The sequence below is a fragment of the Theobroma cacao genome, chromosome 2 (assembly GCF_053813885.1).
Source record: "Theobroma cacao isolate CCN51 chromosome 2, ASM5381388v1, whole genome shotgun sequence".
Taxonomy (NCBI): domain Eukaryota; kingdom Viridiplantae; phylum Streptophyta; class Magnoliopsida; order Malvales; family Malvaceae; genus Theobroma; species Theobroma cacao.
The window spans coordinates 6,612,602-6,725,032 of NC_142640.1; the positions used below are offsets into that span (position 1 = coordinate 6,612,602).

General features: G+C 34.8%; 17 protein-coding genes, 1 non-coding gene and 2 pseudogenes across 29 annotated transcripts; 11 read left to right on the forward strand and 9 right to left on the reverse strand.

The window, feature by feature from the left end:
- The first annotated feature begins 765 nt into the window (after positions 1 to 765).
- Positions 766 to 3,106, forward strand: LOC18608180 (L-type lectin-domain containing receptor kinase IX.1 pseudogene; annotated as a pseudogene).
- Positions 3,107 to 9,353: 6,247 nt separating this feature from the next.
- On the forward strand, positions 9,354 to 10,600 carry LOC18608182 (protein FLOURY 1-like). The gene has a single exon (XM_007042737.3). The coding sequence runs from the start codon at positions 9,550 to 9,552 to the stop codon at positions 10,486 to 10,488; it is 939 nt and encodes a 312-aa protein (XP_007042799.1). The 5' UTR covers positions 9,354 to 9,549; the 3' UTR covers positions 10,489 to 10,600.
- A 4,725-nt stretch (positions 10,601 to 15,325) lies between these two features.
- On the forward strand, positions 15,326 to 24,635 carry LOC18608183 (methylmalonate-semialdehyde dehydrogenase [acylating], mitochondrial-like). Of its 4 annotated transcripts, XM_088804033.1 has the most exons (21): positions 15,326 to 15,528; positions 16,012 to 16,025; positions 16,149 to 16,718; positions 16,824 to 16,918; positions 17,112 to 17,183; positions 17,288 to 17,449; positions 17,532 to 17,610; positions 17,723 to 17,877; positions 18,221 to 18,284; positions 18,884 to 18,963; positions 19,258 to 19,323; positions 20,459 to 20,509; positions 20,657 to 20,808; positions 21,764 to 21,854; positions 22,078 to 22,158; positions 23,088 to 23,165; positions 23,288 to 23,323; positions 23,425 to 23,468; positions 23,556 to 23,634; positions 23,923 to 24,013; positions 24,146 to 24,635. In XM_088804033.1, exons 3-21 carry the CDS (start codon positions 16,169 to 16,171, stop codon positions 24,247 to 24,249), a joined length of 2,130 nt encoding a protein of 709 aa, XP_088660159.1. In that variant the 5' UTR covers positions 15,326 to 15,528; positions 16,012 to 16,025; positions 16,149 to 16,168; the 3' UTR covers positions 24,250 to 24,635. The 4 variants fall into 4 exon arrangements, with proteins under 4 accessions (XP_088660159.1, XP_088660160.1, XP_007042800.2 ...); XM_088804034.1 differs by lacking the exon at positions 16,012 to 16,025; XM_007042738.3 differs by having other exon boundaries at positions 15,327 to 15,528; positions 16,012 to 16,718.
- Positions 24,636 to 29,547: 4,912 nt separating this feature from the next.
- ALDH6B2 (aldehyde dehydrogenase 6B2) lies at positions 29,548 to 35,362 on the forward strand. Its single transcript, XM_018115573.2, has 19 exons — positions 29,548 to 29,908; positions 29,983 to 30,080; positions 30,263 to 30,334; positions 30,433 to 30,594; positions 30,690 to 30,768; positions 30,892 to 31,046; positions 31,428 to 31,491; positions 31,754 to 31,833; positions 31,962 to 32,027; positions 32,678 to 32,728; positions 32,964 to 33,115; positions 33,195 to 33,285; positions 33,695 to 33,775; positions 34,175 to 34,252; positions 34,386 to 34,421; positions 34,518 to 34,561; positions 34,653 to 34,731; positions 34,867 to 34,957; positions 35,062 to 35,362. The coding sequence occupies exons 1-19, from the start codon at positions 29,881 to 29,883 to the stop codon at positions 35,172 to 35,174; spliced, it is 1,620 nt and encodes a 539-aa protein (XP_017971062.1). The 5' UTR covers positions 29,548 to 29,880; the 3' UTR covers positions 35,175 to 35,362.
- A 662-nt stretch (positions 35,363 to 36,024) lies between these two features.
- On the reverse strand, positions 36,025 to 39,033 carry LOC18608185 (uncharacterized). Of its 3 annotated transcripts, none has more exons than XM_088804036.1 (7): positions 38,839 to 39,033; positions 38,598 to 38,624; positions 38,287 to 38,406; positions 37,876 to 38,119; positions 37,455 to 37,541; positions 37,189 to 37,275; positions 36,025 to 36,974 (listed from the first exon to the last, which is right to left on the reverse strand). In XM_088804036.1, exons 1-7 carry the CDS (start codon positions 38,892 to 38,894, stop codon positions 36,219 to 36,221), a joined length of 1,377 nt encoding a protein of 458 aa, XP_088660162.1. In that variant the 5' UTR covers positions 38,895 to 39,033; the 3' UTR covers positions 36,025 to 36,218. The 3 variants fall into 3 exon arrangements, with proteins under 3 accessions (XP_088660162.1, XP_017971064.1, XP_017971063.1); XM_018115575.2 differs by having other exon boundaries at positions 37,216 to 37,275; positions 38,287 to 38,409; XM_018115574.2 differs by having other exon boundaries at positions 38,287 to 38,409.
- Positions 39,034 to 40,603: 1,570 nt separating this feature from the next.
- On the reverse strand, positions 40,604 to 40,696 carry LOC148763965 (small nucleolar RNA snoR8a). The gene has a single exon (XR_016024974.1). It is a non-coding gene; the product is annotated as a small nucleolar RNA snoR8a (small nucleolar RNA).
- Positions 40,697 to 41,412: 716 nt separating this feature from the next.
- LOC18608186 (anthocyanidin 3-O-glucosyltransferase 7 pseudogene) lies at positions 41,413 to 42,810 on the reverse strand (annotated as a pseudogene).
- Positions 42,811 to 43,193: 383 nt separating this feature from the next.
- LOC18608187 (uncharacterized) lies at positions 43,194 to 49,154 on the forward strand. 2 transcript variants are annotated; one of them, XM_007042744.3, is made up of 14 exons: positions 43,194 to 43,491; positions 43,583 to 43,630; positions 43,744 to 43,804; positions 43,935 to 43,967; positions 44,165 to 44,301; positions 44,442 to 44,576; positions 45,548 to 45,624; positions 45,770 to 45,993; positions 46,441 to 46,497; positions 46,587 to 46,755; positions 47,598 to 47,655; positions 47,735 to 47,820; positions 47,903 to 47,959; positions 48,595 to 49,154. In XM_007042744.3, the coding sequence occupies exons 1-14, from the start codon at positions 43,329 to 43,331 to the stop codon at positions 48,688 to 48,690; spliced, it is 1,401 nt and encodes a 466-aa protein (XP_007042806.2). In that variant the 5' UTR covers positions 43,194 to 43,328; the 3' UTR covers positions 48,691 to 49,154. The 2 variants fall into 2 exon arrangements, with proteins under 2 accessions (XP_007042806.2, XP_007042808.2); XM_007042746.3 differs by having other exon boundaries at positions 44,165 to 44,289.
- A 201-nt stretch (positions 49,155 to 49,355) lies between these two features.
- On the forward strand, positions 49,356 to 51,655 carry LOC18608188 (putative glycosyltransferase At5g03795). Its single transcript, XM_007042748.3, has 6 exons — positions 49,356 to 49,671; positions 49,766 to 50,041; positions 50,148 to 50,434; positions 50,670 to 50,890; positions 51,031 to 51,188; positions 51,302 to 51,655. The coding sequence occupies exons 1-6, from the start codon at positions 49,516 to 49,518 to the stop codon at positions 51,398 to 51,400; spliced, it is 1,197 nt and encodes a 398-aa protein (XP_007042810.2). The 5' UTR covers positions 49,356 to 49,515; the 3' UTR covers positions 51,401 to 51,655.
- Positions 51,656 to 57,314: 5,659 nt separating this feature from the next.
- LOC18608189 (gamma-glutamyl peptidase 5-like) lies at positions 57,315 to 60,804 on the forward strand. The gene is made up of 4 exons (XM_018115426.2): positions 57,315 to 57,871; positions 59,933 to 60,088; positions 60,185 to 60,352; positions 60,459 to 60,804. Exons 1-4 carry the CDS (start codon positions 57,560 to 57,562, stop codon positions 60,558 to 60,560), a joined length of 738 nt encoding a protein of 245 aa, XP_017970915.1. The 5' UTR covers positions 57,315 to 57,559; the 3' UTR covers positions 60,561 to 60,804.
- A 1,035-nt stretch (positions 60,805 to 61,839) lies between these two features.
- Positions 61,840 to 63,860, reverse strand: LOC18608190 (CHCH domain protein). Its single transcript, XM_007042750.3, has 5 exons — positions 63,721 to 63,860; positions 63,209 to 63,271; positions 62,945 to 63,028; positions 62,644 to 62,825; positions 61,840 to 62,221 (listed from the first exon to the last, which is right to left on the reverse strand). The coding sequence occupies exons 1-5, from the start codon at positions 63,737 to 63,739 to the stop codon at positions 62,123 to 62,125; spliced, it is 447 nt and encodes a 148-aa protein (XP_007042812.1). The 5' UTR covers positions 63,740 to 63,860; the 3' UTR covers positions 61,840 to 62,122.
- Positions 63,861 to 65,166: 1,306 nt separating this feature from the next.
- Positions 65,167 to 73,244, forward strand: DRP3A (dynamin-related protein 3A). The gene is made up of 20 exons (XM_007042751.3): positions 65,167 to 65,773; positions 66,319 to 66,601; positions 66,693 to 66,721; positions 66,826 to 66,927; positions 67,773 to 67,841; positions 67,928 to 67,987; positions 68,452 to 68,565; positions 68,648 to 68,696; positions 68,822 to 68,931; positions 69,459 to 69,551; positions 69,705 to 69,797; positions 69,886 to 70,023; positions 70,185 to 70,298; positions 70,403 to 70,498; positions 70,650 to 70,692; positions 70,944 to 71,092; positions 71,200 to 71,346; positions 71,978 to 72,030; positions 72,142 to 72,241; positions 72,482 to 73,244. Exons 1-20 carry the CDS (start codon positions 65,411 to 65,413, stop codon positions 72,758 to 72,760), a joined length of 2,484 nt encoding a protein of 827 aa, XP_007042813.1. The 5' UTR covers positions 65,167 to 65,410; the 3' UTR covers positions 72,761 to 73,244.
- A 512-nt stretch (positions 73,245 to 73,756) lies between these two features.
- LOC18608192 (putative glycosyltransferase At5g20260) lies at positions 73,757 to 76,019 on the forward strand. Its single transcript, XM_007042753.3, has 6 exons — positions 73,757 to 74,020; positions 74,115 to 74,381; positions 74,488 to 74,774; positions 75,011 to 75,228; positions 75,392 to 75,549; positions 75,663 to 76,019. The coding sequence occupies exons 1-6, from the start codon at positions 73,865 to 73,867 to the stop codon at positions 75,771 to 75,773; spliced, it is 1,197 nt and encodes a 398-aa protein (XP_007042815.2). The 5' UTR covers positions 73,757 to 73,864; the 3' UTR covers positions 75,774 to 76,019.
- LOC18608193 (GATA transcription factor 24-like) lies at positions 75,638 to 81,827 on the reverse strand. Of its 4 annotated transcripts, none has more exons than XR_016024514.1 (12): positions 81,204 to 81,826; positions 80,035 to 80,121; positions 79,813 to 79,946; positions 78,881 to 78,976; positions 78,669 to 78,783; positions 77,894 to 77,953; positions 77,664 to 77,732; positions 77,363 to 77,431; positions 76,922 to 76,990; positions 76,611 to 76,688; positions 76,365 to 76,492; positions 75,638 to 76,141 (listed from the first exon to the last, which is right to left on the reverse strand). XR_016024514.1 is itself a non-coding variant. In XM_018115488.2 (12 exons), the coding sequence occupies exons 2-12, from the start codon at positions 80,545 to 80,547 to the stop codon at positions 76,445 to 76,447; spliced, it is 852 nt and encodes a 283-aa protein (XP_017970977.1). In that variant the 5' UTR covers positions 80,548 to 80,616; positions 81,204 to 81,346; the 3' UTR covers positions 76,233 to 76,444. The 4 variants fall into 4 exon arrangements, 3 of the variants coding, with proteins under 3 accessions (XP_017970977.1, XP_017970974.1, XP_007042819.1); XM_018115488.2 differs by lacking the exon at positions 75,638 to 76,141 and adding an exon at positions 80,521 to 80,616 and having other exon boundaries at positions 76,233 to 76,492; positions 81,204 to 81,346; XM_018115485.2 differs by lacking the exon at positions 75,638 to 76,141 and having other exon boundaries at positions 76,233 to 76,492.
- Positions 81,828 to 82,682: 855 nt separating this feature from the next.
- LOC18608194 (GATA transcription factor 28-like) lies at positions 82,683 to 86,526 on the reverse strand. Its single transcript, XM_007042758.3, has 7 exons — positions 86,203 to 86,526; positions 85,274 to 85,357; positions 85,045 to 85,178; positions 84,824 to 84,946; positions 84,537 to 84,642; positions 83,189 to 83,260; positions 82,683 to 83,065 (listed from the first exon to the last, which is right to left on the reverse strand). Exons 1-7 carry the CDS (start codon positions 86,524 to 86,526, stop codon positions 82,967 to 82,969), a joined length of 942 nt encoding a protein of 313 aa, XP_007042820.1. The 3' UTR covers positions 82,683 to 82,966.
- Positions 86,462 to 97,262, reverse strand: HEN4 (RNA-binding KH domain-containing protein). Of its 3 annotated transcripts, none has more exons than XM_088803292.1 (8): positions 96,405 to 97,257; positions 95,006 to 95,746; positions 94,644 to 94,919; positions 93,933 to 94,229; positions 93,711 to 93,793; positions 93,283 to 93,394; positions 88,132 to 92,485; positions 87,872 to 88,049 (listed from the first exon to the last, which is right to left on the reverse strand). In XM_088803292.1, exons 1-7 carry the CDS (start codon positions 97,008 to 97,010, stop codon positions 92,345 to 92,347), a joined length of 2,256 nt encoding a protein of 751 aa, XP_088659418.1. In that variant the 5' UTR covers positions 97,011 to 97,257; the 3' UTR covers positions 87,872 to 88,049; positions 88,132 to 92,344. The 3 variants fall into 3 exon arrangements, with proteins under 3 accessions (XP_017970904.1, XP_088659418.1, XP_007042822.1); XM_007042760.3 differs by having other exon boundaries at positions 95,015 to 95,746; positions 96,405 to 97,256; XM_018115415.2 differs by lacking the exon at positions 88,132 to 92,485 and having other exon boundaries at positions 86,462 to 88,049; positions 96,405 to 97,262.
- Positions 87,386 to 89,720, forward strand: LOC18608195 (costars family protein). The gene is made up of 2 exons (XM_007042759.3): positions 87,386 to 87,520; positions 89,302 to 89,720. The coding sequence occupies exons 1-2, from the start codon at positions 87,440 to 87,442 to the stop codon at positions 89,497 to 89,499; spliced, it is 279 nt and encodes a 92-aa protein (XP_007042821.1). The 5' UTR covers positions 87,386 to 87,439; the 3' UTR covers positions 89,500 to 89,720.
- A 548-nt stretch (positions 97,263 to 97,810) lies between the features above and the next one.
- Positions 97,811 to 100,297, reverse strand: LOC18608197 (Inositol monophosphatase family protein). Its single transcript, XM_007042762.3, has 3 exons — positions 99,609 to 100,297; positions 98,769 to 99,165; positions 97,811 to 98,517 (listed from the first exon to the last, which is right to left on the reverse strand). The coding sequence occupies exons 1-3, from the start codon at positions 100,023 to 100,025 to the stop codon at positions 98,117 to 98,119; spliced, it is 1,215 nt and encodes a 404-aa protein (XP_007042824.2). The 5' UTR covers positions 100,026 to 100,297; the 3' UTR covers positions 97,811 to 98,116.
- A 917-nt stretch (positions 100,298 to 101,214) lies between these two features.
- Positions 101,215 to 102,829, forward strand: LOC18608198 (nicotinamidase 1-like). The gene is made up of 5 exons (XM_007042763.3): positions 101,215 to 101,526; positions 101,599 to 101,782; positions 102,004 to 102,137; positions 102,277 to 102,462; positions 102,540 to 102,829. Exons 1-5 carry the CDS (start codon positions 101,386 to 101,388, stop codon positions 102,630 to 102,632), a joined length of 738 nt encoding a protein of 245 aa, XP_007042825.2. The 5' UTR covers positions 101,215 to 101,385; the 3' UTR covers positions 102,633 to 102,829.
- A 216-nt stretch (positions 102,830 to 103,045) lies between these two features.
- EX1 (UvrB/UvrC domain protein (DUF3506)) lies at positions 103,046 to 108,492 on the reverse strand. The gene is made up of 12 exons (XM_018115931.2): positions 107,828 to 108,492; positions 107,585 to 107,701; positions 107,427 to 107,492; positions 107,216 to 107,322; positions 106,864 to 106,945; positions 105,591 to 106,325; positions 105,365 to 105,488; positions 105,068 to 105,234; positions 104,741 to 104,815; positions 104,524 to 104,616; positions 104,283 to 104,427; positions 103,046 to 103,551 (listed from the first exon to the last, which is right to left on the reverse strand). Exons 1-11 carry the CDS (start codon positions 108,224 to 108,226, stop codon positions 104,335 to 104,337), a joined length of 2,058 nt encoding a protein of 685 aa, XP_017971420.1. The 5' UTR covers positions 108,227 to 108,492; the 3' UTR covers positions 103,046 to 103,551; positions 104,283 to 104,334.
- Between the last annotated feature and the right edge of the window lie 3,939 nt (positions 108,493 to 112,431).

Here is a 112,431-nt window from a genome sequence, read left to right on the forward strand (position 1 = left end):
CCATATTTAGTACTAATAAAGAAAGAAAAATAAACGAAATAAAACTACAAGTGAAGTAATATGAAACCAAATTGTATAGGAAAATTAAAATGGAATTAGTAATGTAGGTTTGATGAGATACTCAATGTTAGTCATAATTAATAAACATGGCTAGTTAAACAGGACTTAGGAATATACTTAGCCCTTGACTTGAATAAATTAATTAGTATAAATATTTATATGCTACAAGTTAATTTACTATTGAATTGTCAGAATTAGATGCCCAAAGTTATGATCCATTCCCTTATACGATCATATTTTTTTTATATAAATGTTACTTTTTCTATCTTATTTAATTATTTTTTCAAGTGTGCATCTGACAGAAACCAAGTGAAAAATTAATTGTAAAATCGGAAAGTTAAATGTTTATTTACTCTCATGAATTAGTTTGTGAATAAAAGTTGTTTTATTTGGCTAAAAAAAAAGAGAGAATAGCAAGAGATAAATTCCAAATTAAGGAAGTGATAATTAAAACTTTAAAAATCAAACGGAGAAGAAATTTTTGTATAAAAATTAATACAAATTCAACCTAGATTTTGATTTCTAAAGGAAAATAAAAAAGGCAAACCAAATTTATCAGTAATAAAAAAATAATACAAATTGCTGCATCATCTAATGCACTGCAGTAGAATGGTATCTGTTTTTCAACTGCACGTGAGGAGTCTTCCAACCCTATCTGTATGTCGTCTAGCCTTCTAGCCATTTTGGCACAGTCAATTATCTTTTACAAAGTCATAACACCACTACGGAGTGGGAAAGGTCTCACACGCACAGAAACCCCATCCACAAATCAAAGCAAAATCGCCTTGTTTTAAGCTCTTCTGGACCAGTTCCTTTATTCATTTTGGTTCCCACCATGCTATTACCTTTTCTTTGATCTCCTTCGCCGTAATGGGTTATCAATCTTCCTGCTGCTTCTTTCTCTTCGTTTCTTCCATCTTTCTTTCCTTCTCCTTCACCAGTTGCCTGGAATTCTCTTATCCTCCTAGCAGCTTCGACCCAAACGACGCAAGCATTATTGTTAATGATGCGACTAGAGGTGACTCAGAATTTGGGGGCCGGGTGATTCGACTCATTGATCCCGATCCTGTTAAAGGGACAGCCCAAAATTCTGTTGGCCGAGTTCACTATGCCAAACCTTTTCAACTGTGGGATCCCAGAACAAATTTTGTCACGGATTTCACCACTAGTTTTGACTTCGCAATCTCGCTTCCAAAACAGCAGTATAATTCAAGTATCGGTTCCGGTGGTCTGGCCTTCTTTATAACTTCAGAGAAGTCGCTGGTTGCTCCAATAAATTCTTCTGGAGGATGGTTGGGGCTATTCAATGAGACGATTAATGGAAGTTCATCGAACCAGATGGTTGCAGTTGAATTTGATACGTTCAAAAACGAATGGGATCCTAGTAGCATCCATATTGGTTTAGATGTCAATTCTATAGTTTCCGTGAATAGCACAATTTGGAATGAGGGTATTTTCAGTAACAGTACCTACCACCACCGTGCCACTCTCTCTTACAATGGAACATCTAAGGCTTTTAGGGTCGCTGTCAAACTCGCGGATATTGTTGGTGAATCGGAAACGTTGAGTCTCACCTACAATGTGGATTTAAGTAAAGTGTTGCCACCCAAGGTGTATGTTGGCTTCTCAGCATCAAGCGGACAGGCAGCGCCAACTCAATTGATTATAAGTTGGAATTTTACTTCACCCGTGATTCCAAATGATGAAGGTTTGGAGATGTGGAAGGTGGGGTTAATCATAGCAGTGGTGGTCTTTTTTGTAGGGTTGGGGCTAATAGTTGGTACTTTTTGGAGAAATTCAAGAAGGAAAAAACCTGAAGAAGTTGATGATGACAGCATGGACATGGACTTCGAAAAGGGAACTGGACCGAAGAGATTCACCTTTAAGGCATTAGTTACTGCAACGGGAAACTTCTCGGAAGAGGGAAAACTTGGGCAGGGAGGTTTCGGAGGTGTCTATAAGGGTTACTTGGCAGACCAAAACATTGAAATTGCAGTCAAGAAAGTAGCTAGCAACTCTAATCAAGGGAAAAAGGAGTATGTTTCTGAGGTGAAGACCATAAGTCATTTGAGACACAGGAATTTAGTTCAACTTATTGGTTGGAGCCATGAAAATGGTAATTTCCTTCTAGTTTATGAGTACATGCCTAACGGTAGCCTAGACTCTCACCTTTACGGCAAGAGTAATCGTCTCACATGGCCAATAAGGTATAATGTTGTTAAAGGATTAGCTTCTGCCTTGCTCTATCTCCATGAGGAATGGGAGCAATGTGTGATTCACAGAGATGTCAAGCCTAGCAACGTAATGCTGGATAAGAACTTCAATGCCAAACTAGGTGATTTTGGTCTTGCTAAGTTTCTTGAACATGGCCTTGGCTCACAAACAACAGTTTTAGCTGGGACTATGGGCTATCTGGCCCCTGAGTACGTGATCAGATGCAAAGCTAGCAAGGAATCTGATGTGTTTAGCTTTGGAGTCGTGGCACTGGAGGTGGCTTGTGGGCGCAGAGCAGTGGAACATAAGGAACAGGAGGCCAAAGTGGTGTTGTCCACGTGGATTTGGCAGCTACATGTGAATGGAAAGCTTCTTGAAGCAGTAGATGAAACACTGAATGGAGAATTTGATGAAGACGAGATGAGATGTTTGCTGTCTGTTGGATTATGGTGCACTCATCCAGATTACAAGCTAAGGCCTTCTATAAGGCAGGCAATCCAACTTCTTAATTTCGAAATTCCTTTGCCCACTCTTCCATCCCAGATGCCAGAGGTTTTGTGTTTTCCTCCGGTTCCTTCCTATCGATTCAATTATACAAGCTCGAGTGAGGGCACATGCCAAACCACCACATCTGCAACAACCACTTCCTCAAATCAAAGCACCTCATTTGAATGTTTTCATCCAACTTCCTCAGGTGACGAGGTTTCAGCTTTGATTCACAGTTGTTAACATGTCAACATTTTTCGTTTCTTTCAATTATTTCACCACTGACTTCTTGTTTGATACTTGTCTGTAACATGTTCATTTTTAAAATTTTGTTAGATTTCTTCAATTTTATCTGTGATTCAATCTGGTTAGTTTTGATCATGATGAAGAAGAATGAAACAAAGAAAAATTCAATTTCTGGGAAATTAAAAGAAAATCAAAATTTAATTTCCCATAGAAAGGTCGTAAAACGTGTTTGGATCTTTTCCCTCACCCGGTCTCAAGGCTTACAATTCATTATGCGTCCATTTCTGTTTCAAAGAAAAAAAATTTTCCAGTCCAAAAAATTACAGCGCCCGCCATGATGGAATTCTTTTCAATAGGCAAATGGTGATGTATACTGGAGAGACCCGAAGCAAGAAAAATTCCCTGCCTTTGCGAGTGAAATGTTAAGCCACTTTCTAGGGGTGAGGGGAAAAGTCAAGCCAAAGTACCTGGTCGATCAAAACCATTGTCCGAGCATAATTAAGTTGTTGTTGGACTCAGTCCTAGGTATGGATGATTGAATTTTCCTAGAAGCAATTAAGTTTGGAATATGAAAAAATAAACATGAAACTTCTTTAATTAAAAAGAAAAGTGTTACTCATCTGTCATTACCAATCAAAAAACATATTGATAACTAGTAATTGGATTTAGAATTAGAGGAATATTTTTTCACCAAAAAAAGCAATTAATGGCTGCTCACCGTGACATAAAATTTCTCATTAAAGAAATTACACAACTGACGTAGCGTGTTGTAAGAAACACTGTCAGCGCAGTCATTCTTGCCTCCCTCGCTGGACTTTAGTTGTTATTGGCTTATCCAGACGGCACTGAGAGAAATTATCTCCAGATGACTACGCCATGGAGATTCCTACGCAATTGGTCACTAGTAATTTTGTACGTTACCAAAAGACGAAAGTTGAACAAAATTTCCATTTGAAGGTGGATGACCCAATCATCTTGATTCTCAGTTACTTCAGTTGCCTCAAGAGCTGGATTGGTTCTTTAAAAATTTTCAATTAATTCCATTTTTATCATAACATACCGTAAAGACCTTCTACTTTAACTTTACGTCCATTACAAAAAAATTAAATTGAAAAAATTTTGATTGCATGATGTATGATGGAACTACCTTGATTTTCAATTAATTTAGTTATTTTCAAGAGTTTGATCAATTAAATCCATTTTTAAAAATTTCAATTAATTTGATTTTCTATCATAACATGCTTAAAATATTGAACACACCATTTACTTTGACTTAATGTACAGTAGAAAAAGATAAAATTAAAAAAATTTCAATATTATGATATATGATCTCCATCTTTTATAAAATTTAAATTAATTTAATTTTTAATCATGATATGTCGAAGGGGTTATTCGCTCCCCGTCCTAAGTTTTTTTTTTATTTGATAAAAAAAACATTCAAACTCTACTCTAAGTAAAGAAATTATATATTAATTAATGAATCAAATGATTAAATACTTGACTTAAACCTTTTGAAAGCGGATAAATGTTTTTTTTTTCTCTTCCATCAAATAAATAACATGTAAGACGCGGTCATAGGAAAAAGGTCAAAGTCAAATCACAGGATAAAACATCTGTAACATATACATTTTCCATCCAAAGGTCGACAGTTTAATATATTGTTGGTGAATAAAATCATTCTTCTTGTATTGGTGCAGTCCAAACAGGAGACGTCGTGGCAGCATCACTCCAGCCTGGTGAAATGCAGCTCTTTTCCATGTCAAATACCCACCAACCATCAGCTGTGTGATAGGTAAAATAGACACAGTTGCTTCTACATCCTACTCTGCTTGCGGAGACTGACATACAACAATTAGTTCCCAAGAACAAGGCTCTATCCCCAAGGCTTGCCATCCTAACCCATGAGAGGTTTGCTGTATTAAGCTGGAAAACTTCTACATCATCCACAACTTTGATTGATCTTCTAGAGATGAGGAAAACCAATAAGATATTCCCCTCAGATTCGAGCAAATATTCTCTGAAATGCTTTGGCAACACAGAAGGAACAGCCCTTTCCGAACTTATAGTGGTGATTCTAGGATAAGAATCAGTGGCATCTATCACTGCAAGGGTTCCCTGCAAGCTCAGAACATAGAACCTTCCATTAAACCCAATCGCATTAGTAAATGTCATAAAATGCTTCCCTTCTGATTTCATCGAACAATGTGGTTCAGTCAGGGTGCAATCTTGCTTCACCCATTCCCTTCTTCCTTCTCCTCTTAGTTGATAAAATACAAACGCTGGATGACTGGTTCCTGTCAAGACCATCACAGTAGTACGATTCTTATTAGATAAATATCTGGCTGATGAGGATACCACCACACGGGTAAATGGAATCCTTTCATCCCATTCTGGGAGTCTAGAAAAGGAGTATCCATCAACTGGATACCAAAGATAAACAAGTTCTGAAGATTTGGGGTCTGAAAATGTGTTTCCTTTAGCCACTATAGCCTCATTTGAGAAACCAACATAATGTTTCCAATAGCTTCGGACCGGCGGCCTTGCCCACCTTGAAAAATACCAATACCAGAACCACCTTCGGTGAAACGAAACATTTAGATTAGGCTCGACGTAATTTTCGTCACTGTTGACATTTATCTCATCAAAGAGTTGAAGACATGGTGGTGTAAAATTATTAGGATTGCATTTGCTTGGCGGTGATCTACATAACTTGGTCAGCCCTCCATAACTTATGTCTTGCATCAGTGCCGGCTGCTTTGCGATTATGTCGACCAGTATTTGTGGAAGATCTGGCCATGTGACTGCCCCGTTCTTGGCTTTCTTGGGAGGAACTTGCTTCTTGTTCTTCTTGTTCTTCACTTTTTGAGCCATGGGTGTAGATTTGTGCGCTAGAGGGGTTTGAAGTTCAAGCTCAGAGAAAGAGCGTAAAATATACATGGATTGCGTGGCATCCAAGTTTTGAAACCTGTAATCATTCAAAATAGACACAATGAAACCAGAGAAAAAATTACTACCTCGAAAGAAGAAGGAAGAATCTCAACATAGGAGTCGACGTTTAGGCCTTGGGCAGCACGCTTCTTATTATTATTCTTTCTACTTTTTATGTCACCCATGTAATTTGAAACGTTAACCATATTAATATACATAAAAAATTATTTAAAAAATAAAAAATTCATTATAAATAAAACTATTATTAAAACCTTACAAAATATATAAATATCAATTATTAAATAAATAAATAACAAAATACCCTAAAATAACCCTTAAACTATTAAAAAATATAAATAAATTCTTATTCTTTTATCACGTTTAATCAAGTTCATATATTTTTATTTTAAACTAAATAAGTCTTTATAATTATTGAATAACTAATTATTATTAATCAAAATATCACTTATCATTTTATATCACGTAATATGATGACATGATTGTGTAACATTTTCACATTCTATGTTAACATCAAGTTAACACTATATAAATATAAAATAATAAGTGATATTTTAATTAATAATATTTAGTTAAAAATTAGTTATCAAGATTTATTTGACTTAAAATAAAAATATAAAAATTTGATTAAACTTAATAAATAAATAAATAAGAGCTTATTTAATCTTTTTTTAATAGTTTAAGAGTTTTTTCAAATATTATACCTCAATAAATTTATAAACTTTTGAGGAGATAGACTCTCCACTACAAATCTGTAAAGTACAAAAAATAACAATTTTAGATTTGAAGTAATAATCCACTTGCATAAGAAATTATTTTTATACTAATTGTTATTTATAATAGCAAAGTCATAAAATACTTAATAAAAACCTTTTAAGATTTTAACTTCTTAAAAAGAGTAAAATATGTGACTTACTTAAATAATTTAATTTGGTTAGAACTTTACTAACATAAATAGTACTTAATTTAAAGTCAGAATAGAATTAGACTTCTTATTTATAAATGGAATAAATCTTGAACAAAAAGGTTCATTTAGTCAATTAAAAAAATTTTCAATATCCATACTTTTATACATTTTTTTATGTATATATATATGAAGTCTGGATATTTTTCAATATCCATACTTTTATGTATAGTACATAGATTATTACACTCTCTAAGATAATAATTTGATTACAGTAAAATTGACTATGTAAATTTTTATAAAGTAAATACTTTTACTCATACAATCTTCATACAAATCATATAAAAGATTTTAACGTCATGTTATTTTAGAAACTTAATAATAATATTTATGAAACAAAAAAGAATAGGTATAAAAAGATATTATTTGAATTGAAAGTAATAGGAATAGGATTGAAAATTTAAAATTGTAATAACGTAAAAATACCCATTAATAAATTCCATAAAAAAAGAGAAAAATAAAATAGAAAGCAAAATGAGATAGAAGGGAGGTGGGGTGGTGCTTTTGGAATTTCTACTGTTCCCAGAACAGTGCTTCCATGAGAGGGGGCACTGTGTAAGGGACAGTCTGAGGATTTGGTTTTAGATAAAGATTAAATAATATAATGATAGTCCATCCTTTCAAGTTTCAAGGGCACAAATGAATCAGGTGGGAAGCCAACAAAATGTTTCCAGGGAAACAAACAAGTCCAACTGCCTTTTTGACTTCCTTTCAGCTTGAGGACAGCGCAACTGTGTTCAGTCCAATAAATTTTGTGGATACTAAATTCCATGGAGGATTAGTATAGGTTGGGATCTAGCCTGAAAAGAATTCCATTCTACAGCATTTCCATGGCACTGAATTTCTTGCTCTTAGACCGATTGCCATTACCATTTGTAAACAAAAAATGGATAAAATAGAGCAAAAATCGAGGTCTGGCTCGATTGGCATGTAAATTATGCATTATCACACTGCTTATTGTTGTTGGTAGAATACAAAGGGTGGGTATTTGATCCAATTCTTTTTTCCGGTTTCAACCAAGCTCTATATAAGAAAAACCAACATTGGTAATTGAAGGGCAAGTTGTCCTCGTTAAGGGCTTTCAGTTCTGATTTTGATCAAGGAAATGAATAGTTTGAAACGTGTGACACCTGACCAATCCCGACGATTAATATCTTTCATGTCGCACTCTATAAAATGAATTAAACACTTAGAATCAAACAATGAATAACATTGCCTACACCACCATGCATGCATGTGACCTGAAACTTTTGAGGTATATAAATGCTAAATAAGTCATTCCACTTGCATGTCTGATAATTAGTTGCATTACCTAAACATAGATCATGCTTTCGGGATGTCTAAGACCTTGATTTGATGCGTTTAGTGTGCTCAGCCATTAAAAGGTAAGAGCGGCGAAAGCTAAGTAGTAATTTCATTTAATATATAGTTTCTTAATACCATAGCATCATAGAAGAAAAAAACACTTTCTAAATTATATATGGGTATGATGTTTGAAAAAATTCTTAAATTTATTTAATTCATTCCTTTATTATATTTTATATTTTTATTTTGGATCAAATAGATTTTTATAATTAATGGTTGATTAATTATTATTAATTAAAATATCGTTTGTTATTTTATTATCACGTAACATTGACATAAATGGTAAAATGTCACATAATCATATCATTATATCATATCAACATGTCGCATTATCATCTATTATAATATATTAACATGTCATGTTAGCATCAAGTGATATAAAATAACAAATAATATTTTAATTAATAATAATTAATTAATTATTAATTATAAGAACTTATTTATTTTAAACTAAAAATATAAAGACTTGATTGATCTTAATAAAAAAATAATATTTTATTTGAATTTTTTTAAATAATTTATAAATTTTTTAAGTATTATGCTTATAAATGTCATTATTTCAAATATATCTAGTAAAAATGTTATATTCATCTTATATTTTGTCCATTTTATTTTTTTTAATAGGACAAGTTTTTATTGAATAATTTAAAAGTAAATTTTATCAATTTATGACCAATACACTTATATATAAATATAATATTTAAAATTAAACCAATAATGTAGTTAAAACTTAAAACAATTCAACTAATGAGTTTGTATGACTGGAAAGAAAACAAATAATAATACAATGAAAAAGTATAGAGTCAAAAAAATAATAATAAAGAATAGTTAGTAACAGTAAGATACTTATCCACACCGGATTCTCATTAAACATCAAAATTTGGCCGACTCTTCTGAATATGTGAATATCCTACTCGAAGGCCCCTTGTTTTCTTCGCTTCTTTCTTCTCGTGTCCCAATAAAACCCACGCTGTCAGGATACTCTACAACTGCCACCACTCTCTCTCCATGAATAAATCCCCATCTGCTGTTTTCTCTAACAATTAACAATGCTCGCGGGGTCTTCTCTGTTGTAGAAGGTCAGTGGTGAACAAAATTTCAGCACTCTGTTTTTCACTTTTATGAGTTCTAATCGAAGGAAAGAAAAAGAATATGAAAACTCAATGAAATCTTAATGCCTGTTTCTTGCTTATGTTACAAGTTTTTGAGCCTTTCAAGATTTTGTTAAAAGGATATAGATAAGAGTGGCACGAAGTCATAGTACCCACATGCAGATTCTGGGTCAGTTTATTTTGTTGGTGATTGTGTGCTCAGTTCTTGAGTTGCACAGGATTTTACAGGTTTTCTTGGGGGCTTTCATGATGGACTGTGCTTCATGCTTGAAGTTTTTGACTCAAGGAAATGAATTTTTTGGATGTGGGTTTTTTGTGTTTGGTCGCTTCTCACATGTTTTCAATGTCTTGGGGCTGTTTTTGGTGTTTGGTTTGGGGTTAAAATTTTTGCAATTTGGTTTGACTAATATAGGTATAATGCAATTCTTATGTGATGTTAGAGAGAAATCAAATTATTTGAGAGGTAGGATTTGTTTAAAACACGACCTGGATGAAGTTTATGATCCAAAGATTAGGTCTTGTCTCTCTGGTTCATTAAAACCATTAGAAAATTGCAAAGATTTTGTCAAGGAAGATACTGATGGTAAAGCAAAATATGTTGTAGAAGAGGATAGTGATGATAAAGAGAAAGAATGTTGTCCTGAAGATGAAGAATTTGATGTAATGGCTTTGAGGAAATTGGTTAAACTTGAAAGGAGAAGAGCAAAGGCTGCTTGTCAAGAGCTTGAAAAGGAGAGAATAGCAGCTGCTTCAGCGGCTGATGAGGCAATGGCCATGATTTTGCGCCTTCAAAATGAGAAGAGTTCAATGGAAATCGATGCTAATCAGTACAAGCGAATGGCAGGGCAGAAGCAGGAATATGATCAACAAGTTATTGAATCATTGCAATGGATTGTAATGAAACATGAGTCAGAGAGGAGTTTACTGGAAAATCAATTGCAGTTGTGCAAGCAGCAGTTGAAGCATTATGTGAAAGATGATGAATTAGGTCAATTTGAAGTTGATGTAGGCTTCAGCTTTTTGCATGCTACCCAGGAAGATGGCATGGAGAATGAGTCAGTTAGCTCTCATGAAACTGAAACTTTGGTATTGTAAGATGTTGATTGTATTTTACTTTAGGTTGAGTTGACTGGAATTAGGTGCTCATCTTTTAAAGTTTGGAAATTGATTATTAAACAATACAGTGCAGCTAATATCTGCTCTTTCATTTCTTTCTTCTCCAAAATTTGATTTCCTTAGTTGATTTGTTCTCATAAAAAATGTAGCTTTATGTCCACTTATGTAGCTCTGTAAATGAATTTTATCTAGGGAGCATTTAACCAAAGGATTTATGAAGGAAGTTCGATATTGCATTTTTTTTTCTCTCCTCCATTATCACTCTCTTGAGCTTTATAAGTAGTTTAGTACAGACTACATTATTGATGGTTGAAGCCTTTTCACTCCCATCATTTTAACGGCGATGGAAAGTTTAGATGTTAGTGATGTATCTTTGTTGGCATTCCAGAAGATATTCGCTGCTATAGTTCCATTTCTGAGCAACGTAGAATGACTTATTCACCAAGAAAGACTTATATTCTGTTACAAACACGATATTATGAGCAAATTTTTCTGGATTCCTCTTCTGTACTTACTCATGTTTGTAATTAAATTCTGACAGTTTTTGATGAAACGACATATTTAAAAAAGATATAAATACAATTATTTCTGCCATCTTTAAAGTTTGATTTTCTCTATTTATAGGCAATCATAGATCATACAGTTATGCAGACTATAAATAGTCACCTAATATTCCAGTTAGAAGAAATGGAAACTAGAATCTATTGTTTCTAATGTTGTGATTTTGTTGTTATTTTAAATGAAAAGGGCACATCAGAGTAGAAGTCCTATGAGAGATTTTTTGTTGGACAGATGAGTTCCAGCCGTACATGGCAACTCGAACAATCTTTCCTTCAACCTCTCCCAGTGGAACCATAGAGGAAGTTGAACTTTTGGGTTCATCATAAAGCATAGCATTTATTAATGAATGCTTTATGTCACATTGTTTCTGCAGGTGAGTATTGGCAAATGAGGACAAATTTACTGGTTCCATTTATTTACAAGGTTACAGTGTCTCTCAACACTTATTTCAACCTTAGTTTATTATTAGATTTATCATCTCCGTTTTATTTTCAATTCATTAAGCTATCTGACTATTTAGTGATTACAACATTTTCTTCAATTTTAGGAAGATTTGTGCTTTCTATTTAGATTGTTTATCATTTCATACTTTGATATGTCTGGAAAAGTTTTCGTTTCTGCTCAGTTCTTGAACTATCATCCTCATCAAACTGTTGTTTGGGAGAATGGGAGTTATACACTGTGTTTGAGTGGGTGTTAGAACATGTTCTTATCCAGATTAATTTCATTGTAGAAAGCAATCTATCTGCAACTAGTTTTTTTCTCATTCTTTTCATCAAATTGACTAATCGAGTTATCCTAATGCCATTTACATCTACAGATAATACTAATGCAGTCAATATCATGTTGTTTATTTCCTATGGGGCTTCACTTGAGTCTTAATAATATTTAAAGGAGGGATGAGGAAAAACCGAAACACTGGAGATGTCCCGGTGAGTGAAAAATATTTAGGCAAAAGCTTTTAAAGGAAAAGAATTGAGGACATTGAATAGATTGCACTAAGCAGATACATGAACAGATTACTGGTTTCACAGGTTTCTGTACATATTGTCATCTACATTTCTTTAAATCAAATGCCAAGCCATGGATTATTCTCTTTACTTAGCAAACAAGCAGTTCTCTATTTACCTTCCAGAGCAAGATTGATGAAGTTAGGCCTAGCCTCATTACTAAATATGCTGGTTGGTATCATCGTATGTAACATATATATCTATGATTTGTTGTGGATTCAAGCAGATGTTGCAAATAAGGATATATTTCATGGGCAAGTGCTGGAATTATTAGCTGTATAACATGTAAGCCTAATAATGAGTTGATGACTGTCTTGTTTTAAGAGGTAATGAGAACAGACCTTAAGAGTTAATGGCTGAGTGGTTTTCCTGCTGGAACATTTAAACTGTTTCCAATGTTTACCAACTTGTCCAAGATGGAAGACTTTCTCTGTTGGGAAAACCAAGTAACAACCTCAGAGCCAGGTAGGGTATCTGTTCTTAGAATCAGCTGGCTAATTAATAGGTGTGCTGTTATATTCCACTCTCATTAGTATTAGTGTTTCCATTTCTTTCCTTTTCCTTCTTTAACCAGATTGGGTTCATCTGTTTTTGACTATTTTATTTATTGCAGAGCAAAAATGAGCAATATAAGTGGTATATACTATACATGAGTAAACAAATGAAAGAAAAAAAGAAAATTTCTTTAGCATCCCCAGAAAAAGTCCAAATATTATTTGATCATGCCAACTTTATTGGAGCTTGGAATTTGATCCTGTGAAGTTTCTAATTAAATATTCATCAACTATTCTATTTGTGTCATTTTCACGCTTATAGTGTAATTAATAATTTCCATCGAGGTATTAAAATATTTTTAAAAAAAGATAATTACCATGAAAATTTGCTGAAAATTAGTATTATTATTAGATTTATAATCACAATTTATCATCTCTGTTTCTCTGACTTGTTTTCCCAATTTCTTTATAATGAAATTTACATCCACAACTCCACATTGAGGAATAACAAGCTAATTTCTACACACTTTTCAGAAAAAAAAAAAAGTCAACTCAAAACATATAAAACTAAATTCTATCTTTTCTTTGATAAAATTTGATTAATTACTAGTATATTTTTTTTCACTTGTAAATTTAGGGATATCAATGGATAACTTATAATCAAATGTCTTGCATTGCTTGACCTGATTAGGTAAGGTTTTGTACTCCATAATCCAATTCCGTTAGTAAAATTTCTACCCGTCACAAGTTTGGGTAATGATTGTAGATACCCACTACCCAATCTAATTATAAATAATCATTTTTAATATTTAATTTTAATTTTTAATATTTTTTATTTATAAATTTTTTATAATTAATATAATATTTATTAAAATTCATTAATTGTTTTAAATATGATTTAAAATTTTAATTTATTTTTTTGAACTAACTTAAATTTATTAATTTAATTTTTATTAATAATATACATAAAAAATTAATTTTAATTTATTTTAATCAAGTTTTAACAAGTATAGATATATAACATGTAGTGTCTAAAATGTTAACAGAATGTTTGGTTGGGGAATGGCTTTATCCCAAAAATTTTCTCCTTTTGTTTGGTTTGTTTATAGAGGAAGGAATAGCCATTCCTCTTCAAAATCTTGCAAAACTTTGGAATAACTAATACTACCTCTCTCATGGTATTAGCTATTTCACACCCATGAGAATAGAATCTAAAATATTTTGGATTGAAATGTTCCTACATTCTTTCAAAAATAAAAAATCTAAATTTATAAAATTAATATTTTAAATTAAAAATATTAATATTGTAATATTTTAATTATAATAATATTTTAATTATAAAATAAAAATATTAATATTTTAAAAAATATTAATTTTTAAATCATTAAGTGCAAAGATAAATTAAAAAATAAAAAAAAGAGAAAAAATAAAAAAATTTATACTAATACTTAATAATAAATTATTAAATTATTAAAATTTTAAAGTTTTAATAAAAATAAAAATTAAATGATTAAAAAAATTTACTTAATTTTGTTTTTTGGTATAAAATTTACTAAATTATATAAAGAGTAATTTTGTTTTTGATGGAAATAAATCTTATTATAATAAAGAGTTTAAGTTTTCAATTATATATTAAAAAATATTTTGAATTTAAATATTAATTAAAAGTATTAATATTTTAATCATAATTATATTTAAATTGTAAATAAAAAATTAATAGTTTTAAAATTTCAATGATTAAATTATTAAGTAAAATTATAATATTTAAATTATCAAATATTAATATTTTAAATGAATTATAAACTATTAATATTTAAAAAATAAAAAATAAACATAATAACATTTAAATTATAAATAATATATTAATATTTTATAATGTTAATGATTAAATTATAAATAAAATATTAATGTTTAAAAAATAAAATAAAAATAAATTATATTTATAGTATAATATATTTTTATCTTCTATTCTTTTTTTTTTCTAAAATTATTTTTACCAACTAATAAGTAATAATACTATTTCTACTTTATTTCATTGTCATATCAAATTAAATAATAACTATCTTATTTTATTTTCACTATATTCTTTTTTCACAAAATTATTATTCTATTCCTTAAACCAAACGTGTAGTTAAAGTCTAAGATATAACTTGTTGACATCTTTAGTTGTAATAAAAAGGTATAATGCTCAAAAAAAGTCTCAAATTATTTAAAAAAATATAAATAAATTTCTATAATTAATAATTAATTAATTATCATTAATTGATTAATTATTTTTAATCAAAATATAATTTGTAATTTTATATGTAGACATTAACGTAGAAGGTGAAAAATGCTACAAAATTATATTATCATACTATATCAACATACCACATTATTATCCATTATGATATATTAACTTATTATTTTAACATCACATAATATAAAATGATAAATAATATTTTAATTAAATTAAATATTAATAATAAAAACTTATTTAGTTCAAAATAAAAATATAAAAATTTATTTAATTTAAAATAAAATATAAAAAATTAATTAAATAAAATAAAATAATAAAAATTTATTTATTTACTTTAATAATTTAAGATTTTTTTAGATGTTATATCTAATAAATTTTGCAGAATATAAAATCCGAATAAAAGGCCGAAAGAAAGAAATTACATTCACTTAGAGCCAAACATGCCGCAAAGTCGTGTTTGTTTGAAATGCATTATAACTGGTTTAAACAACGCGATCAACCCTCCGCCATTTTGGCTACGGCAAACACATACTACTTTTCTTGATTCGGACCCATCAAGAAACACCTTCGACTCTCCCTCAATTGAGCAAAATTCACCCAGCGAGAAAAAGCATATTAAAAAAAACCCCAAAAAAAAAGAAAAATAAAAAAGGAGAATTCCTTTTTTATCCTTTGGACGTCCGGCGCCGTCGATTCGCGTCCGATTCTCGTGATGGTAAGCCTCCGCAACTGCTCTCCCTCTTGGGCTCTTTTTGTCTATCTCTAACTGAAATTGTATTTTCCGTTTGGTTCCCGAGAGAATGAAAGAAAATTGAAGTGCCGAGTCTAATTTACTAGTAGAGAATTCGTTGCAATAGGGTAGCTAATCACTAGAATTTGGTTAGGGTCATTTCATCATTATCAACAGAGGCCATAAAAGATTCCGGTGCATTAATTGAAGTATATGGATATCTTGGCATTTTGATCGTGTGACATTCCAATTCAATATTCATTTGAATCATATACGAAGTTTAATTTCCGAAACAAGAAAAAGTGCTTTTGAGCTATTTATATATAAGGTTATGAACTAAAAACATTTCGGATGAGACATATAATTTCATAAATGTCCATGTCTATGTTTCATGCAGAGCACAAGTACATGTGTTTTTATATAATTATTATAAAGTTTTTTGCACTTAATTGAGTTTTGTTTTTACAGCTTGGAGAATGTAGGTATTGTAATCCACTTTGTCTCAATGGAGAGTGAAGTCCTAGAGGAGGATGATCAAATAAATAACTGCTGATTGGTTGTGTTGAGGATCTTCCAAGTCTGACACTTATTATGCTTTATTCTAGGTGATCTCTTTCATTTACTTATGATGGATATAGGTAGCACAGAGTCGAATGAACAGCCACAGATGCTTCCTCCTCCACCTGGAACCTTTGTAGATCGTGAAGAACTTATCCAGCATGTTGGTGAATTTTCTGTATCACAAGGGTACGTGGTAACTATTAAGCAATCAAAGAGAGAAAAAGTGGTAGTCCTTGGCTGTGACAGAGGAGGTGTCTATCGTAACAGGAGGAAAACTGTTGATGAGTCCTCTGTTGAATGTATTCGCCGAAGAAAGACTGGTTCTCGGCTTACAAATTGTCCCTTTGAAGTTGTGGGTAAAAAGGATGATGGTTTGTGGGTACTTACTGTTAAAAATGGAACCCACAACCATGAGCCCTTGAAGGACATTGCAGAACATCCTTCTGCTCGTCGATTTTCAGAGAAAGAAGTCTTGTTAATTAAAGAAATGACAGAGGCTGGATTAAAACCTCGGCAAATACTAAAGAGACTGAGGCAAAGCAATCCTGATCTTTTATCGACACCAAAGCATGTCTATAATGTCAAAGCCAAGCTCCGGCAAGGAAATATGTCAGGTAGTTTTTTTTTGCATCACTGTCAATCACTCTCTGATTTGTTTGCTTTTCCTAGTTTCTTTACAGTATTTTGTTATGCTGAGTGATTTCATGTTTGTGTTCTAGTGAGAAACTACAAGTCATTGAGACCTCAGAAATCTGCTGTAAGAAACAATTATTTGTCAGTTATGGAACCACCCTGGAGGCAACGGAACCCTCCGGTAAGCTTTAGATGTTATCCAACATGATCAGCTCACAAAGTTGTAGCCCAACTACTTGGGATGAGGGAGATTTTTAGTGCTTAAGTGAATTATTCTTTGCTGTCTCACTCTTTTCTCTTTATCTCCCTCCCTCCTTGTTGGGTTTTTCTCTGAAGTTACATTGGAATTAAATTCTCTTGGTGCTACATGTCAGAGGGTTCCCAATCTCATTGGGGGCAGATTTGTTGATTCACAGTCATTTGCATCTATTGATGTTATAAACCCTGTAAGTATCACCTTAAAAATTTCTGTTTTGGTTACTCTTGACTATCAAGTCAGCAATCGATGATTGAATTTTCCTTTTTATAATAAATTTACAATATTTGATAGGCAACACAGGAAGTGGTTTCTCAAGTTCCTATGACTACAAATGAGGAGTTCAGAGCTGCAGTATTTGCAGCTAAACGGGCTTTTCCGTCATGGCGTAACACTCCCATTACCACCCGACAGCGTATAATGTTCAAGTTTCAAGAGCTCATTCGGAGAGACATTGTAAATCTCTAGAATTCTATTGTTCTATTCTTGATTAATATCAATCTTTTATTGATGGGAATAATCACTACTGGCGCCCTAGGATAAGCTTGCTATGAACATTACCAATGAACATGGGAAGGCATTGAAGGATGCATATGATGATGTCTTGTGTGGATTAGGTCAGCATCTTTTTTTTTCCTTTTGAGTTATATTTTTCTTTCTCATTTAGTGTTTTCTGTGCATCTTTTTGGTAATGGTTTGCTCTATAAAGTCTTTCATTTTCCCTCGTAGAGGTGGTTGAACATGCTTGTGGATTGGCCACTTTGCAAACTGGGGAATTTGTTTCCAATGTACCAAATGGAGTCGATACTTATGCCATTAGAGAGCCACTTGGTGTTTGTGCTGGTATTTGTCCCTTCGACTTTCCAGCTATGATTCCCTTATTGGTAAGTTTAGTTTGCTAATAGCCCAAGTTCACAGTGTGGCTATCTAATATCACTTTCCTTACTTATTATGGTGCTTAGTAATAGGATTACATGTATTAGTTATGGTCTGATGTTGCTTATCAAAAAAAAAAGAAGTTATGATCTCGTGTTAAAAGAGTGAAACTGAGATCAGAATTGGATATACCTGGATGATTGAATTGGCTGTCTGCTTTGTTCTTTAGTTTTGTTAATCTGTTACAAGAACAGTAGGATACTGGCCTCCCTTGGTTTTACATGCAAAACATTTTAGTCTAGTTGTTTTGGTATGATCCTCTCATTTTTCCCTCAATTTTTCTACATGCAGATGTTATCTATTGCAGTTACTTGTGGCAATACTTTTATAGTGAAGCCATCAGAGAAGGATCCAGGTGATAGTTATTTCATACCATTTACCACCATGAAATTGTAGCAACTTTAACTTCTTCCTAATATTACGAAAATCATATCTCAGACATCTGAAACATGCTTGCCAAGTAAGGAATGCTGTTAAACATGTATTTTTATGGATATACATGTCACACACATAGCAGGAGTGATTTGTTTTAAGCATGGGTAAAAGTCTTGAGTCACACATGGTGGATTGTTTTGAGAAAACTTCTATGCATGTTTGAATGCATTAAATGGTGAGTTGACTCATTAACATATGGCCATATTAAAAAAAAAAAAAGAATTGACTTGTTGCTATGAACTTGGAAAAAGGTATTCCAGCCACCTCATATTTAGATGTTGAAAATGTTATGAGCTTTGAAATGCATTTGGAGTGTAGGAGTAAATTTGATGGAGCTTTAAATGAGCTATTCTTAATCTAAACTCAAGCAATTTGGACTATTCTACATCTTTTGTTAAAGGTTTATAAATGAGAATATAAAGCCTGTATATTAAGCAATTCTGACTTGATGGCTCTTGGTGCTTACATAAGGCAGTTATGCTCCGTGTATAACTGATATGTTATTTGGTGGTCTTTCAGGGGCTGCTGTGATGCTTGCTGAGCTAGCAGTGGAGGCTGGTTTGCCTAATGGTGTTTTGAATATTGTTCATGGCACCAATGTAAGTTTGGAGTTTGGACTTAACAGTTGTTCATTGGTTCTTGTCCATTCTCAGTATCCTTCCATTAAATGATTCAGAGGATAAACATGTGACCTTATTTTGTTACCTACAATTTTTTCGACTTAATATATTACAAAAGAAGCTGTTTTTCTGTTGGGTCTATGGAGTTAAATTTGCCATCATATTAATCACTGCCACAATCAAGTTTGTATTTTGATTATTACTATATGCAATATATCTGATTTCTGTTTCCTTTTTCCTGGTCGTGTTTTGTTTTTCTGTGGTTTTGGACAGGAAATCATTAATGATATGTGTGATGATGATGACATCAAAGCTATATCTTTTGTTGGCCCATATACAGTAAGTTATTTCTCAGTCCTGAGTTGCTTTTACAATCACTGTATGCTGGTCCACAACCTTTTTCTATTTACATTTATGATCATCGTTTCTTGACACTTCTGTACTTTTAAGACATTATTTTTACAGTGCATGGTAGGTTAAACATAATTGATTGAGGATTTACTTGTAAATTTGTGAAGCAGACAGAGCTCTGTATCATTTGTAGGTTGAAAGATTGTGTTAATTTGAAGAGGCAGCTTGCTGAGATTAGAGTTTTGCTTTTGGACAGTCTGAACAGTAGCAACATGAATTCTTTTGAATATGTTGGAATACCTAAGGATAAAAAAGGGTGTTAGATCATGAAAGAATGGTTTTAATGTTTAGAACAATGGAAAATTTCAGGTTTCATTTTATAGAGTTGGTGAACATGGCAAAAGTAATAGGCTCAATCCAGCCATATTTAATGTGGAAATCAAACTGCCAAGATATATTTGGAAATGATGCAATCAAAATTGGAACCAACCCTGGTTCATTGACTTTAAATTTGTTGGGAAGGAGATTGAAATGCTTCAGTTGTTGCAACTAATGTGAATGAGTTGCTTTGTCTAGGGAAGCTAACAGCTTTTCTCCACATTTACCCATGCGTAGCTTTTGTGAAATGATATTTAATTTTCCCAACAAGGTAGGGATCCTATCAAAGACCAGGCTAAGTACAGTAGTGCAAGCATAACTGAAATAGAAGGTAGAAAAACCATATTATCGGCTTGCCCTGCTCAGTTAAACACCTGAAAACAGTAAACAGCTGCAACTTTTATACCAATATAGAGTGGCCAAACAGTCATGCTTGAACTTGTGTTTAAAATCATGCAAGTATTTCTGCTGAAACATTGTTCTCTCACATCTCTCACATGAACGTGCTATTAAAATCTGTTCTGGTATTATGTTTGCTTTGTCATGCTTCAATTTTCATATTTTGAAAGGACGAGATGACTTTTAACTTGTAATGACAGGACCAAACATGGTTGTTTGTCTGTTGCTACCTTAGTTTCTGTTTACAATTATTGATCTCGAGCTTTTGGCTTTTTGTATTAGTGTGGGACTTCCTGGAGGATATTTTACTAATGTTACTTTTTTGCATGTTTTTAACTTTTACAAGGTGGGTGCTTATGTGTATTCTAGAGCTTCAGCCAAAGGAAAACGTGTTCAGGTATGTTTTGGAAACTTATCTGTTTTTTTTTTTTTTTTTTGGCTCAGTACAAATCTGCTGTTTGTACTATAAAAAATCTGGTTGCTGTCTTGTCCTAGCAATAATTTGAGTTCCATGTAAATTTTGCTGGTTGATTGTTGTCCTTAGTGCAACATTGGAGCCAAAAACCATGCAGTTGTAATGCCTGATGCAAGCATGGAGACTACGCTGAATGCTCTGGTTACAGCTGGCTTTGGTGGGGCAGGACAGAAGTGCATGGCACTCAGTACAGTTGTTTTTGTTGGAGGCATGACTCCATGGTAACACTGTTTCTCTTGCTTATATTTGTATCGTTTAGTCAGTTTTTGTTGAACTATTGTTGTTGATTTTAGTTTATGGGTCTTACACAGCATTTTCATACAGCTATTGATTTATGATCGAGTTAGTTCTTTCCCTGGAATGAGCCATATTGAGTTATATCTTGTAGTTGCTCTTAATATATGTCTCCCAATATGTTATCTGATTGTTATGGATTTGATTACTGCATCATCAGTGCCCTTATATTCTTTTACATTTGTAAGTTAACTCATATTCATAGCAAGTGGAGGTTTTCAATCTTTCATATTTCTGTTTATTTCATTTATTTGTCACATGGACCATTGCTCGTAAAACCAGTTTTTATTGATGAGTGAATAAATGGTCATGGATGTAAGGGTTTTTTCTTTTTCTTCCTATATAAATTAGTGCTTTTAATCTGAAAAGACCCAGTCCTTAACTCTGGTCTATACTGAGTATTAATGTGGACATGATCTTTTAATTTTTATAAGAGGCCTCATTCTAAAACTAATTTAGGCTGTTCTCTAAAAAAAAAAGGGAAAATAGCCTACACCATTCAGAGTTGTATTTTCTAGTATCCACAGCCAAGAATCCTACTTCTGACCGCCCTGAATAAAGTATGCTTGGAGTAAGCGATTCAAGTTCTGTAATTGGAAATGCTGAAATTACTTAATTGGCCCCTGTGTTTAAAGTTTAAATCTCATTCAGGCTAATGTGGTTTCATGGTTGGGTGAAAGCTATAGCAGGAGCTTTCCATTGGGCAAGACTTATGGATTTATCAAGAAAAGAAGCATCTAAACGTTCCTTTGACATGTCATTTTCATTTTTTTTAGAACTGTCAACCTATCTCCCTTCCCTTGTTGTTCTTTCTTCCTTGTTAAATTGATGTTACTTGGATTTGTGTGATTGACTTCAGATGTTTGCATGAACTTTTGCTAGGGAAGATAAACTGGTGGAGCGTTGCAAAGCACTTAAGGTACAACCTGGAACAAAACCTGATACAGACCTTGGTCCACTGATTAGCAAGCAGGTACAAGATGATTCAGAGTCTACTAAATTATTCATAATCTACATTAAATTGGGATGGTGAATTGGAAGTCAATTCCTTGGCATATTTTATGCTGTCTGAGGTGATACAATTTACAAATTTTTTGTTAGGATGCATGTAAGGCTTGCTTGTTAAACACCATGTTTTTTTGCCCATCCTTCTCAATTATGAAATCACATTCTTTAACAGTTGTTATGGTTGGCAGGCAAAGGAACTCCTATGTAGATTGATCCAATCAAGTGTTGAAAGTGGTGCGAAACTAGTAGTTGATGGGAGAAATATTGTGGTACTTTATTTGATTATGAGTTCTATCTATTAATTTATGATCTGCTTAAAGTAATTATTATTTATTTTTTTCTTGGCTCAGTAGCTTTCATTGAAAAAGGAAATATTCTGTCCTTGATATCAATGATCCTATTGGTTGAAGTTTTCTGGTGCTTTCTTGTATTTATAAGATGTTATTCATGACACAGAGTTCAAATACCTGAAGACAGATAGCCTGCTTGTTTTGGAGTTTGGACTATGGCTATTAGGGATATTATGAAAATGTCACTGGGATCATCAAGTTTTATTTTTTCTTTTTGGTAGGAGACCCATCAAGCCTTGGTACACAAGGGAAGGTAGCCTTCTTCTTTGCTACTGACCCCCCATCCGCTGCCCCTTTCCCCAAGTACTTAACGTAAGAAAGCGGCATTTAGTTACAGTTCAATGTAGTCACCCAGCTTAAGACCCTGGCCATGCCATTGGAAAAAATAAATTAGGGCATTCCTCCCTTCCATCTCATGTCTGCATGTGTGTCAAAATTAGTTCTGAATGATGGTTCTTGACATCACCATGGCTGAAGTTGGATGTCTTTGCACCTACAACCAGTCAAAGTTACAATCAAGTTGAAAAAACTGAACATCAGAGGATGAAGTGTTAACTCATTAAAATTGCCATCCTGGAGTCTCATATTTTTTCTTAGAATGTTTTACCTCTGAAGTGTGTGAAATTATGCTACAAAAGAATGGCCCCCGATACTGCCAATGTCAGTTGTCTCGGTAAATAACACACTGGAATCTGCTGAGAAACATGCCACATGGCACACCTTCAACGTAGTGTGTTTATGGTGATTTTGGTTTTGAGGAGCATATATTGAAATGCAGTTTTACTTTGAAGTTTGAGAAAGTGTTCAAACAACCCTCATTCATATGGTTACCTTTTGAGTGGCTGTAGGTTCCTGGGTATGAGCATGGGAACTTCATTGGCCCCACAATCTTATCTGATGTCAAGGCCAGCATGGAATGTTATAAGGTATATTGCATTCCTCACAAAAGATGGTCCTTTTGTAAGATATGGTTGCTCTCATGGAAGTAGGGCCTCGAACTCTAGAACCAATCAAAGTACTTAATGACACAATTTCTTGGTTTATACAGGATGAAATTTCTGGCCCAGTTCTCCTGTGTATGGAGGTTTGCTACTTTTTGGACTTTTTCTGTTTGTCTAATTCTCCAATTGGAAGTTTGTTGTGTACTTAAAAACATGCTAAAATGTGTGTTTTATTGTTTCTCAGGCTGATAGCATAGAAGAGGCTATAGATATTGTTAACAGGACTAAGTAATGCCAATTCCAACTTCCCTGGACTCCTTTGTCTTACTAACGTTTGCGGCTTAATATTTTGCCTTATACATGTTACTCTTGCAGGTATGGCAATGGAGCTTCTATATTCACTACATCAGGTATAGCAGCAAGGAAATTTCAAACAGAGGTTGATGTCGGGCAGGTAATGCAGCTCCTTGCAGTGTTTCCCTCTTATACATTTGACAGCACGAAGAAGGCCTAATTTATTTAATTGTGTTTGTTTATTATGTTGATCCTGTCAATTGTTCCCATTTGCCCATTGTTGAAACTGATATTCCTTTTTTTGCTTGAAAATTCTATTTCAGGTTAACATAATGTTTTATTCATTTCTGAAATTGCCTAGCCCTAGCCCCAGCCCCAGCCCCAGCCCCTATGATTTTGCTGCTTGATATGGAAATGTGTTGATTTTCTAATGGGTTTTTTGAATCAGGTTGGCATCAATGTTCCAATCTCAGTCCCACTGCCGTTTTCTTCATTTATCAGCTCCAAGCCGTACATTGCTGGTGATCTTAATTTTGATGGTATATATACGTAGATCCCTTTCAGAAGTTTATTACATTTCATTTGTCTTTCCCAACAAAAATAACTAGAATTGATCTGGTGATATAAATTATCGAAGTTTATAAACTAGTGCGTTATCATGTGAACTTCAGGCAAGGCAGGAATTCAGTTCTACACCCAGATTAAAACAGTTACTCAACAATGGAAGGATCTAGAAGGCAGTGATGTAGCAACTTTGCAAGTGCCAAGTTCGTAGAGTTGATAATAGACTAACACCATATTATTCTAACTTTTTCCCCTTATAATCCCTAGTTGTGTTAATAAAGAAATAAGATCGCAATTTGTATTTACTCCTAGTCCTGCCCCTTGGCTTAATTCCATTTTCTTTGTCATTAATTTTTTATTAATTTCTGCTGTCACGAAGATGATAAAATGGAAATTGAATTGCCCCATTTTGCTTTAATATTAATTATCATAATAGATAAGTGGCTGTGCAAACTGGAATTTGTCAAAAGGAAATAAGCATTGGGTAGATGAACCAAAAGCAATGTTTGGTTTAATTGAATTGTTTTGTTTCTACTAGTATTTGATTAGCTTGTATGTTCTTTGATCTATCTATAAACAATGAAACAGATAGTCTGATTAAGTTTGTGAAATAAAGATTAAGGAGAGACGTCTATTACTTAAAAAGTTGTTATGAATATGTGTGAATGTACATTATGTTACGATTGAATGGTTTAGATTAAATTAAGCAGTTGAGATAGTTCAAAAACTCTGCAGGTTTGACTCGTAAGTATAATTTGATGTGAATTTTTATATTTGATTATATATATAAATTTAAATGTAGATTAAATTGGATTAGATTAGGATTTACTCTATCCAAATTAAATCTCTTAAGTATTATTATCTTATAAATTTTATCTAAATAAGGAGTTATTAGTTTATAAATAGATCTCACATTTCATTTGTAAACACTCTCAAATAACATATTATTACTCCCTCTAAATACTCTTCATAGTTATTCTTTCGAATTATATTTCGTGATATGTTACTGGCACGATTTTTTAATTTTTGAAATTTTGATATTATTTAATTTTCATCATCTTTAGGTTTCAAAAAAAACTTTGTCCATTCATTAAAGTGAATGTGACATAATTTGATAATTATGGTCATGAACGTAAAAAAAATGGTCATGAAAATACGAATAATTTAATAATTATAGTCATGGATGTGGAAGAAGTCACAATCATGATTTCATAATTATACTAATTACGAAGTTGATGAATACTTTTATTGATCAAAAGTAGATTATCGAAAGATACTTTTAACCATTAGAAATTGATGGATACCTTTATTCATAAGAAGTAGATAGATACCTTTACTCACAAAAAGTGAATGGATATCTTTATTCACAAAAAGTGAATGGATATCTTTATTCACAAAAAGTGAATGGATACATTTACCCACTAGAAGTGGATAAGCATTAGAAGTAGATGAATAGTAAAAATATATAAGAAAAAGACATAAATGGATAAAATAAAAGGGATATAGAAAATATCTGTCATTGATATGGCATGAAAGATGTTGATTATACATTATTGAAAGCTTAAAAAAAAATATCGAAACAAATTTTGTTCAAAATGATTTTAACCATATAGTCAAGTGGATATAACACATTTAAATGTTGTTTTTCTTATGCAATGTGATTGGTGATTAAAATATATATGAATGAAATTTCTTAATAATTTATTAGTATATTTTAGTATAATTTTATCATGAATATATTTTTATATATTTTCATTATATTTAAATAATATGTTTTTATTATGTGTTTTAATAGTAAATTATATATCTAATGTTATCTTATATTAATTTGTAAGTTTCTTACTATATATGCATCTTATTTTATTAAAGAAAAAATATGAATATTCATTTAGATTGTACTACGCAAAGAATAGAATGATAGAAATTAATGCTACAATAAATCAGAAGCTTTTCTAATGATTTTAATGTTTGGCGTAATCACTTAGGTCATCCCGAATCAATAATGATAACAAAAATTATTAAAAATTCATGTGATCATCCATCGAAAACCTAAAAAAAATTTCAATCTAATGAATTCTCATGTGTTGCTTGCTCTCAAAGTAAATTATTATAAGACTATCATCAACTAAACTTGGGACTGATCTTTTACATTTTTTAAACGTATTCAGGGTGATATATGTGGACCCATACATCCACCATGTGGACTATCTAGATATTTTATGATTTTTATTGATACATCGACTAGATGTTTATATGTGTGCTTATTATTACCTTGCAATTTGTTATTTGCAAGATTACTCGTTTATATAATTTATTTGCGAGTGCATTTTCTTAGTTATACAATAAAGACTATTCGTTTGAACGATGTTGGTAAATTTGTATCTCAAGCCTTTAGTGAATATTGTATATCAGTTGAAATAACTATTGAATAACTTATTGCTCATGTTTATACACAACATGGTCCAGTAGAAACGTTTATTGAACATTTCCAACTAATTGCAAAGCCATTACTTATAAAAACTAAACTCCTCATTTTTGCTTAGAGGCATGCCATTTTACATGTAGCAGCAATTGTATGCGTCACGTCAATGAGTTATCATAAATTCTCTTTTATATAATTAGTTTATGGTTAAAAACCAAATATTTGCTATCTAAAAATTTTTAGATATGCAGTATATGTCCCAATTACTCCACCACAATATACAAAAATGGATCCTCAAAAGAGATTAGGAATATATGTTTGATACAAATATCCATCTATAATTAAACATCTAGAACCATTAAAAAAAGATTTATTCACGATATATTTGTCGATTATCATTTTGATGAAATAGATTTTTCAACATTAGAGGGAGAAAATAAGCAATTGGAAAAATAAATTTCTTTGAATGCATTATCATTATTTAGTTTTGATCCTCACACAAATTAATGTGAATTTAAAGTTCAAAAGATAATTCATTTGTAAAATATAGTTAATCAGTTGTCAGACGTATTTACTAACCTAAAAAGAATAACTAAATCTTATATACCAATTGCAAATACTCTTATTAGAATTGATGTTTCTGTAAGACAAGGTATGCCAAAAGCATGGAAAACCAATCAGTTCTAAAGATAAATCATTGAAAAAGAAAATGAACAAATATACAATATGGTTAAAAAGAGGAAACAAAAACTTTAAAAGAGACTTTTGACATAATTGATAAAATTTCAAAAGAAATTCAAGTATTTGAAATTATTGAAAATGAAGATATTTCAATAAATTAAGTCATGATGAGAAAAAATGAGACCAGAATAAAATAAACGTCAACAATATTTTACATATAATATAGCGCTCAATATTATGAAAAAAAATGAATGAAGATCTTAAATCTACATCTATTGAAAAATATAAACATAGAAATGATTAGTCAACGTGGAAAGATATAATCAAAGTGGAATTGACTTCACTTGCAAAATGTGAAATTTTTAGACCTGTAGTCCATACAACAAATGGTGTAATACCAATGAGATCTAAATGAGTATTTGTGTGCAAACGAAATAAAAAAATGAGATTGTGAAATATAAAGCATGGCTTGTCTCATAATATTTTACTTCAACACCCGATACTAATTATGAATAAACATATTCTCTTGTGATAGATGCTATTAAATTTCTATATTTAGTTAATCTAGGAATACATAAGAAGATTAAAATACGTTTAATGAATGTAATTGAGCTTATTTATATGGCTTATTTGATATCAATATCTATATGAAAATTGCTAAAGGATTTAAGTTGCCAGAAGTGCACAATTTGATCGAAAAATTTATTCAATCAAATTGAATAAATATGTATATAAATTAAAACAATTCGAACACATGTGGTATAATCGTTATAGTGAATATTTGTTAAAAAAAGGCTATAAAAATGATCTTATATGCCCAAGTGTTTTTATAAAAAATTTTAGATTTTAATTTGTGATAATTGCTATTTATATTAGTAACCTAAACATTATTAGAACTATTGAAGAATTCTAAAATAAAATTACTTAAAGAATAAAATTGTTGTTTATAAAAAGTCATAGATTATTTAAAGAAAGAATTTGAGATGAAAGACTTTAGAAAAATAAAGTTTTGTTTAGGTCTTCAAATTGAATACTTGATAAATAAAATTTTTATCTATCAATCAAATTATATAGTAAAAGTGTTAAAATGATTCTATATTGACAAACAAACCATTGAGTTTACTAATGATTGTAAGGTCAATAAATGCGAAAAATGACTTTTTTTGACATCATGAGGATAACAAAGAACTTCTTGATCCTGAAATATCATATCTTAGTGCAATCAGAACACTAGTGTATTTGGCTAGCAATACACGACTTAATGTATTATTTGTTGTAAATTTGTTAATAAGATATAGTTATTCTTCAACTCAATGACATTGGAATGGAAATAAACATTTACTTCAATATCTCCAAGGAACAATGGATATGGATGTATATTACTCAAATGTATCAAAATTAAATTTAATTAGTTATGCAGATGCAAGATATTTATATGATCTATACAAAGCTTGATCTACACAAAGCTCGATCTTAGACAAATTACTTATTCACATATAGGTACGACTATTTCATGACGTTTTGTAAAACAAATTATAGTTGCTATTTCTTTTAATCATGCAAAAATTTTAACAATTCATGAGGCTAGTCGTAAATGTATCTGATTAAGATCTATAACTCAATATATTTGAAAAACGTATGGGTTGTCAATCAAGAAAAAAATTTCAACGTTATATGAAGATAATACCGCTTGCATAGCATGTCTAAGAAAAATGTGATAATAATGTTTAGCAAATTCGTTTAAGTGATAATGTAACAGATTTATTCACCAAAGCTCTTTTTATTGCAACATTTGAAAAGTTGAAACAAAATATTAGAATGTGTTGTTTTAAAGATATTACATAATGCAGTCATAAGAAGAAGTAAAATACACACTATATTCTTTTCCTTCATCAAGATTTTTCTCATTAAATTTTTTTTTAGTGAGGTAGTATTTTAAAAATATATTTTTTAAAAAAATTATGTATTTTTTTCCTTCACTGAGTTTTTTTCTATGAGATTTTTTTCTAATAAAATTTTAACTAGACATATTCTTAATACAATGAACATTTAAAAGAAAGATTATTAGCCAATAAATAAGTCATTCACTTCAATTGTAAATACATTTTCTGAAATAAGATGTTGTTACTCTTTTTAAATATTTTCTTAATAATTATTTTTTTAATTTATATTTCAAAACAGCTGTTAGATAATTAATTTTTTAAAAAATTAAAAAAAAATCAGAAAAAGGATGAAAGGTAAGGTGAATGATGTGGTACCGCACATGATTTGATTATGGCAAGTAAGTGGAAGACGCGACATTCTGCGTTGGCAATTTCATTACTTTTACTTTATCATTTATCATAAACAATGAAACAAACAAGATTCCTTCTCATACGTTTCTTTCTAAAATATTAGTAAATAAATTTTATCGATTATTATCCTCTTACCAAAATATCACGTTTTGTTGTTTTTTTTTAATTAATTTTGTCAATATTTCCTTTAAATATTGAATGAGCTTTTCTTTTTTTAATTTTTTGGGCTGCCTTGAACTGATCTGATACTGAAGCAAGCAAGCAAACAAAGCAAGAAATTATTGCTTTCATATCGTGGCAATCGTTTCATATCATGGCAATCTTAACATACCCGACTACCGAAGGATGACATCAACTTTTGTCAGAGTGTATTGACTTTATATTATTACTTGCAGAAGAACGCCATCATCAAATTCAGTGAACTCATCTCACGAAGGAAAAGAAAATGTTGATGCGATTCTCCCTTCAAAGAGGTAAACAGAAAGTTAAAACAAAACCTATTTTTAAAAAATGGGTTTTCATTTCTTTCGCGGTTTCTTTGTTGCAGTGAAGAACTTAAGGGCTTTAAGGCCTCAGGTTTTGGCTTCTGCGACCTCTCGTTTCTCTACTGCGACTGAACCCACTTTCAATCACCGTAATCCTCCGGTAAGGTGTCGGTGCTTGTCGTTTTATGCAATTATATGCATATTCTCATGAACTTAAAAAAAAAAAAAACGAAATTAATCTTTTTGATGCAACTAAAAGAAGACTTTGGGATTGGTATTTATTGAATCTAAAAACTGACTTTTTATTCTTCTGATTTTTATTGATTGATTGTATTTGTACAGAGGGTTCCTAATCTTATTGGAGGTGCTTTTGTTGATTCAAAATCTACAGCAACTATTGATGTTTTAAACCCTGTGAGTGTCTCATCATCTTCATATGTGTGTGTGTGTGTGTATTCAAATCTGAATGTTTATGGGATTAATTGGAAATATTTGTTATTTTGAATAAAAAGGCAACACAACAAGTTGTTTCACAAGTTCCTTTAACTACAAATGAAGAGTTTAAAGCTGCACTGGCTGCAGCAAAGCAAGCTTTCCCGTCATGGCGCAATACCCCAGTTACAACTCGTCAGCGTATCATGTTCAAACTCCAAGAGCTTATTCGGAGGGACATGGTAAGCATGGGATTAATTCAGGTCTTTATGTGTATAGTAAATTTTTAAACTGAGGCTTGTAGCTAATGATTTTATTTAATCTTTGATTTCTAAAGGATAAACTTGCAAAGAATATTACAACTGAACAGGGCAAGACATTGAAGGATGCTCATGGAGATGTCTTCCGGGGCCTTGGTTGGTGTCTATATTCTTCAACATATTAAATTTGAGTTGATCGCAAAAATATCAGCCTTCTCAATTGCAACTATTAGTATATTTTTCCTTTTTCTTTTTTATTTTCTGGACTTTTTCATATAGAGGTGGTGGAACATTCTTGTGGAATGGCAACTCTGCAAATGGGAGAGTATGTCCCCAATGTATCTAGTGGAATTGATACGTACAGTGTTAGAGAGCCACTTGGCGTTTGTGCAGGGATTTGTGCCTTCAACTTTCCAGCAATGATTCCTTTATGGGTAAGTCCTCTTTTTAGCCCTTTCACAGTATACTAATTGTGTATTGGAATGCTTGCATATCACTAGCATCCTCTGCTAATTGTTGTAAGGGCTTGAGGGTTACGGTAAATTTGCTAGATTAACTTGTATCTATTTCTTAATGTTGTTTGTCCCCTTATCAAACTGCAGGCTAATGAACTTCAAATTGCTCATAATCAGCAGTGCAATCCAACTAAATTTCTAATTTCAGGAACTCATACAGTTTGGGTTTTAGATTTGTTAATATTGATTCTATAGTCAGTTAGCTATAGTTTTTGTTGTTACTACCGAGTTCTGGTAGTAAAACCCAATTTTTTTAAGCCCCCAAGAGCAAAAGTTACATATTTTTATGATTTACTGCAGATGTTCCCTATTGCAGTTACATGTGGTAATACCTTTATTTTAAAGCCATCGGAAAAGGATCCTGGTGAGTGCAACCTTCTAAATGTTATGATGTAGAATCTGGGAGCATTGTTTTCCTCATTGTGCCTTGATGTGTTAGTTTTTAGAGCATTGTTTTCCTTGTTGTAGGCTGAGTTTTCCTTGTAATTACTATTGTTTACTACCTTATTTTTTCAGTGAGCATGGAAGAGACAACTTGGTTTTCATTCCCTTGTTCTTACATGACGACTTCTTCTTTTCTCTATCTATCACTTATTTTTAAAAATTTTATTTTTATACTTTTCCAGGGGCATCCATAATACTGGCTGAATTAGCAATGGAAGCTGGTTTGCCTCATGGTGTCCTAAATATTGTTCATGGCACCAATGTATGTTCTTCAGCAACATGATTTTATGAATTCCACTGTCTTCTTTCACCTTTTTCTAATAAATACATCTATTTGCAGTGTCAGTGAATTAATACTATTAAATATATCCTGATATGTTGTTGTGGCAGGACATTGTTAATGCTATTTGCGATGATGATGATATCAAAGCTATATCATTTGTTGGTTCAAATACTGTAAGTATGCCTCTTGTATCCAAAGCACATAGATGGCTATTTATGTGTTCTCTCTTCTCGGCTTTCATAATCAATTGGGAATATAGTTTACCTGCTAATTATCTTGGTTTTTGCTGCTAATATCAGTGGTATTAACCTGATAATATAAATCTTTAAATTGGTAATCCACAATTTTGTCAAAGACCAAAGTTTCTTTGGCCAATGCAGCACATAATTTGAAAACCTTCTTCTTTTTTTTTCATTTTATCTGTTTACATTTCTTGGCTTCTCTCCTTTACCATTTTTGGATGTCTTCAATTAAGTTGTCTTGGGGTTCGGCCTCTCATCCTTTATTATTGTTTTCTTTTTTTCTAAGAAAGAACCTCAGAATATTGGGAGTTGCAGCCTGTCAATCTCTCTCTACTGATCTCCCTAGTTTTTGTTCCTTTAAGGTTTTTATTTTGTTCGGTACCATACATCTGCCCCTGCCTAATTTTTATGTTTGTGTTTTGTAGGAAAACTATTTCTGTTGTGATATGACTGTCTATGAAATATAGTTTCTGTCCTAAACTTCTTATTGTGATCCATTAAAGGTTCATCTATGTTTTGCAAAGAGGTCCAATATCTTTGGTTATATTCTAACTTGATGTTCTTATTTATATTTTTCAAAGGCTGGCACGCACATATATGGAAGAGCTTCTGCTAAAGGAAAACGTGTTCAGGTTAGTGCAGTTAATTTACATTTTTGGTAATCGATATGCAATTTATCTCTTAGTTATAAGGTCTCTTCTGTTAAGGGGTTCTATCTCACATCTTCAAGTTTAAAGTTTGCTATGTCCTTTTATTTTTGGTTGGTTCTCTCCAGCTTTTGCCAATTTCTTTTAAGTTGGATGCCTAACAACTCCTATGACTTCTGAAGTAGACTAAATTTTCTACCTGATTAACTATTCTGCTCAGTCCAACATGGGGGCCAAAAATCATGGCATTGTCATGCCTGATGCAAACAAGGATGCTACTTTAAATGCTCTAGTTGCTGCTGGTTTTGGTGCAGCTGGACAAAGGTGCATGGCACTTAGTACAATAGTGTTTGTTGGTGACTCAGAATCATGGTATTGTGTTTTTCCTCCTCTGTCTAATTGATATCTTGTGAACCTATGATTAAGAGGGATCAGTTTTGACCTTTTTCAGGGAGAATGAACTGATAGAACGTGCTAAAGCACTTAATGTGAATGCTGGAACAGAACCTGATGCAGACCTTGGTCCAGTAATTAGCAAACAGGTATACATACTTAAAATAATCTTCCACCTTTTCCATACTACTGCTAGCATGCTACCAATGCTCATGATAAAGATAGTAAAAACAATTCTGAGTTCCTTTTCTTGAATATTTGAAATGCCTGCCCATTGACCCATTCTCTGGTAGGACTGGGTAAAATCTATTATTTATCCTAGGCCTACCCTTATGAAGGTGTCAGGTCAATTGCAGGGCTGTGTAATGGGACTTGGAGCTAGGCCTCCAAGCAAAATGCTGGTAGCCTGAGCCAAATGGACCCATCCTGGGGGATGGAGGCTAACTACCTCATATTCTATAACTAATGATGCCCCTTTTAATGTTTCTGATTAATTCATCCCATCTGTTTGGATCCTCGATGTTTTTATTTTTAATTTGAATTCTTCTGAATTCACAGGCTAAGGAGCGAATATGCAGATTAATTCAATCTGGGGTTGAGAGTGGTGCCAAACTACTGCTTGATGGGCGAAATATAGTGGTATTTACTATATTTAAAGGTTCTACCATATTCATTTATTGGATTGTTTTATTGCATCATATAGTGAAGAGCATAAAATCATTGGAAATTTTGGAACCACTTAAAAATCTATTTTTCTTGGGCATATTGGCAGTTGAGATTGAAGTAAATTTTGCAGCATATAATATGATCTGGAAGGAATGAATTATTACTACAATCCAAATGATTTTGCTGGTCTACCTAAGCTCCCTCCTCCTCTGTAACCCCCCTTCTCCATCTTCTTTCCTGGTTGGTTTGATGATAGCCTTCTGAAGTGGATTAGTATGGTCCTTGATTGGGTCCTTGTTTCCCTGTTACCAACTAGATTTTCAAACTTTTCAACAGAAAACTGATATTAAATATTTATGCGTGACAAAATAGGTTCCAGGATATGAGCAAGGCAATTTTATTGGTCCTACAATTTTATCTGGTGTCACTGCTGACATGGAGTGCTATAAGGTATTAGTTTTTTGTTTATGACTCGTGATACATTATTTTAGACTGTAATCTGGAAAATACCAGGATCTAGTAGATGAAATGACTCTTGAACCTGGATAGAAAATACCTCACTACTCTATTTTGGCCTCTGCAGGAGGAAATCTTTGGCCCAGTTCTCATTTGCATGAAGGTGAGTTACTTGCCTTCATGTTTCTAAACTAATCAAATTTCTTATTGGTTGGAATTGCAAAGTTTTAACTGCTCTTCTTTCACACCAAACATTCAGGCTGACAGCTTGGAAGAGGCTATAAACATTGTTAATCGAAACAAGTACATCCTGAAATTCCAGCCTCCCTCTTTTTTGCTCCACCTAAGTTATATATTTATGTTTGTTTTACATGTGACTTGTGCGCTGTATCAGGTATGGCAATGGTGCTTCTGTATTCACTACATCTGGTGCGGCTGCGAGGAAATTCCAGACAGAGATTGAGGCTGGGCAGGTAAAACTGTGGATGATATATAGTAGGATATATTGAGAATTGCTCAGAGGTGCAATTGCAAAACCGTTATAAGTACCTTGGACATGATTAACTGCTAGGTAATTTTTTTATCAGTAACATGTTTTGCTTGTATAGGTTGGCATCAATGTTCCCATACCAGTTCCCTTGCCGTTTTTCTCATTTACTGGTTCTAAGGCATCTTTTGCAGGGGATCTCAATTTTAACGGTAATATGCATTATCACTTAACATGGTTCTTCATCTTGCCATCCACTAATATCCCCCATTTTCAAGTATGACTTTCTGAGTTGGAAGCTTTTCCTCAACTGCAGGCAAGGCTGGAGTAAATTTTTACACCCAGATCAAAACAGTGACACAACAATGGAAGGATTTACCAAGCGGCAGTGGAGTTTCCTTAGCAATGCCAACATCACAGAAGTTGTAATCCACTGTGACATTGTTGTTCATTCAGCAGTAGTATGTACTCTGCCATAAACTAATGTCAAGGCCTTTCCTACTTTGTATCTTTCAACTGGTTCCCTACCAATTGTCAAGTAAATAAGACGGGAAAAAGGCAGAAAAAACTAATAAAAATGTTTTTAATTTTAGGTGGAAAAAAAGATCATTTACATATGATTTTCTTCGTGTTGAAGTCAAAGAGTTTAGAACTTTCTACTGAGCAACAATAGTTTGCCGAGAAGTGAGGACTATTTTGGAAAACTCAACTGTGCTTGACACTCCCAAGCGGGGTTTAGTTGGTTCACCATGGATGTTCCACTGGAAGTCTCAGCGCTAGCTGGGCACCTAATCACTCCATAAGAAATGGCTTGCTTCATAGCATTGTAGCTGTGTGGCAAAACATGGTCCCACTGTATGTAACTGAAGCTTCAGATTCAAACCGCTCGTCCTTTATGCTTTACTTCCATTTCCAACTTCCCTGAAAGATGCATCTCTTTTCCGTAAGAGACATCATTTCGCAACTCTACATATTGTTGCAAACAGCAGCAGTCTTTCACATTGAACAATGGAGATTTATACCTCATGGTCTAACATCGTGGACGATTTAATGTCTTAAGACTAATTTGTTTATTATGTTATTAGCATGATTAATTAATTATTCGCAAAATGTGATGAAACAGATCAATTAGGTGGCAGAAGGATGATATGGGTGACAAGAAAACTTGAAACTATAGATTATCAAGCTAACCTTTAAACTTTCTTGACCCAGTAATTCTGGTCTTTCTCTGGCCTTTGCTCTTTGCTGCTTCAGTAAAATTTCTGAAGAACATCAAATCTTATGGAAATGTAAGAATATATATGGCAAGTGATCTTTTAGGTATGATAATTTTCCCCATTACATGCTGAAAAACTAAGAACCCCCTGGGATGAAGAAAAACTCTTTAGATAAAGAAATCATGTTCATTTTTCTTAGTTTTCTCAACCTATACATCTGCGAAGATTTCAGCATCAATTGCAGAAACTATCCAACTCAAGCAAGCTCGCTTTGTCCGAGTCTATTCAGTTCTTGAATCCGGGCCAAGTGCTTCCTTCCCCAGAGGTGACAGTTCAAGTCCTCTGAACGACCGCAGCTTATGTTACAGATGGTGCACCGAAATTGAGGATTATTAATCTTAGCATGTTTCTTCCCACTCTGTTGCTGTCCTTGTACCTTTTCTCTTGATTTTTGTTGATTTCCTGCCTTATTTTTTGGTAACGAGTTCTTTGGTTCCTCTTTGGGCAGATCAGGTTTGCTTCCATTGCTTATCCCTGTTTTAGGATTCACGGCTTTGCTGGATGTGGGTGTACCATTGCTGGTTGCACATTTCTCAGGTTCATTTTTGAGAAGATCAGAGTTCTTAGCCACTGAAGCAGCAGAGACTTGGCCGTTGGAAGGTTGCTGCATCTTTTGGCTGGCCTGAGTACTACTGCTGGAAGCACGTTTCTCAGGTTCCTTTTTGGAGTCCTTAACCGCTGAAGCAGGAGCAACTTTGCCTTTGGAAGGCTGGTTCTTTGCCTTCATTAGCCCCTCACAAGCAGCCCTGTGTCGTCTTCCTTGGAGATGCATATTCAAGTTTTTCTCACAGGAGGTTGTTACTTGACACATGGCACAGGTCCACTCCTTCTGAACTTGCTTATCTGAAGGTAACTCAGGAAGATCCCAACCTGTTGCTTCCTTTATCTCCGGACGGGCAACTGCCAACATCTTGACCTGTGTCTGAGCAGCACTGGGCTCTGTTTCAGGAATCTGAAAAACTGATGAATTAGCAATCAAAGATAACGACTATTCTTTTATCCTTTATGATCTATTAGGAGAGGCATAAAACTCAAACTCGAGTTTCCAAAAGGAAATGAGAAATCATACACATTCCTATTTTCATGTTATCAAAAATTTTGCTTTCCCTTCAGAAAAGTTGTACACCATGATTTAACTCAAACCGAAAATCAGTATAAAACTTTACCAGGTTCACTGCAGCAGTTTCCTTTACCTCTGCTACTCGTACAGGTTTTATTTCTTTCTGCAGCGTGCTAGGCTCTCTGTCCTTTGACTACATTGCGAAGCAGAAGGATTAGATCTTAGGAAGATTTATAAACTTGTAATTTTACACTATAACAACCTTTTCTTCATACGCATTCCTATTTTCATGTTATCAAAAATTTTGCTTTCCCTTCAGAAAAGTTGTACATCACGATTTAACTCAAACCGAAAATCAGTATAAAACTTTACCAGGTTCACTGCAGCAGTTTCCTTTTCCTGTGTTACTCGTACAGGTTTTATTTCTTTCTGCAGCATGCTAGGCTCTCTGTCCTTTGACTACATTGTGAAGCAGAAGGATTAGATCTTAGGAAGATTTATAAACTTGTAATTTTACACTACGACAACCTTTTCTTCGATAGTCATTAGATATTTATGTTGTTTTATCTAGAAAAATTTGTAAGGACCATCAAGCAATTCCAATAACTGCTCATTGCCTTTCGATAAGAAGCAAACCTGCCCTGAGAATGTCGGTATTTTGTCAGCTTCCTCAGAGAAACTGATATAAATTGCAATTAATTGATTGAGAAAACAAAACATCCATTTACAAAGAAGAAACCCCATCAGTGACAAGCCAAAATATCTAACATATACTATATTATATACAGCATACCTCGGTAGGAATAAGTTTCTCCAAAGCTTCAGGTCCATTTGCCTTCACATATTTATCTGCCTCAGCAAGAAAATTGTCGTTCAAAAAGAACTCCTGCTGCTTCCTGAACCAGTTAATGACAGTTTGCATGTCCACATAGAGACATGGGTGAACAAAGTTGTCATAGACATATAAAGCACCATCAAAGCGAGGTATCATCAACCAGCCGACGAGGGTTAGCTTCATGTATGGCCAGAATGGTAGCCTGGCAATTGGCATGTAGGGAATAGGGATAGAAAATAAGTCAATTAAATATATCCAAAAAGTTACTTTCAACATTTTTCCTTGATTTCTTTTTTCTTTTCTGTGTGCTAAGGAAACATTTTAGGAACACGAAACAGACTTATAAGCACTGCTGAGTAGCGAGATTACCATTGAAGCAGCCCCATGAAAGCATGCTCAAATAGGGAAATCAATGAAAAGATAACCCAATAGGTAACCAATTTCTTGGAGTCAGAGCTCGAATCAGCCTCAATTGCCTGAATGGAAGCTCTTCTGTTAAGAACAAAGAAACATCATCATCCATCTCAAAATAAAACCCCCCAGTTATGTTGTATAAATGATCATAAAGCTATAATATCACCAATATGAAGTGATGAAAGAGTAAAGTTTCCGGAATGAAAGTAGAAAAACAAAAAGCAAATTCCTAAATATTTTTATAAAATATGATAAGAGAGACTCACAGAGGATAACCCAAAGCAAAGAGAGGCCTGCCAACAACAGAAAATATATGAGAAAAAAGACACCATGTTCACCACATAAATGAAAAATGTTCATCAAAACAATCATCATAATAATAATAATAATGTACTTAAAAATAAAACATCTAGAACTGATCGACTTCCTAAGAGCAATAAAATGCAAAATAAAAAGAAAAGACAAAATCTTTTAGCATGTTAAAAAAGGAAAAAAAATTTAAAATACCATGCAAGAGCATCCAAGCGTATCAATGCAAACTTGACAAAAGCCAAGCAACCCATCTCGAAATTCAACCTCTTTCAGTTATCTTCTGAAACTGGCACAAAATTGTGGAGGTGAACCTGAGGAAACCTCCTGCTCTAAGCAAAGGCTGGGATAGAGGATGATAACGAAAGCCGAATGAAGTTCCACCAAAAAGTCAATCTACTAGCCACTTTAACGACTTTATGACGCTGGAATTTATAAAAACTTTCATAATCGCTTAATGTGGCGAGTACTCGTCACGCGTAGTACCCACTGTTCTATGTGTGTTTGACGTCAGCGAGTACAGAACCCAGATACGCGCTTAGGTACGCTATAGATTTCCTCGTACGGATAAAAAACATGTTGGTCGGCAAGTTGAAAGGTTTCCTAGAAACGGGGCAGATTTGCCCTAGGGTATCTTCTGGCTTTCCATTTCAATTCTTAATAGTGGAAACGTATTTCTTGTAAAATAATCCGGTAATTATATATGTTAAATATATATTCATACTATTGGTTTTTTTTTGAAGAAGGGGATTCCAATTTGCTTTTTAAAGAGAGAAATTATGTAACTATTAATAAGTTAAATATTCTATTGTCACTCTAGTAATTTTAATCTAATATAAAATAAATTTGATCAAAATACCCATCAAGTTTTTTATCGATTATTTTATTTAATTTAATCTCAATACTCAAAATTCAAATAATTTAGTCTCTTAATTTTAAAAATTATTTTAATTTAATCATTCTCACTAACGACATCTAATTTTATCGTCAAAAAAATGTCATCAACGTTAACATCAATACTGACATAGCATATTTTGATGATGTGGCACCTACACGATGACATGACATGTCACATAGCGTCAATTTGATGACGTGACAGTGTCACATGATCTTAATATGTTAGTGCCACGTGGAAATAAAAAATTTCAAAAATATTTTTTGTACCACATTACAAGAATTAAATTAAACAAAAATATATAATACATGGATTAAATTGAACAAAATTGAGATGTTGATGGACTAAATTGAAAAAATATTTAAAAAATATAAATTTTTAAGTAGATGATAAATATACTTATTAATATGCCAAATTTATAAGTGCAAAAGATTTATGGTATTAAAAACTATATATAAATATTTGATTATTTGATTCTAAAATATGTACATTAATTTATTTTCTCTGCAAAAGTTAAGTTTGAATTCTCTTGTTATTAAAAAAATTTTGAAAAAATTCATACATAAAATTAAATTTAAATAAATAACTTGTATTATGTTAGAATAAAATAATATAAAAATAGTAAATAAATTTTTCTTTTTATTTATAATAGTATAAAAATTTAAAATTTATTTGATTTAGTTTTTAACTTAAGCTGAACTCAAATAAGCAAAATAAGTTGATTTAGTTACAACTTTCACAATTTACAATCATCCATTCATTTTAAATTATTTAGCCCTTATCCAATTTATCTTTTATTTAAATTTACTTAAATTTTTTTATAAAATAATTTTATTTAAATTCAAATACCACAATCAAATTCTGTCAAATTTAAATTTACATTATTAATTTGGATATACAAAAAATTTGTGAATACAAAATAAAATTGTATAAGTATTTATAATTATATTTAACTCTATCAACCATAAATGCTGTCTTTAATCCAAAAAATTTCAACTTAAAGAATATAACGTGAAATATTAAACAAAATAAAAATATAAAAAATAAATAAATAATTGAAGGGGTAGAGTAACTCAGGTTCTATGGTTATAATAAGAGGTTTGTCATACTCAAATTAAACAAGTCAAAATGAAAAATTATTTTTATAATCATCACTAACTTCGTATCTCCTTTCTTCTTTTAATATAATATAAATTATTTATCTAAATTTGATTATAGGTATAAAAAATTTTTAATTTTTTTTATAGAAAGAGAATTCAAACTTAATTTTTACGAAGAAAATAAATTAATGTACATATTTTATAATCAAATAATTACGTATGAAAATATTTATCTATATTTTTTAACACCATAAATCTTTTACACTTAAATATTTAACTTATTAATAAATATATCCACTATCTACTTAAAAATTTATATTTTTAAATTTTTTTTCAATTTAATCCTTCAACATCTCAATTTTATTCAATTTAATCCTTATATTATATATTTTTGTTCAATTTAATCCCATAATGTGACATAAATTTTTTTAGAAATTTTTTTATCTGTCACATGGCACTAACATGTTACCATGTCAATGCCATGTCAGCATTGTCACGTCATCATATTAGTACCACATGATACTACCATATCATCAAGTTGGTGTCACGTAGTATGCCACGTCATCGTGTGACTGTTGACATCATCTTTTTAATGGCCAAATTAAATGTCATTAGTGAAAAAGATTAAATTGAAGTAATTTTTAAAATTAAAAAATTAAATTATTTTTATTTTAAGTATTGGGATTAAATTAAATAAAATGCATGAGTATAGAGACTTGACGAGTATTTTGATAAAATAAATTTAGCATAGTAATATAGTAGCGTGAGATTACAGCATTAAGAATTTAAAATTGTTTCAACTAAAGTTTTGAAGTCTTGCGAAGCACTTCCACTGGGTCCTGCGGCTTTCAGGACAAGCTCTCTAAGTCTTCTAATCCTTTCTCTCATTTTCCTCCCTTGTTCATGTCCCAAAATGATCTCTAAGCTCTTGAGTACTCCACTCTTTGTGAAGACAAGCCCCTCAACTCTGACACCAATTCCCCATACTTCCTCGACCATACGTCCGTTCATCCAATGATCCCCAAACATTGGTCTGCAGATCATTGGCACTTGATTTGCAACGCTTTCAAACACAGAATTTGCTCCACAATGTGTCACAAACACGCCTGTTGAAGCATGTCCTAAGACCTGAGTTTGGGGTGCCCACGAAACGATTTTCCCATACATGCTTGTCCTTTGAAGAAATCCAGTCGGTAAACGGTGCTTACAATTGTCGTTAAGAGACCAAAGAAATGGAATGTGACTTTCTTCAAGTGCCTCTGCCAATGCTACTAACTCATCACCTGGTGGGGTAGCCACAGTTCCAAAGCCAATATACACGACAGACTTGGATTTTTGCTTGTCTAACCATGATAAACACTCTGTCGAATCTGAATCTGATGGAGGTAATGGTGGCGGCGGTAGTTCTTGCGTTAGGAAACCAACGTTGAGCAAATTTGGGAACATGGACTTGAGATCATCTAGGAGTGGGGCAATATAAAGTTCTTGGCAAAAATTCATGACAATAGCAGTAGCTTGAGGCAAAACATATCCAATTCTACTCAGCATGTAAGAAAATAACGTTTCTTTCGAATCTCTAGGCAATATTTCATCAGATAAATCTGTAACGTACATTGCAGATAACCCTGGAATAACATCCAGATTTTGGTGTTGGAAATTTGCGCCATTCACTTCACCGCCATCTTGATTGTAAAGCCTGCGAATGAGATCAGTGTATACATGGGCTGACAGATTGTATGGGACCGCAACACAAAGAGGGATCCAAGAAGCTTGCATACCCTTAGCCATATCCGCAGCAAACGTCAAGAAGACATCCGTGACTAAGCAACTAACTTTCCTACCAGTTTCCAACACTGCAACATCTAAGCCCTTTATAAAGTTTCCAGGAGTTGCCTTAAGGAAGAGCTCCAATCTCTTCGCTGGGTTTCCACGTAAAACATGATTAATAGGTACACCGTCCTCCACATTATAGGTTCTCATATTTTCAGGGACATCAAGCTTAAAAGCTGAAAACATAGAGTCATTAGATTTTGCTGTACTTAGAAAAGAAAACTGCACATTTGGCGCTGCACGAGCCAACCTGCGCGTTAGGCTTAGGATGGTTAGATCGTGACTGCCAAATGGGAATGCCAAGACGGCAACATGTTGCTCTTTTAAGCTTTGGGTTGGTGGCATCTAGGAATTGGATGACCACTTTTATTGCTGGAGGAGATCAGCTAGGCAGGAGGTAAACGTTATGTATAACTAAGAATTGCTTGGTGATTGAATTGCAAAAATCTCAGAAAAATGATGAGGAAATGGCTTGTTTCTTTCATTTATACTCGTCCCTTTTCACTCTTTGGGGTCAATTTATTGAAACGGAGGATTTCAATGTCAATTACAGTTCATTCAAGGTCTGTGAGAGCGTTTACGAATAAATTAAATGAAGAATTAACGGTGGTTTTAATGAGTGCCAATTTCTTTTCTTGTGATTCAGGAAGAGTGGGCCACATGGGCCCCATGTTTTGGCCCAATATCATAACCCAAGATCAAGCTTAAAATAAAATTCGCTTGGGCGGCGGCGACGTCGTTTCAAAACCACGGATCACGAGATCGGGCGAATTCTCATCTCTGTTGTAACTTGTAACTTCCCTTCCAGCTTCGAGCCAGTTCTGTCTGCAAACTGAAAAGAAATCAATCCTCGAGAAAGAAAAATGCAGAAAATGGGGAAGCAGAAGAATAAAACGGCATCGTTTTCATTTTGGAATTGGGTGATAGCATCTATCATCTTCAGACTGATTCTAATTTACTTCCCCAAAAACCTGAACCTAGCTTCTCGCCCCGAAGTCTCCACTCCTCTAACCAGCTTCCGTCGCCGTACTCTCCCTTTCCCTCTCCATCTAATCTATTTGCCTCTTCCTTCATTTTTTTTTAACTTAAATTTTTTTTGGTAATTTTTTGGGTGCAGTCGCTGAAGGTTACTGGCTAAAGCAGTTATCCATGTCCCCTTACGCAGGTTTTTCCTTCTGTTTTTTTTTTTCCCTTTGCCCGACATTTTTGAATTTTTTTTCATATTAATTCGGCAAAAAAAAGAAATGTATTTGATTTTTCTGGTTTTTGGTTATTCAGGATCTATGTACCACGGTTCCCCTTTGTTATTGTCACTTCTCGGACCGCTTACCGTTAAGAGGTGCCACGTCAGCTTATTATTAACTTTTAAACATAATGATTAGGCTGTAATTTGTAATGATTTTTTCCTGATTAATTTACAGACTTTAATGACTTAGTAATTTGTATTTTTTATTTTTGGGCTGGTACAGAATTGAAGGACAGCCTAATCATCTCTTGTACAGGTAGGATCTTTTTCTTATATATATGAATACGTTTTAGCGATAATTTTAATGTGTTTGAAGATCTATTTAAGGCACAATATGTTGATCTTTTTTTTTTTGTGGATTTTTCTGTTTCTTCGAGTATGGCTAATTTTTTTTATATAAAAATGAGTATTTGTTTGCTCATGTAGTTAATATTAACACATTTTTGGATACAGTTTGGTTTCTGTGATTGCAGATGTTGTTAGTGCAATTCTTATTCGTGCTACTGGAAAGAATCTTCGGCTTGCTTATCTTCGTAGTTTGGAATCATTAGACATTGTTAAACAAACCAAAGCTTCAGGTGAATTCTTTAGTAAGCATTTCTATTTTATAATTTTTTGTTTAGGGAAAAAAACGCACACTCAAGTATGCATTCTTCTTGTAAGTGTAGTCAAATGCATGTCGTATTCCTTTCTTTCCCTGTCGATGAACTTAATTATTGATTGTAACCAGAGATCCTTTCTCCCGGAGATGCTGCTGCTCTTATCTACTTATGGAATCCTTTCACGATAGTTGCATGTGTGGGCTTGTCAACATCGCCAATTGAAAATATGGCTGTCATATTGTGCCTTTATGGAGCATGTTCACGTAAGAGATTGTTAAAAGCTGCAAGCTGCAATATCCCTTTCTGATATTAGATTCTTGCTTGTGTGTGTGTCTATTCTTTGAACACTATTATACTTCTTCTGATTCTTGGTGAAAATTTTCAATTTGTTATGGAGAAATGCATTCCTCTCTCAGAATCTCATGAATGCTTATAAACCAATGAATTCTGTATCACGCTTCTAATGCCTGAAACCTTTTAACTCTGTTCCTGATAATTATTTGTCAATGTTTTTGTCTCATATTCTGCAACAACATTTATGCACATTTCATTAAATTATGCTACTTATTGACGATGGGGCTTCAATTTAGAGTTAAAAAGGGCGTGGATATCAAGTATCTACATAGATGTGGAGTGTCAGATACAAGTATCCTTGAAATTTTAGCGTAAGGGATAGATACTCACACATCATGCAACTTCCAATTTTTTATGATAACCTGACTTTAACGAACAAGAGTTTCAAATACTCAGAGTTTTTTAGTGTAACTATTGAAGTAAATTAAGGTACCTAAGGCTTCCACCCAGGTCCCTAAAAATGCTCAAATTTGGCAGGGTTGACAGATATCTCATTTGTAATATGTTACTTGAGAGGCAGAGAACAGGATTTTTATTCTCTTATATCCGAAACCTGAGCAATATTTTGTTTTTAGAACTAAGGGGTGTTTTGGATATATTCCTAGCCTGTAGCTATTTGTTGAAAAAGTTTTTACACGTGCTGATACTAAATTTTACTTTTTTTATAGTTTCTACACAATTTGAAGAGTGTATAAATGGAAATTATACAGATTTGTTGTTATATACTATAACGTTTGGGTCATAATTTGATGAATTTTTTCTTAGAGTTGTTATCTGGGATTAGCAACAATCAACATGTATATTGATTAGTGTATATTTGGCACCATTCTTGCATATATAAGCATTTGCTATTGAATGATGATCTTTCTGTGGATTGTAGGACTAGTTCCCTTGGCCGCTTTTGGATGGGTCATCGCAACTCATTTGTCTCTTTACCCTGCTATTCTGATTATTCCGGTACACCTTTCTCTTGTGTTATCTTTTTGTTTCCATAGAGCAAGTGCTTATAATGCTCGCGAGATAATTTTCAAATTTCTTTGTTCAGTTTTCTCAACATAAGTCAATCTCCAAGAAGTATAATCATTGTTCAGTTTTCTCACAGGTGATCTTTTTATTAGGATGCGGTCCAGATGCCCCTCCTAGGAAATTGTTTTTGCAAAAGAATGATAAAGAGGAAGTGTTGAACAAGTCAAAGCTCCCTCTTGGCTTCTCATGGAGGCCAATCACTCATTTTGCATTTTGGGCTCTTCTGTGGTCAGCCTATGTGTTGGTTCTGTGTGGCATTTCTTTGAAACAGTTTGGTGGCCTATGGGAAATGTTTAAAAGGTAGCAATTGAATGCCATATCATTCTGCAGTTTTTTGCTTCTTTCCATTTTATCTGCATTGTGCTAGTGTAATACTTTGGGGAGGAACCCACAGATGTTTTTGCTTGAGTTGTATTTTTTTTTCTTTTTTTCAATATGTAAAATCTCTCAGGAATAGTTGACTCTTCATTTGCTAGGCCTAGTTCTGGTGGTTTACTTTGTATGAAATAGGGGGTGCAGCATACTATGAATTCTGGTAATAAGCTTTTAATACCAAATTAAGAAGTCTTGTTGAGGTTGATGATTTTATCTTTAATGATTTTCCTGAATTTAAGAGCAGGTATTGTTGTTGTTTAATTAAGTCATCGAGCATTATATTGCTTTTGAGAAAGTCCATACTTTACTTTGTCTTGTAAGATTGTTATATCAAAGATTTTGACTGTTCATTCTGTGTGGCTGGTTTTGTAGTACATATGGGTTCATCCTCACTGTGGAAGATTTGTCTCCTAATATAGGCGTTTTATGGTGAGTTTAAAATTATCTTTATTTCATGTGTGAAGCAGCTTAAGTTGATTATCACTCAAAAGTCTCATGTTACTAAAATGTTGACGCAGGTACTTCTTTGCTGAAGTTTTTGACTTCTTCAGGAACTTCTTTTTAATAGTTTTCCATGTGAATATTCTATTTATGATAATGCCATTAGCCATACGGCTTAACCACCGGCCCTGCTTCCTGGCTTTTGTATACATTGCCATATTTTCCATGCTGAAGTCTTACCCATCAGTAAGTTCTCACTATTTCATTTTTGCTGTTCTATTGTTACCTTTTTCTTTTTAGGAAGATTTCTGAAAAGTTGTGCAACACCCTTAGCTTGTGATTTTAGGTAAGTCTTATCTATGTATGTGATATGAGCTAGATAATCACATACATGCAGAGTACCATAATCTACTTGGCACAATTAATTAGGTCCTCAAAATAGGGTAGATGATGACAATCTCACAAAAATTTTTTTTTTTGCTAGATAATTGTAATGCACCTGGTTTAATGATGATGTTTACTGTATTAGATAACAGCTCTGGATAAAATCCCCACATGAAGTGGTGTATGTAACTTGTGCCAAGCTGATTGTGAATATTGGATATGAGAACATTGACTGCCTGTGCCTCTCTCCTTGAGCACTAAGATTCTCTGAATATCCCATAGTGTCTTTTAATGATGCTTAATGAATTATTTATCCAGTTGCCCAACTGGGTTCTATATAGGAGTCCATTGTGTTTTCCTGCCTATGCTTTCTTTTCTCATTGTGTGCTTACATTAGTGATATCATGAGTTTATTGTCATTATCTTCTGGTTTGAATACATTATTATGCACTAGCTTCAATGAACATATGTTGATGTAAGTTCTAAATTTTGCACGTCTTGGTGCGCATTGCTTCTCATAGGCATGTAACTAACTGTGGCTAGATCATGGCTCTTACGCTATCATTATTTTTGTTTCTGGACCCTTTTTTTCTATACTTGAGAAATTGTTAATCTGTCTTGCTGTTGCAGAGGTTTTTCTGGACTTATTTTAAATTAATCTGATTGGTTATTCCCCTCACCATTTGTTGCTTAATTTTGTTTAGGTTGGAGATTCAGCACTGTACTTGGGTTTATTGGGTTGGTTTGTCAACGAATTAGCAGGCAAGTTAATAGGTTTTCTTTTGATACTGAATGGAATTTATCATGGTTTCATATTTTAAGCCGCATCTCTTCCATGCAGATATACAATTCTCTTTCTTCCTCTTCTGTGGATATGTTGGAGTTTCTCTTCTTAGCCCTGTCATGCACACCCTATGGATATGGAGGGTATGCCTCTTGCTTTTTCATGGCCAAATGAGTAGAAGTACATAGTTCTTTAGTTCTGTGATTGACTGGCTGAAATTTACAGGGCACTGGCAATGCAAACTTCTACTTTGCAACTGCTATGGTTTATGCTTGCTTGCAGGTGAGTTATATCTTTTTTCTGATTCTTGGTTTTTTCATTTATAATTTGATATCAGGTTTGTCCGAAATGAAATTCAAGGAGGCAAATTAGCTTCTTGCCATTTGTGGTTGATATTGCGAATGTAATTCAAAGTAGCATAGAGTAGTAACAACAGAAAATAATACTATGAAAAGAGACTCGTCTTTTCTCTGGTTCCTGCCCAAATTTTCGTAGTTCGGTCTTTTTTTTTAAAAGGAATGTATGGTCATTTTTATTTTTCAACTAAATGTCTTTCATGGACTGCTTCAACTTATTCCATGTTTGAATTCCTCCTCACCTTGACATGAGTTTAGGGTTTAGATTTTATTCTATTTCAATTGTATATGATTAACTGATCATGGATTAATCTGTAGCCAAAGCAGTCGATGTTGGGAAAACAGCATAAATTGATATATTTCCTCGTTAATTAAAATCTGCTCAATCTAAATGGAAATTTGTGCTTGAAGTTATGGATTTGAGGAGCTTTCAATCTATTTAACAGAATATTCTTGTTTCAACTTATCATTTTGAATATATGAAGACTTGCTTAGTCAAAAGAAAATTGAACCTAATCTGATGATTGAATTTTTTCCCCCCACACTGGCCTTCTTTTGCAGATTATCTTGGTTGTCGAGGGTGTAAGTGCCATGCTAAACCATGACAGAAAGTTGAGAAACCTAACCACCAGCAAGCCCCAAGATGCCAAATCTTAGAGTTGTTTTAACCGTGCCACACATATTTCTGGTTCCTTAGCTTCTCTTGACATTATGGAGATCCTCAGCCGCGGACTGGTGCCATATCTTTGCCTGTCAGCATTTTTGTATCAAAATCATGCTTACCTCCAGTTGCAATGTCTTTTTTCCCAGCAATTGAGAGGTTACCACATGCATTGAGCTACATGATCTGTTGTTCCCAATTGCTTTTAATGCAACACCGAGGAGAATTGCTGCGATTACTTCACGGTTTATCAGGCTGTATACGAAATTGAAATTTGTTATATATATATATATATATATATATATTTAATTTTAACATGGAACCGTGTTCATCTTATCTTTTTATTCTTTATTAAAGTTTTTGTAGCTGCATTTTGATTTCTAATGTTGAAGAACCCAAAACTTTATGATAGTCATCATAAATTTGTTATAAATGCATGTTTGTTTGGTTGCATCAGTTAGACCAATGGTAGTTCCCTGCTGTCAGTATCATTTTTTATACCTAAGCATTGAATTTCCATCACCATTGAAGTATCGAAATCTTTCCAATTGTTCTTACCTTCAATTTTCCTAGTAGAAATAGGCGCATTTCAATTTTCAACTATAAGGCCGTATAGAAAGACTCGTACGAAGTTTGGTTTTTTGATTTGACGTGGCAAAAGTTGTAACTGCAATTAACGAACTCCACCAACCGTCAAAACTAAAAGCGCGAAGTAACTCACACTCTGTCTTTCTAAACCCTTTCCCTCCTCTGCTCTGCTAATCAACCAAGTCCCAAGAAAACACATCTTCTTCACAAAAGTTTCAACTTTTCTCAAGAAAATGACGAGAAATATCTGCCCTTCTCCTCAAATTTCAGTCTGCTGTGTGCTTCTTTGCTTTGTCTTCTTCGATATAATCTGTCTTGGATTCCTGATCTATTGCAGGGATTCTTTCTGCAGTTTCTTCCAACGCCCGTCTCCCCGGGCCTTTTTTCCGGTACTCATTACCGTTTCCCTTCGTCACTTTCTTCTACTTTGTTTGCATATTTTCTTTTAATTAATTTTTTGATCAACTTTACGCGGTTTTGAAGTTGGAGCCACTCCAAGAGACTTCAACTTCTTCGATCTTTCACTCTCCCGAGGTTTTCAAGCTGGATTATGCAGAGATGGAGAGACGTTTCAAGATCTTCCTGTACCCGGATGGAGACCCTAATATGTATTATCATACACCAAGGAGTCTTTCCGGCAAGTATACCAGTGAAGGGTATTTCTTTAAGAACATCAGAGAAAGTCGGTTTTTGACAAATGACCCTGAAAGTGCTCATCTCTTCTTCATTCCCATTTCCTGTCATAAAATGAGAGGCAAGGTAATTTTGATGTCTCTTTTGCGCTATTAGTTCCGATTCAAGAAAAGAATGCTTTCTTTTACATCTCTTTCTTTGGGCCTCACTCCTCACTGATGTCAATGTGCAGGGACTCTCGTATGAGAACATGACCAGAACCGTCCAGGAATATGTGGAAAGCTTGATGGTCAAGTACCCTTTCTGGAATAGAACTTTAGGTGCTGATCACTTTTTCGTGACTTGCCATGACATTGGCTTCAAGGCTACTGTAGGAGTTGCCCATCTTGTTAAGAATTCAATTCGAGTTGCGTGCACAAGTGGAGATGATGATGGATATATCCCACACAAGGACTTCCCTCTTCCTCAAATAGTGCAGCCATTTTCTCTTCCCGCTGCAAGATTTGACCCTGAGAATAGGTAACTCCAACTTTGCTATTACATATGCTCTTGAAATTTGATTCTTCTGGAACATTCATTGACAATTGAACCGAAATATTTAGTGCCTGGGGATTTCTTTTATTTAAGTGCTCTTGCATGGATAGAATCTGCTATAACTAACTTCTCCAGTAGAACAAGGCTGTGACTTGCACACCACCATATCAATTTACCTCTAAAATTACATGAATACACTGGCTTATGGCTTATGTTGCAGGTATGCATTAGGATTCTGGGCTGGCAGCCTCAAGTCTGAGCTAAGACGTGAACTGGTTAGTGCTTGGCAGAATGACACAGAGCTTGACATTCAGAGCAATTATATGATTAATGTCCCACACCTAGAGAAGTTCAACACAGCTAAATTTTGCATATGTCCTGGCTGGTCTCACGTCCACGGCTCACGTATAGCACTCTCCATTCACCATGGATGTGTCCCTGGTAAGATCCTTAATTTTCTAACATGTTTCTTTATAAATGCTTCTTTCTCATTTTTTGCCTCCTTTCCTTAGCTTTTCGATATATAAACCTTTCCTATTGTGATTGGCTTGGTAAGCTGTTTAATTCTCTTCTTCGTCCAGTTATCATGTCAGACCACCATGATTTGCCATTCAATGATATTCTTGATTGGAGCAAGTTTTCAATAATAATCAAGGAAGATGAGGTTCAACAGATTAAGCACATTCTTGAGAGAATATCCTATGACAGATTCAAATCTCTGCATTACAATACTGTGCAGGTAACAAATGCGAATATCATAGAAAACTCTAATTATTTATTTTTTAAAATTTCAATGTGCTTGAAATTATAAAACGATGATTTACTAATTATTTTGGTGTGGCTGCAACTCAGGTGCAGAGGCATCTACAGTGGAACTCACCTCCCATCAAATATGATGCATTTCATATGGTCATGTATCAGCTATGGCGGCGCCGTCATGTTACCAAGTAGTGAATGTATTGAATTACTAGACGATGTGCCTGGTATACTCACGCTAGTGCCTTCAAAGCCTTTTATTTTCGGATGATAATACAATCCAAATTTTGGTCTTCTCCTTGTAAGGAGTAATCCTCCTACGTTTGAAAATCATGACAAAGGTATAGCTGGATATGTCTCTCAAGTAATTGAGCCCGTGGGCCTGATTCAACAAGTTTGTCTTCCATTTTTCACTGCAATTAGATCAACCAAACCCTGCCCCTTATGCAACGATCCACCTCATATTTTTAGCCTTATATCAAGTACCTAACTGGTGTCTGGTATCTGTTTTTTGATAAGCTGTCTGGTGTCTGTGTCTGGTATAATGCATCAAAAGTGGAAATCAGATAAGCAAGACAATAATATTAGGTTCAAGCTCTTTATAATTTGTTGAGTGGTTGGAGGCAAAGCATGTGAAAGAGAATTGAAGGTTACAACTGGTTCACGGAACTGCGTTTGGTATGTGACCAAACCTATCTAGCCCATGGCTTTCTATAATAGCCTTTGATGACAAATAAAAAAAATTACATAGTCAATGGGATTTCGGTGTAGGGGCAAATTTCCTCTTTATGTAGTGCGCAAGGATGTTTCAGCAGAAATGGTACAAGAATTGATTACAATCCCATTGGCTTTTTCTTCTTCTTTTTTTGTTTCTTAATTTTTGAAAAATATTGAATCCTGTTTGTTTGGATTTTCCATTCGGGTGTCTCGCTTAGTCTCTTTCTTGCTTAGTCTTTGCTGTTTTCATGGATGAAGTCAGAATTCCTAGTGCATTATTTCTACTCATCATTGTTGGCCTGGTCATGACAGCACAACATTAGAGAATTTAGCATTTTTACGTGACACATAATGGACGGATTCAGACACCCCTTTCCCTTTCCCTCCACCCTTTCTATCGCCATATATTCCTTAACAGTAGTAATACAGATTGTTGATTGGTGCATGACAAGACTTTCGACTCAATGACAGTTTCCCAGAAATTTGGATGACATTTGGAAATCCTCATAACCCTGATTTCATTTGAATTTTTTAGAATATCCAAAACCATGGACTTGGCAGTGTTGAGAAAGTTGACAACGTTGCCAGTGCTCTTAGACTGAAATTAACTTTAACCAAAGCCTTCTTTTTTTGACCCTTGACGCCCAGCCAAAGAACTTTTAAAAAACAGAAAAATCCATCCTTTTTGACCATATTTCTTAGCTTCTCATCTTCCTGTGGCTTTTCAATTAACAACTTAAAATTCATTTACCAGGATGATATAGATTTTTAAATTTCCATTGACCTGGAGCTGGCCAATCTGGCATCTTACAAGTTTCTTGTGGCCGTACACCAAGACATTTTTACTATGACACCATTTTTTAATTAATCTTTTGATGGTTTTGTTTAGGTTATTTGATTATTTTCTTAAGACCAAAGTTATTACATTAGCTAGCCAACACGTCGACGCACGCATGCATGCATGCATGTAAAGTCAACAAACAACTGTCCATATATAAAATGACTTGCCCAATTAACAATACGTCAATAACTCTTTTTTCTCAATTTTTTTAAAATAGCTACCTGATATGTCGATGACAGCTTGATTCCACCTCTTTCCATTGATATATTTATAGTTAAATCTTATTGTTTTTTTCTCTTTGTCGAATGGAAATTAACAGTCCACTACCACTATCACGAGAAAATTTATTTGAAAAAATAAATAACATTTAGAGATCTCAACAGTTAAGGTTTTTCGTATTTTTTAGATATTTGATCTCAAGTTCTATTAACTAATAAGATACACTAATTTTATAGCTACTCAAATAAAATTTAAAAATACAATCAATATTCTGAACACTACTCGTTAAATACTTAAACTCGTTAATTACCTGATTAATCAAGTTAAAGTTTTTCTATACGTTCATAGGTATTCGATTAAGTAACCCGAATTTGAATCTAAAATATTCAATTTACTGATAATTTAATTATCAATTATATTTATGATATATAAAATTGAATTAAAGTATTGGATACTTGATGTTATCCAAATATTTATATAATCAAATTTAAATATTAAATATTCAAGAAGTGATACTTATATCTTATTTGAACTCAAAACAAGTATTAAAATTTTTATTCGAACTCATCTTAAATTTGAATAAAAAAATTAAAATTTTATTTACATAAATAAATAACTATAAATATTCGGCTAAAGCATAACCGCTAACATCCCTAATCCCTAACAATATTAAAGCATTGCGAAGAGGTAGTGACGCGAATTCTTCCAAAACCCAACAAGAAACTCATGGTGCAAACGAGAAGAAGAGGAAACCCCAAATAATTCTGCTTTTCCAAAGCTTGAGTGATAACAAAGATCAATCATTATTGAAAGTGTACTATTTGTTGAGCACTGTTAGCGATGTTAAAGCTTACGCATCATTCCTGATGCGGCCTTGAATACAATGGGGCATATAAAAGGTTCCCCACCCCCCCCCCCCCCCTACAGTACTGTTATTCAAAAAGCACTAAAGTCATGTCGGTCACGTAATTGTCATCCTACACATAACCACATTGTTTCTCTTAACTTTACTTGTAACTATTATTTATGGAAACATAAAGCAGCAAGTGCCCAGCGCACGCTAATAACGTGACTAGCAATACACCGTTTGTTGGTTCGCCCTTCCACTGATATATATCTCCATGCTTTTTTTTCAAACATATTAATTCTTGCTTGAACAAACATAAATTAATGGTTGACACATAATAAAGCTTGCATTAACTAAATTGGCATTGCGTGTGCTGCACTCGTATTAACTTGCTTAAAGATTGATTATGGAATTTCTTGTGAGCAAAATATACGTTAAGAATGTATAGTTTTCCATTTATATATATCATGCGAAATTGAATAATCATATATATTTATGCAACGCTAGGTAATATATATAGTTGCTTGTGGGTCATGTATGAGAGTTTGAGGGCATAAAAAATGTTGAAGTTGTCGGATGTAGAGTGCAATTTTGGCTCTTCACATTGGCCATAAGACTTGCCAAAAATGTATTAAATCAATATTAAGGAATGGAACAAGTAAAAGGAATATAATAATCACGTATATATATAAACTTCTTGCCTGGTGTGCTTGGGTTCATGCATTCCACGGTCATCTCAACAAACAAGTTTAGGTATGAAAATGCGTAGCCTAAAATTCCTGGCCGCCTGCTATAAGAGAAAACTAAAAATTTTTTCTTGCAAAAAAAAAAAAAAAAAAACTACTGTGTCTGTAGGTTCCCAATCCATACATAAATTTCATTTCCTAGTATGTTATACTTTGTTGGACAGTAAGCATTAATTAATGAGCTTCTTTGTTCAGATGGAGAAATGGTCATCACAATTAACACGTCACTTCCCCTCTCTCCATTTTTTTTCTTCAAAGCTTTAATCTCTTTAACTACAATTATATATGAATATGACTAAGCAATCAAATTTAAAAATATAAATAATAAATGCCAACTATGTCTATGACTCTACAGTTTAATATCCTAGATTTCATATATATATATATACTTTTGTGATTATTAATTAAGGAGGAGAGAGGACTTTGCATCTACAAATTTCTCAAAATGCATATTTTAATTTATTACAAACAAATCTCCGTCTTTCAAAAAAAAACTAACAAACAAAATTCTTATTAAATAAAAAAAGAAAAAAACATTGTTCTTTTATATATCGGAGAAACTGGACTTGACTCTTGACTCTAGAGAATGGAGTCGCAGGTCAGGTGTTGAAAAACCCTTTTGAATCCTTATTAATTACCCGGTGAGAGATGTCATCGGTACACGTGCAATGATCGCATTCGGTAAGTTGTACACGTGAGTCTTTGTCAGACGATAGAACATCACGTGATAGCCTCCCTATCCCACGTACGAATCCCGCAGGTAAATTAATCACAGGCGTAATCAGACTGACTGTCCAGTCAAAAGTAAATAAAAACAATAAAAAAAGGAGAGAATTACCAATATATTTCCCCAGATTAAGTTACACCACATTTTGTTTTTTTGATAATTACATAAATACCAAATTTTGTCACACAAGGGAAAAAGAAAAAAAAAATAATGAACCGAAACTTTAGATGGTTATTGGGTAAGTTGTTAACATGTCAAATCATTTGAAGCCAAAGCCTTAATTACGTATTGCTCACTTAAATTCCGAATGTTGTGAGCTGTCACAGAAGAAGATCCCCAGATATTTAAGATGGTATATCACCAAAGGCCATTCAAATCAAGTCACAGAATATTATTCTTTAAAAACTTTGGTGTAATTAAATATATAACCGAATCAAAATTAATCCGATAATTGAATGCAATTACTTTAAATATAGACTATATCTTTAATGGAGGTTTCAACTGACAATAAAGTTGGTGTGTGATGTATAAAACTTGCGTTTTAAGATTTGAAATGCGGTAAAGTAATTAATTCTCTGACCGAGTAAATAATGGAGATTAATTAGCCATCAAAGAATTTAGCTCATTTTTGCTGTCTCCAACCACTTGCAAATTATTGTTAGTATAAAAGACACATTAATTATGATTTATGAATTATCATGCTGAACGAGAATACATGATTTAATCTTCCAACTTATAAGGCAACATACCAAGCAGGACTACATACTGAAATTGGAAAAATCAAATCGATAAAATAAAAAACTTTGTTGCGCAAATAAAGGATAAAATAAAATATAAAACTTTTTAAATCATTTTAATATTTTTATTATAAATTTAAATAAAACTTTCATGGTTCAAAAAATATCAATTTTCTTTATTAATTTTTTTTACATAGTATAGATCTTTCATTAAACTCTATTAACCATTCCAATTTAATATAAAAATCTAAATTCTCTCCTCACTCTTTCGTTTATTATTGTTTTGTTTCTGAACGACCCACTACCTTTTTCTTAAAACATTTATTTGAGAAATGTCCAATTTGATTTGGAAGGTATTCGTATAAACACAAGGTATCTATCTTTTCCGAAAATTTTTTTTTTATCAAATCTTTCACCGTTAATCAATCTCCTTGTTTGTTTCTCGCTTGCAAGGACAAAAACGTGATAAATTAGGTCAGATCTTTATTATGGTTCATTTGTTTTGGACCACTATATATAGTGTCTTGATGGGAGCATATATAATTTGGTGAAATGAGTCAGATTTTGATTAAAATACATTATCTTTTCACTATAAAATAGAAAAGTAAGTTACCAAAAGCAATTTCAGTTATTCCATTTCAATATATACTTCCTTAATTTACAGCCCATCGTCGAAAGTAGTTCTATTCTTTTATGAAAAAACAATTAATGTGGGATTGTACCTTCCTTATCCAGATTTCTTACTTATAATCACGTGGAAGTATGAAGCTTAGCAAAATAAATTATAAGGTTGAAAAGGAAAAGAGAAAAATGAAGAAATAATTTTTTTGTTCCCATTTCTCACCCCATTTTTAAATGGAGCAGAAGGATTACATACTTTTCTCCTATGGGATGATATAGTATTATAAAAATTGAGAAAACAAGTAATTGGGTTGTTAAATTGTTGAACAAAATAGTGTTATTTAAAAATAAAAAGTAAAAATTTTAAAAGGAAAAAAAGAATAAAAAGGAAAGGAAATTAATGGAAAAGACTTAAATCGGAAGGAAAAGGAAACAGATGGACAGTTTGTTTGACACAAGAGTTGAAAAATGGTTTAAAAGTTGTGGGCAATTAAATTAAAGCTGGTAGATTCACAAAACGAACAAGTTAATGAATACAGCCAGGAAAAAGGGCAAATTCGGGAAGCCACCTCATTGAGGCTATATTTGTAATTTAGGTATGTCCGCCTCTTTAACCATGCCACTTTATATGCGCCTCGAAACAGGACTTGGAAACTCGCCTTTAACATCCCCACAGCAACTACAAGAGAAGACAGAAGAACAGTAAACCTCCAATCCCCCCATCTCTCTCTCTCTCTCTCTCTCTCCCTCTCTAATAGCCCACACTCTGCAGAATAGAGGGAGAAAAGTTTGATCACTTTCTCTCTCTAAAGGGTCTAGGAGAGAGAGAGATTATTTATATATATATTATATATAAATATATAAGTTTTTGTTCGAAACAAACGGAAGATATTTTGATCATGGGTGGTGGGAAGAGATTTGCTGTTCTTCTGTGTGCTGAGGATTCTGATTATGTTAAAAAGAGGTACGGAGGGTATTATGGGGTTTTCGTGGAAATGCTGGCGGAGGAAGGGGAGACTTGGGATGTTTTCAGGGTGGCCAGCGGTCACTTTCCCGATGAAGATAAGATCGGTGACTACGATGGCTTTGTTATAACTGGGAGTTGCAATGATGCGCATGGGAATGACGTTTGGATCTGTAAGTTGATTGCTCTCTTGAAGAAGTTGGATTCCCTCAAGAAAAAAGTTCTCGGGATTTGCTTTGGTCACCAGGTAATTAAATTTAATGACTCGGTTTTCTACTACTACTGCTACAGGGTTCTTTCTCAGTAATTCGTTTTAAACGTTTCAGAAGGTGGAAAAGTCCTTTGCTTTTCTGAATGAGAGGGATGTATTTGGTTTCTGTTGTGGGAAAAAAATAAAAGTTTTTCTCCAGTTTTTTTAATATATGATTTAACCAGAAACTCCCAACTAAAATCTTTAAACGGCATTTGGTGAATGGTGAAAGTCAATAATGGAGGAAAAGATTACAATTAAAAAGCTGATGGGATTCTTTTAATACATTAAATTTGCAGTTGAGAAACTCTCAGCTGGAAATCAGTTATGTGATCAATCTGAACCTTTTCCTTGCTAATTCTGTAAGTCCACAATAGGGATAAAAGTTTCTTCTTCTATTTTTCCCTATTTTGATGGCAGAAATAGATGGAAAGCCTCCATGTTTTTGATGTAACATGATTATCTCATTTTATACTTAACTCAAAGTTTAGGGTATGTGGTCCCTCGGCTCGTATAGAAACTAAGATGTGAGTGGTCCATTATTAATTAACCGTGGTTCTGTGAACTGTGATGTGATTAAGTGAAGTACACTTATAGATGTTTTTTTTATGTTTATTATTGGAGGCAGTCACAGTTGCACGGCTTTAATTTGGATCTGAGATCAAAATCCAACCTCTGATTTTGGTCCGGCATGTTTCCCCTCCTGCTACTTCATTTCTGCATACGGCTTACTATTCTTTGACGATCAACGTTTTGGACCCTCTTCATCTTTTATAGTACATGCGATCTGCTGCTCTTGTTTTAAATAAGTTTTAAATTTCTTTTCTATCAAAAGGTGAATTCATGACTAGAGATGTATGTGTCTTTGAGTCTTGACTCATGGTGGTTTAAGGGTGAAATTGTATGGTGAGTTTGGGAAGTTATTACTTTTGTTGTTCACATGCAAAATGCCATTTTCAATATCGTCGGCTTCTAATTTTACAAGGGACCAAAGCTTAGCTGTGGAGGCAAATGTGTTAGCATGCATTTTACTGTGCTATGAGCCATTTATTGCACATGGGTTAAGTTTGTTTTCCCCTTTTGTGTTATTCTTTCCCTTTTTCTGGATGCAATTTGTGTTGTTCCTTATGACATATAGTTGAAAGTATTCTTGATAATGCTGACAACTCAGATGCTGGTTGGGCATTCTCAGCCTCTAGTTTTCATCTTTTTAATATCTACTGGCTATTATTTCTTTAATGATGAATTACTACTAGGCTGGCGGAATTGATGGTGTGGGGTTTTTGGATTTTCTGTTTGGATGAAATTGGATTTGCTTGCTTCGCACCAGTTGCACAGTTGCACACTCCTTGTATATTTTCTAGAATGTGGTGTCAATCAATAACTTGTATTTTATATGTTTGAGAACTTTGTAATAATATAATTGTATGATGTTCAATGTCCATGGTCGTGGACAAATAGACTCCCTGCTATATATGCGTGGCAGATGAAAATGTAAGCTGTCGGCAAAGTCAAGTTCCACCTTATGCAAAAGCACGTGGTTGCCACTTCACTTTGTTTTTTTTTTTTTTTTGGGTTGCCGGGTCATGGAATTGTGTATCCTGTGGTCCTTCATTCTTAATTCTTGTAGTACGATTCTGGTAAGGTCACAAAATTGCTTGCATTGCCATGTTTGTCCCATTTGTGCATTATGGTACCTAGTTCGATCCCGAAAAGTGAAATAAACGGCTCATATTGCCCCCCATTTTGGGCGTAGGATAAGGCTGGGAAACACCTTCCTCTTACGCTAAAGCAGCTTATTTGTTCATGCGAAGTGACTATAAGGGGTTGATCTCCATTGGATGTTCTGTTATGGGAAAAAGAAGAATTCAAATCCACAAAAATATTCAATGTTATGTTCATGTCACGTAATTTGATTGTGCTCATTGTCATCTAGCTTTAATGAAAAGAAGAAAACTTTATTTAAATTGCTGGGTTTTTTTTCTTTTTTCAAAGACGAAAAGCTAAAGTAAAGTGTTTGCTTGTTCCATAAAAAATAATTTGTTTTGGTTTGATCAGATACTTGGTCGTGCACTAGGCGGAAAGACGGGACGTGCCATCTCAGGTTGGGACATTGGAGTGACAACCATTCATTTGTCATCATCCTCGTCAAAGCTCTTCTCATCTCTGAAAATCCCAGCCACTCTTTCCGTGATCGAGTGCCACCGAGATGAGGTTGGCCTATATCAAAAATGGACTTGGTAAACAATTCATACAAAAGAAAGATATCGATAATTTTTTTTTCTTTTCATTTGGTTTTGAATATGCTAGGTTCGAGAACTTCCATTAAAAGCAGAAGTGATGGCATGGTCTGAGAAGACTGGGGTGGAGATGTTTAGGTATGGGGATCATATGATGGGCATCCAAGGCCACCCGGAGTACACCAAAGACATTTTGCTTCACCTGATCGACCGTCTTCTGCAGCGCAGTTTTATTGCGGTACGTCTATACCATCTGATCAGTTACAAGCTCTTTCTGTAATCATACTGATGATTTAATGGTTTAGATTGAGAATATTATTGACACGTTTCATATCAAATTGTAGGACTCTTATGCTGATGAGTTGAAGGCCAACCTGGGGAAAGTGGAGCCTGATAAGGATGCTTGGAAGAAACTGTGCACCAGCTTCCTCAAGGGTAGATTATGATGAAATCTTTTCTTTTTAAGAAGTTCAGGAAAATTTCAAAAAGAAAAAAAAAAACAGAAAAGAAATTGTAAATATGGACTCTTTTTTGAGAAGCAAGTTGAAGTTGAAGGAAGTTTAGGGAGGTTGTGGTAGCACAGAGAAATGCCAAGAAACACAGCTGCATTAAGCATGTAAAAGCTGTGCATAGGTTGGAATTTGATGCGGTCTTCTTCTCCGGGTTAATAAAATTTGCGGGGTTTAACAATTCCGTACTTCAGTTTCAACTTTAAATTTAATCCCACCAAAAGCGTCAAAAGGCAGGCACCAGCTGTGACCTGTCTCAAATTCTTGACCTTGAAAAAGCCTGCGAAATTAAAATACTACCAGTATTTTTATTATTTAAAGAAGTGCACACGGAACAAACAAGGATCCGTGTTGCAGCGGTTGCTCGCACCTTACTCAATGTAAAGCAAAAGCTCGAATTAAAAAAGTAAAAAGAAAATCCTCAAAGATGGAAAGTACACACGCAAGTAACAGCCAATTGCTAAAGTGGAGAGGATGGGTTACCCCAAGAAATGGAATTGAAGAATTCATGTGACCATTCTGGTAGACCTCTCATTCCTCCTTTGGATAGTAATGTACAGTGTTTTGACTTTTTATTGCTATTTTATTTTTCATTTATGCGATTAATAGATCTCCTAGTCGAAAGCCATTTACGCATTTGACCAAAATTGGGGCAAATACAGGCAAAACTTCCATCACTTTTCTTTCGGCATATGTTCACCCGGCCCAATTACGTACAGTTTGTTCCCATACATGAGCTAGGCAGTGCGACACCTTGGAACCTATAGAAACAGCGACAAACATTCGCTTCTACTTCTCCAGCAACATAATCTTTCTGCTCTGCTCAAATCACCTTGTGCTATGATTTTTACTAGTGAAATTCTAAGCATTTTCAGATTGCTCTAAGCCCTAAAACCACTTCTTCCCACTTTAACAACCATGATAATTTTACCAACCAAGCAGGAGAACGCAATATCCCACTCATCTGTCTCCTAAACCTATGAATCCAGATCGAATCGTAAGAATCAAATCAACTCTTTCTGAGCACAATGGTTAGTCATAACACATATCCGTGTCTATGGAAGATGCCGAATTCCACATGGACTAGGCAAACTCAATTTCCCAACTGTATAAAACAAACAAAAAAATTTGAAAAAGGGGCATCAAGGACTAAGGAGGGTAGGTAGTGTGTGGGAGAGTAGGATAGCATTTGAACTAGAAGGCATCCTCTCAAGAATTCCAACAGTAAACCATCATCAAATTTCAATTGCATTTAATTTGATCCAATACCACCTCTCATCAAAAGTATAAATGAAAGGATAGTAGTCGAGATTCAACAACAATATCAAGGTTCAAACATTGAGAACAATATCACTGAGTCTTTGAGGATTTTATAGAGATTATTGAACCAGGAACAGAGTTCAGCTTCATCATCATCATTACAAGAAGAGAAACAAAGATGAATAATAATGAAGTCAAAAGCTGACATTCCACTGCATGGCAACAAATAAAGAATGCGCCTAGGCACCCATCATGGATCCTGAGTTCTTCCTGCACTCAGACAACATATCCATGTAGAACTGACACTTGTTGATTTCGGTTCCATAGCTATTCAGGCACTACAAGAAACACAAGAATGGAATATCATTAGAGTAATGTTGCTACATATTCCACATGAGTTCTGCATCATACGTACCAACATGATGAATGGGTACTCAGGGAGAAACACCAGCAACTAACATACTAAGGTACTAAAGGCATCTACCTCAAGTGTAACAACTCAGGATAAATAAATTAAAAGAAAACCCAGATTTTAACTACTTAATGAAGAAACCAGGGCCATATGTGAAATTCATTCCAAATCAGGCAAAAGATATTAGGTAAACTGCAAATCCAGAATGGATGATTAAGCTGCTAGAATCTAGGAATCATGCTTTCCATACAAAGCTTCAGTCAGCCATAGCATGAAAAATATTATCAACATTTTCACAAACTACTACACCATCAAGTAATTGAATAACAGAAACTGAAGTCCACATACGTCTTGGAATGCCTTGTAGTGGATGCTGCATGCATCAGAGCCAGCAAGACTATTAGTGGTGGCTGCTGGTGCAGGGGCAGCTGCAGCCTCAGTAACCACAGTTTCATGTTGAATAGTACGAGGACCCAGCACAGCATCAACAGCCCTGTGAGCCACAGCACTTCCAGTGCCAAAAGCCATGCCTACAATAAGGAGATAAAGAAAAAAATTAGCTAAAATCAGAAAAATGCATCATGATAAAGCAACCAGTTACATATAACGTAAATAGTCCACCATCTCAGAAGGATATCCATTCACATACCCTGAGCTATGGTAGAGCCTATGCCTCCAAGCATGGATCCACCACTTCCGCTCTGAGCAGGAGGGGGAGGAGGAGCACGTTGAGCTGCAGCGAAAAATTAAATAAAATTAAAAATGACACTCAATCAAAGAAATATCTACTGACTAAATACAGTTTTAAACCAACAATCCTCTTATCAAAAAAGGCATATATCAAGGTTAATCAATCGTGAAACTCTCATCTATAAGCTACATAACCATATACAAAATAAAAAGGGTGAGTTACCTGGTGGAGGTGGTGGGCTGCGTGCAGAAGCAGCACGAGGGGCTGGGCGAGAAGCAGACCTTCCTGCAAAATAGTAAGAATAACAAAAGGGGAAACATAAGTGAACAGAACAGAAATTCCATAAACACCCAAATAATGGAAAATGGCACAGCTCTAGTTAAAACATAGACTAACATACAAAGATCCATACTTTGCACCGCCTTACAAGGTACTTACTGATATGACAATTGAATGTTCCAATAACAAGGTAAAATAATCACAGGAGATAATAAATACCATATCCAGCCCAATTTTTAAAAACCAAAGAGAATCATGCAAAGCACCAAAACTAAAAAAAAAAAATCCCCAATAAATCATACAGGCCAGATAAGCCTAAATCCAGGAATTAAGATTAACCCTAGAAAACAGGTGAAGCTGGGTGCGGGTAAATATATACAAATAAACATGGGCAAAGATGCAAATAAATAGTTTGGGAAAGATTAGATCTGAAAGAAATGAGATGAGAAACTAACCAGAGCTTCGGCGAGGCATGTTGATGTTTTGGAATAGAAGCGGCGTTAAGTTTCAGAGGTTTATGTAGAGAGAGGGTTTAGACTACGAAGGGAACTATAGATTTCCCCCAAATCCCTGGAAATGTTCATTTATATAGAGGGGTAAAGGCGGTACGTGGGTGAGAACAAGATTAGTTTATATCAAACACGTGGCAGAATTCGACTGGACTCGCATTTTTTTACTGTACATTAACTAATATTAAATCCTAAGGCAGGTGTCAACTTTGGACCTTATGCCAAAAGCCCAAAACAGAAACCCACAATCTGCTCGATTTGTTCATGGACTGAGAAGCCTAACTAGTTCGGGTCAACCCTACATTAACAATTTGAGTTCCATCCGGTTCGAAGTGACGCACATCTTGTAATTGTTTATTCCTTTTTATCTTATTATCACTAAAAATGTTAAAGCTTATCATATTTAAAATAAAAATGTACAACAAGGCACATGAATTGGTCCTTTTATTTTTAGGCTGAAATCCAATATTTTATTTCTTTATTTCTTTCGTTTTACTTTAATTTAAAAAATTAATTTTTATTTATACTTTTTTACGTTTTTTATTTTTTTCACATAATATTTTAACTTTTTTTTAATTAACACATTGTATATAAGTTTTATCTCTAGAAGAGTTGCATGATTTGCTCAATAAATTATGACAGAATTAATGATTTAATCTCTTGTGAGAATAAAATTTATTCATAAAGTATTGATTGAAATAAAAGAATCACAACAAAACATTGTGTGAAAAATTTTGTTAATTATATTAAAAAAATTAAAAATATTTTTGAAAAAGTTAAGTTCATGCATATTAAGTTGAGACATTTTATGGTAGGAAATTACAATCCATAAATTAAAGCCGAAAATTGAAAAATTGGAAGTAGTTAACATCAAGAATTGATGAATGTTTTAAAATATCAAATGGAAGATATCAGGTCATATGTTTTTTAGACAAAAATAGTGTGATATTTAGCTTTAAAAGTCCGATTAATTTTAGGTTCATAATTCATTATATGAAATGGGGTATCCATAATTAATTTTCATTTAGAGAGGGAACTAAGTTGAGCTAATTTGTTTAATTTGTTTTTTTATTAATTACTTTTTATATGGATATTTGAGTATTTGATTTATTGATTTATGTATGATTTTCTGTTTAAAAAGTAAGATTCGATTTTTTTAATTTTAAAAAATTATTTTTTATAAATTTATCTATTAAATACTTAGAAAGACATTTTCAAGTTTCAAAACTTATTATTTTTAACAAATAATCTTTCGTTAATTTTTTTTTTTGCAAAATAATGGTCTATTATTATCTCATTTTCAAAACTTGATCTAACCTTAGCCACATTCTGCTGATTAGAGATTAGTAGTAGTTTTAAATATGAACACTAACTCGCATAAAAATTGTATAAATAAAAGAATGCTACAGTAATAAAAAAAATCCCCAAAAAGAATTTCAAAATCCTTAATCACACAATCAAAGATTCAAGATCTCTCTTTTTCTTTCTAGTAACCACATAACACACCCACAAAAAAAAAAAAAAAAAACCAGGTTCTCTGCTTTGAAAAAAAAAAATCCAAAACCCTAGGGTTTCTTCAGATTTTTCGTTTCTAAATCTCTGATCTTTTTCATCGATTGATTAACCAGTGAAGCCAATGGCTGAAGAAGCAGCAGCATCGACGCCTCCATCATCTGCGGCTCCATTGGGATCTTCCGTCATACCGATAGTAAACAAGCTACAGGACATCTTTGCTCAGCTTGGGAGCCAGTCCACGATAGAGTTGCCGCAGGTGGCGGTGGTTGGAAGCCAGAGCAGTGGCAAGTCCAGCGTGCTTGAGTCACTCGTTGGCCGAGACTTCTTGCCTCGCGGTTCCGATATCTGCACGCGCCGCCCTCTCGTCCTTCAGCTACTTCAGACCAAATGTAAACCTGATGGCTCTGAGGAGGAGTATGGCGAGTTTCTTCACTTGCCTGGAAAGCGCTTCTATGATTTCTCTGAGATTCGCAGGGAGATTCAGGTTCTTTATTGCTTGCTTTTTATGATTGAGAAGCTCAAAAGTTAGGCATTTTGATTATTCAATTTGAAAAGGTTTTTATTATGGGGTTTTTATGAAGTTAGGCATTTTTGAATTTTCTTTTGCTGACTGGTTGCTTAAGGACTATTAAAATTGTGAGATAAATTTTGAAGCAAGAAACAGATTAATTAGATGATACGTGAAAGAATTAAGATGCACAATAAGTTGTGATTAGGGAAATTGAAAGCTTGCCAAAAGGAATAATTAGGCTTTAGGTGATAATGACGCTGAAATTCACTACAGTGAAGCTTTTAGGGTTTAGGTAGATAGTTACTTAACTAGTAAAGAGAATCACTTAATTTAGATGTTATTGGCTAAGGATCTCAGATATATTTCTTCTCTCTCCCCCAAGCTCTTTGACAAACTCTAGCCTTTTATTGCTTGCAAGTTATAATAGTTTTTATGAGATCAAGAAAGCATGTTTGTAATTTGTGGAGTTAAAAGAAATGAAAATGTCCTTACATTAAGAAAATCTCAATTGACTGCAGGCTGAGACAGATAGGGAGGCTGGAGGAAACAAAGGTGTGTCAGACAAGCAGATTCGACTTAAGATTTTCTCACCAAATGTTCTAGATATCACTCTTGTGGATCTTCCTGGAATCACAAAGGTTCCTGTGGGTGACCAGCCCTCTGACATTGAAGCTCGAATTAGAACAATGATCATGTCTTACATTAAACAGCCAAGCTGTCTGATTCTAGCTGTAACTCCAGCAAATTCAGACTTAGCAAATTCTGATGCACTTCAAATTGCAGGAAATGCTGATCCTGATGGTAATTTTGACTATCAAAATGCCAATTTCTGTATTGAGTTGCTGTTTGATATTTATTTAATTGAATCATTTTGCTAATTTTATGCTGGCAGGTTATAGAACCATTGGCATAATCACAAAGGTGCAAATTTTAACTTGAAATTCTCTTTTTCAGATTATGATACAACTTCTATGTAAGCTGTTCTAAATTTCTGATTAGTTTTGGCTTATTTGTATGTGAACCAGTTGGATATAATGGATCGAGGTACTGATGCTCGTAACCTATTGCTTGGGAAAGTGATTCCCCTTCGACTTGGTTACATAGGTGTTGTGAATCGTAGTCAGGAGGTAACCATGTAACCTTTCAGGAATGGCAATATTAATTCATCAGTTTGTATTTTGTTACTCTTTTTAAATAAATTATTTCTGAATGCATTGTTGATGTGGATGATGGGTCATTTTTAGAGTTGTTTTTCTTAACAATTATGCTGTAGTCATTACTTTGAGATGCTCTAATGGCATTTTGGTCTTCTGTGATATTGCTCTATTGAATTAGAACATATATTAACTTTTTTCATGTCATTTTGCATGGTGAGATCTTCCTGTCCGTGTACATGTCCTGTCATTTTTTTATTGTGTGCCGTATGCTATTGTCGCTTCACTGTCAGTTTCAAAAATGGTGTGTCAGGTCCTCAAAACTTTTATGTTCTTAGGCAACCTGAAGTATATGCAGCACATGGTATAATGGAGCCTGAATTTGATAAGCCTAGATAATTAGTCAAAGGAATCAAAATAGAATTACTAAAACGAAGGGGTGTGAAAGTCAAGAACATGGCTGCTTTTTACAGCATAACATTTAAACATTTGAAAATTGCTGGTCATTAGAGCAGGAATGGAGTGTAAAAAACCATGTATGCAAGAGCTTTAATATGGGTAACTCTACTGCCCCAAAAACGTTTTATTTCTTTCCATCCACAAAAGCAAATAAAAGCTATTTTAATTGTTAGTAAATTATGATAGTTTTGCTTCTACTATGCTACTATACTTGTTTATTTAGGAAATTGTTTTGTAACTAGTGGCCTTGGGTGATTTCTTTTTTGCTCTTACTTCTATATAATATACTGCTTAACAGGAATCCTATTTTCCTAGTGGGCTGAGATTTTGATTGGACTTTTATGTTGTCCTCTAAACAGGATATTTTACTCAACCGGAGTATCAAGGATGCCCTTATAGCTGAGGAAAAGTTCTTCCGCAGTCGTCCGGTATGGCTGTACCAACCTTTAGCAATTGTACATGGTTTGATGCATTTTCCATCATCAATTTGCTAATATTTTTTGCTGGTACATAGGTATATAATGGTCTAGCTGATCGTTGTGGTGTACCTCAGTTGGCAAAGAAGCTGAACCAGGTAAAATATTTGCAAGATGAGGTTTCCAAAACTTTTATGGAGTATAATTTAAATTTTCGAATTTGGATGCTTCATTCTAATGCCTACACTTCCTAAAAAATTCAATCTGTTTCTCCCCCTGTTTATGCTACTCATTTGGAGCAGAAAAAAAAAAAAAACCTCCCTTTTACTTCCAACCAGATTGAACATGGACTGCATTGTATGCTCTATCTGGGGAAATTTCCATAGGCTTAGCTATATCTTGAACATTCCTGCTTTTCTTTGTCCTTTTACCTGAATCAAGTCACCCTCGTGCTTATAGGATCTGTAGAAGGCTTTATGCTGGTTGAGAACTTATTGCAATCCTCTAAGTTCAGCCCTGTGACCCAGCTGTGCATGACAGAGACATGTACAGTTGGCATAGGGGGAATTTCTGTGTTTCTTTTATCTTGTTGTTGAGTCTTTCTATGCTGTTTCCATTGCAGATTTTAGTACAACATATCAAGGCAATACTTCCTGGGCTGAAATCACGCATTAGTTCTGCACTGGTTTCTGTAGCAAAGGAGCATGCAAGCTATGGAGAAATCACAGAATCAAAGGCATGTATATTTGTTTGTTTACCAGAACTTGGTTGAGAAATGATTGGTTCTTATGACAAGATTATGGTTTTGTAACCTATAGGCTGGTCAGGGAGCTCTTCTGCTGAATATTCTTTCAAAGTACTGTGAAGGTAAATATTTTGTTTCACTGTCTGTAAATTGTCCTTTTTCTCTTACTAATATTCTGAAGTACACCTTTATATACATTCTACTAAATTGGTAATGATACTGTTAATTAATGCTTTGTTGGAAACAGCATTCTCATCTATGGTAGAGGGTAAAAATGAAGAAATGTCTACATCTGAGCTGTCTGGTGGAGCACGGATTCATTATATTTTCCAATCAATCTTTGTTAAGAGCTTGGAGGTGGGTAGGCAGATATTTGTGTCTGGGATATTTGCATACCTTTCATTCTAAGGAATTTTTTGCTAGCTGGATTTCTTTTCCATTTTTCGTTAGAGTTTCATTATATTATACATCTCCTTATCTTTAGTTTCTTCACATCATTGTAAAAAAGTTGATCATTAATTACTATAAACATCATTACCACCTATCATCATTAACATTTCTGTTGATTCCAGTAATGTGTGAATTTCACTCCCTGTGGGTGATTTTGTGCTTGGTCTCTGCAAGGACAGGATAAAAAATAAATAAATATGACAACCTTATTGGTGGTTATCTGGTTTCATATTGTTAATTTTTGACCTCTCTTTTTTCTAAAATATAAAACTTTCTTATTTGTTCTCAGAGCTACTGCTTCATGTAAGACACAGGCATTACAAGTCTTACTTTGCAACTATTGAATTTATTGATGTACAGCCGTGCCACTGATGAGTGCCTTTATGTAATCTGGTCCTGATTTTGAGTTTGCTGTTTACTGGTTTGTTATACAGGAGGTTGATCCATGTGAAGACTTGACTGACGATGACATTCGAACTGCCATTCAGAATGCAACTGGTCCTCGATCTGCACTATTTGTACCAGAAGTAGGTTCTGGTGGCTTCTACTTTGAATGTTTTATTTAAGAAATTTTTTGTATATTTTTACAGATCTAAATTGCTGTATTCCAAATGGTTGCTTGGAATTATTTTATGTTAAACCCAGAGCATAGTGTTATAATTCAATTTTCTTATATATAGGTCCCATTTGAAGTACTTGTTCGAAGGCAAATAGCTCGTTTGCTAGATCCAAGCCTTCAATGCGCCCGGTTCATATATGATGAATTAATAAAGGTGATTTTATCTTCCAGATTTTCATTGTAGTTTCACAGCTCTGTTGCTTGAGAATCAAGATTTTCTAATAGAATTATTCTCTTTCCAGATTAGCCATCGCTGTATGGTGAATGAACTTCAGCGCTTTCCTGTTTTAAGAAAGCATATGGATCAAGTTATCGGGAATTTTCTGCGAGAAGGCCTTGAACCATCTGAAACAATGATAGGGCATATTATTGAAATGGAGGTATTCTTGTGTTTCTTCTATGTTATATTGTTTTATGTCCCTATTCCGAATCCTGTTGTAAATTATGAACTCGGTGCAGTTGACGTGCAATACATGTTATATTCTTATGTTCTTTTCAAAGATGTTTAGTTTTTTGTGATATAAGCCATTCAATCTTGCAGATGGATTACATAAATACTTCCCACCCAAATTTTGTGGGTGGGAGCAAGGCTGTAGAGCTTGCTAATCAGCAGATCAAGAATTCACGGGTTCCTTTGCCTATATCTAGATCAAAGGTAGGTCCTCTACTAGTAGTCATTTCTATGGTAGTATTGCTATTATTCAATCCTAATGACCCTTGATTTTCATTTTTTCTCCGTTTCTTTGTTGACTTAATCAGGATAGCTTAGAGCCTGATAAGGCACCTGCTTCTGAAAGGAGTATTAAATCTCGGGCTATTCTTGCAAGACAAGTTAATGGAATTGTGGCTGATCAGGCAAGAAATTTTGTGTTTCTGATTGGCCAAAATCTGCTCTCTTTCCCTTGCCTGTTCTCTTCTTGCTTTTCTAATCTTCTCTCCCTTGCCAGTTTTTTTTTTTTTTTTTTATGATAATTAACTTTTAATGTTATACTCCATTTGCTTGCAGGGTGTCCGTCCTGTTGCAGATGTTGAGAAAGTTCCATCTGCTGGTAACGTGTTTTTAGGATGACATTTTTTGAATTTGTGGAATATGTTGCTTTAATATCTGTGGTTCTCCTTTTATAATTGTTTTACAAGAAAGCCAAATATTGAGGGTTTTCTCTCCCTTTTTTTCCCCTGAAGGGGGTCTCAGAATTGCACAATATGAATTTTTGGGTTTTTGATATTTCTTGCCCTATTTTTTATATTATTATCAAGCAGCATAGGAGTAAATTGATGTTCTACACCTCGGTTTTATCAGGAAGCACAAGTGGTTCAACTTGGGGCATTTCTTCTATTTTTGGTGGTAGTGATAACCGTTCATTAGTTAAGGAGAGCTCAACCAACAAGCAATATAGTGAACCTGTTCATAACATGGAACAGGCCTTTTCCATGATCCATTTGAGAGAGGTATACACATCAGATTATCCATCAAGGTCCTAGTGCTAACTTAAATAATATGTTACTATTTAAATTATTAATTCAATCTTGACAAGCATGTTTTTTATTCTTTCCAGCCTCCACCTGTCTTGAGGCCTTCAGAAGACCGTTCAGAGAATGAAGCTATTGAAATTGCCATCACAAAATTACTCTTAAGATCATACTATGACATTGTTAGGAAGAATATTGACGACTCTGTACCTAAAGCAATTATGCATTTCTTGGTAAGTTTGAAACTGAGTAGATTTGCTAATTACATTTCCTTGTGCTTTTTTAATATTTAATCCATGTTCATGGCCAAGTTCCTGATAACTATAATATAATGGAAAGTGTTATTGTGTTCGAGTTAGGATTTTCTAGTTCTTACCAGCCAAATTAATTTCTATTTTTCACCTTACATTGGTTAAGCAATTATATGGCTTGACATAAACAAGATTGGTGCTAAGTATGTTGATTACCATCCTCCACTATTTTAATCTGGAGAGAAGCATATATTATTGTACAAGGCTACAGGTTATTTAAGTATGAGGTGTTTTAAGTTATAGTGGAATAGTGATGGATTACATGATTGTTTAAATGTTATATCTTGTTTACTTGTCCAATTATGATGTGGGGCATGCCAGTTGGTCTACAAGTTTTTGCTTGAGCTTGATGAGGTTATGTTTGCTATATATTTCTTATCTTGGAACCTGAAACTGTTGTAATTCTTGTATGCTAATTGCTGTTTTATCAATAATATATCTCTCCATAGGCTATAGTAAGAGCTGTGTTATCCTAACAATTGTGCAATATTGCATTGTTAAGCTGAAGCATCATACTAATAAATCTCTGTCTGTTGATGATATCTATATTCAGGTAAACCATACGAAACGTGAACTTCACAATGTCTTTATCAAAAAGCTCTACAGGTAGAGCTTTGTGACATTTGACTTGATTTCAATTTCTTTCAATTATTTATCCTTTTGATAATCTCCTTGTTGACTGTTGAGTACCCCTGTTTGTCTTATGATCCAAAACAGAGAAAACCTGTTTGAAGAAATGTTACAGGAACCTGATGAGATTGCTACAAAGAGAAAGCGTACTCGAGAAACACTCCGAGTTCTTCAACAGGCATTCAGGGTGGGTTTTCTTGACCTCATATCAAAATGTCAACATATCATAAGAATTTTTATCTGTTTGTTAAGAAGTAAAACGTCAAATGTTTTTTTCCATGTTTACATGCACAATTGTCATCATATCCCTGATGCTCTACATTCATTACTTTTTATTTTCTTGGGTAAATTGCAATAAGTACAAAGTTGCAGTCAGATTTATTGGTTTGTCTTCTTTTCGTTTTCCTTTTCAAATCCTTTTAAGTAGACTTTGGACGAATTGCCATTGGAAGCGGAAACAGTTGAGAGGGGATACAGTTTGGGTTCTGATCCAACAGGGCTGCCAAAGATCCATGGATTGCCAACATCATCGATGTATTCTACAAGTAGTGGGTCTAATGATTCCTATGCAGTGTCTCCTAAAAACACAAAATCTCGCAAGTCTTCTCACTCAGGGGAACTACAGTCACACTTATATGGTAATGCAGATTCGAATGGAAGTGGACGCAGTTTCATGCCAGGTCTTTATCCTACAGTTGATCTGTGAGCCGCTTGAATGTGCAATTGTGCATGTCGGTCCAAGTTTTTGTCAATGTGGAGGCATCCATCATATTCATTTGATTGCTTAGTCTAATTTCTCACTCAAGATCTTTGGAATTCCTCCAACCAAAGCTGGCGTGTTGTTTAACTGGTGTTATCTTCCAACTAGATATCTTCAAGTCAGCTATTGTGCATTTGCATTTTGCTCGATATATTTCCCCATGTTCTCCTAGCATGATATAGGGTTATAATTGCATTGGTTTATCACTCCAGGAAGAATAATGGGAGTGAAAACTTGCTATTTTGGTCGGGAACAATAGATTTTTCGTTCTATAATTATTCTTTCAACAATCTCCTTGCCCCCGTATTTGTTTGACATCAGGCAGTAAACATGGCCTAACTGTTTGGGTGATAATGTACTTAGATCAAGAATGTTAGCCATGGTGTTTGTATCCAATGCTTTTCCATATATTGATGTGAAATTTGAATTCCATCGTTTTTGGTTTTGGTGGAAAGAAACGTGTAATATCTGTTTGCATCTGCTATTTTGATAAGATCTTGCTCACCAAAAAAAAAACAACGATCAAAACTGTTCTTTCAGTTGTAAAATATGTAGGCACAGGTGCCATCCATCTCGTGCATAATTTAAGGCTCTGGAATTCCTACGCTTCTAATGGTTGTGGGAGGGTCTCTTATATGAATACGAATGGGTTTCCCCTTAGGTTTAAACGTCAGAGCACAAAATACGAATATGGTAGAAGCAGAACTTACCAAAGCTTATGCCTATTGGCCAAAAAAAAAAGAGAAGTTTCACTCCAGAGAAAATAAAGCATAATTAATTTAATTTCTCTAAGTTACAATATTTTTTTACCAGAGAAACCAAAAAAAAGAAAAGAGAAAGAAAAAGAAAAAGAAAGGTAAGCCTGCGTGAAAAGAAACACGTGGCAAAAGTAGAGACTATAACTAACGAACTCCGCCAACCGTCAAAACTAGAAGCACGAAATAGCTCACGCTGTGTCTTTCTAAACCCTTTCCCTCCTCTGCCCTGCTAATCAACCAAGTCCCAAGAAAACACATTTTCCTCACAAAAGTCCCATCTTTCCCCGGGAAAATGACGAGAAATATCAGCCTTCGTCCTTTACGTTCAGTCCGCAGTGCGTTTCTTTACGGTGTTTCCGCCCATATAATCTTTCTTGGCCTCCTCATCTGTTTCGGAAATTTTGTCTGCAGTTTCATCCAACGCCTGTCTCCCCAGCCCTTTCTGCCGGTACTCATTGCCTTCTCTTTTCGTCACTTTCTTCTACTTTATTTGCATATTTTCTTTCAACTAATTTTTTGATTAACTTTGCGCTGTTTTGAAGCTGGAGCCACTCCCAGAGACTGCAATCTTTCACTCTCCCGAGGTTTTCAAGCTGGATTATGCAGAGATGGAGAGACGTTTCAAGATCTTCCTGTACCCGGATGGAGACCCTAATATGTACTATCATACACCAAGGAGTCTTTCCGGCAAGTATACCAGTGAAGGGTATTTCTTTAAGAACATTAGAGAAAGTCGGTTTTTGACAAATGACCCTGAAAGTGCTCATCTCTTCTTCATTCCCATTTCCTGTCATAAAATGAGAGGCAAGGTAATTTTGATGTCTCTTTTGCGCTATTAGTTCCGATTCAAGAAAAGAATGCTTTCTTTTACATCTCTTTCTTTGGGCCTCACTCCTCACTGATGTCAATGTGCAGGGACTCTCTTATGAGAACATGACCAGAACCGTCCAGGAATATGTGGAAAGCTTGATGGTCAAGTACCCTTTCTGGAATAGAACTTTAGGTGCTGATCACTTTTTCGTGACTTGCCATGACATTGGCTTGAAGGCTACTGTAGGAGTTGCCCATCTTGTCAAGAATTCAATTCGAGTTGCGTGCACAAGTGGAGATGATGATGGATATATCCCACACAAGGACTTCCCTCTTCCTCAAATAGTGCAGCCATTTTCTCTTCCCGCTGCAAGATTTGACCCTGAGAATAGGTAACTCCAACTTTGCTATTACACGTGCTCTTGAAATTTGATTCTTCTGGAACATTCATTGACAATTGAAACCGAAATATTTAGTGCCTGGGGATTTCTTTTATTTAAGTGCTCTTGCATGGATAGAATCTGCTTTAACTAACTTCTCCAGTAGAACAAGGCTGTGACTTGCACACCACCATATCAATTTACCTCTAAAATTACATGAATACACTGGCTTATGGCTTATGTTGCAGGTATACATCAGGATTCTGGGCTGGCAGCAAGTCTGAGCTAAGACGTGAACTGGTTAGTGCTTGGCAGAATGACACAGAGCTTGACATTCAGAGCAATTATATGATTAATGTCTCACACCTAGAGAAGTTCAACACAGCTAAATTTTGCATGTGTCCTGGTTGGTCTGACGTCCATGGCTCACGTATAGCGCTCTCCATTCACCATGGATGTGTCCCTGGTAAGATCCTTAATTTTCTAACATGTTTCTTTATAAATGCTCCTTTCTCATTTTTTGCCTCCTTTCCTTAAATTTTCTATACATAGACCTTTCCTGGTTGATTTATTTTGCTTCATCTATTGTGATTGGCTTCCTAAGCTGTTTAATTCTCTTCTTCCTCCAGCTATTATGTCAGGTCACCATGATTTGCCATTCAATGATATTCTTGATTGGAGCAAGTTCTCAATAATAATCAAGGAAGATGAGGTTCAACAGATTAAGCACATTCTTGAGAGAATATCCTATGACAGATTCAAATCTCTGCATTACAATACTGTGCAGGTAACAAATGCGAATATCATAGAAAACTCTAATTATTTATTTTTTAAAATTTCAATGTGTTTGAAATTATAAAACGATGATTTACTAATTATTTTGGTATGGCTGCAAATCAGGTGCAGAGGCATCTACAGTGGAACTCACCTCCCATCAAATATGATGCATTTCATATGGTCATGTATCAGCTGTGGCAGCGCCGTCATGTTACCAAGTACCGAACGTATTGAATTACTAGACGATGTGCCTGGTACACTCACTCTAGTGCCTTCGAAGCCTTTTATTTTCGGATGATTGTACAATCCAAATTTTGGTCTTCTCCTTGTAAGGAGTAATCCTCCCATGTTCGAAAAATCATGACAAAGGCATAGCTGGATATGTCTGTCAAGTAATTGTGCCCCTGGGCCTGATTCAACAAGCTTGTCTTCCATTTTTCACCGCAACGATCCACCTCAAACTTTTAGCCTTACCATATCAAGTACCTAAATATCATAGGTTCCCTGCTGCCACTATGCACGTAACCATGAACTTCCGAAACAAGTAAAACTCCGGTGACATTGCCCTTGTACATCTCCGATTGAGTAATTGATGGCTCATCCTGCATTTTGTACCATTTACTTAATGCACATGAAATGCCTGTTGGATTTAAAACTTACAATTACATTCGCTTAACATGGAAGAGGCAGCAATGAGCAAGGCACAAAATATTATTCACATTATATGAAATAACAAAAAGCCCGCGTTAAGTCCAGCAGCTCACGTACAGGGGAATTCTATGTCTATAAACAAAACATCTCTGGAAATCTATTGTTAGTCAATACCAGTTCTGCTCGATCAAACATGTCATAAAAGAAACCTCCTCCACCTGGAAGATTGAACTTCACATACATATCGCAACATCTTAAGTCCCAGGCCACTCGGTCCCAATGTTGGTATCATCAATGTCCACCTGTAAGTTTTGTATTCATGAACTTGCAGAAGTAATAACATTTTTGGCTATTAAGCCCATCTGAAGTATATGGTTAGTCTCCTATATGGTTGATGCCAGGTTGCTAAAAAACCACTACCTGCTCATCAAAATGCGAAGGAATCTCAAAATCTGACCCAGAGGCATCGGCAAGCTCTTCCAGTGTTTCCTGCATGTCCTATTGCATGTAGACAAGCTTTCTTAGAGAGTAAAATATGCCTTTGAGAGCTACTCTTAAATGTTCTGCACCTAAGACTTTGAACCAAAAGAAGAAATAATAACTCTCCCTTACGCAATTACTTAAGAGAACACTATTATTAGTTAAACACCAGAGCTTCTTAAACAAATACTGGAATAAATTGTTTCTATCAAACCCAGTTCAATTTAATTGCTTGTGAACCAACAGAATACCTCATCATCAAGGTTGACTGAGGAATTCACCACTTGGATGGGAAAAGGATGTGAGTTTTCTGCAAATTCCTGCATATCAGTAGACAACATTTGGTAAATCAACAAAAGACAATCACTTGCAGACTGTAATTCTAGCTAATGAACTTGTGCAGCAAGAAGACAACATTACTATTGAGAAGTTCAATACACTAGGAGACACTTCTGTTATATTTGATAAAGGCTCATTATACAGAAGTGACTTCTTAAGCATCTCTATACAACAAGGTTCAAACAAGACCACATCTTTGCCAGCATGGCATATAATGAACTCAATTTGATTGTCACTACCCCAAAAATTCTTGGTACATCGACTTTGAAATATCATATGCCATTCAGAATCTGGCTTATAATTGGAAAATCACGAGATGAATCCCTCCCATCCATCCATTAATTGAATCTCACCTGCTCGTTTGATCTTATCAAATGATTTACAGAATCCAAATGCACTGGCTTGGTCTCTTCTGGGCTTCCCTGATGATAGAAAATGGAAAATTCCAAAAAGTCATGCCAGGATGAAGCATCAGTAGTCTGGGTTTCACAGTTAACATTGCTTCTATATATGAAAAAAGGTACATTAATGGCACAACAAAAATAAAACCTAACTAAAAAAAGTGCATAATGCTTAGTGTAAAAACAAACTCAGCACTTGCAAATTATCATGTTACATTCATGTTTGCCTAAACTGATCCAAGGAAATTGATACCTCCTCATCATCGTTGGCAAATGAATTTTCGGGTTCCATGGTTGAAGGCTTAGTATCAGTTGGAGTTTCCTGTGAGATAAAAAGACTTATTTCTGAAGTGAATAAAATGCTTTCCTGGTTCACAACTAGAGAAAAAAAAGCACTAATAACAACTGAGAATGAGATTGCTATAATTAAGTAAACACCCAATGGTAGTGAATAAAAACACATCAGCATCTCCATATACATACCGGCTCATTTGAATCAAAGTGAGCATTCCTCCCTCCTTTTCTAAGATCTTTAAGTGTTCCCTAGCAATCAAAAGACATAGTGAACAATATGGTATTATTATTATAGATACTAAAGCATCTACTGCCCTAGTAGGAATCTCAACATCAAGGAAGAACCAGGTTGATTACAAAATGAAGTTATCACGCCAAAGAGATTCAACAAGAAATTTGTCCAAATGCATATATTCCCCATTTTCTTCCATTATCAAAACTACCAATCAGCATCATGTAATTGCATATCAAGCGCACTCTCAGAGCCAAGATTAATCTCATAACCTTGGCCATACTTTTATCAGCCTGCTATTTCTATAAGACAATGTCATAATCCAATTAACCATGTTCAATCAATGGTAGGCATAGAGGTAGGCTAGCTTGTATTTAAAATAATCTAAATGAATGTTGTGTGCATTATAGATGTGAAGAAGGTAATAAAGCTGACTCCCAATAGAAAGGAAAACCAACCCCCAAATAATTCAAAATCTGATAATGACATTACCGTAGAAGGTTTTCAAGTAAGATTTGTCATAGAAGGTTGTCAAAGCTTGTAGCTACAAGTGTTACAACAGACTATAACCTAAACAACCAACAAAACTGGCAAAAGCCAGTAAACTTTAATAACAAAATTAAATTCAAGTTTGAATTTTCAACCATGCATAACTATGTCATCAAAAATTAATAATAAGCAACTGAAAAGTAAAGCTTCATACATAGCAATTTATGACTATTCTACACCTACCTTGTTTGCCCACATAAGGCCACAAGCATTGCAAAGTGTTCTAGGACCAGCTGGCCCCCTACGCATTGCTGGAGTTAGCTTCTCACTGATCCCACAATGATGACATCGACGCAAACTGAAAAGAAACGCAAAAACGCAGAACAAAAACCATACATGCCACCGTTAACACAATTCACATCAACAAGAAAGAAACAAGTAAGCTTCAAACTCACGCAGATTCAGGAGTGCCATCACTTTGATCCCAGCTTCCATCAGCTGAGTTGTAGCACTCCTTCAACGATGCAAACTGTCCATTCTTACGATGCATCCTAACAGACAAAAGCAAATTTGAAGTGCACTTACAAAACTGGGGAACAAACAATAAAAGTGCATTGGAGATGAGATAGTTCCTAATTTACCGGCTTAAGGAAAGCTTGCACACTTGTTGAATGCTACTGTAATCTTTATTTATTTATCTTCTTAGTACCTCATCTCCAGGGCATACAATTAACTATTTTAAGACAAAAGCAAATTTGAAGTGCGCTTACAAAACTGGGGAACAAACAATAGAAGTGCATTGGAGATGAGATAGTTCCTAATTTACCAGCTCAAGGAAAGCTTGCACACTTGTAGAATGCTACTATAATCTTTATTTATTTATCTTCTTAGTACCTCATCTCCAGAGCATACAATTAACTATTTAAGACCCTGAATCGAATTATTGGAAAAGCTTATCCCTACAGAATCCAACCTATCTGCTAAACCTATCAAAATAGAAGGTAACAAAACCTAAATGAATGTTCATGACAAATTCCCATTTTTAACTTATAAGTTTCCAAAGAGGCTTCAAAGAAAAAAATTCCAAAGAGGAAAAAAATATGGAAAATGTGTACCAATGATATCCTTAATAAAAATATATCAAGCATCAATGAGACCCGAAAGTTGAGATGTCAAGAGCAGCTTGATGAAGGATCATGAAGCTATTTTCTAACAGATAACAAGCATAACCAAGACTTGAAAGAAGAGACCTTGTCAATATGTCTTATAATTAAAGAGCAACAGCAGTAAGCTTTATCACATGAACAAGCTAAATTAGCTTATTTAATTTCTGATGACTAAAATCCCAGTTGAGTCTAAGAGCTACTTATCAACAAACACAACATACCTCTGAGCAACCTCTTTTCGGCAAGTATAACGAATTTTCTTTTCAAAGCATCTCTCATTCCTCTTTTCACGAAATCTTACTAGTGAGGCAATTCTTCGTGAAAGCTTTGAGTCTTGTGAAGAACCACCTACAACCTTGAACATATTGTAAGGAAATATTAACAACTGAAGGCATAGATTCAAATAAAAATTCACAGAGAGATGTTGTATGCATATAGGATACCTTGACCTTTTCTTGTAGTAGAAACTCAGAGCTGGGCACATTAGTTGATGCACCACGTCCTCCCAATAGTAACAAAACTGCTTGCACCTGGGAAAACAATGCCAGCAAATCAGTATATAAAGACCCAATTATTCAAGAGGGTTAAACTTATTTCCTTATGCTATTTCTAGTTGAAACAATGGTGGAAATCGTTTTGCATCATCTAATATATCCCCTTCCCCAACTAACAGGAAAAAAAAAAAACAAAAGAAAATGGACAAAAGCTTAAAGCCTCATATAATATAACTAGCCAGTTGGGCTGAGGTGAGCTGAGAAGTGAACATAAAAGTTAAAACGAAAATTCCCTTTTTATATGTTCAAAGTCAGGATAACCTATGAGGCACACAACACTGCCCTTAACACCAGTAAGAATTTTAATTACTGCTTATCCACAATTGTCATCCCCACCTCAGTAAGAAACAGATGATGTCAATCTCATTTACCCACCCCATTGCCATTAGTGGAATAGCGCATTTATATGCCATAAGTCCACCCAATGGAATGAAACCTTTTCCCTTCAAAACTGCAAGAAGTCCTGAACGTCTGATGAAAAAACAAAAACATGTAAACAATGACCAATAAAAGGCATGTACAACTAACCCTATATATATTATGTACATTCCAAGACTTTTGAAAGCAATCCCAAATCATTGCAAAGTCAGATATAGGATCTCCGTAAAAATTATTTAGATTGTGAACAATTAATCTTAAGCCTATAACCTCAGAAAAGGGGGCAATGTACATCATTACTGATTGGCATCATCTTAAGTGTAGTATAAATCATCAAAGCGATCACCAAAGACAAATACAAAACAAGCTCTCATGGTAAAATACAAAATCTCATCAGTTAATATGTAAAATGGCAATACCTAAACAAAAAAAAAAAAAAAAAAAACTAATCTCAACAGCAAAATTCCTACAGTTTGGCTGTATTTTATAACTCATACTAATTCACAATTCTCAACAGCTATCCTCCTCTACTTATAGTCAGGCAAGAGTAACAACACAAAGGTACTTATCAGCCTACCGTTTAACACTCCACATTTCCAAATAAAACAGTTGAATAAAAAAAAAAGTCCACATGCAACCAAACGATCAAAAGCCAGAAAAAAAAAAAAAAAACTCAAAACCTTTTCCGGAGTAACAGCAGGGAATACATAGACCTCGCCCTCGAATGCTATGGTTAGTTCACTGGTTCGAGTCGCTTGAACAAAGCCTCCAACTCCATTCCCATGGCTCACTGAACTCGCTACACCATTCATGACCAGCCTGTGAGGTCCGCTAAATTCTTCGCCCTCAAGTCCCCCATCATCATATTCATCTCCAAACGGTCTCGCTAGCAGTCCCCGCTGGTTCACCGTATCCATTGCTAGACCATCACACAACTAAAACCCCCACCCCCTCCTTCTCTTCTAGAACTTGCTAAAAAAAAAATCCTAAAACCCTAACCCTAAAAAATTGGATGAAAAAAATGGTAGGGAATTAAAAGAAGAAAGAGAGACGGAAGCAGCTTTGTTGAAGTGTAAATTTGGTTATTTGAATTAAACCCTAACAAATAATATAGAAAGAGAGTTTGTTTAAGTAGTAAGATACTGTAAGAAGCCAAAAACGGATAGAACAGCAAAGTATTAACAAATAAATAAGTATTTTAAATATCTGATCTGACGCTTGCACTACAGTTTTAATTACACGCATCAAAACTATGTGTTTCCTACAAGAGACTCCATTGAACTGCTTAATTAGGAAACTTGGAAAATTTCCACATTTCTCCTTTTCTTTTGTAATGTTGGTCCTGAGAGAAGAATAGATCGGGGCCGTTGGATGGTGGGGCTAGAAAGCGAAGAAATCTCACAGGAGCAGTGGGATTGGCGGGCGAGTCTTAGCCGTCGGAATGAGATCTGACGGTTGAAAGAGGTCGGTGATTTTGAAATATTGCACGTGAGGTTTCGTGGGGAATTGGGGATGGTTACTGTACCAAACCGTAAAGTGGAGTAACTGCACGAGAGTCGAGAGTGGAGAGAGAGCGGCCTTTTAATAAAATTATCCAAGAATTATGAGTGAAGGCATCAAATCCTTGGATTTTAACTTCCAACAAAGAAAGTTGTTTTCTTAGCAGCTGTACCATTTATGATAGCCGCCGAGACTATGATGCGAGGCAATGCAACCAATTTTTGGCCGGCCAAGGCAAGGTCGACACTAGATCCGTAGCCATTGTTATAATCATTTGCTAATGTCTTAAGGATTAATTATACGTGTTGTTGATTGTTAGTAGTACTAATTTATAACAATCAATGCTTCATAGTGTTCATTTAGGTTGTTAAAAAACACAATTAGAGAAGTGATTGTTAATAATCAAAGACCATGTTGAGTGAGAAAGTAACATTTCTCTTTCTTCAGTTAGGCAATTATGACACTCATAGCAACACCCACAATGCTCAGGTCCACCCAATTCTAATGTCAATTAATCAAACCCAAGTTGTTGCCCTGTGGGCTGAGCATCCATCATTGGGCAGAATTGAGAGGACACCAAAAAGGAAGAGCACCTAAAGCAGCCATTCTTTGGAATTGGGGCATTCAATGATGCAACTTTTGTATGAGAAGATAGGAAATTGTCAAAACATGCTGCTACTTTCAACTTTCAACATATATGGAAGGTAGGAACAACAATTGCTAATGTTAAAAGTGACACTTAAGTTTTGTTCTTCGTACTCCTAAGCTACACAAACTAATTAGGCTGCATCTAGCAATTTCACAATTATTTACATGATGATCCAAGGCAATGAGCCCATATATACACGTGTCAAACGAACTCAATTATTACAACAAAGTTTGACATCTGCCTTGAAACAGCAAGGAGCATAGCACTCACCAAAATGGAAGGAGCCTTTTTTACTCATCTTTCAGCAGAAACAGAGGAGTTATCTCCATTAGATGAAGATACAACATCTGTAGTCACAGTTACTGCCTCCGAGTCATTAGCTTCAGCATCGCTCTGATAAATAAACACCCATGAAGTATCAATGTAATCAGATACACACAAAACTCAGCAAATAACTCAAGGAAAACAATTAGTAAACCCACTATAATCAAAATTGTTTTATGAAGTCTGCAATACCTGCTCAGTAGGCTTTGCAGATGCATCCTGGATTGGTATAGTGGAAACCTTTGAAAGGTCTCTCAAAACACCCTGCAAACCAAAACTTCCCAAGTGAATGACCAAAAGATCACATGTGATTATTGAAGATTATAATTTTCTAAGAGCTAAGAATTATCCTCTGCAAGTTAATAAACTTCAGAAGACATGGTTTATTGCTATATCCTCTTCTGAATCTCATTAATCAAATTAAGATATGGTGGTGCCAGAAACATATTGACTGCAAGCAGAAAACTGATCTCAAGGTTATATCTTGTAAATTTTGATTTTATGCTTGTCCATTCCCATATGGAGCTTATGGAATCATTTTATTAGACTTCTATATTAAAGCATCAAACAAGATAAGGCTAAGGGTTAGTCTTGGGCTTTTGAAGAACTTTAAAGTTTGCTTGATTATGCACCCAAAAAGAGGATTTTTCATAAACTCCCATCTAAGAAACTGAAGACATGATGGCAAATCAAAATGTTGCATCTGTTGCTATAAGGGCAGGGATGGTCCATGGCTTTCCATCACAATAAGTTGTCAAGGAAGCAGCAACTCAATTATTCTCACCAACTCGATTATCTATAAGACTGTAAAAGGAAGTCTTTGATCTTTAGAAACATCAAAAGGTGATCATGGACAAAGGTAACTCAAACAAGATAGCACCTTATTTTGGTACTCAAGCTTATTTATGATGTTGTTTCCATATTTTGAATTCACCATCAATTCAAAGCCTAAGAATGAAGAAACTACTATTTTCACATCTGATCAAGTAACTGATTCATGAAGTAACAAATACCCACCATGTCTTTATTGAATGTCCATGAAATAACAAGTATAATTCTGGCTGATTTCCTGACCAATAAGTTTTCTTATATTTCTTACATACAAAGAATAAGTAATCCAAGACTTTAGTTTGCAGCACACAAGTAATTAATTTTGATAAAACTTAAAAGACTTGGAAAGAGCTAATTTGTCAAAATTTTAAAATTTGAAGGGTGAAACTACATTTGCTTGTAGCAGAAGGTTTCATCCACCTCAACTTTCAATTTTAAAATTTTTATAATCATAATTTCACATGTGGATTAAATATCTTCTGGACTAATTGAAAATAAGCTTCACATGATGATTATGGGTCATACTCATTGGGATATGCCTTAGCACTCAATCATAATCTTGTGTGATTAAATATCATTTTAATACAAAGAACACATATTTAACAAAAAGTAAGAGGACTGTCAATCATCTCACAGTATGCTCTCTTGAGTCTGCATGCAATTAAACGAGGAACAGACTTATGAACAACTCTTTCCTAGTTTCACGAACCTTATTTGCCCACTTGAGTCCGCATGCATTGCAGAGCGTCCTTGGACCGGTGGGTCCACGACGCATCATGGGAGTGGACTTAGAACTGATTCCACAGTGTGTACATCTACACAGAAAATTTATGTGAAATAATGACAAAAAAAGTAATGAAGAAAATAAACAGAAGGCCCTTTCAACGGTGAATGACAAACAAAATTATAGTAAAAACTTGAAACTAACATCTTAAAGTAAGGTGTAATGCCAATACAATGATAAATGAAAAGAAAGTTATTTGAAAAGCTACTCACGAAGTCTCTTCCATGCTCTCATCTTGTCCAGAACCTGGTGTCACACTCCAGCCTGAAGAGGCTGAGGCAACTTCATCAGAAATTGCCTTGGATGATGTGAACTGGCCCTTCTTACGCTGCATCCTGACAAACCACACCTAGCATGTTAAAAAGTGGCTAGAAGAACAAGCTCCAATTAAAGAATAATGAGGAAAAAGTGGAGGAACTGATCATTGGAATACCTGAGAGCCACTTCTTTCCGCACGGTATAGCGGATTTTCTTATCAAAGCACCGCTCTTTTCTCTTCTCTCGGAACCGGTTTAAAGAAGCAGCTCTCTGTGGTTGAATTGCCCTCCCAGGAAAGTCACCCAGACCCTAGGGAAATGCAATAAAAGAAGTTAAAATACAAAACAGAAGCTCCTTAGAAAATGTAGTAACAAGATAACTTGCATGTTTGATCTAACGCATACCCTTTGAGTAACAGGAACTGTCCCCAATGCAGGAATACCTGACGGAATTTCATATCCACCTAGAAGTAATAACACAGCCTGTACCTGTAAAAATCAAGCACAAAAAAACTCTGAAGTTCCTCTTGTTACTTCTTCATATCTGAAATTGCAAGTTCTAATAGCACTCACTTCAATTCTTCTATTACAGTTTAACATTCAAATACATCATTATTTTTACACAACGAATTAAAAGTCCAGGACAGTCTTACATCATAATCACCTAACATTGAACTGTACACTTGAATTTACATAACCAACCCATGACAAGTGAGAAAATGAGAGAGGTCCATGACTGGTGTAACTCTAATTAAGAATGTTACAATAAAACAGCCACAAGGCAACATCAAAATAAATGTAACTACCTGATCAACAAAACAAACAAAGCCAGATTCAATAACGATGATGACTAATACCGTAACACAGCCGTCTTCAATAAGCAGAACCCTTTTTGCACAAACCGGGGGCAAATTAAAAGCAATTGAAAAAAATTAATGGGAGCCCAGATAGTAAGTCTATTCTCTTCAACACGAAACATCTTTAATAAACAAATGCACAGCATACCAACCAGTTATGACTAAACCTGACTAGGAAAAAGAAACTTTATGTAAATTGGGGGGGAAAGAGGAAGACTTTTCTTCATTTGAGTGAAAAGAAATAATGCATAACCCACCACATTACTCTAAAGAAAATTGAGCAATTCACCATATAAACCAGGCATAGATGCAAAAACCAATCCTTTTCAGCTAAATTAGCATTTAAACACAAAAGGCCGCTACATAATTCGCCAAATTAACAAATAAACTCAGTAATTCACCAAATCAACCTATACCCAGATGCAAAAAGTAAAAACTTCAAAGAAAATTTAGCATTAAAAAAAAAAAAACCCGAACCTTATCAGGAGAAACAGAATCAAACACATAAACCTCTCCTTGAAACGAGAGGGTGAGCTGATCAGAGCCGCCATTACCGGGAACGACGGTCAAATCGGATCCTTGACCATAAATATTGGCATGAGAAGCTTCTTCCATGCCATTATTCATAACCGTAACAACGCCGCCTGTCTCTTGGTATCCAATCTGGGGGTTATCAACAGACTCTTCCCCTCCTCCACCGGTTCCGCCTGGAACGTCGTCGTCTTCTTCTTCAAGGTTTTGTTGCATGTTCATGGCACCTGAACCGTACATTGATGTTGGCTGGTGATTCGAATTTGCCATTTCTTTTGCATCGAATTTACCACAAATTACAACCAGAATATCTCCAAAAAGAAACGCAAGGGAACAAATTCTCAGAAAGGGAACAAAACTGTAGTTAAGAAAATTAATAATAACTTACTAATTAAAATTTTATAATGAAAAGAAATGTCTTAAAGTATTATTATTCTGGGTTAAGGAAATTATTATTTTATGTGAAGAATTCGGAGAAGGGATGGAATCAATGGAAGAAAGATTGGAGGAAGGAGGAGATGAGAGGGTCAAGAAAAGGCCCCTAGCAAATGAAGATATTTACGGTTGATGCCACTGCGAGTGGAAAGGCCACTCGCTAGATAAACGTTGGGGATTTTTAATTTTCCCAAAAAAAAAAAAAAAAGGTTGGGGATAGTGGGCTGACTGGGCTAAGGACACATTGACGTGAAATGCATACCCATTTTACGGTTTGGGACAAAATAGAAGGAAGCTTGAAAGGGTTTTGATAGAACAACCGACCGGTGTATGAAGGCTTTAAAAAGCGACACATGGCTCTATCATGACTTTTTTTTATAATAATTTCTTAAAAGCAATTGGGACCTTTTCAGCACAACTGGTCGTTAACGATGGGTCTAAATTGGGCTGAGATGAGAAAGAATCATTTGATCTGGTGGGATGTCTTTAGTTGTAGCGTAAGAGAGACTCCAGTCCACTTTCGACACGTGCAGTGTCGGGCACACGGGATGGACCCTCTGTGCACTAACCAAATCCTATCCAAAAGGAAACAAACCAAAATCAAATACAACAAAATTCATACCCTTGGTTATTGTATACAAAATTGACTTACAAAAGCATGGATACCTGAAAGACGTAAGCTCGTATAAGAGAACCACACACCAGACAGATAGCTGCTACTATTGTTTGGAAGAAACAAGTGAAGACAATGAACGTAGAAGAAGAGGTCGGGCGACTCAAGGAAGAAATCACAAGACTTGGCAAGATCCAACCTGATGGTTCCTACAAGGTTTCCTATCTGACTTTCTCCTTTTTCATTTCTGGGTTTTTTTTTTTTTTTTTGCTATTTCGACATCACATTCTTCTTTGATCTGGATCTTCAATGCTTTCCACCTCTTAGTTTGATTGATCCGTCTTTCCTGTATAGCTACGAAAATGAGATCTGTTTTTCGTTTTTCCATTCTAAGCTCTACGGTAGAGGGTATGACAGACTTATATAGAAAGTTCAAATTTAGATCAAAGATAGTATGTACCGGGGTGAATGTTACTGTTCATTTCCGGATGAACCATGGGAAGGAAAAGAAGGAGAAGCGTCTATTTACGTGATTAATACTGCAAAAGTTTTTGGGGGCCGAAAAACTGCTAAAGCATTTATTTGCCATATATGATGATGAAAATTCCAAGTAACAACTCTGTCTAGCTTATTACAAATTTCACTGTCCAGTCGTATCCTCCAAAGAATCACTACTCGGATCTTGAAACGCTTCTCCCTTGGCTGTTGTAGAATCAGTAGCAATCTTTGTTCTATTCAATCCCTTCTGCAAAGCCAATTAAATATAAATTTTTGTAGTTCATCTGGCTAAAAGGAATCTATACAACAACACATTGAAGAGAGCAAACCTGATTTCAATCAGCACTGGGGATCAATCTTCAGACAGCCTGTGCTAATGCATGAGTCGAATTTCTAACCCACTAAAATTTACATTCCCCACTTACCAGTTTCTTCTAAATTCAAGCAGATGTGCTTTGAAAATCGTATAGTAGGTAGTTTAACTTTATAAATATATAATATTCTTCTATTTACCTCCTGCTGAACATGATAAATGGCTGCTGCAAGACACCTCCATAGATTCACGGGCCCAGTCATATCAAATTTGCATTCTGAGTTTTCTTCGAAATTAGCAAATTTGGAGAAATCTTTGGGTTGGGTAGAGATTAGGTTACGGTAAATTCTTATGAATATCTTTGTGGTGACATTAACACAAGTTTCGTTTTCCTCCATTTTGCCTGGCAAATGCTAGTATTGTCTATTTTGTTCTTAACTGGCTATTTTAAAGCACGTTGTATAAGAAAAATTGTGCCTTGCGATTTTGGGATTATCTTTTTCATGAATAAGAGTGGATGCTTTTATGTGAATTATGTGAAAGCTAGAAGGCATTAGCTTTAACACCAATGCCTTAATTCAATGATAATTTAAGCTTTTTTTAATTATTGTTTTTGCTAATTGAATCTTATGATTTGCTTTTTGATTCTTACAACTGTTAAAGAATAAAACAATTGTGAATGTAAAAAAACCAAAATTATATTTGAGAAGTAAATGACTAAAAAAGTAACACACATTCAAAATCATATAGAATATCAAGAGTTTTCTTGTCCTTGAAATTTCCAATTACCACTTTGCAGTTTGTACTTTCTCCTTTTTAAGCATCTCATAGATCCGCATGGTTTTCCAGAATTACATACTAGATTATAGGGTAGGTTTTTTTTTTCCCTTTTTGAGTAATAGAACCAATATTATATCATCGTACTTGAAATTAATTATCAAATGCAAGTGAATAGAAGTTATAGCTAATATGAAACATGCTAATACAAAAAGTGGTAGAAGGTACCCTTTCAATTTGTATACTCAGTATGGAGCAAATGCATATTGTAAATCATATGAAACTGCACTTACAATATTGGATTGTCCTTGATAGTACTTTGTCATTCCATATTTTGTGCACCCACGTTGCTATAATCTACTTTTGCAGTATAACCATATCAAAACTTTTGTTGTTTCATGTGTTAAAGGTCACGTTTGGAGTGCTATTTAATGATGATAGGTGTGCAAACATCTTTGAAGCATTAGTTGGGACACTAAGAGCAGCAAAGAAACGTAAAGTTCTTACATATGATGGTGAACTACTGCTCCAAGGAGTTCATGACAATGTGGAAATCACACTCAAAGCAATACCACCACCAGCAACTGCAGCCAGCAGCGGCAACTGATGCAGTTCTAAAGAAATAAATGAACTTATAATTCCAGCAAAGTTGCTATTCAATATACTATTTCAATGTTAATTGAGCTTTAAATCTTGGTTAAGTATAACACTACTTTTGGAAACTCTTTGCATGATAAATTTTCCCAGAGTGAGCCAACGGGTATACTACACCCAGAGATGTATATGTTCTCTTACAATATATTGAAACCGGATACAGGGTTGTCTTCATATATTAGCTTTCATTGGCATACACTACATGCATTTATTGGATAATTATAAACTATAAAGAAAGAAGAAAAAGAACAAGATGAGACAAAAAAAAAAAAAAAAAGAGCAAAGAAATGAAATTGCTTTGAGTAAATATTCTAGAAGGGTTAAATGTCAAAACTTAGACTTCTAATTCAGGAATATCATATTCAAACCTTAGGAAAAAGTGTGAGGGTTGACATGAAAATAAACAACCTCTGAAGAACCTCTGAATTAGGTAATCAACTCTTTTTTTTCTGGGCCAAGTAGCTCAAGACTCGGTGAAGTTGCATATATAACAAAAAGAAAAGTTAAAAAGCATTATAAAATAGACAAAAGACAATTGTGATATGTATGATAAAAAGATGAAAGGAGTTGACGGCCGCTTAACATACAATTGAATTATTTTAAGACAAAGAACACATTGGAGTGAGGTTACTTAGAAGACCAACATAATTTGTTGGTACAGTCGACTAAAGCCACAGAGAGGGGAGTTTGAATCTTGAATTTCAATCCTCTACTAGAGAGAAGTGCCATTCTATAAAGTATAGATGCTCCTTTTTTTAGCATGGCATTTCAAATTCAGCCTGGAAGCATATCTTCCCAACTAAAGTTGTACAAGCAAATCTTCATACATCTGAACAGAGCTCTCAACTTAGAGATGAAATTTAACTTACCAAAAACTTGGAAATATCAGCCATAAAGCATGCTCAAAGACTGCACCCGAACACTTGGCTCATTGGTTGGTGCATAATCCCCCTGCCTAAAATGCAAGGTTCGAATCCCCCCTTCCCCAATTATAAAAGAAAAAAAAAAAAAAAACATGCTCAAAGAGTAGAAAATCTCTACTCTGAATATTTTCTGCTTGAGTCTTTTTTAAAATTTAAATAAAGAAAAAACATTCCGGCTGATACTATATTAATGTAGGATTAATATGTGCATCTATTTTCGACTATACAGTTTTATGACAAACTTACATGAGGAAAATCTAAGAACGTGTATGAGTTCTCTTCCTTTAGTCTTGTTTTTTGATTATCCCCATCCCCACACCCAAACTGCAAGAGCCATATGTTCATTTGAATTGTTTTAGTGACGCCTACCTTTAGGCTGACTAGATGCTATAGGGTGGCAAGAGCCATGCCCAAGATAAGGAAAGTCACTGAAAGTGACACAGAGCTGTCCCATATCCCTCAACACCAGCCCAACTAACCATAAAACCCATAGCTTCTTATGAAGGGCTAGATGAATAGAACTAGTCTACACTGTCTGGAATACAAATAACCAATGAAGAAATAGGCAATGGTTTCAAGTTTTCTTCTCCTTTTGTGGAAAATATTAGGTTTAAATGGAAGATATCATCGTGATTGGCAAGTGAGGATGAATTGCTCAGGGGAATATCATAACTGTCAAAACTAGTAACTTTCAATTTGATGGTTCTGGGTTCAAATCTTGGAAAAGAAGAGTGGGTTTGTGGGAGAGAGTTACCACTAATTGTGTAAATACAAAGCTTAGTGAACCTCCACAGCTACCGAAATGAACATTAAAAAGTGTTATAAGAGAGACAGATAATTCTAATTGTAATATATTTTAAAAAAGTAAATAGGCAAAGAGAAGAAAAATAGGAGTTACAACTTTCAGCAAAAATTTGAATTACTTGAAAACAGAGAGAGGGGGCGAGAGAGAGAAGGAATAATAGATATTAAATTACCTGAGCACCAACTTATTGTTTTAGTACAATTGGACAACTTCATCGGGTATGGGGAATTTGAACCTCCACTAGAAAGGATGTGCCATTCTATGATATATGAACATAGATGTTCACTTACACATACATTCTGAATTCTGCCTCATCTTCTAGACTAAAATTGTACTAATGATGGATAAATTTTCCATATATATCTTCGCCAATCTCTAAACTTAGAGCAGAATATTATTTTATCAAAAACTTGAAAGAATTAATTGTAGAACAAATTGTTCAAAAACATTTACTCTGAATATTCTCTGCTAAAGTTATATATATTCCAGCTGGTTCTTTATTGAGAATTGGTGAAAGAATTTATTTTCAACTAAAAAATTTCATATCAAACTTACAAGAGTACAATCTAAGAATGTGCCAGTTCTCTCCTTCAGAGGGGTTATATCATACATATCCATCTTGCACCAAATTGTTAGTGAAGATCCATTTGGAGTGTACTTGTGATGCTGAATTTAGGCTCACTAAGATGCCATAAGGTAGCAAGAACCAGGCAATAAGGACTAAGAGAATGAAAATAACAACAGAGGCCCATGACCTCATCACTAGCCCAACTAACCATAATAAAATAATTTATTATCAATGGTTAAAAAATAAACCCAAAACCAGGCAAGAAAATAAGTAAAAAACTCAAAACATTGACGTCCATAAGGCATTTACTACAAAACATTTGGTAAATGATTAGAGCCTAAATTATTGTTGCCAAAGAACAGGGCTTGCATAGATGGCTAGACTAGTGTACACTGTTTGAAAAAGAATAAAAAAAAAAAAGACGAAGAAAAGCAACTAAATAGGCAACAGCTTCAAGTTTTACTTCTCCTTTTGTGAAAACATTAGGTTTAAATGAAAGATTTCAACGTGATGGACCAGTGAGGATGAAAGCTTGAAGGAGGCTCTGAGCCGCCTGGGTTTGATCAGGTGTCCCAGATATGACAACAATCCTGTCACTTGTTCCTATTTGAGGTTCATGCACTATGACCTTGGCACCAGAGATCTGATTGAAGAACACCAGAGGAAAAGTTGATGTTGATTTAAGATCAGATATCTCATAAATATTATATGTTGACAGCAATATGGTATCATAGTTTTTGTTACGAAATATTTATTCATTCTCTCTTATTAATTTTTAGGTGTGAACAAACTGCTAACTCAAGAAGGTGTAAGAAATTCAGTGAAAGCTTTCAAACAAATTGAGATCAGATATTCCAAAATATTTAGTTGTAAAATTTCAAGGCAAAAGGCTTGTTGCCAACTGTTATACAAGAGGCTTTTGAACAGATTATTTTCAGTAATGATGTCAGAGTATGTTCTTCAATAGTGGCATGGTTGCAACATCAGTAATGATATTCAAAAAGGGTTTTAACTTTTTCAATTGTTAAAGCAGGATGGATTTGTGAAAAACACACTTTAAGGAATGACTTTTAGGACTTTCATTACTTTCTTTAAGCAATGACTTTTAGGACTTTCTTTACAGTTGACTTGAAGATATATGTCCACCTAGGAATTTTATCAAATGGATGTGGTGATGTCATTTTAATTTCGATTGCCTTTTCAGTCTCAGATTCTTGTGGTTTGATTTATGGTTTTTAGGTAGTGTTATCTAGGTTCTTCATTAAGTTCTATTGAGAATTGAGTTGTCTAAATGGTGCTTGTATAATGCTCTGTAAAATAGGAGCAGCCACACACTCCCAGAACTGCTCTAACCTACTAAATATAATTCCAAACATTTTTTTTAAAGCAACGCCAATAAAAGAATACACCAAGAATATAATAAAAAAATTTGCATGTTACCTCTCTCAACCGAGACAGATTGCGACCATTCTCCCCATAAACAGAGTCAATAACATTCTCAGGAACTCTAATCTCTACAGTTGTATTTGTCACAATAGCAGATCTGTTTCCACTGCAAAAATGAGATGAAAGGGTCATTAACTATGATAATATCATTTAAAATGTTTTCCTGCTACACATTCCCCTCTCCCAATTTTATTTGGCCCATATAACACCATTAAGTAAAGCATTAAAAAACTACACCAATCATCAAAATCAATCACTTTTAAGTTCAAACTTCTAAGTAAAAAAAAAAAAGGGGGGGACGGGGAAGATTACTTAGCAGTTAACATGTTAAATCATGATTTCAATAAATTATGCTTTATGAACACTCATTGCAGGGTGCATTTGTATATGTTAAAACACAAATTTTGTAGTATGCTACCAACCTGCCAAGTTCAAATCCACCTCTAAGAGAAGTCAATCCTCTGCCGATATCTGTGGTGCTCCTTGGATTCAGTACATTACCTGTCTGCAATTAAACCCAGCCACAGGTAAGTAAAAAGGTGCAACAATTTGATTCCAGTGTGTATTTTTTCTGTTCCTGAGTGAGACTAAGGTGCATGCATGTACATGTCCTATCTGAGAGAAAAAGAGAGTAAAGAAGGTACCTCTGATGTCCATAACCCTGGTGAATGAGGGCAATCTAAACTACGGGAAAGTCCAAAGGAATCCGTACTATTCGGTGCCAATGTCGTATGCCGACTAAGATTATAAGAAACACCACTTGATACTTGCAGCCCAAGAGGGGCAGTGTCCATCAATCTTTCATAAGGACTGGTCTCAGTTAAAACAGCAGAACTACTTTTTGCTCCAGCATTCTTCAGTGTGCTAGAAAATAGGTTATCTCGTAGTCTACCAGTAACATGATATATAGCATCTTTCACATTCAAATACCCTCCTGAAATCTGTGAAACAAAAACTAACAATAAGCAAATCATGCCTTACGAAAAACCAGGCTGATATAACTTTTGGAAAATCACTCATAATCAAGCATGATAATAGATTAAGCTACAATGTATCTGCAGAAAGAAATATACGCAGATCTTTCCTCAGCCAGAATCAGCATATGATGGAACAGCTGGGAATTATATTAGCTGAACTCAAAACAGTCATATCATGGAACAGTAATGGTGGGGCAACCTAAGGTATAAAAAGATCATAATGTCATAATTTTGTTTGAACTTTAACCTCTGAAATATTAGAATCATTTGTCCATATTTCTAGGAGATAACTCTTTGATTGAAAATCAGGGATGTTTACTACTTCTCCACAACACTGTAAGATTTTTACAAACATAATCAAAGAAAGTTCCAGCGCACCTGCACCACTTGGTCATTTTCAGTGACACACTTAGGGACCTGGTCAGATCCCAAAATTCGAATGCCGGTACCAGTCACTTTACGCATTTCAGAAATTATTGCACCTCCTTTTCCCAACAGACAGCCAACTTGGCCTGATGGAACTACAAGCCGAGCTGTGACATTTGAACCCTTACCTGAGCCTGAATCTAGCCCTTTTTCAATTGACGCCTCCAAAGCTCTTACAAAAACAAGCACAACAGCCTTTTGTGCTGGAGAATACTGTGATTCTGGGTTCTACAGGACATCAAGTCAATAAATGTCTATCAAGAACACAAACACCACAATCTAAATACAAGAAAAATGTCATAAAAGATAACAACCTGACTGACCTCTGATGCAGTAACAGTTACCAACCGTTCATCACAATCAGTGAGTGTAGGTCCAATGGTAATAGTAGTTCCTGTATCACTTTGAAGAGCCTTAATGATTGCACCTCCCTTTCCAATAACACCCCCAACCCTATCACTGGAGCAAAGAATTTTAAAAACCACTTCATGCTGCAATGTTTTTGTATCCAATGGAGAAGCATTCTCGGACTCTAGAGACAAAGGATGAACTCTGGTGGCATAACTGATGGAGCTACTGGATATAGTAGGCATCAGGGAACTACGCTGTGAAAGATGATCTATATTCAGATCAGGTAAAGCCTCCTGAGAAACAACATCAATAGGTCTACGCAAGGAGCCCTGTGGAACAACATCAATATGTCTACGCAAGGAGCCCTGTGGAACAACATCAATAGGTCTGTGCAATGGCTCCTGTGGAACAACCTCAATAGGTCTGTGCAAAGTCTCCTGGGGAAGTACCTCAATAGCTCTGCGCAAAGTCTCCTGAGGAAGTAAGTCAATAGGCCTGTACAAAGTGTCCTGGGGAAATAAGTCAATAGGCCTTCGCAAAGTCTCCTGAGGAAGTAACTCAATAGGTTTATGCCAAGCCTCTGAAGGAACTGATTCAATGATCCTGTTTTCAGTTATCCTTGTTTTATTGACAGGAGGGCAATCTTGGAGGCGATGTGAGACAGCAACAAGCGCTTTCTTTACAGCTAAAACACCTCCTTCAATCTGCAGAATACTCACAAGGGAAGAAGAAATAATGTTTCCACTTAAGTATAACAAAAAGAATAAACTTTCAAAAACAAAAAAGTATAACAAAAAGGAAAAAGGAAAGCTTTACGAAAATGAGAAGGTTTGGCGACACTAGTTACACTATATAGAAACTTTCAACCAAAATTCCAATTTCAACAATAATTCTATGTCCCATTTACATGAGGAAAATCAATTTCCCCTACAGAATTTGCACCAAATTTTCTTCCCTTATTGTTTGCTAACAACCACCCTTACTGGGCACTTATTAAGGTGCTGTTTATGGAAATATTTTGATATTAAATGCCACTGGTTGATCGTTAACTAGTGGCAGGAGCTACTTATGGAAATACATTATTATTAACGCTGGGTGATTGTTAATGCAATGATTTTCCATACATTGACGGAAGAGAATTCCTTAAAAAATAACCATAACCAAATAAACTAAAACCGCCTAAAAGCAGTTAACAACTATACATTCCAAGTTTGCCAAGTTAGAAATTTGTTCATTAGCCACTTAATCAAGAATCTAATTGCCACAATGGACAAAAAAAAAAGCAACTTTTCAAACATAAAATGTAAAAAATTCCTAAGACCAGAAACCCTAATTTAAGAACTCCCAACACAAACCTCTTACCTCCACAATCTCCTCCGTGGGGCTGGCACAAGCCGGTAGCTTATCCGTCAAAACCCTAATTTTGGTCCCAGTATCTTCCCTTATCTTCTCCACTACCTTACCTCCTTTCCCTATCACGCTCCCAACGTGCTTAACCTCCGCCAATAACCGACAAGAAACCATCACCAAGGCCACTCCATCGCTCTCCGCCGCCACCTCCAGAATCCTCTCGAACACTCTCACTAACGCCTCCTGCGCCTTGGACACATCGATTTCCTCAACGCTACTACCGTAACCATTGCCAAGGCTACCATAATTCAGTACAATCTTGGTATTAACAGCATTCGGGCCTATGACGGTAATAACCCGGTCCGGGCTTTCAGCCGGGGCATCCTCAATTCGGATCTTGGAACCGGTAGCCTGTTGCAGTTGCTTGATGACACTGCCTGACTTGCCGATGACGCCACCGACACGGGACACGTGGCAGAGGAGACGGAAGGCAACGTGACCAGGGGGGACAGGGAGAGGAGTAGCCGGAGGCTTGGAACGCTTGGAGGGGCCGTTCGAAGAAGGGGTCGCGTCGGGCATGGCTCGCTTTGTTGGTATAGAGAGGAAGGTGCTGCCCATAGCAAATTCAGTTGAAGCGATTAAAACTCAAGAAAGTCAAAAACGCTCTCTCCCTTTATACATATAATGGGTTAATTAATTAATCAATTGTTTGATTGATTTGTGAACAAATCAATACTAGCATCCGCGTTTTGCCTCTCTGAGAAGAAGTTGAAGAGAAAAAAAGGAGAGAGAGAGGGTTTTGGAGCTTGTTCCTATAGTACACTGAAAATTGAGATTTTTGAAAGCAAGGAGGCAGCCTTGGCCCAGGGGCCAGCTGAGAAAACTCAGTTATACGCTGTCGTTTTAAGGTGACATGTTTGGTTTCATGGGAATGGATCCAACGGTGAATATGAGCTGAAGAGGTTTTCCAATTCCAACGCGTTTTTCTTTTCCATTTTTCCTCGTCGTGCTTTTGTGGTACTAGCAGATTTTTACCATGTATTTGCGTGCTCCTACCTGTACAGTATTTTATACCCTTGTTGAAGGATTTATACCTTTCCTATCTGTGCGTCACACGTGAGAATAAATAAATACATTATTATTATTATTATTATAAACATATAGGAATTATGCAAATAGTACTTTTTTTACCGAAAAATAAAAAAAAATAATTTTATTATTTTAATTAAGAATAATATCATCTATAAAAACTCCAGAGCCAATATAAATTTCAATATAAAAATGAAAATATCAACATAAAATTTATTCATATAAAAACTAAGGCCCAACTGGTCCACAACAATTAAAGCCCAAGAAACCTACTAAAACAATAATTTTTTAATTAAACCTATATAGAATAATGTACCAGTTGATAAGAGTTTAAAAAATCAGAATACAACTAAGATTACAAGATAAATACAATAAGTATGTCTTTTTTCCTTGTACTGCTGGATTGGTTCTTACAACAACCAAACTCAAAACTTGTAAAAAGTGTGATGCTTTCACATTCGACTTTGTAATAATAGCATTACATTTTGGTCTTCGTGACTCACATACAACTCTTGATTATTGAAAAAACAGAGAAAAAAGTATGAACAGTGGAGAGGAAGAGCTGTCATGTGAACTTATAGAAAAGCAGAGCAACAGAGCAGTATACATCACATCTGCTGGAAAGAACAAAGTCATTAGACTGCATACCCAGGGTTTACTTTCTGTTGAACATCTTCATAGCTTTCCAACTCATCTATATCCTCCAAACTCCCCAAAAAGAGAGGCAGTCTTTGATGCAGTTTGACTGGTTGGATGGAAAGAATCCTACTTTTACCATCCGACCCCTTGCCTCCAGCTTGCTCTGCAAGAAAACTGAGAGGGTTTGCCTCGTACACCAGGCGTAGATGGTCCCTTGGATTCATTGCCAGTCCACCATACAAGAGAGTCCTATGGAAATCAGCAACCAAAGAGCATATATAACGTGCTGAATATTTCTTAGGGTATTTGCCTTTGCCTTGTCTCACTGTGTTGATATATTGCCTTAGACCTTCAGGCCAGTCAAAATACCGTGCATCATTAACAGAATATATTTGACCTGAAATCATTGGGTAGCCAGCCCATCATTAATTGAATTGAAAGATATCAACGTCAGTTTCATACCTTCTCTTGTTTACAAACAATAAAGGGTTACCATTTGATCAAACTGGTAACACGGAGACCATCATCAGTAATAAAATCCAAATAGAATTCCCTTGAATTTGTGAAATCAAGAAGTAAAAATCAGATTAATCTAGTTTAAATGAATTCATGAGCATAACATTTCACCATCAAGATTCTGCATGTTACCTCGAGCAGGAATTCTGATGCTTGGATGTGTGAGAATAAAGTCTCCCGTTGAATGATCTAGTGTAAATGCATGCGTTCCAGAGCCGAAGCTAGCACAGAGAATTGTGGCGGATGAATAGAGAACATAGCCAGCAGCTAGGAGCCTGGTTCCACTCTGTAGCGAATTCAGTGATGCCTTCTCCTCTGTAGGTAGATGATCTAGCTCCACAAGTCGCTTATATATCCCAAAAATTGTTCCAGTGGGAATGGAAGCATCTATATTTCGAGAACCATCAAGAGGATCCAATACCACCACAAAAGGGCCATCGTCATTGATCCAAATAGGAGCGTCATCTTCTTCTGAAGCCATGACTGAAACCTTTCCTGAATTTCTAAGAGAGGACAATATGACTTCATTCTACAGAACAAGAAATATTGGCAGGTCAGAAATGTCTGTTAACTTTCTGATACTTTTCACTATTTCATGAACAAGTCCTAGTTACTCTAGAATACATTTTGACAGGGAACATCCCAAACCAAAAATTCATTCAATTACATATTTACATCTTTAATATCAATCAGTTTCTGGATCAACTCAACTTCTCAACCTGAAATTTCCTGCTGTAGACAATTCATCAAATCATTTACAATGATATCATCACTCATCAGAAGACTAGGAATTCATGTCAACTATTATCATATATGAGCCACATTTGATACAAATACCTAGAATCAGAATAACAGACAAACTATTTAAGAAAATATACCCAATACTAGCACTACCAAAATACTACTAAAAGGGGCAAAAAGAAGCAATGCTCCTAAAATTCAATCATGAAAAATTAGCATAGCAAAACATACTGCCACAATATCAAGCGGCTTTGGTTTATCCCTGTCTAAACCACCAGACCCGGATGTGCCAGCAGAAAGACCTGAATGTTTCCCGAGAGCAGAATTAAAAGGAGAAGCCACGAGAGCAGCAATTCTCTTGCAAGCATATTGCATATGATAAAGCAAAACCACTAACTCATCTCCCACGTCTAGTCCTCCTTTGCCAACATACTCCATCAGCGTAGAAAACCCATTTGCATCACCACCATCAGCAGTCGTTTGCATCTGGGACTTAGCTACAAACCCAGAAAAGGAAGCCATTTTTGGTGGGGCGTACAAGCTCAAGCCGTCTCTTAGACAAAATTGCTGCTTTCGAGGGAAAGGATGAGACTTCAGAGGGAAAAGTGGAGGCGGGAACGAGGTGGTGGGTAACAATAACTGTTGCATATTAGTAAATGGAAATTATAGAGGTTGTTTCACATGTTAGAAGAGTGAAGTGGAGATGGCAAATGTAAACATGGGATCAGAGACTGGAGACTGAATTCTTCAAAGGAATTTAACGTGGATTTTGGTTTTGGATTTTTTGTATCAGTGTCGAAACGAGGTTGGGAAAATAGGTAGAAGGAAGGGATAACGGATAGAAATACCTCAGTTGAGGAGCTCAGGTCTGTTGTCTTAGCTGCGTTATATTAAGGCCAAATATCTTTGTCTTTTTCTTTTTCTATTTTTACCAAAATTATTCTAAGAAAAAAAAAGGGCTCAGGGAAGGCTTGTTTATGTTTTTGTAATTTTATGGAATTTAGAACCTGAGCTAGATAGGTAAAATGAAGCATTTAGAACAGTTTTTGTTATGATTGAGGCAGAATGAAGAATATTACTTTGGCACCATGGTCCTTACCCTTCATGAGTATTTAGGAAGTTTTTGGATACTGTTCAAGAATTCTTAGTAAGAAAACAATTTTAATGGTTCCTTAGGAAGGATTGTCAAACATCAATCATATTTTTTTGTTTTTTCTTAAGCAACGAGGAAAGAAAAAAGAAGAAGAATAGTTAACATATTGCTGTCTCAGTATATCTCTCTTTTCAATCTTCTTTGTTGGGGCATCTTTTTTACTAATTTTTTTCCCTCTCTGTTTACCAGAAAAGAACAATAAAGCTCATTTCAGGTTTTACCTTTGCCTTTTGCCTTACAAGTTCCCCATCCAAAGCCATCAAAAGGTTTTTTTCTTTTCTTTTTTGATAGTCAAATCAGAAACTCTTAATGAGCATTCTTAACATTTAGATGTCAATCATGTGTGATTTATGTTGAATCCACTCTATGAACACTACTCAAGATCTTCAAAATATTTGTTGGAAAAGGAAAACTGAAATATGTAGAACATATCCTTTTGGAAATCCCAGAAGGCAAGATCTGTAGCCCTTATCATCGACAGGAAAATGTGTCACATCCAAAACTTCTGATGTACCCTGCCTCATAGCTGATATTTAGACTGATATAATCGAGGAAAGTTGAAAATGAAGCTCTTTACATAAAAAATGAAAGAAAATTATGTTGGATGGATCCGCACGTTCTTATCCTCTTATGGAATCTTTTTGACTTGTCCACGAGACAACAATAATTGATTCATTCAAGCCTTTGGAGTTTAGCATGGAGGCTGTTCCATGAAAGTCTATGATTTTGTTCTCTGAAAACTCAGTATATCTACCTGTGCACATAACACTATACTTCATTAATTGGGAATATATACAGCCCCTCATTTAGGATTGTGTTTTCAAGCGAAGTGCTGAAGTGCTAGCAATTGGAAAAATGGTGTCTCAAACAATTGATCTTTTGAAGAACGAGCTGCCTCTTGAGCAGGAGTCTGTGGTTTTGCCAGAAGAAGTTGTGACTGGTCTTGTTCTTGTGGATATCATCAATGGCTTCTGCACTGTCGGTGCTGGAAATCTGGTAACATGATTCGTAACTGGAAATATTTTTTGCATTCAATCAGGAACTTTATATTACTTTTTATGGTCGTAGGCCCCAAGAGAACCCAACAGACAGATTTCGGGGATGATCAATGAATCGGCAAGGCTGGCAAGACTTTTCTGCGAAAAGAAACTGCCTGTTATGGCGTTTCTTGATTCTCATCATGCTGACAAGCCCGAGGATCCCTATCCTCCTCATTGTATTGCTGGCACCGATGAATCAAATTTGGTTCCTGGTATATATTTACTTCTCCTAGTCAATTTCTACATCAAATTCAAATGCTGTGTTTTGATTTCTGTATATCATTGTCTTAAGGTTCAGTATTGAATGAACTTTTTTTGCCTCTCAAGTGCTGTTAAATTAGAGATGACAGAACAATTAAACGCACCATATGGTCAACTATATGCTCTCTCTCTCTCTCTCTCTCTCACCTTTGGTTAATTCTACAAAATGTAGCTTTGCAATGGATAGAAAAGGAAACGAACGTGACAATCAGGCGCAAAGATTGCTACGATGGATATTTGGGTTCGATTGAAGCTGATGGTTCGAATGTTTTTGTGGACTGGGTGAAGAACAATCAGATCAGTACTGTAAGTAATCAATACAAAAATTTCAGAAGCAGATATCGAGTTAAGCTTGTTTATGTTTTTCTTATTTTCCCAAATAGTTGGACTGGAGTTACTTACACCATGATTTTAGTTACTTAAACCATGATTTTGGTGGTCACAGTTACTAGTAATAGGGGTATGCACAGATATCTGTGTGCTGGATTTTGTGTGTTCAACGTTATCAGCAAGGAATCGTGGTTTTTTGAGTCCTCTCCAAGATGTTATGGTGTATTCACGTGCCTGTGCAACTTTTGATGTTCCTCTTCACGTTGCCAAAAACATCAAAGGAGCTTTACCTCATCCACAGGTTTGTGTTCGAAGGGTAAGATTAACTCAATGTAAACTGAAAAATCGTTTTGACTTGCACTTATCTTATCTGTGCAGGAGTTGATGCATCACGTAGGCCTTTACATGGCAAAAGAAAGAGGAGCCATAATAACAAATGAAGTCTCATTCGGTGCTCCAAATAAGCCATAAGCCGGTAGGTGTGAGATGTGTCCCATCTGAAGCTTGGCTATCTTGACTGTAGCAGCCTCAGGTTTCTTCTGAATAAAGATTTTAAGTCATGTAAACTATTAAGTTGAACAATTACTAGGCCTTTATGCGAATGGAAAACAAATATAAAAGCATGTACTAAAACCCATAGTATATGCCAAGTTTGGACCTTATGCGTTTCTACACTTCTTGACCAATGCCAAAATAAAAGCATATAATATACCCAAACATTTAGCACAATGATTTATATATCTCCCAATCAAAATTAAAGATTAAAAACACATATCGAGTAATACCTTCACTCTTCCGACTAATGTTTCCAAGGCCTACACAGGAAACAATACAGCAAGCTTAACAATACGATGAAATAAATTCAAATAACATTGCTAAATATCTGGTAAAATCTGCCCTAATATTGATTATCATTGCGCAAAGAAAATTAAAATGAATATAATTACAGACAAATTAACTTTGAAGCTTATTCCGCTTGCCGTTATCACAAAATAAGGTCACCCAAAAACCTTCCATATTCTGATTTAAGTTCAGCTATTTCACTAATCCTAAGTCCAAACTCCATCTACAGCCTGGATTTAGTTAGAATTGTAAAATTTACAGTAATTCAAGCTATAAAGATTATGGCTATGATGATTCAGGTAAGCCTGTCGTTTGGGAATTGAATGGAAGCACAATAAAATTACTAATTCATTTAAGGAAAGCACATGCCAAGAATCCAGGCAGCAGAAATACTGAACTTTTTTGGTCAATCTTGAAGTTCCATGGTCACTTCCAGAGTCAATATGTTCACTGCACAACCAACAAGTCAAGTGGGCTTTCAACTTGTGAGCTAAAACCTCTTCCCTTCTTTGCTGCTCTGCTATTCAGTGACAAGTATCATGTGTAACTGCAAAACAAACACAATAAAGGATGTTTCCATTATTGAATATTTACTTTAAATAGAGAAGAAATCTAACAAACACTACTGTTACATTTTATGTTTCGGCAACATATTTTAATGAAAAGATCCCATAGTGATGACTTTTAATTGCACAAACCAATACCACTACCAACCTTAATGAATAACAGTTATTCTAAAAAAGCATACAAATCCAGTTTCCTCTGGGGATTGGATTACCTAGTTACATAGACAATGTCATTTATGTGGTCACACACTCACACGCACACATATACATACATGTATGTATGTATGTATGTATGTATATGTTTGTATATATAATGATGCAAAGTTTGAAACCACTTGTCAAGACTCAAGGCAACATTAATGAAAACTTCAATGATCTCAAACTTTCAGAAATAGTGAATAGCAAGCATGACTGGACCCGTGCACATGAGAGAGAGAGCAAAACCAAGATAATCAATCAATCACCATGATCTGTACACGGTAAATAGTTCAAACAATGTGCCACCTGATCACTTTTGCAGACTATAATTGATGCCACACGCTAATGTAGTATACACCCAACAAGGTATTAGAGCATTAAGAAAAATTTTTCCTAATGAAAGCATCATTGATAGGCTTACTTGTCACAGAGAATAAACCCAAAACAATCACAAGCCAATGAAATTAATTTACACACACTTCCTACATCTACTTTATGGTGAGGAAGTACATACCCCATGTCATCTGAACAAATAATAAACATGCTCAACCATTATGTACAACAGACTATGGTTGAAGCCTTAGTCGGTTGAAGAACACCAAGAAGTGATATTCAGGGGCCCAATATACAAATCCAACAACAGGCCCTCCTTTGATGTACTGCATGAATTAGCAAGTTAGAACATCAAATAATCAGTATCCATTTGACAAATAAAGACACCAAATCAAATACACTATCAGACAAAGGAGATAAACCTTTCCATCGAGAATAACAAGCTCGCCATCAACCCATCGAGGATTTCGAAAGCCTGGCTCAGCAAGCCTCCCTTGTCCTTTATATCGAGCAACCTGAGTTGGAAACAAGACCACAAAAACTCATTAACTTTTGAGGAGGTGATCAAAGAGAAAATTTCAAACAAAGGCCAACAACAAATTCAAATTTTTACAGCTAACAATGTACACTAAAATGTACCACTCCAAATTCTTCAGGAATTATCCCTTTATGTGGGAGCTGATAACTTTTTCCAACTCTGGCTCGAAATGCCACCTGCAGAAATTCCAAGGTATTAGGAGACAAAACAAATAAAAGTAGATAATCATTTCAACAAATAACATACAAGCACTAGGAGTGGGGAAAGCAGGGAGTAGGAACTACTAATTAAAAGACAATAATGAGATATTCAGCTACATTTGACATGCATAACTAATTGGGCAATTCAAAATTAAATGATCCTCTTTTATAACTCCATCAAAGCTACCTCCAATCATAACAAATAGTCAAATTAAATAATGAAATCACCTGGCCTGCTGGTACATAAGGATCTCCAGTTAATTTTACAGCTTCCACATATTCATAAAATTCAAGATCTGAAGGCTCCTTAGTCCCACTATCTTGCCACTGACCAAATTTGCGTCTAAGATGAATGACTTCTGAAGTGTAAAGCCCATGTGCACCAATATATAAACCTGATCAAACAAACATGTCGTAAATACAACATGAAGAACTATCATGACAAAACTGGCAGAGAGAGAGAGAGAGAGAGAGATCATTTCATGAAAACATTAACGAACATGAACAGATGGTGTTACAAATCACCGTTTAGAGGATCTGGTGATGCTGCGATCTCTATGCGGTGGAAAGTTGTTGATCCAGATAGTGGTTGGTGATTTTGAGCCTGACTGAGAGTGAGATTTATTAATTCACCAACATCTTTGAGCACCTGCTTGGTTGAAATTAGTTAGCAAACCAAGCATTCTACTTAAATAGAAAATGGTTCTACAAAAACCATTCATCAAATATTTATTTAATATATTGAACCTACCTTCAAAGGTATCTTCTCTTTGCCAACGAATTTAGCAAGATCAAACATTATGTTATCGATGCTGCGCTGATTTTGAATCTTTTCTTTTCTATCCATAGAACCCCTCGTCCCGGGACTAGAATCTTGTAGGTTTATGTCATTTTCTATAGAAAAGGAAAATGTTAGGCGCCCCTTTTTCACAAGCTTAGCAGGCACTCTAAGTGACTCTGTTGCAGGCACACTGCCAGAGAGTTTTTGGGCAAGACCACCAACAACAACTTTAACCGCAATTTCACCTCGCATGTCATTATCAATAACTCCACTATCGGCATTTATCTCAATCTGATCTCTCTCTTGGTCACTTTCACTCTTAATTTCATCATCCAATTCTACACTTTCTATCTCGGCATCTTTTTCTTCATCTTCGTCCTCTATTATCTGCTCAATCACCTTAGATATAAAATCTCGGTCTACTTTCCCAGGCATAGTGACTTTCATGACCTTGACCTTTACACCAGGAATCATATCCCGCAAAATATTCTGAAAACCCGTTAGTCCCTCGCCCACATCAGATCCATCATCTGCATCATCATCATCTTCATCATCACCATCTTCATCATCTTCAGTACTCACGACAAAAATATCATTGTTATCTTCACTGGAGCCTGATGGACCTGAGCGGCTGGTGGCTCCTGATGTTTTGGAAGACACCATTGAAGAATCTTGGAAAACACTCCTCCTTTTCAAGTACACAGCCTAAAAAACACCAAATATAATTGCAATCATAAAACATTAAAATGCTACTACAAAAAAATATGACTGCTGCAGTGTCCCTCAGCTGGATTCTTGGAACACAAAGGTATTATTAAATGCATTTGCTAGAACACAAACATTTTTTATTCTTTCTAAGCTTTCTACAAACATGTAGACATATGCTTACAGCTCACCGAACCAGGCACACACAAAGATATTCTCGTATGATGTAAAAATCATTGGCAATTCAATTGATGACAAACTGTCATCAAGCTAAATACAACAGTTGATAAATTTTCATTGCTCCAACAAAAATCAAGACACAGAAAAACAAAGGAATTGTCAGCTCAAGAATTATAGTCATCAGATCCCTGCATACAAATATAAGCACCCAGGTGGCTTCCTAAAGCAACACTTAGTAGTGCTGTAAGCCAGGTTTTCTGTCAACTTATCAGAAAATATTTCTATCTAACTAAAATAGTTTCAATTAAAACAACAAAAAACTATGCAGCAACCCAGAAAGGACTGAAACAAAAGATACCTGCTGTTTGTATTCACCTTTCTTATTTACAGTAAGAAAGATCTCAAACAGGGGTACGCCAACTGATGCAGAAGCAAGCTGCCTGAAAGAAATGAATCAGTCTAACAAGAACTCAGAAATAATATTTGAAACTACAAATAAATAAGTACAAGCAAGAAGCATAAGAATTGGGAGCCAATTCAAAATATCTACACAATAAATGCTCCACGCGTTAACTATATTCTTACCATTACTAGAGCTTATATACGTGAACAGAAACAAACAAATCCATTTATATATACTGTCTTAAAAAATAAAACACACACACACACACATATATATATATATATATATGAAACAGGGGAGTGATTACCTTGGACTAAAACTCCTAGCCACATATCTGCCATGCTCAGCAGTTACACGTATAATTAGACCATAAGGATCTTTGGTATCATCCGAGAGACCAGCCCACCATCCAACCTGGAACCCAAAACCATGAAACCAAACGAATATTTACTTAACCACTATAAAAAGATTCTTCTTTTTTTTTTTTTCATTTTGAAAGTACAAAAAGGTTAACTTACCAGTCCAGCACCGGCATTGTCTCGTAAAAATGCTGCATCGTGGAAACGTTCTTCCACTACTGCTCTCTGCAGTGACAAGAAATCAGGTCAGCGACATGAATAGAAATTTCTCCTCTTTCTAACAATAAATAACTAAACAAAAGAAATAGATTTCGTACATTTAAATGGGATATGACTCTGCCAACAGTGTCATTCGTAGCTGCAGCTGCAATTGCAACCTTTAACCTAGCAGCATCCTCGTAATCTTCTCTACTTACAGCTTCATTTAACTGCGACTGTTAAAAGATAAAAAAAGAAACGAATGCTACATTAAAGCTTGTAATTAAAGGTATTCCATTCAATTTCTCCCTTTCAGCGAAAAAAAAAAAAGAACCAATTAAGAAGCATAGATTTGGAAATACCTTTAAAAGGGAGAGGAGGCGTTCTTGTTCATCAACTTGTTCGAAATGCTTTTTCCAGCGATCCCAATCCCAATCGTCCTCTTGGCCTCTTTGACGGCGTCTTTCATCAGAGACGCCGTCGTTTAGCGCACCTTTGGTGCTGCTAGAGTCTTTCCGGAAAGGATTCATGTAGGATTCGAATCGCTTGATGGCATTCTTGATAACGTCTTGAATGGCGGAGTCCCATCGCCAGTTAATGGAAGAGGAAGAATTGCTATCGGAGGGATTATTGGAGCAGCGACAGAGAGTGGAGTCGGGGAACCTCGATGGAGGGTAAAAGGGTCTTTTGAGGGAAGGAAATCGGGGGCTTGGGAAAGTAAGATTATGACGAGGCGTCGGGGTTGGAATTGAAGCCATCATTCAGAAACGAAGTAAGTCTGTTTTCCTTTCTAGCACAGTGGTTGAGAAAATTTGCTAGAAATTTCTAAAGAGAGAAATTTGTGTGGGTAATATGTGAGGAGAAGAGAGTGAGACGAGAGAGTGGCAAAGGACGAGACCTGTGTGTTGCAAGAGAGAGAAAGGGCGTGGGTGTTGGTGGTGAGCGTGGAAGGCGGAGGCAATTTGGAGATAAAGCAATGTTTTCAGCTTTCAGGTTTCAATCGCGTTAGCCGCTTTGACACTTCACGCCCATCCTCTTCCATAAAATACAGTATTTATCATTTTACGGGTCAACAAAAATAGCCTTAAAAAATAGAACAGTGGGCGAAGTGAAAACAGAAGACATATTGGAGGTTACTTCCAATAAAAAATAAATGGATAACTGCGATATTAAATATGTAAAAGAATAAACATTAATCAAAATTGTCGTTATCTTCGCAACATTCGTCAGCAATGATTTAGAACATTGGGGAAAAAAACCAAACATTTGTGCGGCTAAAAATGTTGTCATCAATTCTATAATATGTGTCCCGACTCCCTTCCCTTGTGCCCTGTTTTCTCCTCTTGCCTTTGGATCCGGTTACAAACTTACAATTCGCAACACGTGCGGTGCAGTAGAGGAAAACTTATTTGTTGTGGCAAAAAGCCTCTTAATTTAACACAACTCACAGTTAGTTACAAATGCTACATTTGATGTTTGGAAATCCTAACCAACAAAAAGTTAGAACAGCATTAAACTGGTTTTTCAGATTGAAAAACCAACAGTTCAGAGATGTCAAATTATATATACATCCATGAATTTCATTCACCAACATTGAAGATTTTCATAAATTTCTCCTTGGCTTCAGGGCATATGCCTTCTCAAGCTATGACTTTAGCAAAAGCTGCATGTGATGAAAACCCATGTGCATATTCACCCCTGCCCCAGGATGCCTCTCAGGTCCCCTTTGAGACTCTACTCCTCGGAAGGAGATCATGAATCTGAAAGCCTTGGGACTGTGTTTGCTTATTTCATGTTCATCACGTTTATCTCCATAATGGCCATTATACCAATATTATTTATGATGATGGATTCTAATTTTTGCTGTACAAGGACCTGAACTACAACCTGATTCATTTTCTGTATCGAAATTCAATGTCTCAAACTCGAAGTTGGCAGCCACCTGGGATATGGACTTGGCCTTTGTGAGCCAAGATGATGCCTATGAAATTCTCTTTAATGGCATTGAAGGTACCATTTTCAACAAGGAGGATATCGCGTTGGCAATGCATGGCAGCCCTTTTGTCTGGGAAGAAAGGAGCACAAAAACGTGCATTCGAAGTTTGTGACCTCAGGAGGGGAAGGTGATCAACCTATAGTAGAACATAATGTCTTAAAGGAGATAAAAGAAGAACAAGAAAAGGGAATGCTTCATTTCCACATGAGAATCAATACAAAGGTTACATACCAAAGATGGGGCTTGTTATGGAGAGGTTCACAACCTGGAGTAAATTCATATTGTTGGGACTTGATGGTAGAGTTTGCACATGAAACTGGGGCTGGGAGGTTGTTAGATGAGGGGCAAAAGGAACGCCGGGCCCAGGGTCAGTGATGACCCGCTGCTTTTTGTTTTCTTTTCTTTGATCATGAATGGAGATTTGGTTTAAATCAGGGGTGCTGTAGATGCATTTTCTGCCTAGTTATATTGGTAAAAGAAACTACCTTGTTGCTTGTATGCATATTTTTTGTTTCCTCTTGAATGCTTTTGTTTAAAAGGTTCCCTAATATGTGAAAAACTGACGAATGAAATTGTGGAGCCTGCAATAAGTATACGTAGATTAGATAGGCTCTGATGATTAAGGGTATTCAGGCCTATATCTTGACGCTTTCTGTATAAAATGAATGTATGGAATGACTTAAAGAGTCTCTATACGAGCAAGTTTTGGTGGAAAACAGCTAGAATTTGCGCATATCACCTTGTTGAAGTACAATGCAGCTGAATCAACTGAAAGTGTTAGGATAATCTTAAATTGTGATTTAATTAGGATTGTTTAATTTTAATTAAATTAATATACCTTATAAAATAATATTTAAATCTAGTTAGACTAGGATAAGATTCCTAATTATATTAGGATAAGATTCCTAATTATATTAGGATAAGGTTATTGTATTTGACACTATAAAAGGACCCTATGGGTTAAAGAATAATAATCACCTAGATTTAGAGAGAGTGATTTAGGTGTACGTGATATAAGGGTTATGAGTTTGAAACTGTTTTTGTAATCTCCTGATTTTTCTCTTAGTGGATTTTTCTCTGTTGCTGTGCCCGTGGACGTAGGTCATCAAAAGACCAAACCACGTAAATTCTTGTGTTCTTGTGAGTGTGTTTGATTTTTTTCTTTCTTTATTTTATTGATTGGGTTAGATCTTGGGCAATTCTTTAGAGATAATTTCGTAATTTCCCAACAGAAAGGCTGAAACGTATAGGCTCTAAATTTATAATCGGAACAACAGTTTGTGAAAATGTATAAAGGGAGCTTAAAAGATTGAAAAGACAAAGAGGAAAAAGAAAACGAAGTTGCAAGTTCCTTTAGCATATTCCACCAATTGGTCCTACAATTTGAAAGAGAACGCTTTTACCACTTATAAGGGTGGAATCACTATATCAGCACTAGGCCAGCTTCGCAAATAACTTTGGTTCCCACTTTCCTTTAACCAAATCACAGAAAGATGGGTCTATATGTATGTAACCTTGTATGGGTCTATATTTCCTTTAATCAAAATAATTTTTACAAAAATCGTAAATTAATAACCCAAATCAAATATCTACTACATATATACCCACATGAATGCTTCCATACTTATATATGGGTCTATATGTATGTGACCTTGTATGGAATCCCAAGCAGAGAACTATATATACTTCCAAATTTCTCACCTACAGATTTTTTTTTATCCTTTTCTATTTTACAAATATTAAAAAAGAAAAAACACACTGAATCACTTGAATGTAGATGCAATGGAGTCAACATATCAAAAAGAAATCATGACAGTCCTTTGGTGAACAAGAAAAACGGCAGAACTACTCAAATATCTACATGCATTTGAAAGGACACTGCTCCTACATGATATGCTGACCACCTTATCTGAAGCAACATTAGCTACATGCTCTCCATAAAAAAAAAAAAAAAAAGAACTACAAAAAGGGGAAGAAAATTAAGTTATTTTCCAGTAAAGGAGTTTGTAACGCTATATTATAAGAAGATTGTTAGGTTATTGCATATGCATTTTCCCTAAATTTCAGTGACTGGATGACTTGTGTAACCATGAACGGTTATACTTACCCTTTTGTTGGGTATGATAAAGCATGCTTTTCGTAAAACTAACAGTTCAAACAACTTCTGTTCATTGCAACAACAATAGTAGTGTTTGGAGTTGGGACATCCCCGAGGATAAACATCTAATTACCAAGTGCCATAGAATCCTGTGCATACCATCAGAATATGGCAGTGCATGCCATCATATCCAGCACAGTTTCAATTAAATTTGAAAAAGATCATCTCCCCTATGGCTTTATGATGTGTATAATGAGAATCATACAATTAGTTTGTTAATTAAGCAGAAGTTTGATGTTAATCCGATACATCCATAGGCACTGTTCTTCAATCAATGAAAACCAGTTTCATTAGCTAATGAAATCTGCACCTTGTGTTCTGAATTTATGATTCTAACAGCATGGTGTATCATCAAATTCAGAATGTCTGCAACTCATTAACAGAAGTTTGCAACCATTGCATTTAACATTTCTCAATTTATTAAAATGAAGAAGAGGAAGATATGAAGATTGCTTTTCATATGATAACAATGCAACAGTCCTGTTCTTCTCTCTTTTGCTTTCTAAATGAAAATCATTGATACAGCAGAAAATTGATCACTAAAGAACAAAGAAAGTTTGATTAAAGCCCCATTTTTTACATATTCACCAGTTTGAGATGAATACTTATCTAATCATTACATTATTTTGCTATGATTTCTTCATGAAGTTGCAAAAGGGTTGTTAATTTGTTCTCTCAGTTTCCCATTTTGATCCACTGTTTTTTCTTGTTTTCCATTTTCTTGTTGCTAGATTGTATGCATTATAAGCTGATTTTAAAATAATTTTCAAAAAAAAAATTCATATTGATGGTATAGACTCCCTCAAGCCATT

Bases quoted from the DNA above. Each gene is read 5' to 3' on its own strand.
- LOC18608194 (XM_007042758.3), bottom strand. From the start codon at position 86,526: ATGGCAAATTCGAATCACCAGCCAACATCAATGTACGGTTCAGGTGCC. The intron at 85,179-85,273 runs GTATGCGTTAGA...GCATTTCCCTAG, and splicing joins CAGTTCCTGTTACTCAAAGG to GGTCTGGGTGACTTTCCTGG. The intron at 84,947-85,044 runs GTATTCCAATGA...GTGGTTTGTCAG, and splicing joins CGGAAAGAAGTGGCTCTCAG to GATGCAGCGTAAGAAGGGCC.
- EX1 (XM_018115931.2), bottom strand. From the start codon at position 108,226: ATGATGGCTTCAATTCCAACCCCGACGCCTCGTCATAATCTTACTTTC. The intron at 104,816-105,067 runs GTGATTTCATTA...GAATTTCTGCAG, and splicing joins CTTATGTACCAGCAGGCCAG to GTGGCATTTCGAGCCAGAGT. The intron at 104,617-104,740 runs GTACATTTTAGT...TTTCCAACTCAG, and splicing joins TTCCTGAAGAATTTGGAGTG to GTTGCTCGATATAAAGGACA.
- LOC18608187 (XM_007042744.3), top strand. From the start codon at position 43,329: ATGCAGAAAATGGGGAAGCAGAAGAATAAAACGGCATCGTTTTCATTT. The intron at 43,492-43,582 runs GTACTCTCCCTT...TTTTGGGTGCAG, and splicing joins TCTAACCAGCTTCCGTCGCC to TCGCTGAAGGTTACTGGCTA. The intron at 45,994-46,440 runs GTAGCAATTGAA...CTGGTTTTGTAG, and splicing joins CTATGGGAAATGTTTAAAAG to TACATATGGGTTCATCCTCA.
- LOC18608188 (XM_007042748.3), top strand. From the start codon at position 49,516: ATGACGAGAAATATCTGCCCTTCTCCTCAAATTTCAGTCTGCTGTGTG. The intron at 49,672-49,765 runs GTACTCATTACC...GCGGTTTTGAAG, and splicing joins CTCCCCGGGCCTTTTTTCCG to TTGGAGCCACTCCAAGAGAC. The intron at 51,189-51,301 runs GTAACAAATGCG...GCTGCAACTCAG, and splicing joins TGCATTACAATACTGTGCAG to GTGCAGAGGCATCTACAGTG.
- LOC18608185 (XM_018115574.2), bottom strand. From the start codon at position 38,894: ATGGGTTGCTTGGCTTTTGTCAAGTTTGCATTGATACGCTTGGATGCT. The intron at 37,542-37,875 runs GTATGCTGTATA...TTCACAATGTAG, and splicing joins AGAAACTTATTCCTACCGAG to TCAAAGGACAGAGAGCCTAG. The intron at 37,276-37,454 runs GTAAAGTTTTAT...TTCGCAATGTAG, and splicing joins AAACTGCTGCAGTGAACCTG to TCAAAGGACAGAGAGCCTAG.
- LOC18608192 (XM_007042753.3), top strand. From the start codon at position 73,865: ATGACGAGAAATATCAGCCTTCGTCCTTTACGTTCAGTCCGCAGTGCG. The intron at 74,382-74,487 runs GTAATTTTGATG...GTCAATGTGCAG, and splicing joins GTCATAAAATGAGAGGCAAG to GGACTCTCTTATGAGAACAT. The intron at 75,550-75,662 runs GTAACAAATGCG...GCTGCAAATCAG, and splicing joins TGCATTACAATACTGTGCAG to GTGCAGAGGCATCTACAGTG.
- LOC18608198 (XM_007042763.3), top strand. From the start codon at position 101,386: ATGGTGTCTCAAACAATTGATCTTTTGAAGAACGAGCTGCCTCTTGAG. The intron at 101,527-101,598 runs GTAACATGATTC...TTATGGTCGTAG, and splicing joins CTGTCGGTGCTGGAAATCTG to GCCCCAAGAGAACCCAACAG. The intron at 101,783-102,003 runs GTATATATTTAC...TACAAAATGTAG, and splicing joins TGAATCAAATTTGGTTCCTG to CTTTGCAATGGATAGAAAAG.
- LOC18608183 (XM_088804033.1), top strand. From the start codon at position 16,169: ATGATGGATATAGGTAGCACAGAGTCGAATGAACAGCCACAGATGCTT. The intron at 16,719-16,823 runs GTAGTTTTTTTT...TTTGTGTTCTAG, and splicing joins CCGGCAAGGAAATATGTCAG to TGAGAAACTACAAGTCATTG. The intron at 23,469-23,555 runs GTAATGCCAATT...TTACTCTTGCAG, and splicing joins GATATTGTTAACAGGACTAA to GTATGGCAATGGAGCTTCTA.
- ALDH6B2 (XM_018115573.2), top strand. From the start codon at position 29,881: ATGTTGATGCGATTCTCCCTTCAAAGAG. The intron at 32,028-32,677 runs GTAAGTATGCCT...TATTTTTCAAAG, and splicing joins CATTTGTTGGTTCAAATACT to GCTGGCACGCACATATATGG. The intron at 34,422-34,517 runs GTGAGTTACTTG...CCAAACATTCAG, and splicing joins CAGTTCTCATTTGCATGAAG to GCTGACAGCTTGGAAGAGGC.
- DRP3A (XM_007042751.3), top strand. From the start codon at position 65,411: ATGGCTGAAGAAGCAGCAGCATCGACGCCTCCATCATCTGCGGCTCCA. The intron at 66,602-66,692 runs GTAATTTTGACT...TTATGCTGGCAG, and splicing joins AGGAAATGCTGATCCTGATG to GTTATAGAACCATTGGCATA. The intron at 66,722-66,825 runs GTGCAAATTTTA...TATGTGAACCAG, and splicing joins CCATTGGCATAATCACAAAG to TTGGATATAATGGATCGAGG.
- HEN4 (XM_088803292.1), bottom strand. From the start codon at position 97,010: ATGGGCAGCACCTTCCTCTCTATACCAACAAAGCGAGCCATGCCCGAC. The intron at 94,920-95,005 runs GTTGTTATCTTT...GATGTCCTGTAG, and splicing joins CTGCATCAGAGGTCAGTCAG to AACCCAGAATCACAGTATTC. The intron at 94,230-94,643 runs GTGCGCTGGAAC...TTTGTTTCACAG, and splicing joins AAAATGACCAAGTGGTGCAG to ATTTCAGGAGGGTATTTGAA.
- LOC18608182 (XM_007042737.3), top strand. From the start codon at position 9,550: ATGCAGATTCTGGGTCAGTTTATTTTGTTGGTGATTGTGTGCTCAGTT.
- LOC18608197 (XM_007042762.3), bottom strand. From the start codon at position 100,025: ATGCAACAGTTATTGTTACCCACCACCTCGTTCCCGCCTCCACTTTTC. The intron at 99,166-99,608 runs GTATGTTTTGCT...CTTGTTCTGTAG, and splicing joins AGCCGCTTGATATTGTGGCA to AATGAAGTCATATTGTCCTC. The intron at 98,518-98,768 runs GTAACATGCAGA...CAATGATTTCAG, and splicing joins CATCAGAATTCCTGCTCGAG to GTCAAATATATTCTGTTAAT.
- LOC18608193 (XM_018115485.2), bottom strand. From the start codon at position 81,440: ATGGATACGGTGAACCAGCGGGGACTGCTAGCGAGACCGTTTGGAGAT. The intron at 76,689-76,921 runs GTATTCTGTTGG...TACATGCAATAG, and splicing joins CAGTCAACCTTGATGATGAG to GACATGCAGGAAACACTGGA. The intron at 76,493-76,610 runs GTAGTGGTTTTT...CAAAACTTACAG, and splicing joins CTTCGCATTTTGATGAGCAG to GTGGACATTGATGATACCAA.
- LOC18608189 (XM_018115426.2), top strand. From the start codon at position 57,560: ATGGGTGGTGGGAAGAGATTTGCTGTTCTTCTGTGTGCTGAGGATTCT. The intron at 57,872-59,932 runs GTAATTAAATTT...TGGTTTGATCAG, and splicing joins GGATTTGCTTTGGTCACCAG to ATACTTGGTCGTGCACTAGG. The intron at 60,089-60,184 runs GTTGGCCTATAT...TGAATATGCTAG, and splicing joins TCGAGTGCCACCGAGATGAG to GTTCGAGAACTTCCATTAAA.
- LOC18608195 (XM_007042759.3), top strand. From the start codon at position 87,440: ATGAACGTAGAAGAAGAGGTCGGGCGACTCAAGGAAGAAATCACAAGA. The intron at 87,521-89,301 runs GTTTCCTATCTG...CATGTGTTAAAG, and splicing joins AACCTGATGGTTCCTACAAG to GTCACGTTTGGAGTGCTATT.
- LOC18608190 (XM_007042750.3), bottom strand. The intron at 63,029-63,208 runs GTAACTCACCCT...TTTTCGCTGCAG, and splicing joins CAGCCCACCACCTCCACCAG to CTCAACGTGCTCCTCCTCCC. The intron at 62,222-62,643 runs GTATGTGGACTT...TGTTTCTTGTAG, and splicing joins ACTACAAGGCATTCCAAGAC to TGCCTGAATAGCTATGGAAC.